Source organism: Pseudophryne corroboree, chromosome 2 (genome assembly GCF_028390025.1).
Source record: "Pseudophryne corroboree isolate aPseCor3 chromosome 2, aPseCor3.hap2, whole genome shotgun sequence".
In the NCBI taxonomy this organism is placed as follows: Eukaryota; Metazoa; Chordata; class Amphibia; order Anura; family Myobatrachidae; genus Pseudophryne; species Pseudophryne corroboree.
The window spans coordinates 604,483,368-604,605,263 of record NC_086445.1 but is presented as its reverse complement, the minus strand read 5'-3'; the positions used below and the strand labels follow the sequence as shown (position 1 = coordinate 604,605,263).

Genomic DNA, 121,896 nt, shown 5'->3' with positions numbered 1-121,896 from the left:
AACAAGACCATGGTGCTTGGCAGAATGACGGTGCCTCCCACTTTGTCAGGGTTACTGGGAGCGCGACGGTGACATCATGAGATTACATCATGCTTCCTCCTCTGGTGGATGTGGCTGGCGTGAAGACAGGAGCCTGATTGCACTTTCCCACAGCGTCCCTTGCTGGGAGCAGCAGTGTATCTGTTTCCATTCACTCAGCACGTGTGATGCATCAGCAGTGCACTGAGCGGCTTTTGTTCTTCACAGGCTGGGCTGCTGGGCATGTCTCTGGCTTCACTGTGTGGGGTAATTAATGTCTAATATAATGTGGTCACTACTACAGTATATACAGTATTTCTATTATTATGAGGGCAATACTATATATTTCTATCATACCAGGTGCACTACTACAGGATATTTTCCTGTTATAATGGAGGCATTACTATATATTGTTATTTAAATTGGGGGCATTACTATATATATATATATATATATATATATATATATATTTATGTAAGCGGAGGAAAGGGCGCCTTCTAGTGTCTAATAAATTTATATGAGGTGCATACCCAGTGTGAACAGGAACAGGACACTACTTATCTGGTATATAAAAGACTTTTCTTTCAGTCATAAGACCAATATAGGTACATGAAAAAGATAACAGAGTAACATAGCGCGTACAGTTTTCACGCAGTTTTCTTTCCACAAATAAAACCAGTTGTATATAAAAAAACTTTGTGGGTATAAGCAAATCCCACAATTTAAAATCCACAGCCAGGGATTTTTTTAAAGTTTTTCACAAAGTTTAATACAACACATATAGTACACAAAATGGAAGAAATGCAAGCGTACAGGATAAAAAGGTGTAACAAGGTTATCTCTCCATATCGGAGATCGAATACATCTGATTTTCCATAGGTATCCAAATAAATGGTAAAAATTCAAATGTACAGGAAATAAATATTAAAAAGGTTTATCTGTCCATAAAAGAAGTTCAGGTACATCAGTTCCAACGCGTTTCGTCAGTAGTTAGACTTCATCATATTTATTTCCTGTACGTTTGAATTTTTACCATTTATTTGGATACCTATGGAAAATCAGATGTATTCGATCTCCGATATGGAGAGATAAGCTTGTTACACCATTTTATCCTGTACGCTTGCATTTCTTCCATTTTGTGTACTATATGTGTTGTATTAAACTTTGTGAAAAACTTTAAAAAAATCCCTGGCTGTGGATTTTAAATTGTGGGATTTGCTTATACCCACAAAGTTTTTTTTTATATACAACTGGTTTTATTTGTGGAAAGAAAACTGCGTGAAAACTGTACGCGCTATGTTACTCTGTTCTTATCTTTTTCATGTACCTATATTGGTCTTATGACTGAAAGAAAAGTCTTTTATATACCAGATAAGTAGTGTCCTGTCCTATTCACACTGGGTATACACCTCATATAATTTTATTAGACAGTAGAAGGCGCCCTTTCCTCCACTTACATAAATTTTATTTATGTGTTCTCCAAGCACACTCTCACCCTAGAGGAAGTGTCAGTTATTGTTTTTTATTCTGTAGTTATTTTTTTTTTTTTAACGTGCACTAGTAGTGCATTGTGTCACCAGAGCGCCCCCGTTTCTATTTGTTCGATATATATATGTATATATATATATATATATATATATATATATATATATATATATATATATATATATATATATATACTTTTTCCCGACGAAGGGACTAAGCGTCCCGAAACGTTGAAGTAAACTTTTTGCTACTTATAAATCCATACCTCCCAACTTCTTGTTTCTCCAAAGAGGGACACATGCGCGGCCTAAGAAAAAAGGGGCGTGGTCTAAGAAAAGGGGGCGAGCCATGCCCCCGTTTTCGTCACCGAGGGGGCATGCCCAGCACTCTGTGAGCCGCTGGCATGCCCCCTCTCCCTCTGACTCCAGTGAATAGACGCTGTGCGCATGTGCACAGCGTCTATTCACCGCTGCTCTGCAAAGCAGGGCAGCGAGAGACAGAGCCTCCCAACTGCCCCTCCCCCCACCGCGGGACACTGCGGCCCGCGGGTGGGACAGCGGGACAGTCCCCAAAAAACGGGACTCTCCCGCGAAAATCGGGACAGTTGGGAGGTATGTAAATCCTGCAGTGCCATATGTTACTCTCCCTGCCAGGCGAGATTACTTTGCTATCTATCTATCTATCTATCTATCTATCTATCTATCTATCTATTATACTGGGGGTATCAATACCATACCCTCCAACTGTACCTTTTTAATAGGTACAGTACCTTTTTTTATGGTCTGTACCTATTTTTGGCTCGCCAAACTTCCATTGAAAATATAGGAAAAGGGGAGTGGCCACGCCCACTTTACCCGTGACCACGCCCCTTTTCTAATTTGTACCGATTTTTGTATGTGAAATGTTGGAGGGTATGTTATACTGGAGTTATTTCTATATATTTCTAGCCTTGTCTCCTAAGGGCTGTGCCATGTGGCCACGCCACTGGTGTCATGTAGCCACTCCTACTATGACATGTGGCCACACCCCCTCACAACACATTACCGCGCCCATTTTTTTGGGCACTCAGTACCACTAAGAATATGGTAGATGCTAGAATCAAGTGGGCTAAGGGACCTTTTTCGTCTGGGGGAGGAGTCACAACACAAGGGGGAAGGGTAGATGCTAGAATCAAGTGGGCTAAGGGACCTTTTCCGTCTGGGGGAGGAGTTACGACGCAAGGGGGAGGAGCTACGCCAGCAGGATAGTTCCTCTACTATCCATGCCACCAACTATTACCTTTAGTAATCAGGTGGCGAGCGAAGCGAGCCCGCGAGGGTACTTTTCGGGTACCCTGTTCGCCCGTAGCTCCTCCCCCTGGTGACGTGTCTCCTCCCCTAGATACGTCAGAAGGTCCCTTCTCCCACTCCGAAATAGAATCAACCAAGGGGGAAGAGCAAGGCCAGCGGGATAGTTCCTCTACTATCCACGCCACCAACTATTACCTTTAGTAATCAGGTGGCGAGCGAAGCGAGCCACCGAGCCCGATGCGGGGCGAGCGAAGCGTGGCGAGCCCGCCAGGGTACTTTTCGGGTACCCTGTTCGCCCGTAGCTCCTCCCCCTGGTGACGTGTCTCCTCCCCTAGATACGTCAGAAGGTCCCAACCCTTCTCCCACTCCGAAATAGAATCAACCCTAAGAATATGTGGTAGAGTCTATGTTGCGGATATATTTTTACTTGCACCACTGGTTGTTATATTACCCTGGCCGAAAGTAGGATCAGCCGTATAGTGAAAGAGACACTGCACCATAGCAGGAGGCACATCTCAGAGCCACGTTTGTAACTGCTCTAGTACTAATACTATTACTTAGTATACCTCTTCCAATGTTTCCGCCCACACAATGACGTCAGTAGTCGAGGACGGGGTGACCTCAGCAGTGTGCGCTGCCTGTGACCGGCTGCTGCTGCCTGTGAGTGCGGAAGTCTAATGGGAAGGAGGTGATGACACTCGGGTAAGGCAGGGGACGGTGACTCTACCTGACAGCTGTGTTACATTAGCCGGTCGTGGAGATATGCATACGTGCGATGTGATGCTGCCAGCACTACTGCTGGGGTAACCAGTTGCTGTCAGGCTTCTAGGAGTACAAATCTCATCATGCACTGAAAGGGCATGCTGGGACTTGTAGTAAGAACACGATTCCTAAAGCTAGTAACCAGCTTTGGGTGACGTGGCTGGCTCACGTTAGGGTTCTCAGAAATGATGGTTTCACATATGAATTGTTTGTTATCAGCTGCCTGAGATCTCTATAGCTCGTAGAAAATAATTCTGTATGTTGCAGTATAAGGTATTCCAATGACTGACTTTGTATAATTTCAGTGCCCATTGCATAGGATGTTAGAATAATTTATAAATCTAAGTTAATTGTTTTTGTTTTTTATAGAGAATAGAATATGTTTAAAACTTGAGCTGCCATTGCTAGTTCTGGATTATCCAGTTGTCCAATGGATGTGACCTATGCGTTATCAGGATTATTATTAATCTTATTACATATAATAGTTTTCACTATCCCGACATCGGCATCCCAAGTGGTGGAATGCCTGCCGGCTCAGTTCTATGGGTGTCTGTATACCGGTGGCAGTATGGGGCCTCCATCGGGATGCCGGCATATGTATTGTGACTGCCGGGATTCACACGATCGGTACGCTAACCGCATACCTGATTACATATTGATGTATCGATGAAAGCCTTAACTTTGATTATATGGAGCTATTATGGATTAAAATTTCTCTTACACTTCAATAAGTATGCGCTGGTCCTTTAACTATGGAGTGCTGCATGGCTGCTGAAGATAAATCTGTGTGTATGTATGTGTGTGTATATATATACAGGTACACCACCGATTTTCCGGCATCCTCGGTTCCAGTGCCGTGCCGGATTATCGATTTTGCCGGATTAACGGTGGAAACTAATTTTGCACCTTCAGAACATTTCTAAAGCAATAAATAGTAAAATATATGCTACAGTATAATATTAATTGGACGCCAGGACAGCCCCACTGATGCTTGCTGTGTCACCTGCAGTGCCCTCAGAAGCTGTACTCATTGACACTTGTGCGCGCTGTGTCTTCCGCCCATGTGCGGTACTTGCTGTGACCTTGGACGCCATAACAGCCCCACTGATGCTTGCTGTGTCACCTGCAGTGTCCGTGGAAGCTGTACCCACTGACACTTGCGCGTATTGCGTGTTACGCCCATGCGCAGAAAATGTTCCGGATTAAAGGATGTCCCTAACCCCCTTTAATCCGGACAAATCAAAATTGTCCGGATTAAAAGAGGTTCCGGATCATCGGTTGCCGGAAAATCGGTGATATATATATATATATATATATATATATATATATATATATATATATATATATATATATATATATATATATATATTATTTTTTGTTTTGTTATAATGTAATATAATTATTTTCTGTATACTGGGATCTTCATACACAACAGTCTCTACAGTTTACAGGGAGTAGTGCCAGCAACATGATTGTGCGGTACAGCATTAATATGTAAAGATCATGTCGATGAAGTGAATGAGCTTCAGCAGCAGAAGAGCATACCAGGTTTCTGTCTTTTCTCTTACGTCCTAGAGGATGCTGGGGTCCATATTAGTACCATGGGGTATAGACGGGTCCACCAGGAGCCATTGGCACTTTAAGAGTTTAACAGTGTGGGCTGGCTCCTCCCTCTATGCCCCTCCTACCAGACTCAGTTTAGAAAATGTGCCCGGAGGAGCCGGTCACAGCTAGGGACACAGCTTTACAGAGCTTTCTTAGTAAAAGTTTATTTTAGAGTTTTTTTTATTTTACAGGGAGGCTGCTTGGAACAGCCTCCCTGCATCGAGGGACTGAGGGGGGGAGCAGTGTCCACCCTGCGGGGTCTGAACCACTGTCTCCGCTGACTGGACACTGAGCTCCAGAGGGGATAGATCGCTCCCCACCGCAGGGGAACGTTCACCCCAGCAGCATGCCGCCACCCCCTTGCAGAGCTGAAGTTTGTGGCGAGTTAGTCACCGACCCCCCTAGCATGCAGGGGGTCGGTGTGAAGATGGCGGCATCAGGGTAGGAGCGCAGTACTAACTCTGCTCCAGGGGCTCAGCGGTACTTAGGTGCGGCACTGTGAGAGGCGCCCTGAGCCGGCGCCTTAACCCTACACTGACCAGTAAGCCTGTCGGGGTCCGCGGATCTCGGCCAGCACAATTCCTCAGGCCAGTATAATCTCCAGAAGAGCAGGAAGACCGTGCCATTAAGGGGGCGGAGCTTCTCCTCAGAGCGGACCCAGCAGCGTTCAGCGCCATTTTCCTGCCTGCAGACGCTGCCAGTGGAAGAGCAGTCCCTCCAGATCACCTTCAGCTATCTGTACGGTACCAGGGGGTTGTAGAAGGGAGGGGAGGCTGTGTATAGGGCCCCATACACTAGAACAATTTTGCTCAATTTCAGCTCAATTTTGTCACTCGGGACTATATATTGGGTGAAATCATGCATTTTTGCTGTGTATCCAATCCGATGCGTAGCCCCGTGAGTGTCGAGTCGACTCCTCCAGGTTATTGGTGCTGCACTCGTTATTTGTCGTGATCAAGTGGAATTGTATGGAATCGAATGGTGGTTTTTGTGCTCGCAATATATTGCTTGTGATCTATAGTAGGAAGTTTGAAGCACCCTAATCCAGCCCATCAGATGTATCTGATGGTACCTGTGAATGCATGCTATAAATCCCATGAGATATGTAGGCACTTGACATATCCTATGTGATATATAGCATGCTCAGAAAAGTCACATTGTACCAAATCGTTTGGAATCGTATGTAAACACTCCCGGGAGAGTTCAAGGGAAATCGCCCCGACTTTAGCCTCTAGACAAATCGTTCTAGTGTATGGGGCCCTTAAGACTGTGTCACCTATTAAGGGACACAGTCAGCGCTGGTTAAGGGTCTCCCTATACCTATATAGCGCTGTGTGTGGGTTGGCTCCAATCTCTGTGTCTCTGCCATTCTTGGGGGGTACACTCTGCCCTGTACCCTGTATGTGTGTGGGGTGTACAAGCAAACGTGTCTAGAGACTCTGTCTCACATGCTGCAGAGGAATTATCTTCTCAGGAAGATCCCATCCCATGTAATCAGGATTGCACTGTTGTAGCGCAGATCCCAGCTAGAGAACCGGAGTGGTTAGCCTCTCTTAGGGGGGTTATTTCTCAGATTTCTGAAAGGGTTGCAAGGACTGAGCATGCAACTCAGGTATTGCTATCCTCTATGGCAGTATGGTCTGATACTGATCCCTCGGGGCCCCCTGCGGTACATTCTCACAAACGTTCTTTTGCCCAAATTATGCAGGAAGACACGGATACCGATTCTGACACAGCAGACGATGATGGGGATGTGTCGAGGGGGACGGCATCACTTGCTAAGGGGGTGCAGTTGATGATTGAGGCCATGCGGGATGTGTTGCATATTTCTGACACACCTCCTGAGCAGGTTGAGGAGGCCTTTTTCACGGACAGTAAGAAAGCCCCTCTCACCTTCCCGGCATCTAAGGAATTAAATGCTATATTTGAGAGAGCCTGGGAAAACCCAGAGAAATTCCAGATCCCTAAAAGGGTCCTGGTTGCTTTTCCCTTCCCGGAAGACGATAGAAAAAAATGGGAGTCCCCGCCTATAGTTGACGCCTCTGTCTCCAGGCTGTCAAAACAGGTGGTCTTACCAGTCCCGGGATCTACCGCGTTGAAGGACCCGGCAGATCGCAAAGTGGATGCTACGCTCAAATCCATATACACGGCTTCAGGGGCTATACTACGGCCTACTATTGCCTGTGCATGGATTTCTAAAGCTATAGCCAAGTGGTCAATCACTCTGCAGGAGGACTTGACTTCGATGGATAAAGGTGACGTTGATTTGTTTTTTCGTAACAAAGGATTCTGCAGGGTTCCTGATAGAATCCATGAAGGATCTGGGTTCCATGGCTGCGGGGATCTCCTCCATGTCAGTCTCGGCTCGCAGGGGTCTCTGGCTGCGCCAATGGTCTGCGGACGCGGAATCCAGGAAAAGTGTGGAGAGCCTACTCTATACAGGTCAGGCTCTGTTTGGGGAGGCACTGGATGCGTGGATTGCCACGGCTACCGCTGGTAAGTCTCCTTTTCTCCCCTCAGCTGCACCGGCTACGTAGAAGCCTTTTACTCCCACCACGTCACAGTCCTTTCGGCCTACGAGGCCTAGAAAGAACAAGCCTTCTCACACCTTCTTTAGAGGTGGTCGTGCCAAAGCCAAAAAGCCTGCTCCCGCAGGTTCCCAGGACCAGAAGCCGGCTTCTGGTGCCTCAAAGTCCTCAGCATGACGGTGGACCGCACAGCCTGGAGGTAGGTCAGGTGGGAGCAAGACTCTGGCATTTCAGCCACGTCTGGGTGTTGTCTGGCCTGGACCCTTGGATACAAGATATAGTGTCCAGGGGGTACAGGCTGGAGTTTCAAACTCTCCCACCTCACCGTTTCTTCAAATCAGGCTTGCCAGCTTTGCCGGCAGACAGAGCGATTCTTCTGTACGCTATCCGAAAATTGGTAGTGTCCGAGGTCATTGTTCCAGTTCCGCCTCATCAGTTGAACAAAGGTTACTATTCGAACCTTTTTGTGGTACCGAAGCCGGATGGTTAGGTAAGGCCAATTCTGAACTTGAAATCTTATAACCCTTATCTCAGGGACTTCAAATTCAAGATGGAGTCTCTGAGAGCAGTTATCTCAGGACTGACGGAGGGGGAGTTCCTGGTGTCCCTGGACATCAAGGATGCGTACCTCCACATTCCCATTTGGTCGCCGCATCAGGCCTATCTCAGGTTTGCACTGTTAGATGATCACTATCAGTCTCAGGCACTGCCGTACGGTCTCTCCACAGCACCGAGGGTCTTCACCAAGGTGATGGCAGAGATGATGGTTCTCCTCCGCAAGCAGGGGGTGAACATAATTCCGTATCTGGACGATCTGCTGATCAAGGCATCGTCCAGAGAGAAGTTGTTAAGATCCATTGCTCTCACGACGCATCTGCTCAAGGAGCGCGATTGGATCCTGAACCTTCCGAAGTCTCTTCTGGAGCCGACATGGAGGCTGTCTTTCCTGGGGATGATCCTCGACATGGAGGTGCAGAGGGTGTTTCTACCGGTGGAGAAAACGTTGGTGATTCAAACAATGGTCCGGGATGTCTTGAAGCCTGCCCGGGTATCGGTTCATCAGTGCATCCGCCTTCTGGGGAAGATGGTTGCCTCCTACGAGGCTCTGCAGTACGGAAGGTTTCATGCTCGATCCTTTCAGCTGGATCTCTTGGACCAGTGGTCGGGATCTCACCTGCATATGCACCAGAGAATACGTCTGTCACCGAAAGCCAGGATTTCGCTCCTCTGGTGACTACAACAACCACACCTTCTGGAGGGCCGAAGGTTCAGAATTCAAGACTGGATCCTTCTAACAATGGATGCAAGTCTTAAGAGGTTGGGGAGCAGTCGCTCAGGGGGAAACCTTCCAAGGAAGGTGGTCAAGTCAAGAATCCCTTCTCCTGATAAACATCCTGGAGCTAAGAGCCGTAGATGGCCTTCTTCAAGCAGCACACCTTCTGCAGGATCAGGCTGTTCAGGTGCAGTCGGACATCGTGACCACGGTGGCCTACATAAACTGACAAGGCGGAACGAAGAGCAGGGCTGCAATGTCAGAGGTGACAAGAATCCTCCTCTGGGCAGAAAGGCACGTGGTGGCGATGTCAGCAATCTTCATTCCGGGAGTAGACAACTGGGAAGCGGACTTCCTCAGCAGACACGATCTCCATCCAGGAGAGTGGGGCCTCCACCCGGAGGTGTTCTAGGAGGTAACCGGTTGGTGGGGGGTTCCTCACATAGACGTGATGGCCTCCCGCCTCAACAAAAAGCTGCGGAGGTACTGTTCCAGGTCGAGAGACCCACAGGCAGTGGCGGTGGACGCACTAGTAGCACCGTGGGTGTTCACGTCAGCGTACAGTATGTGTAAGGGCGCAGGGGGGGGGCGCCCTGGGCAGCATATGGACCTCTTTTGGCAAAAGTACACATATATACAGTTGGGCACTGTATCTATGTATGAGCCCCCGCCAAGAAAATGTATATTTAAGCGGGACAGAAGCCCGCCGTCGAGGGGGCGGGGCTTCTTCCTCAGCACTCACCAGCGCCATGTTTTTTCTCCACAGCACCGCTGAGAGGAAGCTCCCCAGCTTGGGGACTTTGTCCTGTAAAAGTCCCTACCTGATCTTCCATGAAGATAGGGCGAAACTCAGGACTCGTCCGCAGTTTCTTCCTAAGGCTGTGTCAGCTTTTCATATCGACCTATTGTGGTGCCAGTGGCTACTGACTCCTCAATTGCTTCAAAAGCCTTGGATGTTTTGAGGGCTTGAAGATTTATGTGAAGAGGACAGCTCGTCATAGAAAATCTGACTCTTTGTTTGTCCTCTATGATCCCAAGAAAATTGGGTGTCGTGCTTCTAAGCAGTCGATTTCACGCTGGATCAGGTTCACCATCCAGGAACTGCAATACCACAGGCAGTGGCGGTGGACGCACTAGTAGCACCGTGGGTGTTCACGTCAGCGTACAGTATGTGTTCCCTCCACTTCCTCTAATTACAAAAGTTCTAAAACTTATAAAAAGAACAGAGGTTCTGGCAATCCTCATTGCTCCGGACTGGCCAAGGAGGGCTTGGTACGTGGATCTGCTGGAGCTACTGCTGGAAGATCCAAGGCCCCTACCTCTTGTCAAAGTCAAAAATATTACATAGAGAGAACATTCAAACCACACACACATTTAAGTCGCTATACTTGCAAATATGCGCAGCGAGCACAGCAATATATGGAAACACACGCATTTGCTCGGACATGGCACGGAGATGGATTCGGCGCTTGTTTCATACAGTACATGGTTATAATAATGTCAAGCACCAGACATCATGGAGATTTAGAATTGGCTGATGAATTGATGTCATGAATACGTATCATTTGAACAGAACCAGATGTGCCCATCATGTTTGGTATTGAAGCAAGCAGAATGATGTGTGGGTTAGTTTGATGCTGGTTGTGAAGTTGTGGGACATTGCAGCAGATAGATATGATTATATGTATAAAAGCTAAGATCACATTGTTAGAACAATGGATGCTCAAGACAACCTTTTACTAAGTTTTCAGGGCTGAACCTGATCAGCATATACAAAGAAAGAAAGATCCCTCCCCCAGGTACTGGTCAAACAGGAAGGTAGTGGTCAGGTGTGGCCTCAGAGAACAGATGTAATGTAGCTACACTCAGAACAAAGCACACAGCAAGCATGGCTGGATCATCACCGGGCTCCTTAGAAAAGACTAAGTATCATCTCAATATCTCATGGCTGATTGGCATAGAATAGTTTTAAATATGTGTTTGTAGCAATGTAGTTGTAGAATGGTTGGCATAGATTAGTTAGTTTGGAAATACAAATGGCTTAAGGTTAACGAGGTTTGGGCAGTTGTGTGATTGTTGGGTGTTTGTGGATACTCTGTGAAGTCTGTGATGAATTGGAACAGTATACAATCTGTAGCATAGTATTTGTGGTATTTGTTTGCCTAATGGAGATTTAAAATAGATTGTGCTGGTTAGTTATACTATATATCTTGTTAATCATAAATACCACCATGCAGTTACGTTTGTGTTAATTACATTGTGATCTGGTCTTGTGATGAATATGCTCTGGTTATTGAGATACTGAAGTTGTTTGGAATGTGAAATTATAAGATGGTTCTAGGAAGTTGGATTACATTGTGAAAGGTGATTTAGATTGTTTGGAATTGTAAAATCAGAACATATGCATTGTTTTGAGGCTTGGACATTTTGGAATAAAATGGAGTCTTGTGTTTTCTGCTATGTGATTGTGGTGTAGTAGAGAGTGCCATGTGTTTGGACCTGCAAATCTAAAATGGCTGCTGCCGGGTATTTTCCCCTCCCCCTTTCAGCCATGTGGTGTAGTCTTTGGAATCAAGTGGAGTTTTCCCAAAATGGAGTCTAGCTTCTGCCCCATGCGGCATTGTAGGGACAATTGTGTTGCTGGGTGTCGTGTATATAGGGACAGGCAGCATGGGTAAGCTCAAGTACTTTCTAAACAAAGATTCTCAGCATTGACTGACTGCGCAGCGATTGTTCCTCACATGTGTAAGCTTTCTCTGCAATCATATTTGTCTTCTTGTTATTGTGAGCCATTTCTTTCTCTCTCTCTCTTCTCCTCTCCCCCTCTTATTTTCCCTTAAACGTAATTGTATTGTATTGTATTTCCCGTGTAGTTATCTGGTTAGGTAGTCTATGTTATATTGTAGTGTATGGCTTGTATTGTGTTAAATTCTTTTGCAAGTATATCATTCATAATATATATTTAGGCGTTGGACCCTGAGCACGGTATCTGTGTATTTCTTATAGTATTAAGTAATCTCAGAGCGTCGGTGACGCTCGAACAGCTTTTGAGGTAATAAGGTTATACTGTGTTGCATTTACACTCTACCACTACACAGAGGTTTACAGTATAAGTACATTCCTTAAGGTATAGTTAAGGGAGTACCCTTGTGGTACTTTTTGCGCCAATTGCGTACTGTGTTCTTTAACCTTTAACGTGTTTTTAATAAGATAAATATTTAGCTTTGTTAGACTAGCGTAAGTTTAAGAATTCTAGGGAAACTGGGGATCCATCACAAAGCTAAATATTTAGCTTTGTCACTCTTCAAGAGGATCTTCTACTGCAGGGGCCGTTCGCTTATCAAGACTTACCACGGCTACGTTTGAAGGCATGGCGGTTGAGCGCCAGATCTTAGCTCGGAAGGGTATTCCGAGCGAGGGTATTCCTAACCTGATAGAGGCTAGGAAGGGGGTAATGTCTAAACATTACCATCGAATTTGGAAAAACTGTGTGTCTTGGTGTGAATCCAAGAATTTTCCTGCGGTGGAGTTTCAACTTGGACGTTTTCTCCTTTTCCTGCAAGCAGGTGTGGATATGGGCCGGAGATTGGGCTCCATCAAGGTCCAGATCTCAGCTTTATCCATTTTCTTCCACAAACAACTGGCTGTCCTCCCTGAGGTTCAGACCTTTTTGAAAGGGGTTCTGCACATCCAGCCTCCCTTTATGGCGCCAACGGCACCCTGGGATCTTGATGTGGTATTACAGTTCCTGCAATCGGTTTGGTTTGAGCCTCTACAGGAGGCTGAAATCAAATTTCTCACGTGGAAGGCGGTCACTTTGTTGGCCTTAGCTTCTGCTCGACGCGTGTCGGAATTGGGGACTTTGTCCTGTAAAAGTCCCTACCTGATCTTACATGAAGATAGGGCGAAACTCAGGACTCGTCCGCAGTTTCTTCCTAAGGCTGTGTCAGCTTTTCATATCAACCTATTGTGGTGCCAGTGGCTACTGACTCCTCAATTGCTTCAAAAGCCTTGGATGTTTTGAGGGCTTGAAGATTTATGTGAAGAGGACAGCTCGTCATAGAAAATCTGACTCTTTGTTTGTCCTCTATGATCCCAAGAAAATTGGGTGTCATGCTTCTAAGCAGTCGATTTCACGCTGGATCAGGTTCACCATCCAGCATGCATATTCTACGGCAGGATTGCTGTGTTCAAAATCTGTTAAGGCCCACTCTACTCGTAAGGTGGGCTCTTCCTGGGCGGCTGCCCGCGGTGTCTCGGCTATACAGCTTTACCGAGCAGCTACTTGGTCTGGGTCGAAAACGTTTGCTAAGTTTTACACTTTCGATACTTTGGCCTCTGATGACCTGAAGTTTGGTCAGGCAGTTTTGCAGGAGCCTCCGCGCTCTCCCTCCCATTCTGGAAGCTTTGGTACATCCCCATGGTACTAATATGGACCCCAGCATCCTCTAGGACGTAAGAGAAAATAGGATTTTAATTACCTACCTGTAAATCCTTTTCTCGTAGTCCGTAGAAGTTGCTGGTCGCCCGCCCAGCGCTTCGTTTTCCTGCAGTGGTTATTTAATTCAGTACTGCCTGGTTCCTAGGTAAGTTCTGCGTTCTTTACTGTTTCAGATGTTGCTGAGTTTTCCGGCATGTTGGCCGGATTTGCCTTGTTGTGTGAGCTGGTATGAATCTCGCCACTATCTGTGTATTTCCTTCTCTCAAAGTATGTCGTCTCCTCGGGCACAGTTTCTAGACTGAGTCTGGTAGGAGGGGCATAGAGGTAGAAGCCAGCCCACACCGTTAAACTCTTAAAGTGCCAATGGCTCCTGTTGGACCCGTCTATACCCCATGGTACTAATATGGACCCCAGCATCCTCTATGGACTACAAGAAAAGGATTTACCTGTAGGTAATTAAAATCCTATTTTTCCTCTGCTTCCCTATTGCCATTACAAATAAATAGATTTGAAAAAAAAACTGACAGGCTTATCAAAGCTGGGCAGTTAAAGACTGAAAAATCCTCACCTGGTCTGATGGATTTTGGTTTCTGCTGCAACATGAAGATGGCAGGGACATCATTTGATGGACACAGTATGCATCCCTGGATTCATCCTAACTTGTGTCACTGGTTAAGGCTGGTTGTGGTTGTGTCATGGTGTTGGGAATGTTTGGTTAACAGGCACCTTAATAATTTGCAGTTGCACTTTGGATAACAACCACGCCTCCCTGATTATTGTAGTTGGCCATGTGTATCCCTTTATGGCCACACTCTTCCTGTTTTGTATTGGCTACTTCCAGCTAGAGGAAAATGTGTCACAAGGCGGGTGTGGTATTGAAAGTCGACAGTAACTAGGTCGACCACTACTGGTCGACAGGGTGTCTATGTCGACAGGGTCTTTAGGTCGACATGTTCTAGATCGACAGGTCAAAAGGTCGACATGAGTTTTTGTTATTTTGGTGTCGTTTTCTTTGTAAAGTGACCGGGAACCCCAATTAGTGCACCGCGTCCCCTCGCATGGCTCACTTCGCTCGCCATGCTTCGGGCATGGTGCCTTCGCTCCGCTACCGCTTCGCTCGGCACAGATTACCGTTCCAATCGTAGTCCACGTGGATCGTTAAGTATGAAAAGGTTCAAAAAAAGAAAATAATTGTGAAAAACTCATGTCGACCTAAAGACCCTGTCGACCTAGTTACTGTCGACCAATAGTGGTCAACCTAGACATTGTCGACCTAGTTACTGTCGACTTAGAGACCGGATCCCCACAAGGCACACATCATCTCATGTTGGTTCCAGGAACATAATGGTAAGTTAAGTGTACTTCAATGGCATCCACAGTGCTCATATCTCAGTCCTTTAGAGCTACTTTGCCATGTGTTGGAAGACGAGATTTGCAGCATGACCATGCAGTCGACAAATCCGAAGCAGCTGTTAGATGCTGTCATGTGAAGGTGACCCACAATCTGTAAAGAATGTTCACAACACCTTGTTAAATCCAAGCCACAAAGATTTGGGGCAGCTGTGGGGGACGGGTTCAATACGGTATGCCGGCGGTCGGGCTCCCGGCGACCAGCATACCGGCGCCGGGAGCCTGACCGCCAGCTTACCGACAGTGTGGCGAGCGCAAATGAGCCCCTTGCGGTCTCGCTGCGCTCGCCACGCTACGGGCACGGTGGCGCGCTACACGCGCCACGCTATTTTATTCTCCCTCCAGGGGGGGGTCGTGGACCCCCACGAGGGAGAATAAGTGTCGGTATGCCGGCTGTCGGGATCCCGGCGCCGGTATACTGTGCGTCGGGATCCCGTCAGTTGGCATACTGAAGACCACCCGTGGGGGACATAGGGGGTCCTACCCAGTACTAGAAAGGGGTACTTTTATAACTTGACCACTCGGTGTATATATAGATCACTGTTGGGGCTTAGTCATTTTTAATTATGTTTTTTGAGACATTTCTGAGTTTTGGCACGTATTTGTGCATGTCAGTAAGATTGTTTTTTTTCTTTCCCACAAACCTGTTTGTATGTTCATGTGAATTTTCTGTCTTTGTAAATGGTTATCAATCCTTGAGCTCATATGAGTATGTACACTTTCTGTCCTCATGTACTGTAATGCTCTTGTTTTCCAGATTGGCCACATCATGTCTTGGATTCGGGACAAGGAGCTGTCAATGATTGAACGGCTGTGTGCAAATGTGCTGAAGGTAAGAAAGCATCTTTCTGCAGCGGGGTACACTGGGCTCCACAAGTCTGGATAATGGGGTGTAGAGTAGGATCTTGATCCGAGGCACCAACAGACTCAAAGCTTTGACTGTTCCCAGAATGCACAGCGCCGCCTCCTATATCACCCCGCCTCCCAGCACAGGAGCTCAGTTTGTTAGTTGGTGCTGCAGTAAGCAGGCACTTAACAGAGGGGCTGCTCCAGGCAGCCCTAAGAAAGGCCTTTTTTCTGAAAAAAGTGAAGACTTCAGGGCAGCAGCAGTGGTAAATGTCTTGTGACATTCTCTGCTGCGGCTCCAGCTCTCCCCAGCGGCGCTGTACACTCCCGAGCCCTGGTTGCCGGGTACCTACAGCGGAGGCTCCGGTTTACTTCACGTTAGGCACACACGGCTGGGGCTCTCCTGGATCGCGTGGCCGCGCTTCGGGAGGTGGTCTTTATCGCGATCCGGCGCGGTCAGTGGGAGGTGGGCCACGCGCGCTGGCTGTGGACACTGTGGATACGGGCGATCCCACTAGATCACCAGGGCATGGGCGCAGGTCAGGTTTTCTCTCAAAACCGATTTTAATATCGCCCACAGTACCCCGTGGTTTTGCCAGCAAGGGGGATCAGGCTTAGACCTGAAGCCCCTCCCCCAGCCCCAGGGCGCCATTTCCAGCAAGTGTTCCCACCCTGGAGCTGCATCTCTGTCTTTTCCTCACTCCCTGTCAGTGTCTGCGGCGCCATTACTCCTCAGTTCACTGTTCCTGGGACTGCTTGGGCAAATCCTCCTATGTAAAGCCGCCTGGTTGTCAGCGCTGTGCCTTTACATGACACTTAAGTATTCTACCTGCCTTTTTAGTCAGTGCTAGTTAAGAAAGAGTGCATTTAGTCAGGGGTTTATAGTACAATTACCCTGTAATATACATCCAGTTCTTACTGTGTAGTGTTATATCTATTGACTATATAGCTGTGTAAGCTAGTCCAGTGCAGTATTATTGTCTGTAATAACCTCTGCATTGTACAAACTGTGACTATTTGTGTGTGCATTGATAGCTGAGTGGTGTCCATTTCGTGTCTTTCACTCAACTTGCTATCCCTATATTTCATAACCTTAGGGGGCTTGGTGCGTCAGGTGTTATTTAATATAGGATTTTCACAAAGATATACTGTATTACGTATTTCTCTGACGTCCTAGTGGATTCCGGGAACTCCGTAAGGATCATGGGGAATAGACGGGCTCCGCAGGAGACTGGGCACTCTAAGAAAGAATTAGGACTACTGGTGTGCACTGGCTCCTCCCTCTATGCCCCTCCTCCAGACCCCAGTTAGAATCTGTGCCCGGCTCGAGCTGGTTGCACACTAGGGGCTCTCCTGAGCTTCTAGTAAAGAAAGTATTTATTAGGTTTTTTATTTTCAGTGAGATCTGCTGGCAACAGACTCACTGCTACGAGGGACTTAGGGGAGAGAAGCGAACCTACCTGCTTGCAGCTAGCTTGGGCTTCTAGGCTACTGGACACCATTAGCTCCAGAGGGATCGAACACAGGCCCAGCCTCGGTCGTACGGTCCCGGAGCCGCGCCGCCGTCCCCCTTGCAGAGCCAGAAGACGGAAGATTCCGAGGAGAAAATCGGCGGCTGAAGACTCCGGTCTTCATTAAGGTAGCGCACAGCACTGCAGCTGTGCGCCATTGCTCCCCATGCACACCACATACTCCGGTCACTGATGGGTGCAGGGCGCTGGGGGGGGGGATGCCCTGGGCTGCAATTAGATTACCTTAAAAATGGCAAAAAACACATAATATAGTCTAATAAACTATATATGTGTAAAAATCCCCTGCCATAATATTAATATAAAGAGCGGGAGAAGCCCGCCGAAAAAGGGGCGGGGCTATCTCCCTCAGCACACTGGCGCCATTTTCTCTTCACAGCTCCGCTGGAAGGACGCTCCCCAGGCTCTCCCCTGCAGTTTCCAGGCTCAATAGGGTAAAAAAAGAGAGGGGGGGCACTAAATTTAGGCGCAATACTGTGTATTATAGCTGCTATAGGGAAAATCACTTTGTGTAGTGTAATATCCCTGTGTTATATAGCGCTGTGGTGTGTGCTGGCATACTCTCTCTCTGTCTCCCCAAAGGACTTTGTGGGGTCCTGTCCTCAGTCAGAGCATTCCCTGTGTGTGTGCGGTGTGTCGGTACAGCTGTGTCGACATGTTTGATGAGGAGGCTTATGTGGAGGCGGAGCAGGTGCCGATAAATGTGATGTCACCCCCTGCGGGGTCGACACCAGAGTGGATGGATATGTGGAAGGTATTAACCGACAGTGTCAACTCCTTACATAAAAGGCTGGATGACGTAACAGCCGTGGGACAGCCGGCTTCTCAGCCAGTGCCTGCCCAGGCGTCTCAAAGGCCATCAGGGGCTCAAAAACGCCCACTACCTCAGATGGCAGACACAGATGTCGACACGGAGTCTGACTCCAGTGTCGACGAGGATGAGACATATACACAATCCACAAGGGGCATCCGTTGCATGATTACGGCAATAAAAAATGTGTTGCACATTTCTGACATTAACCCAGGTACCACTAAAAAGGGTATTATGTTTGGGGAGAGAAAGCAACCAGTGGTTTTTCCCCCATCAGATGAGTTGAATGAAGTGTGTGAAGAAGCGTGGGCTTCTCCCGATAAGAAACTGGTGATTTCTAAAAAGTTACTGATGGCGTACCCTTTCCCGCCAGAGGACAGGTTACGCTGGGAGGCGTCCCCGAGGGTGGATAAAGCTCTCACACGCTTGTCAAAAAAGGTGGCACTGCCGTCTCAGGATACGGCCGCCTTAAAGGAGCCTGCGGATAGAAAGCAGGAGGCTATCCTGAAGTCTGTATATACACACTCAGGTACTATACTGAGACCTGCTATTGCTTCAGCATGGATGTGCAGTGCTGCAGCAGCGTGGTCTGATTCCCTGTCTGATAACATTGATTCCCTTGACAGGGACACTATATTGCTAACCATAGAGCATATTAAAGACGTAGTCTTATCTATGAGAGATGCACAGAGGGATATTTGCCGGCTGGCATCTAGAATAAATGCAATGTCCATCTCTGCCAGGAGAGTATTATGGACTCTGCAGTGGACAGGTGATGCGGATTCTAAAAGGCACATGGAGGTTTTGCCTTACAAGGGTGAGGAGTTGTTTGGGGATGGTCTCTCGGACCTCGTTTCCACAGCCACAGCTGGGAAGTCGACATTTTTACCTCAGGCTCCCTCACAGCCTAAGAAAGCACCGTATTATCAGGTACAGTCCTTTCGGCCCCAGAAAGGCAGGCGGGTTAAAGGCGCGTCCTTTCTGCCCAGAGGCAGGGGTAGAGGGAAAAAGCTGCACCATACAGCCAGTTCCCAAGAACAAAAATCCTCCCCTGCTTCCACTAAATCCTCCGCATGACACTGGGGCTCCACTGGTGGAGCCAGGTGCGGTGGGGGCCCGTCTCCGGAACTTCAGCGACCGGTGGGTTCGCTCACAGGTGGATCCCTGGGTTCTACAAGTGGTATCTCAGGGATACAAGCTGGAATTCGAGACGTCTCCCCCTCACCGTTACCTCAAATCGGCCTTGCCAGCCACTCCCCAGGACAGGGAGGTAGTACTGGCGGCAATTCACAAGCTGTGCCTCCAGCATGTGATAATAAAAGTTCCCCTCCTTCAACAGGGAAGGGGTTACTATTCCACTATGTTTGTGGTGCCGAAACCAGACGGTTCGGTGAGACCCATTCTAAATTTGAAATCCTTGAACACTTATATAAGAAGGTTCAAGTTCAAAATGGAATCGCTCAGGGCGGTTATTGCAAGCCTAGAAGAAGAAGGGGATTACATGGTATCACTGGACATCAAGGATGCTTACCTGCATGTCCCCATTTATCCACCTCACCAAGTGTACCTCCATTTTGTGGTACAAGACTGTCATTACCAATTCCAGACGTTGCCGTTTGGTCTGTCCACGGCACCGAGGGTATTTACCAAAGTAATGGCCGAAATGATGATACTCCTTCGAAAGAAGGGAGTTATAATTATCCCATACTTGGACGATCTCCTTATAAAGGCGAGGTCCAGGGAGCAGTTGTTGGTCGGAGTAGCACTATCTCAGGAAGTGCTACAACAGCACGGCTGGATTCTGACTATTCCAAAGTCGCAGCTGGTTCCTACGACGCGTCTGCTGTTCCTGGGTATGATTCTGGACACAGAACAGAAAAAGGTGTTTCTCCCGGAGGAGAAGGCCAAGGAGTTGTCATCTCTGGTCAGAGACCTCCTAAAACCAAAACAGGTGTCGGTGCATCACTGCACGCGAGTCCTGGGAAAGATGGTAGCTTCTTACGAGGCAATTCCATTCGGCAGATTCCATGCAAGGATCTTTCAGTGGGATCTGTTAGACAAGTGGTCCGGATCGCATCTTCAGATGCATCGGCTGATCACCCTGTCCCCGAGGGCCAGGGTGTCTCTGCTGTGGTGGCTGCAGAGTGCTCATCTTCTCGAGGGCCGCAGATTCGGCATACAGGACTGGGTCCTGGTGACCACGGATGCAAGCCTCCGAGGTTGGGGGGCAGTCACTCAGCGAAGAAACTTCCAAGGACAATGGTCGAGTCAGGAGGCTTCCCTACACATATATATTCTGGAACTAAGGGGCATTTACAATGCCCTAAGTCAGGCAAGACCCCTGCTTCAAAACCAGCCGGTGCTGATTCAGTCAGACAACATCACGGCGGTCGCCCATGTAAACCGACAGGGCGGCACAAGAAGCAGGATGGCGATGGCGGAAGCCACAAGGATTCTCCGATGGGCGGAAAATCACGTGATAGCACTGTCAGCAGTGTTTATACCGGGAGTCGACAACTGGGAAGCAGACTTCCTCAGCAGGCACGACCTCCACCCGGGAGAGTGGGGACTTCATCCAGAAGTCTTCCAACTGATTGTAAACCGTTGGGAAAGGCCACAGGTGGACATGATGGCGTCCCGCCTAAACTAAAAGCTAAAAAGATATTGCGCCAGGTCAAGGGACCCTCAAGCAATAGCTGTGGACGCTCTAGTGACACCGTGGGTGTACCAGTCGGTTTATGTGTTCCCTCCTCTTCCTCTCATACCAAAGGTGCTGAGGATAATAAGAAAGAGAGGAGTAAGAACTATACTCATTGTTCCGGATTGGCCAAGACGGACTTGGTACCCGGAACTGCAAGAAATGATCTCAGAGGACCCTTGGCCTCTGCCTCTCAGACAGTACCTGCTACAGCAGGGGCCCTGTCTGTTCCAAGACTTAACGCGGCTGCGTTTGACGGCATGGCGGTTGAACGCCGGATCCTGATGGAAAAGGGCATTCCGGTTGAAGTCATTCCTATGCTGATAAAAGCTAGGAAAGATGTGACAGCAAAGCATTATCACCGCATATGGCGAAAATATGTTGCTTGGTGTGAGGCTATGAAGGCCCCCACAGAAGAATTTCAGCTGGGTCGTTTTCTGCACTTCCTACAGTCAGGACTGACTATGGGCCTAAAATTGGGTTCCATTAAAGTCCAGATTTCGGCCCTGTCTATTTTCTTTCAAAAAGAACTGGCTTCACTGCCTGAAGTTCAGACGTTTGTTAAGGGAGTGCTGCACATTCAGCCCCCTTTTGTGCCCCCGGTGGCACCTTGGGATCTCAACGTTGTGTTGGATTTCCTAAAATCACATTGGTTTGAGCCACTTCAGACCGTGGATTTAAAATATCTCACGTGGAAAGTGGTCATGCTTTTGGCCTTGGCTTCGGCTAGGTGGGTGTCAGAATTGGCGGCTTTGTCCTGTAAAAGCCCCTATCTGATCTTCCATATGGACAGAGCAGAATTGAGGACGCGTCCCCAATTCCTCCCTAAGGTGGTATCAGCGTTTCATTTGAACCAACCTATTGTGGTGCCTGCGGCTACTGGGGACTTGGAGGCCTCCAAGTTGCTGGATGTAGTCCGGGCCCTGAAAATCTATGTTTCCAGGACAGCTAGAGTCAGAAAGACTGACTCGCTGTTTATCCTGCATGCACCCAACAAGCTGGGTGCTCCTGCTTCTAAGCAGACTATTGCTCGCTGGATCTGCTCCACGATTCAACTTGCACATTCTGCGGCTGGACTGCCGCATCCTAAATCTGTGAAGGCCCATTCCACGGGGAAGGTGGGCTCTTCTTGGGCAGCTGCCCGAGGGGTCTCTGCTTTACAACTTTGCCGAGCTGCTACCTGGTCGGGATCAAACACGTTTGCAAAATTCTACAAGTTTGATACCTTGGCTGAGGAGGACCTTGAGTTTGCTCATTCGGTGCTGCAGAGTCATCCGCACTCTCCCGCCCGTTTGGGAGCTTTGGTATAATCCCCATGGTCCTTACGGAGTTCCCAGCATCCACTAGGACGTCAGAGAAAATAAGAATTTACTCACCGGTAATTCTATTTCTCGTAGTCCGTAGTGGATGCTGGGCGCCCATCCCAAGTGCGGATTGTCTGCAATACTTGTATATAGTTATTGCCTAACTAAAGGGTTATTGTTATGAGCCATCTGTTCAGTGAGGCTCAGTTGTTATTCATACTGTTAACTGGGTATAGTTATCACGCGTTGTACGGTGTGATTGGTGTGGCTGGTATGAGTCTTACCCGGGATTCCAAATCCTTTCCTTATTGTGTCAGCTCTTCCGGGCACAGTTTCCCTAACTGAGGTCTGGAGGAGGGGCATAGAGGGAGGAGCCAGTGCACACCAGTAGTCCTAATTCTTTCTTAGAGTGCCCAGTCTCCTGCGGAGCCCGTCTATTCCCCATGGTCCTTACGGAGTTCCCAGCATCCACTACGGACTACGAGAAATAGAATTACCGGTGAGTAAATTCTTATTTTTTCTCTGTGATTTAGTCACCATATCTCTCCTTTATCTCTGCTAGTGCTAACTACACTGCGCAGGGGTTTAAGTTTAGGGATATAGTGCTGCTAATAATTGTACTGTGTTACCTCATACTGCTAGTTATATCATGTCTGCTTCTGAGGGTAACGGTTCTGGGGCTGAACACACTGCCGGTGTTGCTGCAGTCACAGACCCATATGAGGAGAATATAGCAGCTGTGGGCTCTGGTTCTGGGGGCTCTTAGCCCCCACAGTGGGACTGTGGCAACGGAGGCACATACTGACCCTCCGTGGGCCGCTTTTTCCACGCTTCTACATACGCTAGTTCACAAACTAACACCCCCTATGGGACCTCCAATGCCGGTACAACCGTATGTGGTTCCTGCAGCTAACCCGCTGTGAGCGGACAATTTATCTGCTCAATTAAAGAAGTTGAACCAGTCCCTGACTACTAAAAAGTCTGACCAACGCTCGCCGAAGTCCAAGAGGTACTCTAAGCGAGCGCTCGTCTCCTCACAATCCACTGCTGTCACTGACACCTCGTCTGATGAAGACAGCACATACACTGACCCCACAGGTTCTGACTCAGATACGGCTGATGGGGGAGGGTGGTTCACATGTGGATGTTCCTGATCTTTTGGAGGCTATTCAGTTAATTTTACAGATTACGGATGATCCCGAGCCATCCGTTCCTCCTAAGAAACCAGATAGGTTCAAGCGTCAGAAGGTGGTTAAGCAGGTTTTACCTCACTCTGACCACCTAGTGGATATACGTCAGGAACTCTGGGAAAGCCCGAGTACGAAGTTTGTGCCTCAAAAGAAGATGCTAGCTCGCTATCCCCTCGCGCCAGAGCTGTCTAAGAATTGGGTAACGCCTCCTCCAGTAGACTCACATGTGGCTAGGATGCTGGATTCCTCAGCTCTACCTGTCACTACCGTCACGTCTCTAAAAGAGCCTACGGACAAACGTGTTGAGGGTTGTCTGAAAGCGATTTACACCCTCACGGGTGCTGCACAAAGGTCCACCATTGCAGCTACATGGGCTGCAGAGGCTATTGAAGCATGGGCCTTAGAGTTAGAAGCTGAAATCTCCTCTGACCATGCTAGACAATGCTTGTCATATATTGTCACAGCTTCTCGCTATATTAAAGAGGCGGCTTCTGATGCCGGTATCCTAGCAGCCAAGGCCTCTACTACATCAGTCCTGGCTCGCCGGATATTGTGGCTGAGATCCTGGTCTGTGGATCTGGACTCTAGAAAAACCCTGGAGGTACTCCCTTTCAAGGGAGATATTCTGTTTGGGGAGGACTTAAATAAGATAGTGGCTGACTTGGCTACTGCCAAAACTGCCTGTCTGCCTAATACAGCTCCTTCTGTGTCGAAGTCCAAAGGCATGTCATTTCGCCCCTTTCGTCCTTCAGGTACAGCAAAAGGTCAGGCGTACCATAAGCAGGCCCGCCCTTCCAAACCTGGTAAGCCGAAGCCCAAAAGAGCCTTGGCGGCCCGTCAGCCAGCTGCCAAGACTGATAAGCCTGCCGCATGACGGGGCGGGCCTCCCCCTGGAGGATCCCAGGGTGGGGGGCCGGCTTCTAGGGTATACCCAGGAATGGTTGAAGACCACTTCAGATGCCTGGGTATGGGAAGTCGTCACTCGAGGTTACGCCATAGCCTTCAAAAACCGACCTCCTCATCGATTTTGCCAAACAGACGTCCCGTCGGACCAGACAAAGGCAAACACACTACATTCGGTGGTACAGACCTTCCTGGATACAGGAGTCATAGTACAGGTGCCTCTTGCTCAGAGAGGCCGGGATACTTGTCTCCGCTGTTTCTAGTCCCGAAACCGAATGGGTCCTCTCGGTCCATTCTCAACCTCAAGGCACTGAACAGGTTTGTGAAGGTATCCAAGTTCCGTATGGAAACCCTTCGCTCTATAGTTCTGGCCTTGGAACCTGGGGACTACATGGTCTCCCTGGACATACAGGATGCTTACCTGCATATTCCTATAGCAGTGTCACATCAACAATACCCGAGGTTCGCTATTGGTAACCTACATTACCAGTTTCGGGTGTTACCTTTTGGTTTAACAACGGCTCCGCGAGTCTTCACCAAAGTTATGGCGGTAATGACGGTGGTACTCCGCCGTCGAGGGGTCAGGATACTGCTGTATCTGGAGACGACTTGTTAATCCTGGCAAATTCCCCAGATCTTCTCCTGCGTCATCTGGACATGACGGTCCAGTTTCTACAAGCCCACGGGTGGCTCATCAACTGGAAGAAATCCTCCCTGGTCCCTGCTCAGAGCATGGTGCACCTGGGAGCGCTGTTGGACACTCACAACCAGAGGTTGTTCTTGTCTCAGGAGAAAGTCCTGAAGCTTCAGGACAGGATTCGTTGCTTCCTTTCTCGTCTGCAGGTGTCGATACATTCGGCAATGCAGGTGCTGGGCCTCATGGTCTCGGCATTCGACATGGTGGAGTATGCTCAATTCCATTCTAGCCCCCTCCAGAGGCTGATTCTAGCTAAGTGGGACGGCCTGCCTCACCGGATGAGGTCTCATATGATCTCTTTGACTCCGGAGGTCTGTCTGTCGCTGCTCTGGTGGCTCCGGGACCAACAATTGTGCAGGGGCCGTCCCTTCTGGATATCCAACTGGGTCCTGTTGACGACAGATGCCAGTCTAAGAGGTTGGGGCGCGGTGCTGGAGCAGCACTCCTTGCAGGGTCGGTGGACCAAGGAGGAATCTCTCCTCTCGATCAACATTCTGGAATTGCGGGCGGTCTTCAATGCGTTGAACCTAGCCCAGCATTTGATTCTGAACCGTCCTGTTCAAGTACAGTCTGACAACGCCACCACAGTGGCTTACATAAATCATCAAGGCGGCACTCGAAGCCGTCTGGCAATGAAGGAAGTCTCACGGATTCTACGTTTGGCAGAACGTCATCTACCGGCAATGTCGGCAATATTCATTCCGGGAGTCCTGAATTGGGAAGCGGACTTTCTCAGTCGACAGGATGTACATGCCAGCGAGTGGGGCCTCCATCCAGAAGTTTTTCAACTCCTCGTGGAAAGGTGGGCTCTTCCAGATGTGGCTCTGATGGCGTCTCGACACAATCACAAGGTTCCGGTCTTCGGAGCAAGGACAAGGGATCCTCAAGCAGCATTCGTGGATGCGCTGGCGGTGCCATGGAGGTTTCGGCTGCCGTACGTGTTCCCTCCGGTGTCACTCCTGCCCAGGGTAATTCATAAGTACAAGTAAGAAAAAGGAAATCTGCTTCTCATAGCTCCGGCGTGGCCCAGACGGCACTGGTTCTCAGACCTGCAAGGCCTATCGTCAGAGCGTCCACTTCTACTTCCACAACGCGCACACCTCCTCGTTCAGGGCCCTTGTGTCTACCAGGATCTAGCCCGGCTATCTTTGACGGCGTGGCTCTTGAAGCTTCCGTCTTGAGGGCTAAGGTTTTTTCTGAAGAGGTCATTAAAACTATGTTGCGGGCCCGGAAACCGGCTTCTGCTCGGATTTACCATAGGGTCTGGCATTCATACTTTGTTTGGTGCGCATCTAACAATTATGACGCTTTCAAGTTTCGTACAGCCAAACTGTTGGCTTTTCTGCAGCAGGGCCTAGATTTAGGCCTGCGTCTGGCCTCCCTCAAGGTTCATATTTCTGCCTTGTCGGTGTGGTTTCAGAGAAAATTTGCAACTTTACCTGATGTTCATACTTTCACTCAGGGTGTGTTGCGTATCCAACCTCCCTATTTCCCGCCTGTTGCTCCTTGGGACTTGTCGGTGGTTTTGGAGGCGTTACAAGAGCCTCCATTCGAACCTCTTGGTTCAGCTGACCTTAAGTGGTTTTCCCTTAAGGTGGTGTTCTTGCTGGCTATTGCTTCTGCTAGAAAGGTGTCGGATCTGGGTGCCTTGTCTTGTAGTTCCCCAAATCTGATTTTTCACCGTGGCCGGGTGGTTCTTAGGACTCGTCCCGGATATTTACCTAAGGTGGTTTCTTCGTTCCACCTTAATCAGGAGATTGTGGTTCCGGCCTTTGTCTCTACTGATTTGTCTCCCAAAGAGCGGTCTTTGGATGTGGTACGGGCTCTGTGAAGAGAACTGCTTCTATTCGAAAATCTGATTCTCTCTTTGTTTTGTTTGGATTTCACAAACGTGGCTGGCCTGCTCACAAGCAGACCCTGGCCAGATGGATTAGAATGGTGATTGCACATGCTTATGTGAAGGCTGGTCTCTCTGCTCCTGTTCACATTACGGCCCATTCTACTCGGTCTGTTGGACCTTCTTGGGCAGCCCAACGTGGTGCGACCCTTGAACAATTGTGCAAGGCAGCTATGTGGTCCTCCGGGAACACGTTCATAAGGTTCTATGCCTTCAATACTGCCGCTTCCCAGGATGCTTCCTTTGGACGCCGGGTTCTTGTGCCCGCTACAGTGCGTCCCCTCCCATAAGGAACTGCTTTAGGACATCCCCATTGTCCAGACTTGTGGAGCCCAGTGTACCCCGCAGCAGAAAACGAGATTCATGGTAAGAACTTACCTTTGTTAAATCTTTCTGCGAGGTTCACTGGGCTCCACAAGGCGCCCACCCTGACGCACTTAGCTTCTTTGGGTTCATTTGGCATTAGCCGCTGACACTTCTCTTGTCGTGAGAGTGTGGTGTATGTGGCTACTAACTGTTGTCATCTCTTTTCCTTCTACTACATTGGGCTGGTTAACTAAAACTGAGCTCCTGTGCTGGGAGGCGGGGTGATATAGGAGGCGGCGCTGTGCATTCTGGGAACAGTCAAAGCTTTGAGTCTGTTGGCGCCTCGGATCAAGATCCTACTCTAAACCCCATTGTCCAGACTTGTGGAGCCCAGTGTACCTCGCAGAAAGAGATTTAACAAAGGTAAGTTCTTACCATAAATCTCGTTTTCATGCAGTCATTCTACTACAAGCTAGCATAATAAATCTGACATATGTAATAAATGTGTTTTCTGCATTCACGTGTGTTTGCAAGTTATTAGATATGTATGATTAAAAGTTGAATTAATACGTTAATATTTTGTTTCTTTTTACAATAGGCTGGTCCAATGCCCAAACATGTTGCCTTCATCATGGATGGGAACCGAAGATATGCCCAAAAATGCCATGTGGAGAGACAAGAGGGCCATTCCCAGGGCTTTGAAAAACTTGCAGAGGTCAGATGCTATGCCAGGCTGCTGCTACAAAGGAGCATATGAATAGCTGTCATTTTAAGTCTGTAATTTAGGTTAAGCACCATAGGGTGTAGCCGTCACACTACAGCCTTCTTTGTCGGCCATGCAGAAATATCTACCGTAAGCTCACCAGTTTCAACTTGATGTTAATTTGAAGTTGAGTTTAAGCCCTGTGTAAGTGTTGTTGTTTTTCCCTTTTCTATGTCGTTGATATCATGTATGCCATCCTACTTTTAGTTTTTTACGTTCCATGATGTGTTAAAAAGGGTAAGTTAATTTTTCCCTACTGTACCTAGTTTTGTGGAATGTTCTTGACTAATGTATGTGGTATTCCTGCTATTTTGAGATTAGGATCACTATAGGTGATTGTTTGTTTGTCTTTAAAGAACCCCAACAGAGATTCTGATGGAATACCTTTGTGTAGGGTAAAGGTTCACCAAACTGTTCATAATGTTGGTGGATAGTTTTTTGTTTTTTTTCAAAAGAGATATGATATCCCTTAACTATGCCTTCTGTTTATATCCCATGCTCAGTCTTTCACTCTAAGTGCCACACCAATAAATGTTATGCTTAGTTTAATGCAATGTAGGATTCAATGTCACCACCTTAATCTCTGTGGTAAATTGTAGATGGAAATGGGTCACAATTTTGTGGTGAACTTGCTTTTTTCTGGCCCACCACAGCAAGGGGGCAGCTACAACATGGTCATTCGATCTGGGCACCTCCACTCTCTTACTATCTGGGTTCTATTTTTATAGGTGGACATATTGCCACAGTTGCTTACTTCTGCTCATAGCAAGTACATTGCTGAGCATTTGTAAATATGGCATGATTAATCTTCTTGGCAAAGTCTAGAAGAGGTCAGGGAGACTAAGAAGCCAGGGATTATAAGGGCAATATCATGTTCTCCCAATAACTGGCTAAATTCTATAGGCCTATGCCTACTTGGTAATCTCACTCCTTGCTTAACCCCACATTGCTCAACACCGTTTTAGAGTGTACAAGATAACTTTTATTAGAGATCCCTTCAAACTGAGTATTCCTGCCCAGTTTACAACAAATGTTTTCATGGCACCATGCAATGTCTTCTGGATGTGGCAGGTACCTGCTCATTTCAGTGCTGTCTGGTTTCATTCTGGCTCCCAAGTTAATCTGTTTCCCTTCTAGTTCTCCATTCCCTTCTTGTGTGAAATTAAAATAAAAAACCCTGAATAATTTTCTCTCATTGATGTGATTCAATACTGAGACCCTTTTTGATGTTGATTCAGCTTATGAAGGGACATCTCCACATCCCCCACGCTGAGGACCATATCTGAATTCTACATTTCAACTTCCACAGGTTGCATCTCCAATTTCACTCACTCTTGTTTGGCTGGTGACTTACAGTAGTTCAGAATTTGCTCACTCTGATTGCCCTTCCGGCTAAACAGATTGCACTCAACCATAGGTACTGCATAAGGGTTGTGGGCACAGTCCTGTAGTTGGTTCCCCTGCATGAAGTTACAAATGCTTTTCAGTTTAATATCCTGTAAGAGATCCTTTGGCCACCTTGCATACCCCACCAAATCCAGTTATCATGTGGCCTGCTTAACACCTTGTGGTGGTGTATTGGTCAATCTCATGCGTTTGGTAGGTAGATTCTTCTGTGCTTTTCTTAGTAATGTCCACAGCAAGCAATATCTTTCAGGGTTGTGTTGTGGCAGTTCACATTTTCTCATGACTGCAATTAGCTGATCAAAATCATGAAGCTAACATTTGCTTGACCTGACTGTACAGACCATGCCACTGTGATGGCTTAGCTAAAAAATCAAGTAGTCATTTTCAACAAACAGGTTATAAAGAAAACAGCTGAAAACATATGTCCCAGCCGTTTCAATACCTACTTTTATTTTTTACGTTCCATGATGTGTTAAAAGGGGATAGTTAATCTTTCCCTACTATACATACTTTTGTTTAATGTCATTGGCTAATTTCTGTGGTATTTCCTGCTATTTTGGAGAACTAGATGCTTAACCTCTAGGTTGGCTATGACGAGAAACAAGGGTTACCGCTGCATGTTATGTATGGATTCCACCTATTCCTTTACTTCCAGTGGGTGGTAAGCCCTGAGGTTGCTCTCTTCATGTTCTCTTAGTGCCAGTTGGTGCTAGTACTGTACTATAGTGATTCTTTATGTTGCTGGTAATTTTCTGCCATCTTCTATTGTTTTCCAACTTAGAACATCAATCATTGTTTTGTTTCAGGCTTCTAAACTTCTCCATATCAGCATTTGGCCTGAGTTTTATGTGCCTACACTTACCTTGGCTGACTCTGGCATGAAAACAAATCCTGTGGGTGGCCCAAAGTGGCCTATTATGGAGTGTTGCACGTTCAGGCACTATGTTTCATAAATTTATGTCCCAATGGTTTCTCTGTTCCCCCTGAAGTGCATAAATGTGTGCACTTACTGTTTTACTGTAAGTGCACCTAGCACATACTACTAGTGGTGTAGTACCTAGCACATACTACTAGTGGTGTACCTAGCACATACTACTAGTGGTTTCCACCCATTTTTAGCTGTGTTTGTGTTTCCTATTACAAATTGTCCAGTAGTGTCTCTGGATGATATGTGTCTTATGATTTCTGACTGGCCTGGTTATTGCTCCAGGTTACCACACTGCATGGTTTGTCCCAGTGGGTCTATGCTTTCTGAATAAACTAATAAGCTGTGTAATACCTGGGTATATTATTTGCACAGAAGCTATGTTTTTCATCTTACTGTCTAGCTTACTAGCTGTGTGGCCTAAACCCCATGATGTTATTGTATCTCCTCCACGAATGTATGTTTTTCCTCCTTTCATGTAGACATTGCGTTGGTGCTTAAACCTTGGCATTTGTGAGGTGACGGTCTATGCTTTCAGCATTGAGAATTTCAAGCGCTCTGAAGAGGAGGTGGAAGGCCTAATGGAATTAGCCCGTCAAAAATTTATACGTCTTCTGGAAGAGAAGTAAGAATCCTGATGGTGTATGTTTATTCTTAATTAGAACAGAATGGAGACCTTGGAAAGTTTATACATGCAGCGTTATACAAGAAACGGAATTTTGTATTGAGGACAGTGGGTTAATCTGAAATTGGCATAAATACCCATTTATAATACCTAGTAGGAAAAACACGTCTGTTGGCTGGTTATTTGTTCCTAGTTATTGATATTTGACTATATATTAAGTATTTTTCTATTTGGAGAAGTTTACAGTGCACTCACATTCAGACTTTGTCTGGGAGCATTCTTAGAAAGAGAAACTGAATAGTTATATGGAAGTGCATACAGGACCTACAGAAACAAAGTGAAAGGATTGTCATTAATTAACAAAACCAGCCTGTTAGTGGGTCCCAGCGTTAAGGTAACCGCAGTCAGGCATACATTTATTTATGATGCCTGCATAGGAATCTGAGCAAAGAGGACCCCGCTGTGCAAATGGAAATAAGCTGTATTTGGTGATTGAAAAGCTCAGGATTAGCTCCAAGGTTTGACACCTTCCACCCACGTTAGCCATATGTTTCTGAGGAAGCAGGTAGATACTCAATGCGTTATAGCGATGGAAACTATTTTATACTGTCTGCTCAAAAACTATTATATACTAGTAAAACAAATAAATGTTTCAAGAAATGATTCCATACCAGTGCAGATTAGAGCTGCAGCGTGTGGGCGTCTCAATAGACATACCATCGGCTGCAGCATTACCATAATTACACAGTAGCGTTTGTGACCAAACTTGCAACTGCTATTGCTTTTAGTATCCACCTCTGAATTGCCGCCATTATCAGAAACGGCCATTAGAAAATCTCCGCTGGAGTGGTGTGGAAATAATCACTTTGAGTATTTATTACTCTACAATGTTTAAAAATAATAGTGGCAAACTGTTGACTAGCAGTATAGGGTGCAACACACCACAGTGAGGAGACCTTTGACCTATATAAAGCTATTACTGCACTTTAAAAGTGGCAGTGTTGCACATGACCACTGCCACCATAACTGTACTACAAGCCTACAGCTACATCTAGTTGTATAAGAATAGCCAAGCACTCAGGTTAAGCAAAGCTATAGAATTTTTATTATTATTATTCCTAACTGCTAAAGGTCAATCAGGCGTTTGATAAACTGGAGTATATGCAAGCTAATGAGAAGATTGTAGGAATACATAAAAAAAGTGGGTGAGGGAGAGGAGAGGTGAGGAACACTGATACAGATAGAGAGCTAGGGAAAGGGAGAAAATGAGGAGAGCCAGATAAGCGTTATGACAGTAGCAGAGAAAAAGGGAGGGGGAGTCAGACATAGAAATGAGTGGGTTAAAGAGAAAGGGAGCAAAAAAAAAAAACAAGCTGACCATAACGGCTAGCGATACTGTGTGCATATGCTACCCAAAGCAACTGGATTGGAAAAAAGGAGACTCTGGAACAGAAAACATGGAAGTAGAAGGAAATCAATGAGGTAAGAAAAAAGCAGAAACAGTAGAAAAGGGGGAAGACGAGAGGAATAGGGGCAAAACTAGGGGAGACGGAAGGAAGAGGGAGAGAGATGGAACTGTGTCGGAAGACCCAAAATAGCACAATAGCCAGCAAATGGTGTGTCTAAACTACTACAGGTTGTGTATCCCATATCCAAATATTCCAAAATATGGAATATTCCAAAATACAGAATTTTTTGAGTAGGACAGAGATAGTGAAACCTTTGTTTTATGATGGCTCATTGTACACAAACTTTGTTTAATACACAAAGTTATTAAAATTGTTTTATTTAATGACCTTCAGGCTGTGTGTATAAGGTGTATATGAAACATAAATGAGATGTGTGAATGTAGACACACTTTGTTTAATGCACAAAGTTATTAAAAATATTGGCTAAAAGCTTCAGGCTGTGTGTATAAGGTGTATATGTAACATAAATGCATTCTGTGCTTAGATTTAGGTCCCATCACCATGATATCTCATTATGGTATGCAGTTATTCCAAAATACGGAAAAATCCCATATCCAAAATACTTCTCATCCCAAGCATTTTGGATATGGGAGACTCAACCTGTAGTTTAATTAAATTACTTATATGACGTTCTAGCTCTTAAGCCATGCCATAAATTATATTTCTCTGACGTCCTAGTGGATGCTGGGAACTCCGTAAGGACCATGGGGAATAGCGGGCTCCGAAGGAGGCTGGGCACTCTAGAAAGATCTTAGACTACCTGGTGTGCACTGGCTCCTCCCACTATGACCCTCCTCCAAGCCTCAGTTAGATTTCGTGCCCGGCCGAGGTTGGATGCACACTAGGGGCTCTCCTGAGCTTTTAGAAAGTTATAGTCTTAGAATTTGTTATTTTCAGTGAGACCTGCTGGCAACAGGCTCACTGCAGCGAGGGACTAAGGGGAGAAGAAGCGAACTCGCCTGCTTGCAGCCGGATTGGGCTTCTTAGGCTACTGGACACCATTAGCTCCAGAGGGATCGACCGCAGGCCCAGCCTTGATGTTCGGTACCGGAGCCGCGCCGCCGTCCCCCTTACAGAGCCAGAAGCAAGAAGATGGTCCGGAAAATCGGCGGCATGAAGACATCCTGTCTTCACCAAGGTAGCGCACAGCACTGCAGCTGTGCGCCATTGCTCCTCATACACACTTCACACTCCGGTCACTGAGGGTGCAGGGCGCTGGGGGGGGGCGCCCTGAGGCAGCAATAAAAACACCTTGGCTGGCTAAAATACCTCAATATATAGCCCCAGGGGCTATATATGAGGTAAATACCCCTGCCAGAATCCCATAAAAAGCGGGAGAATACGCTGCGAAAAAAGGGGCGGAGCCTATCTCCTCAGCACACTGGCGCCATTTTTCCCTCACAGCTCCGCTGGAAGGAAGCTCCCTGGCTCTTCCCTGCAATTCTACAGTACAGTAAGAGGGAAAAGAGGGGGGGCATTAAAATTGGCACTGTATACAGTATATTATATTTGAAAAGCAGCTATTAGGGACATAACTCAGTTAGTCCCTGTATATATATAGCGCTCTGGTGTGTGCTGGCATACTCTTACTCTGTCCCCCCAAAGGGCTTTTGTGGGTCCTGTCCTCTGTTTGAGCATTCCCTGTGTGTGTGGAGTGTGTCGGTACGGCTGTGTCGACATGTTTGAGGAGGATAATGATGTGGAGGGGGAGCAGATGCCTTTAGCAGGGATGTCACCCCCTGGGGGTCAGACACCTGAGTGGATGGTATTATGGCAGGAAATGAGTGCACGTATAGACTCCTTACATAAAAAATTTGACGACATGCCGACTGTGGGACAGCCGAGTCTTCAGCTCGTGCCTGTCCAGGTGTCTCAAAAGTCATCAGGGGCTCTGAAACGCCCGCTATCTCAGGTGGCACAAGTAGATGTCGACACGGATACTGACACCAGTGTCGACGACGATGAGTCAAATTTAATGCCCGTTAAGGCCATTCACTGCATGATTGAGGCAATGAAAGAGGTGTTAAATATTTCTGATTTACATCCAGGTACCACAAAAAAGGGTATTATGTTTGGGGAGAAAAAACTACCTGTAGTTTTTCCCCCGTCAGATGAATTAAATGAAGTGTGTGAAGAAGCGTGGGCTTCCCCTGATAAGAAATTGGTAATTCCTAAGAAGCTACTAATGGCGTTCCCTTTCCCGCCAGAGGATAGGTTACGTTGGGAAACACCCCCGAGGGTGGATAAAGCGCTCACACGTTTGTCTAAAAAGGTGGCACTACCGTCCCAGGATACGGCCGCCCTTAAGGAACCTGCTGATAGAAAGCAGGAGGCGATCCTGAAGTCTGTATATACACACTCAGGCATTATACTCAGACCAGCTATTGCGTCAGCATGGATGTGCAGTGCTGCCGCTGCGTGGTCGGATAAACTGTCAGAAAATATTGACACGTTAGACAGAGACATGATCCTGCTAACAATTGACCATATCAAAGACTCAGTCTTATACATGAGAGATGCACAGAGGGAAATCTGCCGGCTGGCATCTAAAGTAAGTGCATTATCCATCTCTGCTAGGAGATGCTTATGGACTCGCCAGTGGACTGGAGATGCAGATTCCAAAAGGCACATGGAAGTTTTGCCTTATAAGGGGGAGGAATTATTTGGGGATGGTCTCTCCGACCTAGTTTCCACAGCAACGTCTGGGAAGTCAGCATTTTTACCCCATGTCCCCTCACAGCCTAAGAAGGCGCCATTTTATCAGGTTCAGTCCTTTCGGTCCCAGAAAAACAAGCGGGGAAAAGGAGGGTCTTTTCTGTCAAGAAGCAGAGGCAGGGGAAAAAGGCTGCAGCAAACAGCAGGTTCCCAGGAACAAAAGTCCTCCCCCGCTTCCTCTTCCAAGTCCGCCGCATGACGGTGGGGCTCCACAGGCGGAGCCAGGTACGGTGGGGGCCCGCCTCAGGAATTTCAGCGATCAGTGGGCTCGCTCACAGTTGGATCCCTGGATCCTTCAAATAGTATCTCAGGGATACAGGCTGGAATTCGAGGCGACTCCACCCCGCCGTTTCCTAAAATCCGCCTTGCCGATTGCTCCCTCAGACAGGGAGGCGGTGCTAGCAGCGATTCACAAGCTGTATTCCCAGCAGGTGATAATCAAGGTACCCCTACTTCAACAAGGCCGGGGTTACTATTCCACACTATTTGTGGTGCCGAAACCGGACGGTTCGGTGAGACCCATTTTAAATTTGAAATCCTTGAACACATACATAAAAAAATTCAAGTTCAAGATGGAATCGCTCAGGACGGTTATTGCAAGCCTGGACGAGGGGGATTACATGGTATCCCTGGACATCAAGGATGCTTACCTGCATGTCCCCATTTACAATTCTCACCAGGAGTACCTCAGATTTGTGGTACAGGATTGCCATTCCCAATTCCAGACGCTGCCGTTTGGACTCTCCACGGCACCGAGGGTATTTACCAAGGTTATGGCGGAAATGATGATACTCCTTCGAAAAAAGGGAGTTTTAATTATCCCATACTTGGACGATCTCCTAATAAAGGCACGATCCAAGGAACAGTTGTTAGTGGGAGTAGCACTATCTCAGGAAGTGCTGAGCCAGCACGGCTGGATTCTGAATATCCCAAAGTCACAGCTGGTCCCCACGACACGTCTAATGTTCCTGGGAATGATTCTGGACACGGCACAGAAAAAAGTGTTTCTCCCGGAGGAGAAAGCCAGGGAGTTGTCTTCTCTAGTCAGAGACCTCCTAAAACCAAAACAGGTATCGGTGCATCACTGCACGCGGGTCCTGGGAAAGATGGTAGCTTCTTACGAAGCAATTCCATTCGGCAGGTTCCATGCCAGAATTTTTCAGTGGGACCTGTTGGACAAGTGGTCCGGATCGCATCTTCAGATGCATCGTTTAATAACCCTGTCTCCACGAACCAGGGTGTCTCTTCTGTGGTGGCTGCACAGTGCTCATCTTCTGGAGGGCCGCAGATTCGGCATACAGGACTGGGTCCTGGTGACCACGGATGCCAGCCTACGAGGCTGGGGGGCAGTCAAAGGGAAGAAATTTCCAAGGACTATGGTCAAGTCAGGAGACTGCCCTTCACATAAATATTCTGGAACTAAGGGCCATTTACAATGCCCTAAGTCAAGCAAAATCCCTGCTCCTACACCAGCCGGTGCTGATCCAGTCAGACAACATCACGGCAGTCGCCCATGTGAATCGACAGGGCGGTACAAGAAGCAGGACGGCGATGGCAGAAGCCACAAAAATTCTCCGATGGGCGGAGAATCATGTACTAGCACTGTCAGCAGTGTTCATCCCTGGAGTGGACAACTGGGAAGCAGACTTTCTCAGCAGGCACGACCTCCACCCGGGAGAGTGGGGACTTCATCCAGAAGTCTTCCAAATGATTGTAAATCAATGGGGTCGTCCACAGGTGGACATGATGGCGTCCCGCCTAAACAAAAAACTAGAGAGGTATTGCGCCAGGTCAAGAGACCCTCAGGCGATAGCTGTGGACGCTCTAGTGACACCGTGGGTGTACCGGTCAGTTTGTGTTCCCTCCTCTACCTCTCATACCAAAGGTATTGAGAATAATAAGAAAGCGAGGAGTAAACACAATTCTCGTCGTTCCGGATTGGCCGAGAAGAGCGTGGTACCCGGAACTTCAAGAGATGATCTCAGAGGACCTGTGGTCTCTGCCGCTCAGACAAGACCTGCTGCAGCAGGGCCCCTGTCTGTTCCAAGACTTACCGCGGCTGCGTTTGACGGCATGGCGGTTGAACGCCGGATCCTGAAGGAAAAGGGCATTCCGGAGGAAGTCATTCCTACACTTATTAAAGCCAGGAAAGAGGTCACAGCAACTCATTATCACCGCATATGGCGGAGGTATGTTGCAGGGTGTGAGGCCGAAAAGGCCCCAACGGAGGAATTTCAACTAGGTCGATTTCTGCATTTCCTGCAAGCAGGAGTGAATATGGGCCTAAAACTGGGCTCCATTAAGGTACAGATCTCGGCTCTGTCAATTTTCTTTCAAAAAGAACTAGCTTCAGTACCTGAAGTTCAGACATTTGTTAAAGGAGTGCTGCATATTCAGCCCCCGTTTGTGCCCCCCGTGGCACCTTGGGATCTCAACGTGGTGTTGAGTTTCTTAAAATCACATTGGTTTGAACCACTAAAAACCGTGGATCTGAAATATCTCACGTGGAAGGTGGTTATGTTATTGGCCTTGGCTTCTGCCAGGCGAGTATCAGAATTGGCGGCTTTGTCTTGTAAAAGCCCTTATTTGATTTTCCATATGGATAGGGCAGAATTGAGGACTCGTCCCCAGTTTCTCCCAAAGGTGGTGTCAGCGTTTCACCTGAACCAGCCTATTGTGGTGCCTGCGGCTGCTAGGGACTTGGAGGACTCCAAGTTGCTAGACGTTGTCAGGGCACTGAAAATATATGTTTCCAAAACGGCTGGAGTCAGAAAATCTGACTCGCTGTTTATCCTGTATGCACCCAACAAGCTGGGTGCTCCTGCTTCTAAGCAGACTATTGCTCGTTGGATTTGTAGTACAATTCAGCTTGCACATACTGTGGCAGGCCTGCCACAGCCAAAATCTGTCAATGCCCATTCCACAAGGAAGGTGGGCTCATCTTGGGCGGCTGCCCGAGGGGTCTCGGCTTTACAACTTTGCCGAGCTGCTACTTGGTCAGGGGCAAACACGTTTGCAAAATTCTATAAATTTGATACCCTGGCTGAGGAGGACCTGGAGTTCTCTCATTCGGTGCTGCAGAGTCATCCGCACTCTCCCGCCCGTTTGGGAGCTTTGGTATAATCCCCATGGTCCTTACGGAGTTCCCAGCATCCACTAGGACGTCAGAGAAAATAAGAATTTACTCACCGGTAATTCTATTTCTCGTAGTCCGTAGTGGATGCTGGGCGCCCATCCCAAGTGCGGTTTATCTGCAATACTTGTACATAGTTATTGTTAACTAAATCGGGTTATTGTTAAACCATCTGTTGAGAGGCTCTATTGTTTCATGCTGTTAACTTTGTTTCATATCACGAGTTGTACGGTGTGATTGGTGTGGCTGGTATGAGTCTTACCCGGGATTCAAAATCCTTCCTTATTGTGTACGCTCGTCCGGGCACAGTACCTAACTGAGGCTTGGAGGAGGGTCATAGTGGGAGGAGCCAGTGCACACCAGGTAGTCTAAGATCTTTCTAGAGTGCCCAGCCTCCTTCGGAGCCCGCTATTCCCCATGGTCCTTACGGAGTTCCCAGCATCCACTACGGACTACGAGAAATAGAATTACCGGTGAGTAAATTCTTATTTTTACAATCTGACTTTGACAATTATTCTCTGCATATACAGGGATAAACTTCAGAAGCATGAAGTTTGTATTAGAGTGCTGGGCGACTTGACTCTGCTTCCGCTGGACGTACAGAAGCTTATAGCCCAGGCTGTTCTGGAAACTAAGGCCTACTCTAAGTGAGTGTTTATATTTATGTTACTGCAAAAGGTTTGAAAAAGTGACTATAGTTTGATATTTGAGTGACAGCTTGTGTGACTTCAGTGAAAGTAGTTTTTCGTCTCTCTGGAAATCAACTTAATAGTTTTTTTTGTTTTTTTTAACTTTAATGATATGTTTCAATATGATGAGGCCCGGAAATACAATAAACCAAACTGGATTTTGTTTTATGTACTTGCATGGTGTTAATGAGTGGTCTCCTTATATGCAATGAGAGCTTCTTAAAAGCTTTATACACTTAAAATATTAAGATAGTAATTAAAAAAAAAAACTCCAATTCAAGGCTCCTAGTAATATATATCAAAGGGGGGTTCATTTAATTTGGTAATAAACAAACCGGTGTTCATCTGCTTTTTAATTACCAAGTCTAATTTTAGTTGAATAAGGTTATCTAACCCTGTAGTCCTCAACATTCAATTTCTGCTGCGGGGTACACTGAGCTCCACAAGGATAGACATTGGGGTGTAGAGTAGGATCTTGATCCGAAGCACCAACAGGCTCAAAAGCTTTGACCTTCTTCCCAAGATGCATAGCGCCGCCTCCTATATCACCCCGCCTCCGTGCACAGGAGCTCAGTTTGTAGTTGGTGCTTGCAGTGCAAGCATGTAACAGGAAGAGCTGCTCACAGCAGCTCTAGAAAAAGCTTTTTCTGAAATCTGTGCCTCTGCTACAAGGGCTGCAGCAGAGGCACAGATTGTGTTAGATGTCTGTAGACATTGCCTGCTGCAGCTCCATCTCTCTCCCAGCGGCGCTGTACGCTCCCGTGCCCTGGTTGCCGTGTACCTACAGCAGGAGGCTCCGTTTTTCTTCCAAGTTAGTCACACACGGCTGGGGCTCTCCAGGATCGCGTGGCCGCGCTTCGGGAGGTGGTAAGTCGGTCCCGCTTGCAGGACCCGGTCTTTATCACGATCTGGTGCGGTCAGTGGGAGGCGGGCCGCGCGCGCTGGCGGTGGACACTGTGGCAGTACAGGCGATCCCACTAGATCACCAGGGCATGGGACAGGTCAGGTTTTCTCTATAAACCGTTTTATTAGAGCCCGCAGTACCCGGTGGTTTTGCCAGCAGGGGGATAGAGCTTGGACCTGAAGCCTCTCCCCCAGCCACAGGGCGCCATTTTCTGCAAATGTTCCCGCCCTGGAGCTGCATATCTGTAAGTTCCTCACTCCCTGGCAGTGTCTGCGGCGCCATTATCCCTCAGCTCACTGTTCCTGGGAATGCTTGGGCAAATCCTCCTATGTAAAGCCACCTGGTTGTCAGTGCTGTGACTTTACAAGACACTTAAGTATTCTACCTGCCTTTTTTTAGTCAGTGTTAGTTAAGAAAGAGTGCACTTAGTCAGGGTTTCCTAGTACAATTACCCTGTGATATACATCCAGTTCTTACTGTGTACTGTTATCTATTGTTATATAGCTGTGTAAGCTAGTCCAGTGCAGTATTATTGTTAGTAATAACCTCTGCATTGTACAAACTGTGACTATTTGTGTGTGCATTTGATAGCTGAGTGGTGTCCATTTCGTGTCTTTCACTCAACATGCTATCACTATATTCTATAACCTGAGGGGGCTTGGTGCGTCAGGTTTTATCTAATATAGGATTTTCACAAAGATATAACGTATTTTACTCTGTGATTTAGTCACAATATCTCTCATTTATCTCTGCTGGTGCTGACAACACTGCGCAGGGGTTTGGGCTAGAGGTATTGTGCTGCTGACAAATTGTACTGTGTTACCTGATACTGCAAGTTATATCATGTCTGCTTCTGAGGGTAACGGTTCTGGGGCTGAACACACTGCCGGTGTTGCTGAAGCCGCAGATATCTATGAGGAAAATATAGCAGCTTTGGGCTCTGGTTCTGGGGGGTCCTTGCCCCCCAGTGGGACGGTGGCAACGGGGGCAAATAATGACCCACCGTGGGCCGCTTTTTCCACGCTTCTGCATACGCTAGTTCATAAACTAACACCCCCTATAGGACCCCCAATGCCGGTACAATCGTTTGTGGTTCCTGCAGCTAACCCGCCGTGGGCGGACGATTTATCTGCTCAAATAAAGAAGTTGAACCAGTCCCTGACTACTAAGAAGTCTGACCGTCGCTCGCCTACGTCCAAGGGGTCCTCTAAGCGAGCGCTTGTTTCCTCACAATCCACTGCTGTCACTGACACCTCGTCGGATGAAGACGGTACTTACACTGACCCCACAGGTTCTGACTCAGATACGGCTGATGGGGGGAGGGTGGTTCACATGTGGATGTTCCTGATCTTTTGGAGGCTATTCAGTTAATTTTACAGATTACGGATGATCCCGAGCCATCCGTTCCTCCTAAGAAACCAGATAGGTTCAAGCGTCAGAAGGTGATTAAACAAGTTTTACCTCACTCTGACCACCTAATTGATATACGTCAGGAACCCTGGGAAAACCCGGGTACGAAGTTTGTGCCTCAAAAGAAGATGCTGGCTCGCTATCCCCTCGCGCCGGAGCTGTCTAAGAATTGGGAAACGCCTCCTCCAGTGGACTCGCATGTGGCTAGGATGGTGGTTTCCTCAGCTCTACCGGTCACCACCGTCACGTCTCTAAAAGAGCCTACGGATAAACGTGTGGAGGGTTGTCTGAAAGCAATTTACACCCTCGCGGGTGCTGCACAAAGGCCCACTATTGCAGCTACCTGGGCGGCAGAGGCCATTGAAGCATGGGCCTTGGAGTTAGATGCTGAAATCTCCTCTGACAATGCTTGTCATATATTGCCACAGCTTCTCGTTATATTAAAGAGGCGGCTTCTGATGCCGGTATCCTGGCAGCCAAGGCCTCTACTACGTCAGTCCTGGCTCGCCGGATATTGTGGCTGAGATCCTGGTCTGTGGATCTGGACTCTAGAAAAAGCCTGGAGGTACTCCATTTTAAGGGAGATATTCTGTTTGGGGAGGATTTAAATAAGATTGTGGCTGACTTGGCTACTGCCAAAACTGCCTGTCTGCCAAGTACTGCTCCTTCTGTGTCGAAGGCTAAAGGTACTTCCTTCCGCCCCTTTCGTCCTTCAGGTAAAGCAAAAGGTCAGGCATACAAAAAGCAGGCCTGCACTTCCAAACCTGGTAAGCCTAAGCCCAAAAGAGCCTGGGTGGCCCGTCAGCCAGCTTCCAAGACTGATAAGCCTGCCGCATGACGGGGTGGGGATCCCAGGGTAGGGGGCCGGCTTCTAGGGTATACCCAGGAATGGTTGAAGACCACTTCAGATGCCTGGGTACAGGAAGTCGTCACTCGATTTTACGCCATAGCCTTCAAAAACTGACCCCCTCATCGATTTTGCTAGACAGATGTCCCGTTGGACGAGACAAAGGCAAACACTCTACATTCGGTGGTACAGACCCTCCTGGATACAGGAGTCGTAGTACAGGTGCCTCTTGCGCAGAGGGGCAGGGGGTACTATTCTCCGCTGTTTCTAGTCCCGAAACCGAATGGGTCCTCCCTGCCCATTCTCAACCTCAAGGCATTGAACAGGTTTGTGAAGATTTCCAAGTTCCGGATGGAAACGCTTCGCTCTATAGTTCTGGCCTTGGAACCTGGGGACTTCATGGTCTCCCTGGATATACAGGATGCTTACCTGCATATTCCTATAGCAGTATCTCATCAGCAATACCTGAGATTTGCGATTGGCAACTGCCATTACCAGTTTCGGGCGTTACCTTTTGGCTTAATAACGGCTCCGCAAGTCTTTACAAAAGTCATGGCGGTAATGACGGTGGTACTCTGCGGTCAAGGGGTCAGGATACTGCCGTATTTGGACGACTTGTTAATCCTGGCAAATTCCCCAGAACTTCTCCTGCGTCATCTAGATGTGACGGTCCGGTTTCTGCAAGCCCACGGGTGGCTCATCAACTGGAAGAAGTCATCCCTGATCCCTGCTCAGAGCATGGTGCATCTGGGAGCACTATTGGACACTCACAACCAGCGGTTGTTCCTGTCTCAGGAGAAAGTCCTGAAACTTCAGGACAGGATTCGTTGCTTCCTATATCGTCCGCAAGTGTCGATACATTCGGCGATGCAGGTGCTGGGCCTCATGGTGTCCGCATTCGACATGGTGGAGTACGCTCAATTTCACTCTCACCCTCTCCAGAGGCTGATTCTAGCCAAATGGGACGGCCTGCCTCACCGGATCAGGTCTCAAATTATCTCATTGACTCCGGAGGTCCGTCTGTCGCTGCTCTGGTGGCTCCGGGACCAACAACTGTGCAGGGGCCGTCCCTTCTGGATATTCGACTGGGTCCTGTTGACGACAGATGCCAGTCTAAGAGGTTGGGGCGCGGTGCTGGAACAACACTCCCTTCAGGGGCGGTGGACCAAGGAGGAGTCCCTCCTCTCGATCAATATTCTGGAGTTGCGGGCGGTCTTCAATGCCTTGAACCTAGCCCAGCATTTAATTCAGAACCGTCCTGTTCAAGTACAGTCGTACAACGCCACCACAGTGGCTTACATAAATCATCAAGGCGGCACTCGAAGCTGCCTAGCAATGAAGGAAGTCTCACGGATTCTACAGTGGGCAGAACGCCATCTACCGGCCATATCGGCAATATTCATTCCGGGAGTCCTGAATTGGGAAGCAGACTTTCTCAGTCGTCGGGACGTGCATGCCGGCAAGTGGGGCCTCCATCCAGAAGTGTTTCAACTCCTAGTGGAAAGGTGAGTCCTTCCAGATGTGGATCTGATGGCGTCTCGACACAATCACAAGGTTCCGGTCTTCAGAGCAAGGACAAGGGATCCTCAAGCAGCATTCGTGGATGTGCTGGCGGTACCGTGGAGGTTTCGGCTGCCGTACGTGTTCCCTCCGGTGTCCTTCCTGCCCAGGGTAATTCGGAAGTTCAAGCAAGAAAAAGGAATCCTGCTTCTCATAGCTCCAGCGTGGCCCAGACGGCACTGGTTCTCAGACCTGCAAGGCCTATCGTCAGAGCGTCCAATTCTACTTCCACAACGCCCAGACCTCCTCGTTCAGGGCCCCTGTGTCTACCAGGACCTAGCCCAGCTGTCTTTGACGCCATGGCTCTTGAAGCTTCCATCTTAAGGGCTAAAGGGTTTTCTGAGGCGGTCATACAAACTATGTTGCGGGCCCGGAAACCGGCTTCGGCTCGGATTTACTATAGGGTCTTGCATTCTTACTTTGTTTGGTGCGCATCTAACGATTATGACGCTTCCAAGTTTAGTATAGCCAAGTTGTTGGCTTTTCTTCAGCAGGGCCTGGACTTAGGCCTGCGTCTGGCCTCCGTCAAGGTTCAAATATCTGCCTTGTCGGTGTGGTTCCAGAGAAAAATTGCGACCTTACCTGATGTGCATACCTTTACTCAGGGTGTGTTGCGTATCCAACCTCCCTATGTCCCGCCTGTGGATCCTTGGGACTTGTCGGTGGTTTTGGAGGCGTTACAAGAGTCTCCGTTTGAACCTCTTGGTTCAACTGACCTTAAGTTGTTTTCCCTTAAGGTGGTGTTTCTGCTGGCTATTGCTTCAGCTAGAAGAGTGTCAGATTTGGGTGCCTTGTCCTGTAGTTCCCCATATCTGATATTTCACCGTGACCGGACGGTTCTTAGGACTCGTCCCGGCTATCTACCTAAGGTGGTTTGACTCCAGTGTGGATGAGGATGAGACAAATGTACAGTCTACAAAAGCCATCCGATGCATGATTACTGCAATGAAAGATGTATTGCACATTTCTGATATTAACCCGGTTACCACCAAAAGGGGTATTATGTTTGGGGAGAAAAAGCAGCCAGTGACTTTTCCCCCATCTGATGAATTAAATGATTTGTCTGAAGAAGCGTGGAGTTCCCCTGGTAAGAAACTAGTGATTTCTAAGAGGTTACTGATGGCGTACCCTTTCCCGCCAACGGATAGGTTACGTTGGGAAACATCCCCTAGGGTGGACAAGGCGCTAACACGCTGATCTAAAAGGGTGGCACTGCCGTCTCAGGATACGGCCGCCCTAAAGGATCCTGCGGATAGAAAGCAGGAAGCTATCCTAAAGTCTGTGTATACACACTCTGGTACTCTACTGAGACCTGCTATTGCTTCAGCCTGGATGTGTAGTGCTGCAGCAGCATGGACTGATACCCTGTCAGACAACATTGATTCCCTCGACAGGGATACTATTTTGCTAACCATTGAACATATAAAAGACGTCGTCTTATATATGCGGGATGCACAGAGGGACATTTGCCTGCTGGCATCTAGAATTAATGCAATGTCCATTTCTGCCAGGAGAGTATTATGGACTCTGCAGTGGACAGGTGATGCAGATTCTAAAAAACACATGGAGGTTTTGCCTTATAAGGGTGAGGAACTATTTGGGGACGGTCTCTCGGACCTCGTATCCACAGCAACTGCTGGGAAGTCGACTTTTTTGCCTCAGGTTCCCTCACAGCCTAAGAAAGCACCATATTATCAAATGCAGTCCTTTCGGCCTCAGAAAGGCAAGCGGGTCAGAGGAGCATCCTTTCTGGCCAGAGGCAAGGGTAGAGGAAGGAAGCTGCACCAGGCAGCCAGTTCCCAGGAACAAAAATCCTCCCCTGCTTCCACTAAGTCCACCGCATGACGTTGGGGCTCCACAGGCGGAGCCAGGTGCGGTGGGGGCGCGTCTCCGAAACTTCAGCATCCAGTGGGTTCGCTCACAAGTGGATCTATGGGTTGTACAAATTGTATCTCAGGGATACAAGCTGGAGTTCGAGGCGACTCCCCCTCGCCGTTACCTCAAATCAGCCTTGCCAGCTGCTCCCAGGGAAAGGGAGGTTGTACTGACGGCAATTCACAAGCTGTACCTCCAGCAGGTGATAATCAAGGTCCCCCTCCTTCAACAGGGCAGGGGTTACTATTCCACAATGTTTGTGGTACCGAAACCGGACGGTTCGGTGAGACCCATCCTGAATTTAAAATCCTTGAACACTTATATAAAGAAGTTCAAGTTCAAAATGGAATCGCTCAGGGCGGTTATTGCAAGCCTGGAAGAGAGGGATTTTTATGGTGTCGCTGGACATCAAGGATGCTTACTTGCATGTCCCCATTTACCCACCTCACCAGGAGTACCTCAGATTTGTGGTACAGGACTGTCATTGCCAATTCCAGACGTTGCCGTTTGGTCTCTCCACGGCTCCGAGAATATTTACCAAAGTAATGGCCGAAATGATGATACTCCTTCGAAGAAAGGGAGTTCTAATTATCCCGTACTTGGACGATCTCCTCATAAAGGCGAGGTCCAAAGAGCAGTTGTTGGTCAGCGTAGCACTCTCTCAGGAAGTGTTGCAACAGCACGGCTGGATTCTGAATATCCCAAAGTCGCAGCTGATCCCTACGACGCGTCTGCTTTTCCTGGGAATGATTCTGGACACAGAACAGAAGAAGGTGTTTCTCCCGGAGGAGAAGGCCCAGGAATTGTCATCTCTGGTCAGGGACCTCCTGAAACCAAAACAGGTGTCCGTGCATCACTGCACGCGAGTCCTGGGAAAGATGGTGGCTTCTTACGCAGCAATTCCCTTCGGCAGGTTCCATGCAAGGATCTTTCAGTGGGATCTGTTGGACAAATGGTCCGGATCGCATCTTCAGATGCATCGGTTGATCACCCTGTCTCCCAGGGCCAGGGTGTCTCTGCTGTGGTGGCTGCAGAGTGCTCATCTTCTCGAGGGACGCAGGTTCGGCATACAGGACTGGATCCTGGTGACCACGGATGCAAGCCTCCGAGGATGGGGGGCAGTCACTCAGGGAAGAAACTTCCAGGGACAGTGGTCAAGTCTGGAGATTTCTCTATACATAAATATATTGGAACTAAGGGCCATCTACAACGCCATGAGTCAAGCAGAGCCCCTGCTTCAAAACCAATCTGTACTGATTCAGTCAGACAACATCACTGCGGTCGCCCATGTAAACCGCCAGGGCGGCACAAGAAGCAGAATGGCAATGGCAGAAGCCACAAGGATTCTTCGATGGGCGGAGAATCACGTGCTAGCACTGTCAGCAGTGTTCATTCCGGGAGTGGACAACTGGGAAGCAGACTTCCTCAGCAGGCACGACCTCCACCCGGGAGAGTGGGGACTTCATCAAGAAGTCTTCACACAGATTGTAAATCGTTGGGAACTGCCACAGGTGGACATGATGGCGTCCCGCCTCAACAAAAACCTAAAAAAAATATTGTGCCAGGTCACGGGACTCTCAGGCGATAGCTGTGGACGCACTAGTGACACCGTGGGTGTACCAGTCGGTTTATGTGTTCCCTCCTCTTCTTCTCATACCCAAGGTGCTGAGGATAGTAAGAAAGAGAGGAGTAAGAACTATACTCATCGTTCCGGATTGGCCAAGAAGAACTTGGTACCCAGAACTACAAGAAATGATCTCAGAGGACCCATGGCCTCTGCCTCTCAGACAGGACCTGTTACAGCAGGGGCCCTGTCTGTTCCAAGACTTACCGCGGCTGCGTTTGACAGCATGGCGGTTGAACGCCGGATCCTGGCGGAAAAGGGCATTCCGGATGAAGTTATTCCTACGCTGATAAAGGCTAGGAAAGACGTGACAGCAAAACATTATCACCGTATATGGCGAAAATATGTTGCTTGGTGTGAGGCCAGGAAGGCCCCTACAGAGGAATTCCAGCTGGGTCGATTCCTGCACTTCCTACAGTCAGGAGTGACTATGGGCCTAAAATTAGGATCCATAAAGGTCCAGATTTCGGCCCTATCTATTTTCTTTAAAAAAGAACTGGCTTCACTGCCTGAAGTTCAGACGTTTGTTAAGGGAGTGCTGCATATTCAGCCCCCTTTTGTGCCTCCAGTGGCACCTTGGGATCTTAACGTTGTGTTGGATTTCCTGAAATCACACTGGTTTGAGCCACTTAAGACCGTGGAGCTAAAGTATCTCACGTGGAAGGTGGTCATGCTGTTGGCCTTGGCTTCACCTAGACGTGTGTCAGAATTGGCGGCTTTGTCATGTAAAAGCCCGTATCTGATCTTCCATATGGACAGGGCAGAGTTGAGGACTCGTCCCCAATTTCTCCCTAAGGTGGTATCAGCGTTTCATTTGAACCAGCCTATTGTGGTGCCTGCGGCTACTCGGGACTTGGAGGACTCCAGGTTACTTGATGTAGTCAGGGCTTTGAAAATCTATGTAGCCAGGACGGCTGGAGTCAGGAAAACTGACTCGCTGTTTATCATGTATGCACCCAACAAACTGGGTGCTCCGGCTTCAAAGCAAACTATTGCGCGCTGGATCTGTAACACGATTCAGCAAGCTCATTCTGCGGCAGGGTTACCGCATCCTAAATCAGTAAAAGCCCATTCCACAAGGAAGGTGGGCTCTTCTTGGGCGGCTGCCCGAGGGGTCTCGGCTTTACAGCTTTGCCGAGCTGCTACTTGGTCGGGTTCAAACACATTTGCTAAGTTCTACAAGTTTGATACCCTGGCTGAGGAGGACCTTGCCTTTGCTCATTCGGTGCTGCAGAGTCATCCGCACTCTCCTGCCCGTTTGGGAGCTTTGGTATAATCCCCATGGTCCACTAGGACGTCAGAGAAAATAAGAATTTACTCACCGGTAATTCTATTTCTCGTAGTCCGTAGTGGATGCTGGGCGCCCGTCCCAAGTGCGGACTCTCTGCAATACATGTATATAGTTATTGCTTAACTCAAGGGTTATTGTTATGAGCCATCTGTTACTGAGGCTCAGTTGTTGTTCATACTGTTAACTGGGTATGGTTATCACAAGTTGTACAGTGTGATTGGTGTGGCTGGTATGAGTCTTACCCTGGATTCCAAATCTTTTCTTTGTTGTGTCAGCTCTTCCGGGCACAGTTTCCTTAACTGAGGTCTGGAGGAGGGGCATAGAGGGAGGAGCCAGTGCACACCAGATAGTACCTAATCTTTCTTTTAGAGTGCCCAGTCTCCTGCGGAGCCAGTCTATTCCCCATGGTCCTTACGGAGTTCCCAACATCCACTACGGACTACGAGAAATAGAATTACCGGTGAGTAAATTCTTATTTTTGTTGTGTTTGGGTTTCACAAACGTGGCTGGCCTGCTCACAAGCAAACTGGCCAGATGGATTAGACTGGTGATTGCACATGCTTATGTGAAGGCTGGTCTCTCTGCTCCTGATCACATTAAGGCCCATTCTACTCGGTCAGTTGGACCTTCTTGGGCGGCCCAACGTGGTGTGACCTTTGAACAATTGTGCAAGGCGACTACGTGGTCCTCAGTGAACACGTTCATTAGGTTCTATGCCTTCGATATCGCCGCTTCCCAGGATGTTTCCTTTGGACGCCGGGTTCTTGTGCCCGCTTCAGTGCGTCCCCTTCCATAAGGAACTGCTTTAGGACATCCCCAATGTCTATCCTTGTGGAGCCCAGTGTACCCCGCAGCAGAAAACGAGTTTTATGGTAAGAACTTACCTTTGTTAAAACTCTTTCTGCGAGGTACACTGGGCTCCACAAGGCGCCCACCCTGACGCACTTAGTTTCTTTGAGTTGGTATGGCATTAGCCGCTGACACTTCTCCTGTCGGGAGAGTGTGGTGTTTGTGGCAACTGGCAGTTGTTGTCTCTTTTACTTGCTACTGCATTGGGCTGGTTAACAAAACTGAGCTTCTGTGCACGGAGGCGGGGTGATATAGGAGGCGGCGCTATGCATCTTGGGAAGAAGGTCAAAGATTTTAAACCTGTTGGTGCTTCGGATCAAGATCCTACTCTACACCCCAATGTCTATCCTTGTGGAGCCCAGTGTACCTCGCAGAAAGAGTTTTAACAAAGGTAAGTTCTTACCATAAAACTCGTATTTCCCAAAAGGTCATGTTTTGAGGATTTCTGTCTGTGGAAGCAGGTGGGACATTTCTGACCCAGCCAAATGGAGTAATTTACCTGTTCTTGATTTCAAGAAATCCACAAAACATGCTCTGTTGTTGGTACATGCTCTAATCCAGTGATTACCAACCATGGTCTTCAAGACACACTGACAGTCCAGATTTTGAGGGTATCCATGCTTGAGCACAGATGGTCAAAATAACTGAGGTACTGTTTAAGTCACCTGTGCTCAAGTATAGTTATCCTTAAAACCTGGACCTTTGGTTTGCCTTGAGGACCAAGGTTGGGAAACACTGCTCTAATCTATGGATTGGAAGCCCAACATTTTTTCTTTTTGTTGCTTTGGGTTAGGATTTTATTATCCTCTCTAAAGCTTTTGTGAAGGATAATACACATTCTTATTAGTTTATAGAAGTACCTTGTTTCCTAATGAGCTATGTGGCAGATGCAATTACCTGCGGGTATTATGCGGGCTTGTAGCACCTGGGTTATTACCTGGATTTATTGAATTACTGTCTGCGGTAAGCCCAGAGGGTTCACTTTAAGAGGGTGCAAACGGCAATCCACGTTAAGGACACCCTCTGGGCTTATTGCGGGCTTTGTGTGGTGAGTGCACTTAAGCTAGAATTTATGCCTTACTTTATCCCTCTTGGTAAAAGCCTGCAACTAAATGAATAATTAAAAGGAAGTGCAGAATTCATTCAAACCTGATGCATGGTTCCCAAAGATGACTATAGGTCCCCATACCTCTATACCGGATAGGCCAATCGGCAGCCAGCAATGATCGTGGAAATTAAACATGTTAAAAATGCCTGATTTGCCGATCCTTACTGTTTTCAATTAGGGATCAGGGAATTGGAATTTTTAAACATGTCCCAATTCTCCAACAGCTGGGTCGGGGAATCAGGACATTGCCCCAATGTATCTCTGATGTATGGGGGCCTTAAGTCCCATGCAGTAAAAAGTTGACCACCTCTGCACTGTATGTAGATTAAATAATTTTTTCTTTTCAGTACTGGAGTCTCCTCCAGATGTTCAGGAGTAGATTCTGTGGGCTGAGCTAATAAAATAAAGACGTTCCATTTCCTAGAAGCCAGAAATTCTAAAAATTGTCTGGCCTGACGTATTTGCTCATCAGGGATATCAGTGATTTCTAGTTTAAAAAAAAAAAAAAAACAGCCAGTTTATAAATATGCACAATCTCCAAGTAGATATTTAAATCACTTTATTTGTGCTGTTCATGGTATAGATAGGAAATACTCTTCTGCAGTTACAGCTTTTTAAGCAATAAAAAGCTTATTGGTCTTTCCTCCCAGTCTGTGCTAAAACTTGAATGCAGGAAACCAATACAATATCCCTTGGGTATTGCAACCAGAGCCGGCCATAGGCATAGGCAAACTAGGCAATTGCCTAGGGCATTTGATATGCCTAGGGGCATCAGCAGCTTCTGCTGATTAAAATGATATGCGACATGCCTATATTCTGTATGTAGCATTTCTTATGCAGATGCAGATACAGCCACAGTCTCACACAATATATAGGCATGCTGCATATCATTTTAATCAGCAGAATCTGCTTGTGCATCCTAGCCACATTGCAATGCAAATAAGATGCATTTTCATAAAAAAAGGTGCCCAACGTTAGCATTGAGGCAAGATTTATGAGGACACATCTGTATCCAAGCAGAGGCAGAGGTCACAGTGTTAGTGGCAGTGTGAGTGGGTTGGTTGTGCAGTAGTGTTCGGAATATGTGTAAGGAGCGTTATGTGTGACATGTAAAAATGCATTAATAATGTGCAACATATGTGTAAGGGGCACTATGTGTGTCATTATGTGTATAAGGGCATTAATAATGTGCGGCATATGTGTAACAGGGTACTACTGTATGTGTGTCATTATGTGTATAGGGGCACTAATAATGTGCAGCAAATGTGTAGGGGGCACTATGTGTGTCATTATGTGTATAAGGGCATTAATAATATGCAGCATATATGTAAGGGACATTATGTGTAAAAGGGCATTAATAAAGGTTGTCATAATGTGTAAGACGCATTATGTTTATAAGGACATTAATAATGTGTAAGGGGCATTACTGTGTGGAATTATGTATATAAATGCATTACTAATGTGTGGCATTATGTGTATAAGGTGCTCTACTATGTGGCGTTACGTATAGAAAGGGTCGTCTAATATGAATAAAGAGCAATAGGTTGTGGTGTAATGTGAATAAGGAGCAATTCAGTGTGATGTAATGTGAATAAGGGGCTCTACTGTGAGGAGTAATGTTTATAAGGTAAAGTGATACTACTGTGGGATGTAATATGAATTATCGACACTATCGCATGATCAAATGTGAATAAAGTTGCAGTACTGTGTGGCGTAATTGGGATTGGGGTTACTATTGTGTGACCATGCCCCTTGCCAGCAAAAACACACCCCTTTTTGGGCTGTGCTCCAAATGTGCGAACTGTTCCTATTTAAAACATAGGGGGTACAAACGCCAAAATAAGGACTGCTATGGGTGAGGAGTGATGGTTCTGGGAAAGAGGTGCAAGGTCAGAGGCGGAACCAGCGGTGGTGCTAGGGGGCGCCAGCCAAAATCTTGCCTAGGGCATCATATTGGTTAGGGCCGGCTCTGATTGCAACTGTTATGAGACGGCCAAAAGCTGTGTATTGTAACTATGTCCCCTGAAGAAAATCTTTTACCATGCCAATAGGAAGGATAAAAAGGCAATAGAAAGCACATGCCGATATTCTGTGTACTCACACTTGTCAGAATGTATCACTCTCCCTGCCAGAAGAGATCACCCTTATGCAGATGAGTATCCCATGGCACAGTGAAATCTATATTTCAAAACTAAAGACACATTTCACCATTGTCCGTCCAATTTCATTGCAGGATAGATGTCTGTATAGATGCTCATTGTTTTTTAAATTTCTAAGAATGCTTTACTGAGAGCTACAACTACATGTATTGACTATATTTTATCAATAAACCTAAACACCAGTAGTGGAATAGCAATGGGCCATGCTTGGGTTAGAAGATATTTCCCCACCCCACAGCCAGGCACTTGCAGCAGTCATTTCACTATAGTTGGGATGGGGGGGGGGGAGGGGTTGGAAGTCAAATGTTATCATCCCCGATCTCCCATCTAAAGTGACAGGAGATCGGAGGGGGGCGATATATAATTGATGTTCCCTATTGCGCTGATCGCGCCCATTAGTGTCTGGTTTGACATTTACAAAACTTTTCACACATGTCAGCTTGCCAACCCCGGCAAGTGCAAGCTGAAATGCAGATGCCAGCAGCCGAATGCGCCCAAATGGAGCTACATTAGAATAGCTCCATTCAAAGCCAGCTAGTGACTGCCGGCCATAAAAACATATGAATTCCGCCCACTATGTTACAAGTGTGAGCTGGGAGTGTGGTATATATTGAGAAAATATAGGTTGTAGGTGGTACAGAATTTTAGCATTACTATCTCTCTCCCATAATTTGCATACAAAGGAGTGTATTACAGTCAAAGTTTGAGGGAAGTGATAGACGTGCTTGGGTTATCAATTTCCTATTTCTCTTACGTCCTAGAGGATACTGGGGTTCCATTTAGTATCATGGGGTATAGACGGGTCCACTAGGAGCCATGGGCACTTTAAGAATTTGATAGTGTGTGCTGGCTCCTCTCTCTATGCCCCTCCTACCAGACTCAGTCTAGAAAATGTGCCTGTAGGAGCCGGTCACGCTTATGGAAGCTCCTGAAGAGTTTTCTGCATTTATTTTCTATGTTTGTTATTTACCAGGCAGGGCTGGTTGGCACCAGCCTGCCTGCTTTGTTGGACTTAGGTTGGGGGGGGGGGGGGGGGGGGGTTAGGGGGGGAAGACCAGGCCAACCTCTTGAAGGGTTAATGGTCCCGTTCCACGCTGACAGGACACTGAGCTTCTGAGGGAACTATTGGCAAGCCCCACCACGGCCAGCGTACATTCCCGCAGCATGCTGCCACCCCTAACAGAGCCATAAGAATGATGAGTGGTGAGTACTAAGCCGTCGTTCCGACTATCGGGTCGCCTGCCATTATGGTGGCATAAGGGTACGGAGACGCCTGGCTTCTAACCGAGGCGGAATGCGTCTCCAGACACAGTACAGAGCTGCTTCTCAGTACACTGTACACAGTACCCACACTGGCAAAAACAGCCTTAAAACAGTTTTCTCTCCATTTTAAGCACCAGATTACCTCAGTCAGTATAAAAAAAGGGAGGACTGCGTGCCATTGAAGGGGCTGGGCTTCACTATGAGCGGATCCAGCAGCTCACCAGCGCCATTTTCCCTCTGCAGTGGACACAGATGCTGACTGACAGGGATGTGCAACTACTCCGGAGAGACTCCAGATTACCTCAGCGGTACCAGGGGGTCATAGCAGGGGGGGGGGGGGGGGGGGGGGGATTATTAAGGTACTAAGTCCCCTACTTAGTCTGCGACCCGGCTAAGCTTGGCATTAGCAATAAAGGCGCGGTGGGGGCTGGCTCCAAATAACTGTGTCTCCCTGAAGGGCTCTTTGTGGGTTACTTGTGCTTAACCTTTTCCTGTGTGTGTGTGTGTGTGTGTGTGTGTGTGTGTGCTGTCTCATTTACATTATGTCAGGCAACGAGTGTGTTTCTTGTACAGCGGACTGTTCCTCTTCACCAGGGGGCTCACTACTGGGTACTTAGGGCAGTGCACCTTCCCAGAATAGCGGGGCTGAACTGGACTGGGTTAATTCCATTAAGGGAATGATCTCAAATATTTCTACAAAGCTATCCCGCAATATGAAAGAGACGCAATACCTAAGACAGACTGTGGATGAGTTTATGAATAGAGACTCAGTCCTCAAACCAGCATATCAATACCCTGCCATTTGTCCGCAAAAATGATCTCTGGCACATATCCTGCAGTCTGACTCTGATGCTGACGGGCCAGACATGGAGGAGGGTGAGGTGAATTTGGTGGGGGGGATCTATTCTGTCACAGGGAATTGAGGCTCTTATAGAGGCTATCAGAGAGGTTCTGCAAATTCCTGATAAGGTGTCAGAGTGTGAGGAGTCTTATTTTAATGTAAAAAATAAGTCCTCAGTCACTTTTACTGCGTCAAAGGAATTGAATACCCTGTTTGAAGAACCGTGGGTTAATCCTGATAAGAAATTTCAAATCCCTAAAAGGTTGCTCTCATCTTTTCCTTTTCCTCTGGAGGATAGGAAAAAATGGGAAAATCCACCGATAGTGGACGCATCTGTCTCCAGGCTGTCACGAAAAATTGTATTGCCTGTCCCTGGTGATACGGCTGATCGTAAAATTGACACTACACTCAAGTCATTGTACACAGCTGCTGGGGTGGCCCAGAGACCCACTATTGCATTTGCATGGATCACAAAAGCCATTGCTAATTGGTCATGTAACCTAATTGAGGGGGTTAGATTCCTTGTCTAGTGGGATGTTGTTTTACTCCTGCAGCATATACAGGACTCTGCAAACTTTATGGTGGAAGCCATAAAAGAGATTGGTTTGCTTAATGCATGCACCACTGCTATGGCAGTGTCGGCACACAGGGGCTTGTGGCTACACCAGTGGACTGCTGATGCGGACTCCAGGAAAGGCGTGGAAGGCCTACCATTCACAGGAGAGGCCTTGTTTGGAGACGAGCTGGACAAATGGATCTCCAAAGCTACTTCGGGTAAGTCTACGTATCTTCCTTCTGCAGCTCCCCCAGCCAAGAAAGCCTATTCAGCTTCAAATTTACAGTGCTTTCGGACAGCCAAGTGTAAGGGAAAATCCAGAGGTGCTTCTACGGCCTCCAGAGGCGCAAGAGGTAAACTACGCAAACCAGCAACTGCAGATGCTTTCAGCATGATGGTGGACCACGATGCCTGGAGGACTGTCAGGTGGGAGCCCGACTAAAATTCTTCAGTCGCATCTGGTCAAGTTCGTGCCGGGACCCCTGGGTCATAGATGTTATTTCCCAGGGCTACAGACTGGAGTTCCAAGAGCTTCCACCTCACAGATTCTTCAAATCAGGCTTACCAGCTTCACAAGAGGCAAGTATAACTTTACAGCAGGCCATCCAAAAACTGGTACAGACTCGAGTCATTGTTCCAGTTCCACCTCATCTGCACAGCAAGTGGTACTATACCAACTTGTTTGTAGTACCGAATCCGGACAGTTCGGTACGACCAATTCTGAACCTCAAGTCCTTGAACCCGTTAAGAGTGTTCAAGTTCAAGATGGAGTCTCTGAGAGCAGTGATCTCAGGTCTGGAGGAAGGGGAATTCCTAGTGTCTCTGGATATCAAGGATGCATACCTTCACATTCCGATCTGGCCGCCTCATCAGGCTTATCTACGGTTTGCACTGCAGGACTGTCACTACCAGTTCCAGGCCCTGCTATTTAGTGTCTCCAGGGCACCGAGGGTGTTCACCAAAGTGATGGCAGAGATGATGTTTATACTCCGCAAGCAGGGAGTGAACATAATTCCGTACCTGGACGATCTTCTGATAAAGGCGCCGTCCAGGGAGAGGTTGCTGGGCAGCATTGGTCTCTCAACCAAACTTCTCCAGGATCACGGGTGGATTCTGAACTTTCCGAAATCTCACCTAGAGCCAACACAGAGGCTCCCATTCGTGGGAATGATACTGGATACGGAGTCGCAGAAAGTGTTCCTTCCGTTGGAAAAGACATTGGTAATCCAGTCGATGGTTCGGGATGTCCTGAAGCCAACCCGGATATCGGTGCATCTATGCATTCGCCTTCTGGGGAAAATGGTGGCCTCTTACGAGGTTCTTCAATGCGGAGTGTTTCATGCAAGACCCTTCCAGCTCAATCTGTTGGACAAATGGTCCGGATCGCATCTTCACATGCACCAGAGGATCCGTCTGTTGCCAAAAGCCAGGATCTCCCTTCTGTGGTGGCTACAGATTTCGTACCTCGTCGAGGGTCGGAGGTTCAGAATTCAGGACTGGATCCTGTTAACCACGGACACAAGCCACAGAGGTTTGGGAGCAGTCACCCAGGGGGTGCAGTTTCAAGGAATATGTTCAACTCAGTAAGTCATCCCTCCAATCAACATTCTGGAACTCAGGGTCATATACAACGTCCTTCTGCAGGCCTCTTATCTTCTTCACGATCGGACCATTCAGGTCCAGTCGGACAATGTGACGGCAGTGACGTACATAAACCGACAGGGCGGAACGATGTCAATGTCAGAGGTGTCAATAATTCTCTGGGCAGAAAAAAACACTATGGTGTTGTTAGCGGTCTTCATTCCGGGAGTAGACAACTGGGAAGCAGACTTCCTCAGCAGACACGACCTGCACCCGGGGGAGTGGGGCCTTCAACCGGAAGTGTTCAGGTGCTTGATACGTCGGTGGGGATATCCACAAATCGACATGATGGCCTCTCGACTCAACAAGAAGCTCAAGCGGTGGTATTCCAGGTCGAGAGACCCACAGGCAGTAGCAGTAGACGCTCTGATCACTCCTTGGGTCTATCAGATGGTGTACATGTTTCCTCCACTGCCTCTGATCCGAAGAATTCTTAAAAGAATAAAAAGAGAAAAGGTTCAAGCAATACTCATTGCTCTGGACTGGCCAAGAAGGGCCTGGTACGCGGACCTTCTGGAGATGCTCCTTGAAGATCCGTGACCTCTACAGATCCGTTGCCTCTACCTCTTCGCGAGGATCTTCTGCAACAGGGCTTGTTTGTCTATCAGGACTTACCGCGGCTACGTTTGACGGAATGGAAGTTGAACGGCTGATTCTAGCGTCTCTAGGTGTGAGAGTAGAACTTATTCTGCGGTGGAATTTCACCTGTGACGTTTGCTGCTTTTTCTGCAGGCAGGTGTGGATGTGGGCCTACGTCTGGGCTCCATAAAAGTCCAGATTTCGGCCTTGTCCATTTTCTTTAAAAAACAATTGGCTTCTCTCCCTGAGGTCCAGATGTTTTTGAAAGGTGTTCTGCGCATCCAACCTCCCTTTGTGCCTCCCACGGCACCTTGGGATCTCAGTTTGGTGCTGTAGTTCCTCCAATCGGACTGGTTTGAACCATTACAGGAGGTGGACGTAAAATACCTTACGTGGAAGACTATCACACTGTTGACCTTGGCTTCAGCAAGACGTGTGTCGGAGCTAGGGGCTAAGTCTCCCAAGAGCCCCTATTTAATTTTCCGTGAGGACAGAGCTGAACTCAGAACTCGTCAGCAATTTCTTCCGAAAGTGGTGTCTGCGTTTCACATCAACCAACCTATTGTGGTTCCAGTTATCACCGACACTGCTGCTACTTCAAAGTCTTTGAATGTTGTGAGGGCTTTGAAGGTATACATAAAGAGGACAGCTCGTCACAGGAAATCCGACTCGCTGTTCGTTCTATATAATCCCAATAAAATTGGGTGTCCTGCTTCAAAGCAGACAATTGCACTCTGGATCAGGCTCACTATGCAGCATGCTTATGCCACGGCAGGTTTGCCGGTTCCAAAATCTGTACAGGCCCACTCTACTAGGTCGGTGGGTTCTTCCTGGGCGGTTGCCCGGGGTGACTCTGCTTTACAGCTCTACCGAGCGACTACTTGGTCTGGTTTGAACACGTTTGCTAAGTTCTACTAGTTCGATACTTTGGCCTCTGAGGACCTTCAGTTTGGTCAATCAGTTCTTCAGGAACCTCAACACTCTCCCACCCGGTTTGGGAGCTTTGGAACATCCCCATGGTACTAAATGGAACCCCAGTATCCTCTAAGACGTAAGAGAATAAGAGAAAATAGGATTTTAATTACCTACCGGTAAATCCTTTTCTCGTAGTCCGTAGAGGATACTGGGCGCCCTCCCGTTGCTTCGTTCTTCCTGCACTGTTACTTGGTTAAGTATTGTTGGTTCAGCTGTTGCTGTTCCTGTTTAAAGTTGGGTTAGCATAGCTTTCCTCTGTGTGTGCTGGTTCGGAATCTCACCACTATCTTTATCTGTCCTTCTCTCAAAGTATGTCCGTCTCTTCAGCACCGTTTCCTAGACTGAGTCTGGTAGTTGGGGCATAGAGGGAAGAGCCAGCCCACACTATCAAATTCTTAAAGTGCCCATGGCTCCTAGTGGACCCGTCTATACCCCATGGTACTAAATGGAACCCCAGTATCCTCTCCGGACTACGAGAAAAGGATTTACCGGTAGGTAATTAAAATCCTATTTTTATTTCTAAATTAGTTAATCAAATTATTTTTTATTTTGTTTTTAATGCTCTAACAAACAAATATAAGTTATTAATGTGTGTTTCAGACCCACATATCAGATTTAGCATTGACCTACTATGCATTTTTGAGACCCGTTACTATGGATTTTTTTTTTTTAGGTGTTTTCTAAATGTTTGCTTTGCTTACACATCCCGACATGAGATCAGCAATGCAGTTCGAGAGGCTGCCTGGGGCGTTAAAGAGGGTCTTCTAGATCCCAGGTATTTATCTAGCAGAAAGTGATCATACCAGTCTGTGCATGGGAAGTAAATATTTATAAGTTCTTTTCAATCTGTATTCATATAAGACTACACATGTATGTGGCTGGAAAATTAAAATTTTCAAATACTTTTTATAATTAGTTTTACTCGTCAACTTTTCTTCGGCTTGTCAGTGATTTAGTACTTTGTCATATTAAGACAAGTATTCAATTAGCAGCGCTAAATTACTGCGGGTGTAAAAGCAAAGTAGATTTGGGCTTTAACGCCTGGGGCTAATCAATTGTACTCCCTTTTTCACCTGTTAAGCCACTAGTTATCTTGAAAAAAAAATTTGTGACCTGCTGCGGCAGGTGGAAAAAAAACCCAGATTTAACTCCTGGCTTTGGGGCTAATTGTATAGCCCTGGGGTATCAATTATCCCGCGGTAATCTACCTAGGCTAATTAAATTGTGGCCTTATTCAGGTCACATCCCTATCGCAGTGTGACCGCAATTTGCCCTTTTAGCTGCCAATGTGCGATTGGATCGCATTGGCTGCAAACGCCTCTGCATGATTGACAGGCAGAGGTGTTTGTGTGGCAGCATTGCGGGGTCGGGAAGCTACGAACGGGGACGGATTGGTGCTGTTTTCGGGGCTGCTGCATGACCTTACACGCAGCCGCTCTGAAGGAAAGAATAGTGGTGGCGCGCCTGCCTTCACAGCCAGGCTGCGAAGGCAGAGGGCCATCCACAGTTGCTTGAGGTCGCAGCTTCTGGGCAGGGGCGGTCAGCATGCTGGGTGGCTTTGTCCTGCGCCAGGCGGACCCCAGCATGCGGTAGGAAGCATTGAGCATTCTGCTTTTTAGCAGAATCTGCAATCCAACCTGAATAAGGTCCATAATTTGTTACATAACCATAAAAAGTTTAAGACTCTATGCTTAATATATTGTATTTTTTTTGTTTAGTGATGTATCTGAGAGTCTTCTGGACCATTGTCTGTACACTTCTAATTCTCCAAACCCTGACCTCCTCATCCGTACATCTGGAGAAATTAGGCTCAGTGACTTCCTTTTGTGGCAGGTTAGTCTTTTTCATTTTCTTTTACAGCAAAAATAGGATTTTAATTACCTACTGGTAAATCCTTTTCTCGTAGTCCGTAGAGGATGCTGGGGTCCATATTAGTACCATGGGGTATAGACGGGTCCACCAGGAGCCATTGGCACTTTAAGAGTTTAACAGTGTGGGCTGGCTCCTCCCTCTATGCCTCTCCTACCAGACTCAGTCTAGAAACTGTGCCCGAGGCGACGACATACATAGATAGTGGCGAGATTCATACCAGCTCACACAAACAAGGCAAACCCGGCAACCAAGCCGGAAAACTCAGCAACAGCTGAAGAACATTACTGAACCAAGTAATAACACAGTACTTAACTAAGAACAAAGCAGTACTGACCAAGTAACCACAGCAAGAAAACGAAGCGCTGGATGGGCGCCCAGCATCCTCTACGAACTATGAGAAAAGGATTTACCGGTAGGTAATTAAAATCCTATTTTCTCTTACATCCTAGAGCAGAGGTGGGCAATTATTTCAGCTGAGGGGCCACTTGACATTTCCTGTCAGTATCCGAGGGCCATATACAAAATAGCAGCTCGCCCCACTTGCCAAAAATATAGGGACGTGGCTTCATGTGGAAGGGGTGTGGGCAAAAAATAATACAGATTCATATTAGGCTGCACAATAGTCTCCATTATTCAAATTGCGCCACACAGCGCCACTTACACACATTACACCAGGTAGAGCCCCTTTTACACAGTATGGAAGGTAGAGCCCCTTTTACACACATTACGGCAGGTAGAGAGCCTTTTTACACATTAACATTTTATTTAGGATAATTATTGTGCAGCAAGCAAATTATCCAGTGTCTTATGGCCCCTGGGGAAAGGTGTGACACGGTGACAGAACACGGTGGGGGTGACAGAACACGGGGGGGGGGGGAGACACAGTGACAGAACACGGTGGGGGTGACACTGTGACTGAACATGGGGGGTGTGACACGGTGACAGAACACGGGGAGGCGGGGTGACAGTGACAGAACACGGGTGTGTGACACGGTGACAGAACACGGTGGGGGTGACACAGTGACAGAACACGGGGAGGGGGGGGGTGACAGTGACAGAACACGGGTGTGTGACACAGTGACAGAAAACGGTGGGGGTGACACAGTGACAGAACACGGGGAGGGGGGGGTGACAGTGACTGAACACGGATGTGTGACACGGAGACAGAACACGGGGGGTGTGACACAGTGACAGAACACGGTGGGGGTGACAGTGACAGAACACGGATGTGTGACACGGTGACAGAACACGGGGGGTGTGCACAGTGAAAGAACACAGGGAGGGGGGGTGACAGAACACGGTGGGGGTGACAGTGACAGAACACGGGGGGGGGGTGACATGGTGACAGAACATGGTGGGATTGACAGCGACAGAACACGGGGAGGTGACACAGTGACAGAACACGGGGGGGGGGGTTGACACAGTGACAGAACACGGGGAGGTGACACAGTGACAGAACACGGGGGGGTGTGACACAGTGACAGAACACGGGGGGTGTGACACAGTGACAGAACACGGGGGGTGTGACACAGTGACAGAACACGGGGGGGGTGACAGTGACAGAACACGGGGGGTGTGACACAGTGACAGAACACGGGGAGGTGACACAGTGACAGAACACGGGGGGTGTGACATAGTGACAGAACACGGGGGGTGTGACATAGTGACAGAACACGGGGGGTGTGACATAGTGACAGAACACGGGGGGTGTGACATAGTGACAGAACACGGGGGGGGGGATGGGTGACATAGTGACAGAACATGGTGGAGACATGGTGATAGAACACGGGAGGGGTTGGTACAGCGAGAGCTAAAGATCTCTCCCCCAAACCTAAAAACAGTCTGACGCCACTGCCCGCACACACAAATATACACACACACACACACACACACACTTTCTTTCACTTTTCCCATTAACTTGCTGATCTGGCTGGCAGTGGCAGGAAGGATGGATCTGTAGCAGTCTGGCTCTTGTCCCGTGTAGCCCCGCCCCCTCATCGGCAGGTAGTCCCGCCCCCTTCTCGGCTGAACACAGCCGCTGTCACTGGGGACTCTGGAGGAGGCTGCTACAACGCAGCAGCAGGGGAGAGTGGCGCCGCTGGCAGCTTGGAGGTACTGCAGTGCAGAGCAATGACAAGCAGCTCAGCCGGTCGGGCCGCTTGTCATTGCTCGCTGGTGGGAGGCAGTGGGCCGGGCAGGATCAGTTTGCGGGCCGCATCCGGCCCGCGGGCCGTATTTTGCCCACCCCTATCATAGAGGATGCTGGTGTCCATATTAGTACCATGGGGATGTACCAAATCTCCCAGAACGGGAGGGAGAGCGTGGAGGCTCCTGCAGAACTGATTGACCACACTTGAGGTCCTCAGAGGCCAAAGTATCGAACTAGTAAAACTTAGCAAACGTATTCGACACAGACCAAGTAGCCGCTCGGCAAGGCTGTAAAGCCGAGACACCCCAGGCAGCCGCCCAGGAAGAACCCACCTTACGAGTAGAGTGGGCCTTAACAGATTTTGGACGCGGCAGTCCTGCCGTAGTATAAGCATGCTGGATAGTGAACCTGATCCAGTGAGAAATCGTCTGCTAAGAAGCAGGAAACCCAATTTTCTTGGGATCATACAGGACAAACAGAGAGTCAGATTTTCTGTGACGAGCAGTGCTCCTCACATAGATCTTCAAAGCCCTCACAACATCCAAGGCCTTTGAAGTAATCGAGGAGTCAGTAGCCACTGGCACCACAATAGGTTGGTTGATATGAAAAGCCAACACAACCTTTGGAAGGAACTGTTGACGCATCCTGAGTTCCGCCCTTTCTTCATGGAAGACCAAATAGGGACTTTTACAGGACAAAGCCCCCAATTCCGACACATTTCATTACAGGTCGTGCAGAAGCCAAGGCCAACAAAGTGACAGCCTTCCACGTGAGAAACTTGAACCTCCTGTAGAGGCTCAAACCAATCCGATTGCAGGAAATGCAACACCACATCAAGGTCCCAGGGAGCCGCCGGCGCTACAAAGGGAGGTTGTGCAGAACCCCTTTCAAAAGGGTCTGAACCTCAGGGAGGGCAGCCAATGGGTAACGCCGAAATTTGGACCTTTAGTGACCCCAATCTCAGGCTTGCAGGAACAGGAGAAACTGTCCAAGTTGAAACTCCACTGCAGGAAACTTCTTGGATTCACATCAAGACACGCATTTTTTTTCCAAATTTGATGATAATGTTTAGATGCCACTCCCTTCCTAGCCTTTATCAAAGTAGGAATCACCGTGCTCTGAATACCCTTCCGAGCTAAGATCTGGCGCTCAACCGCCATGCCCTCAAACGTAGCCGTGGCAAGTCTTGATAATCGAAAGGCCCCTGTTATAGAAGATCCTCCCGAAGAGGTAGAGGCCGTGGATCTTCCAGTAGTTGATCCAGCAGATCCGCGTACCTATCCCTTTTTGGCCAGTCCGGAGCAATGAGGATTGCCTGAACCCTTGTTCTTTTTACAAGCTGTAGAACTCTTAGAGGAAGTGGAGGAAACGCATACACTGACTGGAACACCCACGGTGTCACCAGTGCGTCCACCGCCACTGCTTGTGGGTCTCTCAACCTGGAACAGTACCTCTGCAGCTTCTTGTTGAGGTGGGAGGCCATCATGTCTATGTGAGGTACACCCCACCAACCGGTTACCTCCTTGAACACCTCCGGGTGGAGGCCCCACTCTCCTGGATGGAGATCGTGTCTGCTGAGGAAGTCCGCTTCCTAGTTGTCTACTCCCGGAATGAATATTGCTGACATCGCCACTGCGTGCCTTTCCGCCCAGAGGAGGATTCTTGCCACCTCTGACATTGCAGCTCTGCTCTTCGTTCCTCCTTGTCGGTTAATGTAGGACACCTTGGTCATGTTGTCCGACTGCACCTGAACAGCCTGACCCCTGTAGAAGGTGTGCTGCTTGAAGATGACCGTTGTACACGGCTCTTAGCTCCAGGATGTTTATAGGAAGAAGGGATTCCTGACTTGACCACCTTCCTTGGAAGGTTTCCCCTCGAGTGACTGCTTCCCAACCTCTGAGACTTGCATCCGTGGTTAGAAGGATCCAGTCCTGAACCCCGAACCTGCGGCCCTCCAGAAGGTGTGGCAGTTGTAGCCACCAGAGGAGCGAAATCCTGGCTTTCGGCGACAGACGTATCCTCTGGTGCATGTGTAGGTGAGATCCCGACCACTGGTCCAGGAGATCCAGCTGAAAGGACCGAGCATGAAACCTTACGTACTGCAGAGCCTCGTAGGAGGCAACTATCTTCCCCAAAAGGCAGATGCACTGATGAACTGATATCCGGGCAGGCTTCAAGACATCCTGGACCATTGACTGTATCACCAACGCTTTCTCCACCGGGAGAAACACCCTCTGCACCTCCGAGGATCATCCCCAGGAAAGACAGCCTCCTTGTTGACTCCAAATGAGACTTTGGTAGGTTCAGGATCCAACCGTGCTCCCTGAGCAGATGCGTTGTGAGAGCAATGGACCGTAACAACTTCTCCCTGGACGATGCCTTGATCAGCAGGTCTTCCAGATATGGAATTATGTTCACCCCCTGCTTGCGGAGGAGAACCATCATCTCCGGCATCACCTTGGTGAAGATCCTTGGTGCCATGGAAAGACCGAATGGTAGTGATTAAAACTGATAGTGATCGTCTAACAGTACAAACCTGATGGGAAATGGCAATGTGGAGGTACGCATCCTTGATGTCCAGGGACAACAGAAACTCCCCCCTCCTCCAGACCTGAGATCACCGCCCTCAGAGATTCCATTTTGAATTTGAACTCACTTAGGTAAGGGTTTAACGATTTCAAGTTCAAAATTGGCCTGACCGAAGCATCCGGCTTCGGTACCACAAAAAGGTTCAAATAGTAACCCTTGTTTTTTTGATGAGGTGGAACTGGAACAATGACTTCCGACAGTTCCAATTTTCAGACAGATTCCTGTAGAATAGCTCTGTCTGGCAGCAAAGCTGGCAAGCCTGATTTGAAGAATCGGTGAGGTGGAAGAATTTGAAACTCCAGCCTGTATCCCCAGGACACAATATCCTGCATCCAGGGATCCAGGCCGGACGACACCCAGACGTGGCTGAAGTGCCGGAGTCTTGTTCCCACCTGACCGACCTCCAGGCTGTGCGGTCCATCGTCATGCTGAGGATTTTGAGGCACCAGAAGTAGACTTCTGGTCCTGGGAACCTGGTGTTAGAGGGCTTGTTCTTTCTAGTCCTAGCGGTCCGAAAGGACTGTGACGTATTGGGAGAAAAAGGTTTCTTCGTAGCCGGTGCAGCGGAGGGAAGAAAAGGAGACTTACCCGCGGTTGCCGTGGAAATCCACGCATCCAGCGCCTCCCCAAAGAGACCTGTGTAAGGTAGGTTCTCCACACTTCTCCTGGATTCCGCGTCCACAGACCATTGGCGCAGCCAGAGACCTCTGCGAGCTGAGATGGACATGGAGGAGATCCCTGCAGCCATGGAACCCAGATCCTTCATGAATTCTACCATAAATCCCGCAGAATCCTGTATGTTACGTAAAAACATTTCAACGTCACCCTTATCCATCGTAGCCAAGTCTTCCAGTAGTGTGCCTGACCACTTTGCTATAGCTTTAGAAATCCATGCACAGGCAATAATAGGCCGCAGTTTCGCCCCTGAAGCCGTGTATATGGACTTAAGCGTAGTGTCAACCTTGCGATCTGCCGGTTATTTCAATGCGGTAGATCCTGGGACAGGTAAGACCACCTTCTTTGACAGTCTGGAGACAGATGCGTCAACTATAGGCGGGGTTTCCTATTTTTTCCTATCTTCCTCAGGAAAGGGAAAAGCAACCAGAATCCTTTTTTAGGATCAGGATTTTTTTCTCCAGGTTTTCCCAGTATTTTTCAAAAATAGCATTTAATTCTTTAGATGCAGGGTAGGTTAGCGAGGCTTTCTTAGTATCAGTGAAGTAATCCTTCTCAACCTGCTCAGAAGTTGCGTCAGCAATATTCAACACATCTCTCATGGCCTCAATCATCAACTGCACCCCCTTAGTAAGTGATGCCGCCTCCCTCAAAACATTCCCATCACCGTCTGCTGTGTCAGAATCGGTATCCGTGTCATCCTGCGTAATTTGGGCAAGAGCTTGTTTTTGAGGGTGTACCGCAGAGGGGCCCAAGGGAACAGAACCGGACCATACTGCCATAGTGGACTGTAAAGCCTGAGTAACATTCTCAGTCTGCGCAACCCTCTCAGAAATCTGAGAAATAACCCCCCCCCCCCCCCCCCCGTAAGAGAGGCTAACCACTCCGGTTCCCTAGCCGGGATATGCGCTACAACAATGCAATCCTGATTACATGGAAGATATATCCTCTGCAGCATATGATAGAGTCTCTAGACATGGCTGCTTGCAATCCCCACACACCCCACATACACACAGGGTAATGGCAGACAGAGTTTCCCCCCAAGAATGGCAGAGAGACACAGAGATTGGAGCCAACCCACACACAGCACTTTTGAGGAACAGGGGAATCCCCACCTCACGCTGACTGTGCTCCTTAATAGGTAGACACAGTATACACACTGCCTCCCCTTCCCCCTTCTGCAACCCCCTGGTACCATACAGATAGCTGGAGTTGATGTGGAGGGACAGTGCTGAACGCTGCTGGGTCAGCTCTGAGGAGAAGCTCCGCCCCCTGAAGATGGAGCGTCTTCCCGCTCTTCACAAGGATTATACTGGCCTAAGGTATATGCTGAGATCCAGGGACCCTGACAGGCTTGCTGACCAGTGCAGGGTGTAGGCGCTGGCTGACCAGTGCAGGGTGTAGGCGCTGGCTCAGGGCGCCCCGCACAGTGTGCCTCTGAGCTCCGGAGCGCAGTTAATACTGCGCTCCCTACCCTGTTGCTGCCATCTAAACACCAGCTCCCCGCTTGTCAGGGGGGCGGTGACTAACTCGCCACGATCTTCTGGCTCTGTAAAGGGGTGGCGGCATGCTGCTGGGGTGAGCGATCCCCTGTGGCAGCGATTGTTCTAACCCCACAGAAGCTCAGTGTCCTGTCAAAGGAGTAAGTGGCTCAGACCCCACAGGGCGGATACTACTCCCCCCCCCCCCCCCCCCCCCCTCCCTTAGTCCCACGAAGCAGGGAGGCTGTTGCCAGCAGTCTCCCTGTGCCTAAACTCTATTAAAAATAATAACACCAAAAGAACTCCTATGGAGCTCCCTTAGCTGTGTCCGGCTCCTCCGGGCACATTTTCTAAACTGGGTCTGGTAGGAGGGGCATAGAGGGAGGTGCCAACCCACACTGTTAAACTCTTAAGGTGCCAATGGCTCCTGGTGGACCCGTCTATAGCCCATGGTACTAATATGGACCCCAGCATCCTCTAGGACGTAAGAGATAGCAAATTGCTATTTTGTAGAGATATATAGAGATAGATAGATAGATATCTAGATATGTCTGTGTGACGAAACGCGTTGGTAGGTCTGTACTGACCTCAGATCCACATAAGATTTAACCTTGTTATACACTTTTCTCTAACGTCCTAGTGGATGCTGGGAACTCCGAAAGGACCATGGGGAATAGCGGGCTCCGAAGGAGGCTGGGCACTCTAGAAAGATTTAGAACTACCTGGTGTGCACTGGCTCCTCCCACTATGACCCTCCTCCAAGCCTCAGTTAGATTTTGTGCCCGGCCGAGGTTGGATGCACACTAGGGGCTCTCCTGAGCTCTTAGAAGAAAGATAGTCTTAGGTTTATTATTTTCAGTGAGACCTGTTGGCAACAGGCTCACTGCAGCGAGGGACTAAGGGGAGAAGAAGCGAACTCGCCTGCTTGCAGCCGGATTGGGCTTCTTAGGCTACTGGACACCATTAGCTCCAGAGGGATCGACCGCAGGCCCAGCCTTGATGTTCGGTCCCGGAGCCGCGCCGCCGTCCCCCTTACAGAGCCAGAAGCAAGAAGATGGTCCGGAAAATCGGCAGCATGAAGACATCAGTCTTCACCAAGGTAGCGCACAGCACTGCAGCTGTGCGCCATTGCTCCTCTCACACTTCACACTCCGGTCACTGAGGGTGCAGGGCGCTGGGGGGGGGCGCCCTGAGGCAGCAATAAAAACACCTTGGCTGGCAAAAATACCTCAATATATAGCCCCAGGGGCTATATATGAGGTAAATACCCCTGCCAGATTCCATAAAAAAGCGGGAGAATAGGCCGCGGAAAAGGGGCGGAGCTATCTCCCTCAGCACACTGGGCGCCATTTTTCCCTCACAGTTCCGCTGGAAGGAAGCTCCCTGGCTCTCCCCTGCAGACTACTCTACAGAAAAGGGTAAAAAAGAGAGAGGGGGGGGCATTTAATTTGGCGCAGTATATAGTTTATATTAAAAAGCAGCTATAAGGGACATAACTCAGTTAGTCCCTGCCTTATATAGTGCTCTGGTGTGTGCTGGCATACTCTCACTCTGTCCCCCCAAAGGGCTTTTGTGGGTCCTGTCCTCTATATTGAGCATTCCCTGTGTGTGTGGAGTGTCGGTACGGCTGTGTCGACATGTTTGATGAGGATAATGAGGTGGAGGCGGAGCAGATGCCTTTAGAAGGGATGTCACCCCCTGGGGGGCAGACACCTGAGTGGATGTGCTTATGGAAAGAAATGAGTGCACGTATAGACTCATTACATAAGAAATTTGACGACATGCCGACTGCGGGACAGCCGAGTTCTCAGCTCGTGCCTGTCCAGGTGTCTCAAAAGTCATCAGGGGCTCTGAAACGCCCGCTATCTCAGATGGCACAAGTAGATGTCGACACGGATACTGACACCAGTGTCGACGACGAGGAGTCAAATTTAATGCCCATTAAGGCCATTCACTGCATGATTGAGGCAATGAAAGAGGTGTTAAATATCTCTGATTTACATCCAGGTACCACAAAAAAGGGTATTATGTTTGGGGAGAAAAAACTACCTGTAGTTTTTCCCCCGTCAGATGAATTAAATGAAGTGTGTGAAGAAGCGTGGGCTTCCCCTGATAAGAAATTGGTAATTCCTAAGAAGGTACTAATGGCGTTCCCTTTCCCGCCAGAGGATAGGTTACGTTGGGAAACACCTCCTAGAGTGGATAAAGCGCTCACACGTTTGTCTAAAAAGGTGGCACTACCGTCTCAGGATACGGCCGCCCTTAAGGAACCTGCTGATAGAAAGCAGGAGGCGATCCTGAAGTCTGTATATACACACTCAGGCATTATACTTAGACCAGCTATTGCGTCAGCATGGATGTGCCTTGCTGCCGCTGCGTGGTCGGATAAACTGTCAGAAAATATTGACACACTAGACAGAGACACGATTCTGCTAACAATTGACCATATCAAAGACTCAGTCTTATATATGAGAGATGCACAGAGGGAAGTCTGCCGGCTGGCATCTAAAATAAGTGCATTGTCCATCTCTGCTAGGAGATGCTTATGGACTCGCCAGTGGACTGGAGATGCAGATTCCAAAAGGCACATGGAAGTTTTGCCTTATAAGGGGGAGGAATTATTTGGGGATGGTCTCTCCGACCTAGTTTCCACAGCAACGTCTGGGAAGTCAACATTTTTACCCCATGTCCCCTCACAGCCTAAGAAGGCGCCATTTTATCAGGTTCAGTCCTTTCGGACCCAGAAAAACAAGCGGGGAAAAAGGAGGGTCTTTTCTCTCTAGAGGCAGAGGTAGGGGAAAAAGGCTGCAACAAACAGCAGGTTCCCAGGAGCAAAAGTCCTCCCCCGCTTCCTCTTCCAAGTCCGCCGCATGACGGTGGGGCTCCACAGGCGGAGCCAGGTACGGTGGGGGCCCGCCTCATGAATTTCAGCGATCAGTGGGCTCGCTCACAGGTGGATCCCTGGATCCTTCAAATAGTATCTCAGGGGTACAAGCTAGAATTCGAGGCGGCTCCACCCCACCGGTTCCTAAAATCTGCCTTGCCGATTGCTCCCTCAGACAGGGAGGCGGTGCTAGCAGCGATTCACAAGCTGTATTCCCAGCAGGTGATAATCAAGGTACCCCTACTTCAACAAGGCCGGGGTTACTATTCCACACTATTTGTGGTGCCGAAACCGGACGGTTCGGTGAGACCCATTTTAAATTTGAAATCCTTGAACACATACATAAAAAAATTCAAGTTCAAGATGGAATCGCTCAGGGCGGTTATTGCAAGCCTGGAGGAGGGGGATTACATGGTATCCCTGGACATCAAGGATGCTTACCTGCATGTCCCCATTTACCATCCTCACCAGGATTACCTCAGATTTGTGGTACAGGATTGCCATTACCAATTCCAGACGCTGCCGTTTGGACTCTCCACGGCACCGAGGGTATTTACCAAGGTTATGGCGGAAATGATGATACTCCTTCGAAAAAAGGGAGTTTTTAATTATCCCATACTTGGACGATCTCCTAATAAAGGCACGATCCAAGGAACAGTTGTTAGTGGGAGTAGCACTATCTCAGGAAGTGCTGCGCCAGCACGGCTGGATTCTGAATATCCCAAAGTCACAGCTGGTCCCGACGACATGTCTAATGTTCCTGGGAATGATTCTGGACACAGTCCAGAAAAAAGTGTTTCTCCCGGAGGAGAAAGCCAGGGAGTTGTCATCTCTAGTCAGAGACCTCCTAAAACCAAAACAGGTATCGGTGCATCACTGCACGCGGGTCCTGGGAAAGATGGTAGCTTCTTACGAAGCAATTCCATTCGGCAGGTTCCATGCCAGGATTTTTCAGTGGGACCTGTTGGACAAGTGGTCCGGATCGCATCTTCAGATGCATCGCTTGATAACCCTGTCCCCAAGAACCAGGGTGTCTCTTCTGTGGTGGCTGCAGAGTGCTCATCTTTTGGAGGGCCGCAGATTCGGCATACAGGACTGGGTCCTGGTGACCACGGATGCCAGCCTACGAGGCTGGGGGGCATTCACAAAGGGAAGAAACTTCCAAGGACTATGGTCAAGTCAGGAGACTTCCCTTCACATAAATATTCTGGAACTAAGGGCCATTTACAATGCCCTAAGTCAAGCAAAATCCCTGCTCCTACACCAGCCGGTGCTGATCCAGTCAGACAACATCACGGCAGTCGCCCATGTGAATCGACAGGGCGGCACAAGAAGCAGGATGGCAATGGCAGAAGCCACAAGGATTCTCCGATGGGCGGAAAATCATGTACTAGCACTGTCAGCAGTGTTCATCCCGGAGTGGACAACTGGGAAGCAGACTTTCTCAGCAGGCACGACCTCCACCCGGGAGAGTGGGGACTTCATCCAGAAGTCTTCCAAATGATTGTAAATCAGTGGGGTCGTCCACAGGTGGACATGATGGCGTCCCGCCTAAACAAAAAACTAGAGAGGTATTGCGCCAGGTCAAGAGACCCTCAGGCGATAGCTGTGGACGCTCTAGTGACACCGTGGGTGTACCAGTCAGTTTATGTGTTCCCTCCTCTACCTCTCATACCAAAGGTATTGAGAATAATAAGAAAGCGAGGTGTAAACACAATTCTCGTGGTTCCAGATTGGCCAAGAAGAGCGTGGTACCCGGAACTTCAAGAGATGATCTCAGAGGACCCGTGGTCTCTGCCGCTCAGACAAGACCTGCTACAGCAGGGGCCCTGTCTGTTCCAAGACTTACCGCGGCTGCGTTTGACGGCATGGCGGTTGAACGCCGGATCCTGAAGGAAAAGGGCATTCCGGAGGAAGTCATTCCTACGCTTATTAAAGCTAGAAAAGAGGTTACAGCAAATCATTATCACCACATATGGCGGAAGTATGTTGCATGGTGTGAGGCCAAAAAGGCCCCAACAGAGGAATTTCAACTAGGTCGATTTCTGCATTTCCTGCAAGCAGGAGTTAATATGGGCCTAAAACTAGGCTCCATTAAAGTACAGATCTCGGCTCTGTCGATTTTCTTTCAAAAAGAACTAGCTTCAGTACCTGAAGTTCAGACATTTGTGAAAGGAGTGCTGCATATTCAGCCCCCATTTGTGCCTCCTGTGGCACCTTGGGATCTCAACGTGATGTTGAGTTTCTTAAAATCACATTGGTTTGAGCCACTAAAAACCGTGGATCTGAAATATCTCACGTGGAAAGTGGTCATGTTATTGGCTTTGGCTTCAGCCAGGCGTGTGTCAGAATTGGCGGCTTTATCATGTAAAAGCCCTTATCTGATTTTCCATATGGATAGGGCAGAATTGAGGACTCGTCCCCAATTTCTCCCAAAGGTGGTGTCAGCGTTTCACCTGAACCAGCCTATTGTGGTGCCTGCGGCTACTAGGGACTTGGAGGACTCCAAGTTGCTAGACGTTGTCAGGGCCCTGAAAATATATGTTTCCAGGACGGCTGGAGTCAGAAAATCTGACTCGCTGTTTATCCTGTATGCACCCAACAAGCTGGGTGCTCCTGCTTCTAAGCAGACTATTGTTTGCTGGATTTGTAGTACAATTCAGCTTGCTCATTCTGTGGCAGGCCTGCCACAGCCAAAATCTGTAAATGCCCATTCCATTAGGAAGGTGGGCTCATCTTGGGCGGCTGCCCGAGGGGTCTCGGCTTTACAACTTTGCAGAGCAGCTACTTGGTCAGGGGCAAACACATTTGCAAAATTCTACAAATTTGATACCCTGGCTGAGGAGGACCTGGAGTTCTCTCATTCGGTGCTGCAGAGTCATCCGCACTCTCCCGCCCGTTTGGGAGCTTTGGTATAATCCCCATGGTCCTTTCGGAGTTCCCAGCATCCACTAGGACGTTAGAGAAAATAAGAATTTACTCACCGGTAATTCTATTTCTCGTAGTCCGTAGTGGATGCTGGGCGCCCATCCCAAGTGCGGTTTATCTGCAATACTTGTACATAGTTATTGTTAACTAAATCGGGTTATTGTTGAGCCATCTGTTGAGAGGCTCAGTTGTTTCATACTGTTAACTGGGATTCATATCACGAGTTGTACGGTGTGATTGGTGTGGCTGGTATGAGTCTTACCTGGGATTCAAAATCCTTCCTTATTGTGTACGCTCGTCCGGGCACAGTGTCCTAACTGAGGCTTGGAGGAGGGTCATAGTGGGAGGAGCCAGTGCACACCAGGTAGTCCTAAATCTTTCTAGAGTGCCCAGCCTCCTTCGGAGCCCGCTATTCCCCATGGTCCTTTCAGAGTTCCCAGCATCCACTACGGACTTCGAGAAATAGAATTACCGGTGAGTAAATTCTTATTTTTTAATATACCTTTTTAATATATTTTATAGAGCATTGTTGTGTATGTTTTGTGTTGTCCCACCTTTCCAAAAAGTGTTTGGTAATGTGATATCCATGTTAATAAACTGTATTTGTTTATATTTTACAATCTGGTATTCCACCTCATTGCTGACACCATTGGTCGCCATATACCCCCCACCCTTTTTCCAACCAATATACTCTGGGACGGTACCATCCCTATCCTTTTTTGGGGGGACAGCTGACGTCCTAAGTGGGGAGTGTCTTTAACCTAATAATATATATTACATATCTGATACGTTTACCTGATCGCACATGGCGCAGTACTAATTCTTTGTTTTTGTATGTATGTGTGTATATATACATATATATATATATATATATATATGTGTGTGTGTATATATATGTGTGTGTGTATATGTATGCATGTATGTATATATATATATATATATATATATATATATATATATATATATATATATATATATATATATATATATATATATATAGAACAAATTGGGGTGGTAATGGGCGCAAAACCTTTTTAACAACCTGAGCCGTTCGGTTTTTCTTTGCTGTTATATTGATAGCTTTTGTTTCCTAATACACTCCCCTAGATTCCTTTTTAAGGGGTGGCAGCCCTTTCCTCCTGTGGTTTGCTGTTCAAGCGCACCTTTTAAAATCTGAAAAACAAAGGGTGAGAAATAGGCGCCTCCTAGTGTAGTATTATGTAAAACAGTGTGCCCAACACCTTCAGTATCACCCCTACAAATTTAAGGTGTACCGTATATGGTGGAATTCCAACCACCTTTCTTAATGGCAAAAATGTCACACTTTTAATATGCAATGAAATTAGATGTCATCTGTGGTATCCTGGTGGTATTTCTCCCTTGTTTTTACCTCATGTAAGGGAGATAAGAGCAGAAAAGGACCAATGGTGCAATATATTTTTAAAAATATAAACACACATTTATTCAGAACTAGTCCAATGATAAAAAATTGCCCGTACAATGTAAAAGATTAAAAACAGCTTATCTGTCATTGGTCGTCCATACGAGTAAAACACTCAACGCGTTTCGTCCGTTGCTCACGGCCTGGACTTCCTCAGGAGTGTGATGGTGTGATCAGCCAATCAGCGCTCTGCTCTCATCACGCCGGATAGGTGGCACTCACGGACTTTCCATCTGTTTATTCTACATTGCTGCAACGCTGTGGAGGGCACAGAGATAGATAGATAGATAGATAGATAGATATTGTAACAGGAGTCTTGCCAGAATGCACTCTGCTACAAAAATTCCACCAACGACCGACTCCAGGCTTGCGCAAAAACAACAAATACCTTTTATTCAGGTAGCTCAAAAACAAAGATATACATAAAACAAAGATCACTGTCTTTAGTATAAACTAGCAGGGAGGTTAGGCCCTGCCTCACTCCTTCTTACTTAATAAGGAACCGTTCAGGTCCCGGCATCCTGACACTAGTGACCCAGGCCTATCACCTGGACACTAACTGCCTTCAGGAGCCCTGACTCATGGGAGAGACTCTGCTTTAAACCCAGCACCCAGGTGCTGGCTGATGAAGCAGCTTCTTGGGTAAGAAGCCTATAAGACCTGGTCTGGTCCAAATGGATGGGAACCTGGTCCATCCACACTTCCCAGCTACCCCCAGGACCCTGTGTGTAGCTTATAGGTGGCAAAGTACCTCCCCTGCCACATACCCTTTCCCTCAGCTTTTCGTGGCTCAGAAAAGCAGCATGTGACATTGGCAAGGTTTCACCTTCGCCAATTATTTTGGGCTGACAAATCTTTGGGACATAACTTGGGCCCATACGCCTGGGTTCCAAGTTCCTCTCCCAAGTACACATCCGAGGCCCTTTTAACTGGCCTTGGAATCTATTTCCATTAAAGGTTGGTGGCGCTGACTCCTCTGTGCCACCTTCCCTTTACCCCCACTTTGGCATAGTGGCTGAAGTGGTCGTTTTAATGGACAACTTCCTGTTGGCCACTAAACTTCCCCTTATCTTCACCTTTCCACTTTTAGGGATGTTTCCCTTATCAGGCTCGGATTTACTGGCTACTGAGGAAGTCGTTTCATTCTTTTCTGGGTGTTTGTGACACCTGACATTGACCAACTCTGGACTGGGGAAGGTTTTTATGTTCACTCTGGGCCTAGTAGTCACCCCGGCCCTCACTGGTCTTGGCCTATATGGACAATTCCACCTTTTATGGCCAAGCTCTTGTCACCGGTAACATCTAGTCTCTGCCCTGACTTTAATTATTCTGATGTCATGGTCCAACTTTGCCCCCACCCTTTCCCTCAGAGTGAGGCATTTGTCCTGAGTCTTAGAAAGTCCTTTCATTTGTTGAACTTTTAGTGCTTCCTCCAGTCTTTCCAGCTTTGATAACATTTTCTTCATTAACGTGACTGCTCCGTCCTCCGATCTCCTATCTTTATCCCTAGTCACCGTCTCCTGCTGTTCTATGACCGGCACATTACCCATTTGATTCTCTTGTCCAGGTCTCTTATTCGACTCCGTAGTCTAGGAATCTCCTTCACTGTTTCTTTTAGCTGGCTGTTACTTAGGGCCAGCTTTTGGAACTCTCCCCTTAAATTTTCCAGCTCTCGTGTCTCATATAGAGAACTCTCCCTGGGTAGAGCAACCTCAGAAATGGGACTCTGCACCGATTCCTCTGAGACAGGTTCTTGATCCTTACTTAGTGTGTCCTTTATGAACTGTCCCAGTTCAGCAATTGGATCTTGAGCCTCCCGTGGTGGATCATGCCGGGGTGCAACAACCCCAAGATTGAAATCTTGTACTTTATCCTCCTCATACACGAGTGGAACTCCTTCAGAAGCAGGTTCCTGGATGACTTCGGAAGTAGACTCCTGTATTGCCACTAGCTCAGCCATGACTAGCTCACTTGGGCGAGACACCTCCAAAGGGTACGGTCTTTGTCTGTGATTTGTCTGAGAGAGCCTCACGTGTACTGGATATCCACAACCAGGGGCTTCTGAACCTGTGATGTCCCTTCTGGGATTGACTTCTGAACGTACATCGCGTCAACATGAGAAGGAACCTGTGTTTCCAAGACCTCAACAGAAGCTATCTCCAGCTCAGATAAGACTTCCTGTTCTAGGATGGGCTCTTGAGTAGTCATCAAATTGCCATCTGTCCAGGTAGATTCCTGGGGTTCATCATTCTGCCACAGATCCAGCAGATTAGAGGATTCTTGTTTTGGAGGTGGATGATCACTTGACATCAAGTCAACCTCTCCCAGCTCCATTACCGCTTCCTCCTCACTCCCTGTCAACGGAGGAGCAGCCAGGAATCCCACATCCTCATCTCGTGTCTCCATAAACACATCTTCTGTGAGCCCCTGTGGCTGCCATGCTCCATCTTGAACAGGTTCCACTGAACTCAGGGCTTTGTTCCACTCTTCACCCAAGTTACTACGACATTCTTTTTCCGGAGAATGAGGTGGTCCTGCTTCGGAGGGGTTAACAACAAAACACTGCCATCTGATGTGGGTCTCTCTTGCTGCTTGCAAAATTCCCGTGGATTTTCTGTGCGCTGCGCAATAATGGCTGCAGCTTCCTCCATGCACTGGTACGGCAATACCAACTGAATGGACAGTAGTGCCTGTAAATGCTATACCTCTGAGGAAGGGCCCTCTTTTCCACTTTCCAGGCAGATGGCCTTACTAGTGGCATAGCAGGGAGCCTTCCGGGCCTTAGGCACTGGCTCAACTTTCCTGTTCCTTCTGACTGGAACAGGGAATCCAGTATAGCCGGGTTCCAATACAGTATGGTACCATTCTTCCGCAGCCTGCACCACCGTTGGCATAATTTTCCCCGAAGATGGCATCTCCACTTCGGCTGATAATGTCTCTGACCCAACCTTCTGCATAACGTCTTCAGCAATTGGTGTAGCTACGCCTGTGTCTGAACTGAAACTAGGCATAGCCAATGGTTTTAGCTTAGAAACCTCTTCCTGAAGCTCTGCCAAGTCTTGCGACAGAGCCTTATTGGCCAGCACCAAACTCCCATATCGTGTCTAGTCACAGGAGATTTCCTCTAATCGTCCTTGGATATGTACTAGTTTTCAGATCTGGGTTTAGCCTTTGCCAAGGTTTTCTGCAACTCTGACACCTGGCCTGAGAGCTTGGCAATCTCTTCTCTACTCCTTCCCAATTTGGTCAGAGAGTCAGACCAAAGAGATTCCTTCTCCTCCAGCTTTTGCATTAAAGTGTTCACCTGCTCTTGAAGAAAATCAAATTTTTCTCTAAGCTCTTCTAGCTCCTGGTCCTTTCATTGAACATTCCTTTCAAGGTCACTTATCGCGTGACACCAAAAAAAAGGTTCCATGCTAAAATCTTCCCCAAGATCTGGATTACTCTCCAATAAGCTCTCCACTTCACTCTCCAACTGTGGGGCTTTAACAGGGTCACATAAGTTCCTGACCTGGGGTGTTAGAGCTCTCACCCCTTTTTGTTTTTTTTTTAGCATGAATTCTCTTTTTGTTACCCATTTGAAGAAACACTTCAGAATATGCTGTATATCTGAAAATCTTTATTCATCCTGTTACCTTTGAAAACTGTAAGTGAAAGGGAAAATAAAAATTCCTTTTTTCTTTTTAGCACAGATTAAGCTTTTAACAAAGTACTGAAAGGTAGCATGTACATAGTGGTCCCAAATACCTTACACTGGTAGTGCAAATATATAACTTCGTTCTTCAGGCTCTGAAAACTAGAACTCAGGGATTGCTGGGAAAAGTGCCACAAAATGTCTCTATTTAAATAGAACCACATTTATAAAAGGTTTCAGCTTTGCTTGATTGGTCTTAATGAGCTAATTAACAGGAACACCAGACTCCTGTTACCAGATTTAGCAGGCACAAGTATAAATAAGCTTGGAAAAGAAATTCAGTCATAAATTATCAGCTGCTTGCAACCCCTTAGAGCAAATCAGCACAGCTACTTTCAATGAGTGGTGCAGAGCATATAAGACAGAACAGGCCATGCACCCTTTTTAAGCTCTTTGCTGCCAATGCAAACCTTTGCAACAAAATCAAACACATTCAGTTTAAACAAAACATATCATTATTTTTACCCCGTAGGGGTAACCACTACTCACAACACCCTTGGTCTGGTACTGATGCCCACGAGTTCAGCTTGGTCTGGAGCTCGCTGGTATGTGTGCCGCTGCCTTCCAGCTGTTGGGTCCTCTGCCACGTGTGACACGACTAGCAGAAGGGTCCCTGTTCAGGCGCCATTTGTAACAGGAGTCTTGCTAGAATGCACTCGGCTACAAAAATTCCACCAACGACCGACTCCAGGCTTGTGCAAAAACAACAAATACCTTTTATTCAGGTAGCTCAGAAACAAAGATATACATAAAACAAAGATCAGTCTTTAGTATAAACTACCAGGGAGGTTAGGCCTTGCCTCACTCCCTCTTACTTGAGGAAGGAACCGTTCAGGTCCCGGTATCCTGACACTAGTGACCCAGCCCTCCGGATCCCACTGTCCCTAGCAGGCCTATCACCTGGACACTAACTGCCTTTAGGAGCCCTGACTCATGGGAGAGACTCTGCTTTAAACCCAGCACCCAGATGCTGGCTGATGAAGCAACTTCTTGGGCTAAGAAGCCTATAAGACTTCCTAGATTTTTCAAAAGCCGTCTATACAGTGCCTCGCAGGAGACTGATGATCAAATTAAAGGAACTTGGCCTAGGAAAATCTATTTGCACATGGATAAGCACCTGGTTGGATAGCAAGGTACAGAGAGCAATGGTCAACGGGAAGTCCTCAACCTGGTCCCCAGTAGTCAGCGTAATACCACAAGGGTCTGTACTCGTACCACTACTGTTCAGCATATGTATCAATGACCTAGAAATAGGCCTGGAAAGCACAAGTGTCAACCTTTGCAGATGATACTAAACTGTGTAAGGTAATTAATTCAGAATTGGATGTGGAGTCCTTGCAGAATGATCTATCTAAACTTGAACTCTGGTCGTCTAAATGGAAAATGAGGTTCAATACAGACAAATGCAAGGTTATGCATTTTGGGACTAAAAACAAACTTGCAACCTACATATTAAATGGGGAAAGCCTAGGGGAATCAGAGTTGGAAAAAGACTGGGGGGTATTCATTGATAATAGGCTTAATAACCATACACAATGTCAAAACGCAGTAAAGAAGGCAAGTAAGGTGCTAGCGTGCATAAAAAGGGGAATTGAGACAAGGGACTCGGATGTAATCCTTCCGCTGTATAAAGCATTGGTACGTCCGCACCTGGAATATTGTGTTCAGTTTTGGGCACCATTGTATAAAAAAGACATCAGTGAACTCGAAAGGGTTCAAAGGCGAGCTACTAAATTGATTAAAGGCCTAGAGGGACTGGATTATGAGGAAAGGCTTACTAGGTTGAATATGTATACACTAGAAAAGAGGCACCTAAGAAGAGGTATTATTAATATCTTCAAATATGTAAAGGGACATCACAAAGAGTTATCAGAGGAATTATTTATTAAAAGAACATAGTTTAGGACACGCGGGCACTCGCTGCGGCTGGAGGAGAGAAAGTTCTGAACGCAACGGAGGAAAGGGTTCTTCACTGTTAGGGCAATTAGGATGTGGAATTCGCTGCCAGGGAAGGTGGTAATGGCGGACTCTGTAATTGGATTTAAAAAAGGAATGGATACATTTCTGAATGATAATTATATACAAGGTTATAATATTTAAAATATCAACGTGGTTAATTCGGGGGTAACATGAGTTATAGTAGTTAACTAGTCATAAAACATTATTCAATGGGTATGTAGAATCATCACAACTTAATACAGGTTGAACACGATGGGCAATTTGCCTCTATTCAACCTCAATTACTATGTTACTATGTAAGACCTGGTCTGGGCCAAATGGATGGGAACCTGGTCCATCCACACTTCCCAGCTTACCCCCAGGACCCTGTGTGTAAACTTACAGATGGCAAAGTACCTCCCCTGCCACAATATATAGATAGATAGATAGATAGATCTATCTATCTCTATGTATGTGTGTGTATATATATATGTGTGTGTGTGTGTATATATATATATATATATATATATATATATATATACACAGACGCACACACTTGTTGAGTATCCCATATCCATATATTCCGAAATACGGATTTTTGAGTGAGACAGAGATAGTGAAACCTTTATTTTCTGATTGCTCGATGTACACAAACTTTGTTTAATACACAAACTTATTAAAAATATTGTATTAAATGGCTGTGTGTATAAGGTGTATATGAAACATAAATGCATTCTGTGCTTAGACTTGGGTCCCATCGCCATGATATGGCATTATGGTATGCAGTCATTCCAAAATATGAAAAAACCAGATATCCAAAATACTTCTGGTCCCAATCACTTTGGCTATGTATATATTTTTTTTATTTTATTTTAACCGTTTTAAAGGGCTACTGCAATAAAAAAACAATATACTTTTGTAATGGGATGGACAATGGGAAAAGATAAGTGAAATTGGTCTTCTGTCGCAAATTGTTGCTATTCTGCTCAGTATACATGGCAAAAGAGGACGGTACTCCCGCAGCCCTTCTCTTGGACTGTTTTATTTTGGTTAAGAGAAGTTCTTATTATTGTCTGATGACTGCAGTCTTCCTTTGTCTATGGTTAGCTATGACTGCATTAACAGTCATGTTAATAGGTAAACTGGAAGGTTTTATTTTGCTTCAGCTAGCTTGCTGTCAGATTTAATAGGCGCTAATAGGAGTAACAACATTCTGCTGCAATTATTTTCTCTGTGAAGCACTCATAATTTTATTTATGATTTTTATTGTATTTTTAGGATTAATTAAATGTTTCTAATGGGATTAACTTGTACTTTCACATTCTAAACACTTTATTCTAAATTCTACATTGTACAGCAGGCTTGGCCAACCTGTGGCTCTCCAGTTGTTAAAACTACACATCCCAGCATGCCCTGTCACAGATTCAGCATTCCCTAATAGCAAAACTGTTGCAGGGCATGCTGGGATGTGTAGTTTAACAACAGCTGGAGAGCCACAGATTGCCCAGGCCTGTTGTACAGTAATATGTTCGTCCTCATTACTACATTTATAACCATATCTACATTAACATATTATCCCGCAACATGTATTAGAATTATCCAGTGGAAGATCACAAGATTGTAAGCTATATCACAGTAAACTTCATATTTATTTCATAGATCATTGAGTCTCAATAGTTATGGTATTGACACACATGTTGATGTTTTTCATGTCACACTAAAGTTATCATTATTGTAATAAATCAAATTATATCAAAGCAGCCCATTCTCTGCTTCCATATTTTCTGTACCTGGAGGGCATATGTAATTAATAAAAATGTGGCTCAAGTTGGAGCTGAGTTTTTCAAAAAGACAAAAATAGAACCTTTTTTTCCACTTCATTACTCCATGGCATCTCTTCCAACTGCTTAGATCCCTTCTAAGGGGGTAATTCAGACCTGATCGTACCAGCAAATTTGTTAGCAGTTGGGCAAAACTATGTGCCCTGCAGGTGTGGCAGATATGGGCAAAACCACGTGCACTGCAAGGGGGGGGGGGGGGGGGCAGATATAACATTTGCAGAGAGGGTTAGATTAGAGTGGGTTATATTGTTTCTGTGCAGGGTAAATAATGGCTGCTTTATTTTTACACTGCAATTTAGATTTCAGTTTGAACACACCCCACCCAAATCTAACTCTCTCTGCACATGTTATATTTGCCCCCCCCCCCTTGCAGTGCACGTGGTTTTGCCCAACTGATAACACATTTGCTGCTACAAATAGGTCTGAATTACCCCCTAAGTTAGGTTGAGACAGGTATACAGGTTTCAGTTTTGTTATGAGTAATTTTATTTTCTATTTTCAAAGGAGTTGTTAAAACTACTATACTGCATTATTTTCATCATACCACATTCATCTCTCCATTTCTGAGTTAATTAATTTCCAACTTGGCAAAATAGAACCATATCCATTAAGGACTGCTCAGACCCAAATAGTATTCCACCTAAGCACCACTGCCAGATATCGGCAAAACAAATAAATGTGCAATGCGCATTTATTTCTAACTGGAGGTGACTATAATGTATCAAGAGTTTTGTGAAATGAATACGTTATAAAAGGATAATGTGTTGAAAGCTGGAGAGCACTACTGTGCAGTCTCCATGATGCTCCTTTTAGGGAGGTTTCAAATCCTTTACCAAGATGGCCATTGTTTGGTGTTCTGTACATGCGTGGCACCATCTTGTCACCGTGAAGGCGCGCCACAGTGGGACACGGATGCAGAGCTACCTACTTAATCACCAAGAGAAAGCAAAAAGTGAATGTTGAAATTCTAGCAATTCTATTTTGCCCATGGCATTCATGGTCCCAGTGTTTTGGGATAGTCATCTGGAAAAATCATGGCCTTTACCATCTTATCCAGATCTGGTGTTTCAGGATGCAGTCTTTCACCAAAATGTGCAGCAACTAAGTTTGATGACCTGAACCTTGAGCGAGAACTGCAACAAGAGAAAGGAGGCTAGCAAGCAAGAGAAACTTTCTGTAGTGTATGACAGCAATTGAAATGTAATGCATGGCGTCAATCTAAAAAAGATGGTAGCTTTAGCAAGATTTAATTTAAACAGCATGGACTCGGGTCACACACACTCAAGGTGCAATCATTATGGAGGATAAATGTAGCTTCAGAATAATCAATAATTTGTTTTTGTTTTTAGAAGAGGTGAAGACAATTCAACCCCCTATCAGCTTCTTAGATAGATTATCTATCTATCTATCTGCAATTGTAAACCTTCTAGATACACTCATTTGTTTCACTGGTTCTTAACCTTAACCCTGCAAGTTTTCCCAACATGTGGGATAATTACTGACCCAGCAAAATAGATTAGAGATCCACAAAACATGACCTGTTGGTGGTACTTGAGGACTGGCATTGAGAACACCTTGGATCTTTGAGTTTTAGTTTGGGAAAACCGTCACATAAATGTTTGATTATACAGCATGTGGCTTGGTTATTTTTGGTGTGTGTGTACCTGCCTATTTTATTGATGGGTTATGTCCATTATGCGGACTGCCATGGAGTATTGAAGGGGAATGCAGTGAATTAGAATTAGCAATAATTCCTTTTTTTAAATCTACTCCATTGCAGCCCAGGATTCCACCTACGTGTAATTGTTTATTTTTCAGAGGCTGCATGGGAAGTTTCTCAAAAACAGGAGATGCAGCAGCCACGTTATGAGCCTAATTCAGACCTGATCGCTGTTGTACAAGTTCGCAAGGCGGACGATTATCGATCAACTGCACATGCGTACAGATCGTAATGCGCAAGGTTAACTGCAAATGAAATCGGCTTTTTTTTTATCGCTAGGCGAATGCAGGTTGATTGACAGGAAGCGAACATTTGGGGTGGTAACTGTCCGTTTTCTGGGAGTGTCAGGAAAAGCGCAGGCGTTGCCAAGTGTTTTCAGGGTGGGTGGGTGACGTCAGCTCCGGCCCGATCAGCCTGTTTCTTTCGCACTGTAGGAGTAAGTTCTGGGCTACGCACAGACTGGAAAAATCATTTGATGGTGAGTGAGTTGCAAACGAATTTGCAGCTGGTCAGCGTTTGCAAAGCGTTTCACATGGCGTACGCAGTCATGCACAGGGCGGATTTTCACTATGGGCAGCGACTATCCAATTGCAAACCACTGCAAATTCGCAGAGGAGCGATCAGGTCTGAATTAGGCCCCTATATACCATCTGGTGTTTTTTTTTATTTTATTTTTATATACCCATAACTACAGAAAGGCGCTAACCTATTGTAAGTGTTGTCATGGAGTATTTAAGGGGAAAATACAGTGCTGTGTAAATAAGATTGTGTGTGTATGTGTATATAAGCTTCGGCAGTATTGTTCCAGGTCAAGGGACCCACATGCAGTGGCGGTGGACGCCCTGGTGTCTCCGTGGGTGTTCCAGTCAGTGTACGTGTTTCCACCACTCCCACTCATCCCAAGAATCCTAAAGCTCATAAGGAGAACAAGGGTTCAAGCGATCCTCATTGCCCCAGACATGCCAAGAAGGGCTTGGTATGCGGACCTTCTGAATCTCCTGCAAGAAGAGTCGAGGCCTCTTCTGGAGGACCTGCTGCAGCAGGGGCCGTGCGCCTATCAAGACTTACTGCGGCTACGTTTGACGCCATGGAAGTTGAGTGCCTGATTCTTGCTCGGAAGGGCATTCCGAAGAAGGTTATTCCTACCCTCATACAGGCTAGGAAAGGGGTAACGTCTAAATATTACCATTGTATTTGGATGAAATATGTCTCTTGGTGTGAGTCCAAGAAGTTTCCTATGGTGGAGTTTCAACTGGGACGTTTCCTCCTCTTCCTGCAAGCAGGAGTGGATATGGGTCTGAGGTTGGGACCTGTGAAGGTCCAGATTTCAGCCCTATTCATTTTCTTTCAGAAACAATTGGCTGCCCTCCCTGAGGTTCAGACCTTTTTAAAGGGAGTTCTGCATATCCAACCTCTCTTTGTACCGCATTGGGACCTTAACGTGGTGTTGCAGTTTCTCCAGTCGGATTGGTTTGAGCCTCTACAGGAGGTAGAGGTCAAATTTCTTACATGGAAGGCGGTCACTTTGTTGGCCTTAGCTTCTGCCAGACGTGTGTCCGAGCTGGGGGCTTTATCCTGTAAAAGCCCTTACTTGATCTTCCACGAAGATAGAGCTGAGCTCTGGACTCGTCAGCAGTTTCTTCCAAAGGTTGTGTCGGCATTTCATATCAACCAACCTATTGTGGTGTCAGTGGCTACTGACTCCTCAATTACATCAAAGTCCTTGGATATCGTAAGGGCTCTGAAGATATATGTGAAGAGAACTTCTCGTCACAGAAAGTTGGACTCTCTGTTTGTCCTGTATGATCCCAAGAAAATTGGGTGTCCTGCTTCTAAGCAGTTGATCTCTCGCTGGATCAGGTTCACTATCCAGCTCGCTTATTCTACGGCAGGGCTGCCGTGTCCAAAATCTGTTAAGGCCCACTCTACTCTTAAGGTGGGGTCTTCCTGGGCGGCTGCCCGGGGTGTCTCGGCAGTGCAACTTTGCCGAGCTGCAACTTGGTCTGGGTCGAACACGTTTGCAAAGTTTTACAAGTTCGATACTTTGACTGAACGTCAGATCATCAGAGGCCAACCAGTTCTGCAGGAGCCTCCGCACTCTCCCTCCAATTCTGGGAGCTTTGGTACATTCCCATGGTACTAATGTGGACCCCAGCATCCTCTAGGACGTAAGAGAAAATAGGATTTTGGTACCTACCGGTAAATCCTTTTCTCGTAGTCCGTAGAGGATGCTGGGCGCCAGCTCAGCGCTTCGTTTTCCTGCAAATGTTGTTTGGTTCAGTACAACTTCATTTTAGTTGAGTACTGCATTGTTACTTGGTAAGTAATGTTTCAGCTGTTGCTGAGTAGTTCAAGCTAGTTGGCTTGATGTGCCTTGTATGTGTGAGCTGGTATGAATCTCACCACTATCTGTATAATCCTTCTCTCGAAGAATGTCATCTCGGGCACAGTTTCTAGACTGAGTCTGCTAGGGGGGGCATAGAGGGAGGAGCCAGCCCACACTCTCAAACTCTTAAAGTGCCAATGGCTCCTGGTGGACCTGTCTATACCCCATGGTACTAATGTGGACCCCAGCATTCTCTATGGACTACAAGAAAAGGATTTACCGGTAGGTACCAAAATCCTATTATAATCTGCAATCTGCACATACGGTTGATTACCATACGTCATTTGAGTATTTTCACTGGAAATTAGATTGCTGTGCATGTTACCAACCAGATTTGCCATGGCTCAGTTTCTATAGAAACATAGAATTTGACGGCGGATAAGAACCACTTGGCCCATCTAGTCAGCCCCTTTTTTTTATCCGTTAGGCAATCTCAACCCTTTTTGAACCTTAATTCTTTGTAAGGATATTCATATGCTTATGCCAAGCATGTTTAAATTGCTCTACAATCTTAGCCTCTACCACCTCTGATGGGAGGCTATTCCACTTATCCACTACCCTTTCTGTGAAGTAATTTTTCCTTAAATATCCCCTGAACCTCCCCCCTCCAGTCTCAGTGTATGTCCTTGAGTTCTAATGCTTCTCTTCCTTTGAAGAATGTTTCCCTCCTGAACTTTAAGACCCTTGATATATTTGAAAGTTTCTATCATGTTGCCCCTTTCCCTTCTCTCCTCCAAACTATACATGTTAAGATCTTTTAGCCTTTCCGGGTAAGTTTTGTGATGTAGGCCATGCACCATTTTAGTTGCCCTTCTTTGTACACTCTCTAATGTATTTATATCCTTCTGGAAATATGGTCTCCAGAACTGGACACCGTATTCCAGATGGGGCCGTACCAATGACCTATACAGTGGCATTATCACTTCTTTTTTCCTGCTACTGATTCCTCTCCCTATGCAACCAAGCATCTGACTTGCCTTTCTCATTGCTTTGTTGCTTTGCTTTCCTGCCTTCAAGTCACTTGTAATAGTGACTCCTAAATCCCTTTCCTCCGCAGTAGTTTCCATTATAGTACCCTTGATACTATATTTAGCCTTTGGGTTTTTGAGACCCAAGTGCATGATTTTGCATTTTTTAGCATTAAACTGTAGTTGCCACGTTCTTGACATTTCTCAAGCCTACCTAGGTCATCAATCATTTGTTTTACCCTCTTGGTGTGTCTACCCTGTTGCATATCTTTGTATCATCTGCAAAAAGGCATACCTTCCCTTCAATACCATCTGCAATGTCACCAACAAAGATATTAAAGAGAACTGGACCAAGTACAGATCCCTGGGGTACTCCAATGGTAACATTTCCCTCCATAGATTGCACTCCATTAACTACAACTGTCTGTTTCCTATCCTGCAACCAGGTTATCTATTTAACTGTTTTATAATCCACCCACACACTTTCAAGTTTATTTAGCAGTCTGCGATGTGGGACAGTGTCAGATGCCTTACTAAAGTCTAGATATGCTACATCTACAGCTCCCCCTTGATCTATTATTTTCGTCGCAGAGTCAAAAAAGTCAATAAGATTTGTTTGGCATGATCTCCCACCAGTAAATCCATGCTGTTTTGGATCCTGTAAGTTGTTTGATTTTAATATTCCACAACTTTTAAAAGTTTCCATTACTTCCCTACTACTGATATAAGGCTTACTGGTCTGTAGTTGCTTCTTCCTTGCTTCCACTTTTGTGCAGTGGAACTACATTTGCTCTTTTCCAGTCCTCTGGAATAGCACCTGTATTTAGTGACTGGTCAAATAATTCTGTTAAAGGTGTAACCAGCACATCTTTTAGCTCTTTCAGTATCCTTAGGTGTATCCCATGTGGCCCCATTGATTTTATCCACTTTTCGTTTTTAAAGTTGTGTTAGGACCTTCTCCTCTGTAAATGTACTTTCATCTACCTTATTTTTATGAATGTCCTTGCAACTTAACTGTGGCCCCATTCCTTCTTCTGTAGTAAATACTGAGTAAAAATAATTATTTAGGTGATCTGCTTTTGCCTTGTCTCCATCCACCAAATACTCACTCTCTGTTTTAAGTCTTATTATTCCTCCATTTGATGTTCTCCTTTCACTTATAAACTTAAAAAAAAAGTTTTGCCCCCTTTATCTACTGACTGGGCCATTTTCTCCTCAGCTTCTGCCTTTGCACGTCTGATCACTTTCTTAGCATCCTTCCGTCTGTCGAGATACACCTCTTTGTCGTTATTATTTTGAGTCTGTTTGTATTTCCTAAAAGCCATATTTTTTGCTTTCACACTAGTTGATACTTCTTTTGTGAACCACACTGGCTTCCTTTTCCTGGTGCTTTTCCTAACCCTTTTGATACAAAGGTCTGTTGCACTTAGTATTGCACTTTTTAGTTTTTCCCACCTCTCCTGCACTCCTTCCAAGTTCCTCCAGTCCACCAATGAATCACTTAAACATCTCCCCATTTTTGAAAAGGCAGCATTTCTAAAATCCAACACCTTTGTTTTTGTGTGACAGGAGTTGGATCCTGTCTTTATACTAAACCATACTGCTTGATGATCACTGGATCCCAGGTGCTCACCCACATATATGTCAGATATCCTATCACCATTTGTAAGAATTAAATCTAATACAGGTTGAGTATCCCATATCCAAATATCCGAAATACGGAATATTCTGAAATACGGACTTTTTGAGTGAGAGTGAGATAGTGAAACTTTTGTTTTTTGATGGCTCAATGCACACAAACTTTGTTTAATACACACAGTTATTAAAAATATTGTATTAAATGACCTTCAGGCTGTGTGTATAAGCTGTATATGAAACATAAATGAATTGTGTGAATGTAGATACACTTTGTTTAATGCACAAAGTTATAAAAAATATTGTCTAGAATGACCTTCAGGCTGTGTGTATAAGGTGTATATAAAACATAAATGCATTCTGTGCTTAGACTTAGGTCCCATCGCCATGATATCTCATTATGGTATGGAATTATTCCAAAATACGGAAAAATCCGATATCCAAAATACCTCTGGTCCCAAGCATTTTGGATAAGGGATACTCAACCTGTATTGAGTGTTTGCGAGTGGGCTCCCTCACCAATTGCTTGAGAGATGCTCCCTGTAAGGAATGTAGAAATTTGCCACTTGTAGCTGAACTTGCAAGAGACCCCTCCCAATTTACATCAGGTAAATTAAAGTCTCCCATGATTATGAATTCTCCCTTTAAAGCCATTTTAGTGATGTCCACCAATAGGTTCCTGTCCAAATCCTGCCCGTGGCCTGGTGGTCTATAGATCACCCCAATGCGAATAATGTCCTTCTCCCTGGTTTCTATGAAATATATTCCACATCATTATTTAGTGTTCATAGGCTCGTAATTTGTTATCAGCATCTATCCCGTTAATGGAATATATTATTTAGAAAAATAATTCATTCAATGTGTTCAGACAAGTTATACTTCATAATAGATACTGTTCACACTGCATCTAGTGTAGTTACAGTGTATCGGTAAATATCTTCCTGAAAGTAATGCGGGCTGTGTAACTGAGTGGTGTGAACTGCAAATGACAGATACACTGGTACTGTGTACTAAAGCTGTGTAAAATAATGAAAAAACAAAATGTTACATGTCGTAAGGAGAGCTGGTCTTAGGGGGAAATGTACTAAGCAGTGATAAAAGTGGAGAAGTGAGCCAGTGGAGAAGTTGCCCATGGCAACCAATCAGCATTGACGTCACATTTATAATTTGCATGCTATAAAGGTATACAGAGCAGCTGATTAGTAGCCATGGGCAACTTCTCCACTGGCTCACTTCTACACTTTTATCACTAATTAGTACATCTCCCCCTTAGTCTCGAAGATGTCGGCCAAAGGTCCCCAACAGAGGGTAGCGGCCACCAGGTAGCAGAGCAATGCTGCTGGTTCCATCTGTACCTTTTGCCTGACACTCTCCTTGGTGGTCAGTCAAAAGACTGGAGTCCTAGTCATGCTGGAAAACGCGTTTCACCTGATAAGACGGGCTTGGGTAGCCGGATCCGATCAGCGTACCAGTGTTCGGGATGTGGCACTCATAATCCAGACACTGGTCAGAACACTGATGCCACGGGGGGTTGGGGGGGTTAGGGTGTGGTGGGAGGTTTAAGGTTGGGGGGAATGTTGGGTTTAGCACCTAATCCTGATACCATGGGATATCGATGGGACTGGTTTTGGAATCTTATGTTCCCAGACACTTTAAATATTGGCTGCTTTTCTGAAGATGACTTGTGGGTGGTTTGGAAGAATTGTTTTGAGAATGAGATAATTTTGAAAGAGCAGCCAGTGTTTCTGAATAATTTTCTTAACTGCATTGGACTAATCTTTCACTTTCTGAGATACATTCTTTTAATAGGGGTTCTAGCTATACTCTTTCGCTGATCTTCTTGGTGAGAAAGTGAGCTTGTTTTTTGAAGACAACTGGATTTGTACATTTTATTTTTTTTTCTTTGATGCATCTGAATTGGGCGTTTAGGATAGTGTACATCCACTGGGGATTATGGTAGCTAGTCAACATGAGGTAGTTATTTGAATCAACTATTTTAAAATAGGTCTTTATTCTAATTTCCTCCTGATATTTTTCCAAATCTAGGTATACTATTTTTTTTTATTAGTGGTTAATTCAAACTTAAGATCTACAGAGTTGTCATTAAGATAGTTAAAAAATGACTTTAAAACCACCTCTTCCCTTTTCCAAATAAAAATGATGTTTTTATAAAGATACAAAATGAAAAGAAAATAGGGAGCGCAAACAGACTCTGGTATATACTTTGATATTTAATCATTCTTAAGTAAATAAAACCTTTTAAAAAGAGTCTCATTCATTTCTAAAAATCTGTAACATATTTACAACGTATCACCAAATGAACAATGCAACATTATTTCCATTAAGAATGTTGCCACAAGAAATCTTTGATACAAAATACTCTGATTAGTGTTCAATGCAAATACAAGCTAATATTGAAATACGAAAAAATACATGATTTCAATATAGTCTTTGTTCTGAAATTGGCAATATAGTAAATTTATTCAAGAAGTGTCTCTCCAATTGAGTTTTAACGCCAATTTTAAAGACAGAAACTGCACATTAGATGATAAGTGAAGATACTTATTCTCCCAGCAATGATCCAGAATATTTGAACATGTATAGTGAAATTGAATTGATCCAACAAGAACCGGAATATCCACACTATATAGGTTTTTTTTTTTGGAGGTCCGTGATTTAGTGATGGTTATGAGGCCAATTGGAGAGGTACAGTCTAAGATTGAATATACTGTGCACTTAGCCGACAATGATCTGCATGGCCGCTGCTCCCGTATTAAAGTGAGCCAGGATGAACGGCTCCCAGTACAACAGAGTGGGCGGCTTAATAAACAGTGTGTATGATCAAGTTTCTTTATGTGGCCATAATTAGTGGCTAACTAGCCAAATGCATATGGTACAGTCTGGAATATTACACTGTAAAAGCCGCGGCTCCCATTTTAAAAGGTGCCAAGGCGGGTGGCTCTGAATGCGGTAAATTAGGCGGCTCTGTATACCTGATCTGACGGCTCTGTCTGCAGCTTGAATAGCTGAGTTGGCGTCTGTTAATAGCCAAGTCCCGGAGGCCGCGGCTTCCGTTTAGCTGAAAGACCGATGCAGGCGGCTCCAAACGGATCAGAGCGGGTAGCTCTGTGGTGACTGTGTGTTTACCAGGGATAGTCGGGATTGTAGTCTCCCCGTTTCTGACGCGTTTCTCGACCACAAGCAACTGGTCGTCTTCAGAGGACAAGATACTCTCTTCCTGTCCATTGACCCTTCTTATAGTAAAATGCTACCAATTAATTAAATTAACCTGAGTTCACTTATGTTGAACTCTGTTCCTCTAAAGCGTGCATATAAAGGTAGTAAACATACATTTGACCATTAAACATTTAAACATATACATAATATATTTTGCATTAGACCTTTAGTATTCTACATTCTGCATTTAACACTGTTAAGCCGATATTTAATAACATTGGCAATAATCACTAATCAAAATATATACACATAATAAAATATAATTTTTTTGGAGTTTTATAATTGTGTACATCAATGACATGGCTGTCTACCTTAATAAACTAACACACACACACACACACACACACGAGATCCTGCACTCTCACACGAGATCCTGCACTCTCACACATCTAAGCCGGCAGCTGGGGTGCCATATCAGAGTTCAACCCACCAGAGGGTGGGACCCATAGTACAGTACAGTGTTTCCCACAATAGTGGAAATGATAGCACTCTCCAGACTTCCAATATCAAAAAAACATTTATTTAAAGAAATAGAAAATTATATCTCACAGTTCCATGCAAAAAAGTTTCACTAACGTTTCGGCCCACGCCAGGACCTTTCTCAAGGTGTCAGCAGCACAGTCACAGCAGCACAGGAGTCACAAATATCAAACCGGGAACTGGAACTGAGGACAGAGCCTCCCAGGCCCCTGTTAAATACCCAATACAACTATGAAAAGACGTGCCAGTCCCGCCCCAACCACGGGGGCTGGTGCGCTCCACAGCCTGGAGCGCACACGTCACTTCTGGTAATACCGGAAGTGGTCCGGCGGAACATAAGAGCAAACATATAAACAAAAATTACACACGACTACTACATTATTATGCTTAATAGCAATACATGGGGGTAGCAGGTGGCAGAGTGGTGTCATTGCGTCATGCACCACCGCCGCTCGTACGTCCGGGGTATGCATTCCAACGACCGGAAGTGCTTATGTCACTTCTGGTAGGAGCGGGACTAAGCAGCGCATCGTAAAAACAGTACAGATACCAAAGACCCTAAAAATGGTCAAAGCAATATATTATTAGATACTGATAAATTGTTCAATGGTGTACCAGTGTATGAACAAGCAGGCTAATCACTATATAGGTAATAGGCTATACTATCTCAAGGTGATGGCGACACCTAGAGGTGTGGGGGTATAACAGAGACCTGGGAGGAGCAGACACCAGGATGAATGACAATACATGTAGCAAGAGTAATTCATAACATGATATCAAGTAATATGAATGCATAAGAGACGCAGGTGTAAATTAAACCAGTCTCAACAGGACAAAATAATAGAAAAAAAGAAGAAAAAATAATAGAGCATGTTGTAAGCTACAGAGGGTGGCACAGCACATGTGCAAAGGCAGTTGATAACGGGGAACCAATCGTAGACTGCACATTAATAGGAATAGGAGCACTATGGATTATGTACTCTATATCCTGACGTTCCCTTGTGGCATCTACTATGTCGGAATGAGCACCAGACGATTCCGCGATTGGATGGTGAACCACAGAACATCTATACATCAGGCTATTGAATCAGGGACCGCAGAATTACCAGTTGCACAACATTTTTTGAACTTGCGACATCAAGTCTCAGATCTACGATGCAAATTGATTTACTGGATACCTCCACCTATAAGCGGAGGTGACCAAGCACTTCTATTAAGAAAAAAGGAAAGCTATTGGATTCACAGATTGGATACGATTGCCCCAAGGGGCATGAATGAGAACAATCCATTGTCTATTTTTCTTAAATAACATTAACTAGGTTCTTTCTATCCGGATTGGACCATTGCTCCTATTCCTATTAATATGCAGTCCCTTTAATAAGAATATAAAGAGAAAAAATAAGGATGATGCAGATTTGAATTCAGAGGCCTAAAAATAGACCTCAAAATGAGGGGAACTGCGAAAATGTATAAACTAAACTAATATTATATGTGGTATATCTCACAGGGAAAAAATCCTATTCAACCTGTGGATAATAGGAGAAACCATATCACAAATCCTCATATTATACCTGACTAAATACATTCTAGTGGTATATCCACGTTCCCCATAGATGCTTACAAAAGAGAGCTATATTTAGACTCATCTAGTGAGCAACCAAGGGACCATGGATCTAACCCCAAACCCACCATCAATTGCATAATAACTGTATGAACACCCAACCTAGTTACAAACTCATAGATCAATAGTGTTTGCCCAAACTAGACAGTCCTGGAACCCTATGGGTAAACAAGAGACTAAGACCTCCCTGGACCGAGAGTGTCCCCACCTCACCTACACACCGGGCCTATCATGTCATTAAATAGTATTTCATTCTACAGTATCATTCAGACCATGTGGGCTTAGAGTATGTAATTGAAATATCCAGATGGCTTCGCATCTGCAGAGTCTTCTGTATCTGTCCCCACCTCTTGAGGTTGATTTTACCTGTTCAATTGCTCTTACAGTTAAAACACTGAAATTGCCTTTTTGACACATATAGACATAGTTCGATAGACTATGGGGTATATTCAGTTAAAGTCGGATCCATTCCGATATGTATTTGTCGGAATGGATCCGACAACCCCTATTCAATCCCATCTAAAATTCGACTTTTTCAAGTCGAATTTTAGATGGGACCCGGAGGAGGCGAGGGGGGGCGAGCCGCGGGGGAACAGCCGGCGGCAGCCAGAGGAGATCAGCGCTACGGAGTAGTGCTGCAGCAGGATGTCACTCACCCGCCCGACCTCACGGCAGCTTCCACCCGGCTCCAGCAGCGTGCTGGAGCCGGGTGGAAGCTGCCGTGAGGTCGGGCGGGTGAGTGACATCCAGCTGCAGTGCTGATTGTAGCGCTGATCTCCTGTATGCCCACCCGCTGTCTCCCTGCGGCTCCCCCCCTCGCCTCCTCCGGGTCCATCTCATTCCGACATCATTTTGATGTCGGATTGAGATAGTCGAAAAGGGGGCCAAAACCTGTCGGATTTGACCCCGTTTTCGACATCAACACGTGGATCGGCAGCTATTCCGCCGATCCACGTGCTTTTCGACAATGCCTCGACTTGTCGAAAGCTTTGAATCAGGATTCGACCTTAAAAAGTCGAAAACTGCCGTCTTTTCGACAGACGGCAGTTTTCGACTGCAATTGAATATACCCCTATGTGTTTTTAGATTCTTCATAATGTTTCTCTTCTATGTTCCATGAATCTTTCATGTAGGGAACGAATCGTTCGACTTACATATTGTAAGCCATATCTACACTGGATAACCTAAATAACAAAACTCGTCCTACAATTCAAGAAACCCCGTATTTCAAATTCTTCTTGTCTACTTGAGGACCTAATCGTGTTACACTTATCTGCAAAAAGACAAGTTGTGCATTTATCTTTTCCACATTTAAAGAAACCAATGGGTTTTGGCAGTAAACTAAATTATTTTTCTCCAATTGTTGTAGTTTCTTTGTCCTTATTATCTCTTATAACTAAGCTGGGAGCAAGTTTCTGTTTTAGGGTATTAGCTTTCCTAAAAACAACTGAATTCTTCCCCTACAATGATTTTTCCAGGCGCTTATCTGATTTCAAAATTGCAGAATTTTTCGTAATTATATTCCTAATGTCTCTTGCAGCTGTGTTAAATTGCGTGATAAAGGTCACTGATTTATCTTCAGCTAACAGATCTACCCTCGGTCTAACTTTATCTTTATGATGAATCAAAGAGGTCCTAGACTGAAGTTGAGTCTCTTTCAATGCTTTATCCAGGATATACGTCAGATATCCTTGTCTGATAAAGGCAGCATACATAATTTCTGCTTGATTACTGAAAATATAATCAATGGAACAGTGACGCTGCAACCGTAGAAACTGTCCCTTAGGTATATTTGTTTTCCAGGCTTTAGCGTGACTACTCCCAAAATGTAAATAAGTATTACAATCTACATCTTTGATATAGGTAGACGTTACAATTTTGTTATTGAGAATGGTAACAGTGATATCAAGAAAATTTATAGTTTCTTTACTTGAATTACCAGTGAACTTAAGACCTAATGTATTGGAATTTAGATGACGAGTGAATTGTGAAATAGAAGAAACATCCCCATCCCAAACAAAAATGAAGTTGTCTATGTATCTGCCATAAAAGATCAGGTTCGCCCCGAGACTGCCACCCCAGATATGATGTTCCTCAAACCACCCCAAAAAAAGGTTGTCAAAACTCGGGGCGAACCTAGTCCCCATGACTGTACCTTTCATCTGTAAATAAAATGTGTGAATTAAATGAAAAATAATTGTGCTCCAAAATAAACCTAATAGCTGATAAAATAAAAGTGGGAAATGAATCTTCAACCTCCGTGTCATAAAATAGTGATTTATAGCCAAAAGACCCAATTCGTGAGTTATATTCGTGTATAATGACTCAACGTCATAAGTTAAGTATATAACTATCTTTCCAGATAATTCCATCCAATTTACCCCAAAAATGTGTAGTATCCTTAATGTAAGAAGGAAGTACCTGTACATATTTTTGTAAATGTGCATCTACAAAGGCTGATAAATTTGAGGTTAAGGATCCTACCCCTGAAATTATGGGGCGTCCAGGTGGAGACAATAGAGATTTATGCACCTTTGGCAGGTGGTAATATACAGATATAACTGGATATTTTAACAATAAAAATGAAAGTGTCTTTATCAATGTTACCTTGAACTAAAGCTGAATCAAGTAATGTTTTTAGTTCACTCTGATATATGCTTGTAGTATCCATAGACAATTTTTTATAGAACACTACATCATTAAGTTGTCTATGTGCTTCACAGAGATGATCCTCAAGGTTCTGAATAACTACACCACCACCTTTATCGGCTTGTTTGATAATGATATATTTATTTTTCAAAGCAATTCTTTCCGACTTTGAAAGATTATATCTTAGATTCAAAGTATCATATTTCATACTAAGGGGTATATGCAATTGCGGTCGAATTCCGGCTGGAATTCGACCGTTTTTGGATTCAACACAATTCGACAGTCGAAACCCTCCCGCGGGGACCCGAATTCGACATATTCAATTAATAACGGATTCGACAGTCCGGCTGTCGAAAAACGGACCAATTGACGAATAGTGGGCGGCCTGGATTCGACTTTATGGACGGCACAAAAGTGTTCAAAAAATTCTGGGGGGAAAAATGCGTGGGGTCCCCCCTCCTAAGCATAACCAGCCTCGGGCTCTTTGAGCCGGTCCTGGTTGTTAAAATACGGGGGGGGGGGGGGGGAATGACAGGGGTTCTCCCATATTTTAACAACCAGCACCGGGCTCTGCGTCCTATCCTGGTGCCAAAAATACGGGGGACAAAAGACGTAGGGGTCCCCCGTATTTTTCACACCAGCACCGGGCTCCACTAGCCAGGGAGATAATGCCACAGCCGGGGGACACTTTTATATTGTTCCCTGCGGCCGTGGCAGTAAATCCCCAACTAGTCACCCCTGGCCGGGGGTACCCTGGAGGAGTGGGGACCCCTTAAATCAAGGGGTTTCCCCCCTCCAGCCACCCAAGGGCCAGGGGTGAAGCCCGAGGCTGTCCCCCCACCCATCCAAGGGCGGCAGATGGGGGGCTGATAGCCAGAGTGTAAAATGAAAGAATATTGTTTTTTGTAGCAGAACTACAAGTCCCAGCAAGCCTCCCCCGCAAGCTGGTACTTGGAGAACCACAAGTACCAGCATGCGGGGGGGAAACGGGCCCGCTGGTACCTGTAGTTCTACTACAAAAAAAAATACCCAAATAAGAACAGTACACACACACACCGTGACAGAATAACTTTATTACATACATGCACACCTACATACACACATACTTACCTATGTTGACACGAAGAGTCAGTCCCCTTCTCCACGTAGAATCCACGGTGTACCTGTAAATAAAAATATACTCGCAACAATCCAGTGTAGATCGGTCCTCTTCTTGTTTGTAAGCCACGTACTTGGCAAAATAAAACGCAAAACACGATCCACTAACTGAAAGGGGTCCCATGTTTACACATGGGACCCCTTTCCCCAACGGGCGGGACCACCCGTGACTGCTGTCAAAGAGGGTCCCTTCAGCCAATCAGGGAGCGCCACGTCATGGCACTCTCCTGATTGGCTGTGCGCGCCTGAGCCGTCAATCAGGCGGCGCACTCGAGATACAATGGAGCGCATAGGCGCTCCATTATATCCAATGGTGGGAACTTTGCGGTCAGCGGTAGACCACAAGAGTGACCCCACATAACTTCGCGGTCTACTGCTGACCGCAAAGTTCCCACCATTGGATATAATGGAGCGCCTATGCGCTCCATTGTAGCTCGAGTGCGCCGCCTGATTGCCAGTGCTCGCCTGAGCTGTCAAACAGGAGAGTGCCATGATGTGGCGCTCCCTGATTGGCTGAAGGGACCCTCTTTGACAGCAGTCACGGGTGGTCCCGCCAGTCGGGGAAAGGGGTCCCATGTGTAAACATGGGACCCCTTTCAGTGCGTGTATCGTGTTTTGCGGTTTTTTATTTTGCCAAGTACGTGGATTACAAACAAGAAGAGGACCGATCTACACTGGATTGTTGTGAGTATAATTTTATTTACAGGTACCCCGTGGATTCTACGTGGAGAAGGGGACCGACTCTTCGTGTCAACATAGGTAAGTATGTGTGTATGTAGGTGTGCATGTATGTAATAAAGTTATACTGTCACGGTGTGTGTGTACTGGTTTTATTTGGGTATTTTTTTTGTAGTAGAACTACAGGTACCAGCGGGTCCGTTTCCCCCCCGCATGCTGGTACTTGTGGTTCTCCAAGTACCAGCTTGCGGGGGAGGCTTGCTGGGACTTGTAGTTCTGCTACAAAAAAACAATTTTCTTTCATTTTACACTCTGGCTATCAGCCCCCCATCCGCTGCCTTTGGATGGGGGGGGCAGCCTCAGGCTTCTCTCCTGGCCCTTGGGTGGCTGGAGGGGGGGGGGGGGCTTGATTTAAGGGGTCCCCACTCCTACAGGGTACCCCGGCCAGGGTTGACTAGTTGGGAATTTAATGCCACGGCTGCGGGACCGGTATAAAAGTGTCACCCGGCTGTGGCATTATCTCTCTAGCTAGTGGAGCCCGGTGCTGGTGTGAAAAATACGGGGGACCCCTACGTCTTTTGTCCCTCATATTTTTGGCACCAGGACCGGACGCAGAGCTCTGTGCTGGTTGTTAAAATACGGGGGTACCCCTGTAATTCCCCCTCCCCCCCACGTATTTTTACAACCAGGACCGGCACAAAGAGCCCGAGGCTGGTTATGCTTAGGAGGGGGGACCCCACGCATTTTTTTTCAGGATTTCTAACCATTTCACACCCCTTCCAACTGAAAAACATGCACTGATCTCTCCATATTATTGTAGTTAGTAAGAAAAAAAAAATTATAAAAAAAAACGATTAAATAATACTTGTGGCTCCTAAATAGACAAACCAAGTAGATAATCCCTTCAAATATAAATAAATATGTACCAACAAATGAGGTTAAGCTCACAGCGCTGATCCCAGCAATGGAAATATATAAAAATCACAAACACCGTGTTCAGGAGTTGTTTCAGGGGTTTCCCATAAGTGTCTTTTTCCTCTCTTATAGACTGACACTTACTTTTTAACCCCTTGTAGCGTTCATCAAAATATTTCTTTTTAGGTGTCCCTGATTCCTTCAATCCCGTTCCCACTATTCAGACCCGACTCAGCGCATCAGCAGTGATACAGACACCATAGGGATATAAAATGGGAAAATTTCCCAGCAGGGATATTTAATGTATAAACAATATAAGATGTGTCAAGATAATACGTCCTATTAAAACAATGTGACAGATGGAGAGGATCGTACCCGCTGACGGTTGAGGCTGTGCGCTTCCGCTGAGAGGATCCGGAGTATCTCAGCGTGCTGTTCTGGCAACAGCCTCAGACATGCAAACGGGCTGTATTCTCCTCACGTGAGGAGAATACAGCCCGTTTGCATGTCTGAGGCTGTTGCCAGAACAGCACGCTGAGATACTCCGGATCCTCTCAGCGGAAGCGCACAGCCTCAACCGTCAGCGGGTACGATCCTCTCCATCTGTCACATTGTTTTAATAGGACGTATTATCTTGACACATCTTATATTGTTTATACATTAAATATCCCTGCTGGGAAATTTTCCCATTTTATATCCCTATGGTGTCTGTATCACTGCTGATGCGGTGAGTCGGGTCTGAATAGTGGGAACGGGATTGAAGGAATCAGGGACACCTAAAAAGAAACCTTTTGATGAACGCTACAAGGGGTTAAAAAGTAAGTGTCAGTCTATAAGAGAGGAAAAAGACACTTATGGGAAACCCCTGAAACAACTCCTGAACACGGTGTTTGTGATTTTTATATATTTCCATTGCTGGGATCAGCGCTGTGAGCTTAACCTCATTTGTTGGTATATGTTGATTACTGGTGCAGGTGTACACCACGAGGGAAAGACCAGCTGCTAATCCAATAGGCGCTGTATAAGAGAACAAAACCCTTTTGTACTATAAATAAATATGCTTTTAGCAATAAAAAAGCACCAAAAAATACATGTTTTTAAAAAAATTTATTAGATCACGACAGCAAAACGAGGCGGAATGAAATTGACAAAATGACTGTCGAAAAGCACTATTGTCGAATCAACATTCTTCAATTGAATATACTTTTGTCGAAACGTCGCATTTTAACATTGCAGATATGTTGAATTTAAAAAATGTCGAATTGCCAAAAGTCGAAAATGAAATGGCAGGTTTTTTGTCAAAAAGTACTGTATTACATTGTCGAATTAAATTCGACAGGTTTTTTGTGTCGAAAATTACCCGTTTTTTGACATTTTCTGCAATTCGACCGCAATTGCATATACCCCATAGTGTTCTAAACTCCTTCATTGTAGTATTATACAATGTGTACTATGTAATATGTTGAAGGGGGTAAAATTCTGATGTTTGTCTAAATTTCTTGAGATCTACCTTATTAGCATCATAGATTTCTTTTTCATCCACTAGGGGTCACTGGAGTACCCTTGGGATATGGACGGCTTTAGCAGAACAAGGGACTGAATATTTAAATTTAGTAACTCTCCTCCCCTCCATATTCCCAGAGTACTCCAGTGTTTTTTTCTGTGCTCACAGCAGTGACAAGCACGGGTGCTCGCTCTGCAGCACATATACTTAATTTTATTTTTTATTTTATTTTTTCTATACTTTTTTTACACATCCCTTCCCAGCTTACCAAAAAGTGTGGGTCTGGGATAGTAGAAGCTGCTACAAGCAGCTACTGGCGTGTCGGTCCTCACTAAAGAGCACCCTCACAGCCAAGAGCAGAACAACCTGCAGGAAAGGCTGGACGGACCTTACAGAAGAAGCCCCGTCATAGCCCCTCACCACAGGAGTTCAGTTATGCTGGGGGATGGAGCGGTCAGCTCACGCTGCCGCCCGCTGTGTGGGGAACATTGCTTAGATGCGCACTGCTAACTGCCGCCCACCGCCAGAGCCGCTCACAGGCCACACGCCGCTCACAGCGCCGGCCGCACGGACGGCTCCCGGCATCCGCTCCTCGCTGGAAGTTCTCACCGCCACGTCCCGCCGTTATACATCGCGCTTTCCGGTTCCCTGCACCAGATCTCCGGTTCACTGCAAGACGGTACACGGAGCACAGGGGGGGGGGGGGGGGGGTGAGTCTCTTCACAGCAGCGCGGCTGCAAAGGGTGGGAGAGCTGTATGTATTGCATAGAAAGGCAAGGCTAATGGGTTGTGGTTTAATTACATAGGCTGTTAAGCCTATATTAACTTGGTTGATTTTTAAGAAGTTAGTTACAGGTTATAGACTTTAGACGTGTGTTATAACCTTAACTGTGATTATAAGTGTAAGCATGGCATGGGGGCCATTTTAACCATGCTTCCTGTTCAATCCGGTTTCTCTTTCAGTTTTGGAAGATACTGTCCTACAACACTGCTCCACCGGATGGCGCAGGGGTGTTAGTGGGAATTTTGGATCAGGTTTCATATAGTACTGGCCACGTGCACTGCACTTCGGCCATATATATATATATATATATATATATATAGACACACCTTAGTAACAATTTTACTGAGTCGTGCAAGTTGTCTGTCTTTGTATATTGTATTGTCTGTCTGCATAATGAGTAAGGCAAAAGCAAAAAAGCAGTTTCACTGCAATGTCTGTAAGAGTGTGTTACCGTATGGTTCTACCACATGTACAGTATGTTTTGTGAATTCAGCTACAAATACAATTTCTGCTCCGGTTTCGAATCCGGTTTCATCCCCGGACCCTCCGTGGGCTATGCTAGCAGATGTAATGGCTGGGTTGCAATCAGAATTGGCCGCCGCTCGTCACGAGCGGGAAGCGGCAAGATCTGAGTCTCTGGTGAGACCGCCAGAACTACCGGAGGGATCTCAGCCTTTGCAAAGGTCCAAGTCCACTTTGGGTAGAAGGGATAAATTTCATTTGTCCTATGATTTACCAGTTTCTGCTATGTTGCATTCTGACGATTCTATGCCGGACCTCACTGCGCAAGATGAGAGTGAGGAGGGCGAATTAGACCAGCAGTCAGATAGTGAAGATTTTGACAGCCCAGGCATTGATAATCTCATCAGGGCGGTGCGTCAGTCTCTGAAGTTTACAGAGACTGAAGAGCCTCTACAAATGATGAGGTGGTCTTTACTAAATGACACAGATCTCCAATGTGTTTTCCTGTTTCGGAATCTCTTAATAAGATGTTAGTAGAAACACGGAAGAATCCAGATAAACTGTTTTCTATACCTCGCCGATTTAAGTCTAGTTACCCGTTTCCAGAGTCTGTGACATCTACATGGGAGAATCCGCCAATGGTGGATTCGTCTGTGTCAAAACTTACAAAAAAATTAACCATACCGGTACAAACTGCTACTACGCTTAAAGACCCTTCAGACCGGAAAATAGAAGCTATGCTAAAGTCCATGTATATAGCAGCAGGAGTGTTGCTTAGACCTGGGTTGGTTGGCATTTGGGTAACTAAGGCGCTAATTGTATGGATAACAGAACTCAAGTCTGGCCTACATGACGATCACCTTATACTTCTCGCTGATCAAATCTGTGAAGCTGCTGAGTATCTATGTACAGCTTCTACTGACGTCTGCCAGCTCACTTCTCGCCTTTCATTGTCGCTAGTTACGGCACGACGAGCACTCTGGCTGCGGTCTTAGCAAGCTGAGGCAGAGGTTAAGAGAGGTATAGAGGCGTTACCTTACGGTGGCGAGAAGTTGTTTGGTCCTGAATTGGACAAATGGATTTCTGAGGCCACGGGAGGGAAGTCTGTTTTCCTACCATTGCCTCCAACGGTACCTAGACGGAAATACTCTGGGCCGGCGTTCAAATCCTTTAGACCTCAGCCCTTTCAAGGCCGTGGTAGAGGAACAGCCACGCCTGGTAGACGAGGTCGAGGACGTGGTTTTCAACAAACCACCACCAGTCGTCGGGACGCTAAGGTCACCGACAAGCCAGTGGCATGACGGGCTCCCAGCCCATCTCGGATCTCCAGTTGTGGGGGCACGCCTTCAGACGTTTCATTTGGCGTGGTTCCAGACATCCACAGATGGGTGGATCCGCAATTTAGTGTTAAAAGGTTACAAGATAGAGTTCGACTGTCTACCGCCACTGTGGTTTTTCAAGACAGGACTGCCTGTGTCGGACGACAAGAGGGGGTTCTGCAAATTGCCATTCAGTCTCTGCTGGATTCAGCAGCTTTGATTCCGGTCCCTGTACATCAACAAGGTCAGGGTTATTATTCCAGTCTGTTTGTAGTACCAAAGCCGGATGGCTCGGTCAGGCCAATATTGAATTTAAAGGAGCTCAATCAGTACGTCACTTACTACAGATTCAAGATAGAATCACTGCGGTCAGTAATTGCAGGTTTAGAGCCACAGGAATTCATGATTGCACTGGAGTCTCAGAGGTTGGGGAGCTGTGGTTCAAAATTGTCAGCTCCAGGGTCTCTGGGCGGATCACAAAAGATTGCTGTCTATAAATGTCCTGGAACTCCGGGCAATTTACAATGCGCTACGACAAGCAGTGCACATGCTCTGGTCTCAGACTGTCCAGGTGCAGTCAGACAACGCGACGGCAGTCACGTACATCAACAGACAAGGAGGAACGAGAAGCCGCATGGCCATGCGGGAAGTAGCTCGAATCCTCAATTGGGCCGAGCATCACCAAGTGATATTATCGGCAATGTTCATTCCGGGAGTGGACAACTGGGAGGCGGATTATCTCAGCCGTCGGGTTTTCATCCAGGAGAATGGGCATTAAATCCAGAAGTGTTTCACATGTTGGTCCAGAGGTGGGGTTACCCACAAATGGATCTGATGGCATCTCGCAACAATCTTCAAATGCCCCAGTATGTGTCCAGAACGTGAGATCCAAAGGCAGTGGATGCTCTCACAATCGCGTGGCCGTACAGCCTCGTGTATCTGTTTCCACCGTTTCCGCTGCTCCCTCTGTTGCTAAAATGGATCAAACGAGAGTCCGCCACAGTCATACTAGTGGCGCCTCATTGGCCTCAGAGAGCTTGGTTCTCGGATCTCCGCGGGGCTACTCGCAGACGATCCTTGGCTGCTCCTGCTACGTCCGGACCTGTTACAACAGGGTCCGTTCCGTTACCCCGATTTAGCGCGGCTGCGTTTGACGGGGTGACTGTTGAGACCGCCCTCTTAAGAAGAGAGGGCATTCCAGAATCGGTTACACCAACCATGTTACGTGCTAGGAAGCCAGTTACGGCAGCTCATTATTACAGAATTTGGTGTGCCTATATAGGTTGGTGTGAAGCTCGGAAGTTTCCGACATCATCTTTCAAGTTATCCCGTCTTTTGTTATTTCTACAGATGGGGTTGGATGGAGGACTGCGTTTGTTTACACTAAAGGTGCAGGTCTCTGCCTTGTCAATTTACTTTCAAAGACGATTGGCTCTATTGCTGTCTGTACACACTTTTCTGCAAGGTGTCCACAGAGTACAACCTCCATTCATTCCACCTACAGCGCCATGGGACTTGAATCTGGTTTTAGATTTTTTACAGTCTTCATATTTTGAACCCTTACAACAAGTGAGTATTAAGTTTCTCACTTGGAAAACAATTTTTCTCCTAGCCTTTGCTTCGGCAAGGCGTGTTTCAGATTTGGGTGCCTTGTCATGCAAGCCACCGTATTTGGTGTTTCATGATGACAGAGCGGAACTTCGGACGAATCCCGCTTTCTTGCCAAAGGTAGTGTCATCTTTTCACATCAATCAACCAATAGTAGTTCCTGTGTTAACAGGAGATTCTGGAACTTTGGATGTGGTACGCGCATTACGCATTTATGTATCCCGAACGTCTACAGTTCGTACAACCAGTAGTTTACCACCTTTTATCTCAGGCGCTCCTCAACTAATACAGTGTTCAATCTCTCAGATTTACAGGAGATGTATGCTCTTGGAAAATAGAACATAAAAATACATAGTGTGATATTGTAACAATGGGAGAAGACAGGTAAAACAATCTCTAGAGGTGCCAGACTCGTACCGCATCAGGTGGTCTACTAATATGTAGACAATTGCGCAGTATTTAGAGCAGGTCACCGTCTTGGATATATCCTGACTCCTTCCAACGTCTCGGGAGTGTCCCCTTCTTATTCCAACCCAAGGTGCATGTAAATAAAAATGGTACTCCAATGGTGCATTACCATAAAAAATTTATTCATAAGATTTAAAACTTTAAATTGTGGGTTCTTACCACCTGGTGAAGGTAGCAGGACGTGTGTGGAGCTCTTGCCTGGCTGTATACAACTACTCCTGGGGACGCCTGGTTGTTTAATTTGTAACCAATGCTGTTGTCTACTGTTTCATGTAGACCATTCAGTCTGGTAAGAACCCACCTTTTAAAGTTTTAAATCTTATGAATACATTTTTTATGGTAATGCACCATTGGAGTACCATTTTTATTTACATGCACCTTGGGTTGGAATAAGAAGGGGACACTCCCGAGACGTTGGAAGGAGTCAGGATATATCCAAGACGGTGACCCGCTCTAAATACTGCGCAATTGTCTACATATTAGTAGACCACCTGATGCGGTACGAGTCTGGCACCTCTAGAGATTGTTTTACCTGTCTTCTCCCATTGTTACAATATCACACTATGTATTTTTATGTTCTATTTTCCAAGGGCATACATCTCCTGTAAATCTGAGAGATTGAACACTGTATTAGTTGAGGAGCGCCTGAGATAAAAGGTGGTAAACTATTGGTTGTATTTCTGTCTATCGGGAGTATTGGTGATACTTCTAACCACTTTTCTTTTCGGCGGCTCAGGCGCACTAATTGTGATCTATTGTTTGCACAAAATTGTCTACAGTTCGTAAGACGGATACGTTGTTTGTTCTCTATGATGCTGCCAAGATGGGTTGGCCAGCTTCTAAGCAGACCTTATCCAGATGGATTAAACTGACCATACGTCAGGCTTACCCTCATGCTAGGTTACAGCCGCCTACATCAGTAACAACTCATTCCACACGTTCTGTGGGAACTTCATGGGCAGCAGGTCGAGGGGCTTCTACGACGCAACTTTGCCGTGCGGCTACATGGTCATCAGTGCACACGTTTGTGCGCTTTTACAAGTTTGATACATTTGCGGCATCAGCATCTAGCTTTGGCCGCCTAGTGTTACAGGTGCCAAATAGCTCTCCCGCCCACGGGGGAACCTTTGGTACGTCCCAAGAGTACTCCAGTGACCCCTAGTGGATGAAAAAGAAAATAGGATTTTGGTACTTACCAGGTAAAACCTTTTCTTTGAATCCATAGGGGGCACTGGACGCCCACCCAGAGCAGTTTTGCCTGGTTTGTGGTAAGTTCAATGGATCTTATGGTAACACATTCTCACCGATTTGTTCATATTTTCAAGTTCTATCGGTTATGGTGTCAACTGTTTAGTTGTCAGTAACGTTATGTGTCAACTTTATTGTTGTCTGTTATGTTATAATGTTATATGTAATTCTCCATTGTTCATCCTCTCTATCGCTCCTATTCGGCTCAGTAAAAAACACTGAGGTACTCTGGAAATATGGAGGGGAGGTGAGTTACTAAATTTAAATATTCAGTGCCTTATTCTGCTAAAGCTGTCCATATCCCAAGAGTACTCCAGTGCCCCCTATGGATTCAAAGAAAAGGATTTACCTGGTAAGTACCAAAATCCTATTTTTCTTATTTATTCCATTTGTCTCCCCTCCACTCTAAAATTACCAATGGTTCATAGTCACGTTTATCGAGACAGATTGGTGATCCCGTTTCTGTAGGGACTTTTTGATAAAATATCTTTTCAAATTAGGGTTCGTACGAATCTATTTAAGTCCACAAATAGTGTGAAAAGGTTTATATAAAGATGCCAGAAGACCTGGTTTGCGGAATAGGGATTATTGTTCAATTTACTTTTATGTTACAAAAACTCTTCAGAGTCAAATGCATTCACAGCATTCAAAGAGTTCAGTGGACCTATTCCCACAATTCCAAATCACAAATTAGCAAGTTTTCGGTACTCTGTAAAATAATTTATTATCTGTCTCTTGTAGACATCGCATGCCTGCTTGGTATTTCAGTCTGTCTTGTGGCCAGAGTACACCTTTTGGAACCTCTGTGAGGCTGTGTTGAGATATCAGTACAATCACAGTGCCATCCAGGTGGGTGCATTATTGTTTTTTTAATTAGCAGAGCAAAAATTGCTGCTTGTTGGTCATTTTCTTTATTGTTGCAGCTGTTGCTTCTCTGCTCATATACATTTCTTATGTAACCTCATCTCTCCTGATTTTTCTTTTCTTTCTGCAGAAGTCTAGGGAGCTGTACAGCAAAGAGCAGGCTAGGCTTCAAAAAGAAATTGACCAAGCCTGGGTCCAAAAGAATTTATTGAGTGGACAGCACAATGATGGAGAGGAGAAGACAAAGGTTTATCAGAGGCTACTGCATCAATGCAGAACAGAAAGGGAAGAGCGCACACAGAACTTTCTATGGGAACTGGAGAGAAAAAGAGAGGAATTTCTACAGTCGCTCTGCGCAAATTAAATGGGATAGAATATTTCTGTATTAGAGCATGGTTTCACAATTCCTTTTCTCAGGTACACTTTAAGTCATGATTTCCATTCTCTACATAATCGTGTACACGTCGGTTATTTTATTTCAGTGGATCAGGAGTTAACACTCCTGTTACCACAGAGAAAAATCTTAAAAACCTGATCTTGAAGTGTACTTGAGGATCAGTGTTCAGAAACACTGTTCTTGGGTAAATACTGTGACCATTATGTCTTTAGTGGTGCACACACGATGATGCATTCAATGCTATTTACTGAATTGTATTTATTAGTTGGTTAGCCAGTTAGTACTAACTTGGTTGTCACCATAAGGTGACATCCTGCGGATCTGTGACAAATGCTACAAGATTAAACTGATCAAGGATATAAAACTAAAACCAGGACTACCTGCAGCTGTGAGTATCATGTAATATTTACAAACATACTAAATTTAACCGGCTTATCCCTGCCCACTAATTATTGGACTACACAGTACTAATTCTCCGTGCAGTTCTCAGTGTGCAGATCATTTATTGCCTTCTTTTAGATTAAACATCATATGAACAAAGTAATTTTTACTTTTAATGTTATTAAAGGCCATGAGACTATTACTTTTAAAGAAACACCACAATGGGCTGTTTTTCTTTTACACACGGACTGCTTTATTTGCGTAAGGGATTCCCTTGTTATACTTAATTACATTAATTTGTATGTTTTATATAGTGAAATCAATTAAATGTTCAACATTGATCTAATTAATTGTGTTTGTGGTGTTTGGTGGGTAATAATGCATGTAAAAGTAGGCGCTAGAGTACATCTGAAAGATGTTAGGGGAAGAGGGATGGACTGAAATAACAGAGTAGGTAGAGTCAGCAGTTTATAAGGGTGTAATGTAATAATGGGATATTGTCATGTCAGGCGATCCTTGTGTTCCCGAGGATGACAGTAGTAGTTCAGTGGTATGCGTGGAGTGTAGTAATCTAGATCGCCGTGTATAGTTCTTGAGCATGAGGTGGGACTGGAGAGCAGTAGGACCAAGGTAGAACTGGTAGGGGAGAATACAGGATCCAACTGTTCAGGAACTAGCTACTTAACTGGATTGGAACTTGCTGGAATGAAACTGAAGTGAGGCTGGAACTGACATGCTTCTATACAGGTTGAGTCTCCCATATCCAAAAATCTGATATTCAAGATATTGCAAAAACCAAAATTTTGAACACAACTTTCATGCACAAACTTAAATATATTGTTTAAAATGTACCTTCATGCTAAGGGCCTAATTCATGTTTGTGCGCAAGTGCATGTGCAGCTGCATTTTTCTAAGTTATGGAATTGCTATTCATCACAGGTGAAGCTGCTGCCCAGGGAAGAAGATAGATGCCAACAGAAGCCATCGCAAATTCCTCTGCAGTTGCATATTCATACACAGCACCACTGCAATGTCAAGGAACATCGACTCCTAGGGTTCACCTATGGCTGCTGGCTGCAGCAGTAGCATTGCTGGTGACCTGTTTCTCTATGTATATGATAGCAGCTGCAGGCAGATACACACCCCTTAAAATGGTCATGCCATGTTGCTGCCACTCCCAGTTACCTCCCCCAAACAGTCCCTTCCTGTCATTTACTCTGCGTTAAAAATCTCAGTGTGAGCCGCAGTCTCGCTGCGCATGTCTCAAGGCACAGCCTGATGATAATTGCTCAGTTGTGTGAACATTGGCATGGTGCACAAACATGAATTACAGATGGAGCCATGCTAATCGTGGCTCTGTCTGTGCCGGGGTGCGCCTATCACAGTGTCTGGGACACGCGTGGGTACCATTCACTGCAGTGGGAGCATCTCTGTGCACTCCTGTAGCAGGGCTAGGCGCCGGATCGCCTAGTCACGCCGGGAGTGCATGTTTGCGATGGATCCGCATCAGGTGAGCGCGGCTCCATCTGTAGGCCCTATGTTTTATAAGGTGTACATAAATGCATTTTGTGTTTAGACTTGGGTCCCATCCCCAAGGTATCTCATTATGGTATGCAAGTAGTTGAAAATGCAGAAAACTGAAATCCAAAATTCTTTTGGTCCCAAGCATTTTGGATAAGGGAGACGCAACTTGTATACACTTGCATAGTTTTTGCAGATACCCTTAACCTCTCTTAAACTACTAACCCTATATCATTCCACCTCCATCCACTACTACCCTAACATCTTTCAGGTACTGTAGCATCTACATTTCTCTGACGTCCTAGTGGATGCTGGGAACTCCGTAAGGACCATGGGGAATAGCGGCTCCGCAGGAGACTGGGCACAAAAGTAAAGCTTTAGGACTACCTGGTGTGCACTGGCTCCTCCCCCTATGACCCTCCTCCAAGCCTCAGTTAGATTTTTGTGCCCGGCCGAGAAGGGTGCACACTAGGGGCTCTCCTGAGCTTCTTAGTGAAAGTTTAGTTTTAGGTTTTTTATTTTCAGTGAGACCTGCTGGCAACAGGCTCACTGCATCGAGGGACTAAGGGGAGAAGAAGCGAACCTGCCTGCTTGCAGCCAGCTTGGGCTTCTTAGGCTACTGGACACCATTAGCTCCAGAGGGACCGAACACAGGCCCAGCCTCGGAGCTCGGTCCCAGAGCCGCGCCGCCGGCCCCCTTACAGAGCAAGAAGAGGTCCGGAAAAATCGGCGGCAGAAGACATCAGTCTTCAACAAGGTAGCGCACAGCACTGCAGCTGTGCGCCATTGTTACTCAGGCACACTTCACACTTCGGTCACTGAGGGTGCAGGGCGCTAGGGGGGGGCGCCCTGAGCAGCAATGTAAACACCTTGGCTGGCAAAAATACACCACATATAACCCCCAGGGCTATATGGATGTATTTTAACCCCTGCCAGAACTCACCAAAAAGCGGGAGAAAAGGCCGCCGAGAAGATGGCGGAGCCTATCTCCTCAGCACACGGGCGCCATTTTCCATCACCGCTCCGCTGGAAGGACGTCTCCCTGACTCTCCCCTGCAGTCCTGCACTACAGAAAAGGGTAAAAAAGAGAGGGGGGCACTAATTTGGCGCAGTTTTAATAATAACAGCAGCTATAAAGGGAAAAGCACATTTTATAGTGGTATTCCTGTCTATATATAGCGCTCTGGTGTGTGCTGGCATACTCTCCCTCTGTCTCCCCAAAGGGCTAGTGGGGTCCTGTCCTCTATCAGAGCATTCCCTGTGTGTGTGCACGATTGTGTCGACATGTTTGAGGAGGAAAATGAGATGGAGGCGGAGCAATTACCTATTATAGAGTTGTTACCCCCTAGGGAGTCGACACCTGAGTGGATGAGCTTATGGAAGGAATTGCGTGACAGTGTCAGCTCTTTACGAAAGACAGTTGACGACATGAAAAAGCCGGCTACTCAGCTTGTGCCTGTCCAGGGGTCTCAAACGCCATCAGGGGCTTTAAAACGCCTGTTACCTCAAATGGCAGACACAGACACGGATACTGACTCCAGTGTTGATGATGAGGAGACAAACGTGACTTCCACTAGGGCCACACGTTACATGATTGAAGCAATGAAAAATGTATTGCATATCTCTGATAATACAAGTACCACTAAAAAGGGTATTATGTTTGGTGAGAAAAAACTGCCTGTAGTTTTTCCTGTATCCGAGGAATTAAATGAAGTGTGTGATGAGGCGTGGGTTTCCCCCGATAAAAAACTGATAATTCCTAAAAGGTTATTGACATCATACCCTTTCCCGCCAGAGGATAGGGCACGTTGGGAAACACCCCCTAGGGTGGATAAAGCGCTCACACGCTTGTCTAAACAGGTAGCACTACCCTCTCCTGATACGGCCGCCCTAAAGGAACCTGCCGATAGAAAGCTGGAGAATATCCTAAAATGTATATACACTCACACGGGTGTTATACTGCGACCAGCAATCGCCTCAGCCTGGATGTGCAGTGCGGGCGTGGCGTGGTCGGACTCCCTGACTGAAAATATTGATACCCTAGATAGGGACAGTATATTACTGACTATAGAGCATTTGAAAGATGCATTTCTATATATGCGTGATGCACAGAGGGATATTTGCCGACTGGCATCAAGAGTTAGCGCGCTGTCCATTTCTGCAAGAAGAGGTTTATGGACGCGGCAGTGGTCAGGTGATGCGGATTCTAAAAGGCACATGGAAGTATTGCCTTATAAGGGGGAGGAGTTATTTGGGGTAGGTCTATTAGACCTGGTAGCCACGGCAACTGCTGGAAAATCCACATTTTTACCCCAGGTAGCTTCTCAACCTAAGAAGACGCCGTATTATCAGGCGCAGTCCTTTCGGCCCCATAAGGGCAAGCGGGCAAAAGGCGCCTCATTTCTGCCCCGTGGCAGAGGGAGAGGAAAAAGGCTGCAGCAAACAGCCAGTTTCCAGGAACAAAAGCCCTCTCCCGCCTCCGCAAAGTCCTCAGCATGACGCTGGGGCTTTACAAGCGGACTCAGGCACGGTGGGGGCCCGTCTCAAGAAGTTCAGTGCGCAGTGGGCCCACTCGCAAGTGGACCCCTGGATCCTTCAGGTGGTATCTCAGGGGTACAAATTGGAATTCGAGACGTCTCCCCCTCGCCGTTTTCTAAAGTCTGCTTTACCGACGTCTCCCTCAGACAGGGAGGCAGTATTGGAAGCCATTCACAAGCTGTATTCCCAGCAGGTGATAATCAAGGTACCCCTCCTACAACAGGAAAAGGGGTACTATTCCACACTATTTGTGGTACCGAAGCCGGACGGCTCGGTGAGACCAATTTTAAATCTAAAATCCTTGAACACTTACATACAAAGGTTCAAATTCAAGATGGAGTCACTCAGAGCAGTGATTGCAAACCTGGAAGAAGGGGACTATATGGTGTCTCTGGACATCAAAGATGCTTACCTACATGTCCCAATTTACCCTTCTCACCAAGGGTACCTCAGGTTTGTGGTACAGAACTGTCACTATCAGTTTCAGACGCTGCCGTTTGGATTGTCCACGGCACCCCGGGTCTTTACCGAGGTAATGGCCGAAATGATGATACTCCTTCGAAGGAAGGGAGTTTTAGTTATCCCTTACTTGGACGATCTCCTGATAAGGGCAAGATCCAGGGAACAGTTGGAAGTCGGGGTAGCACTATCTCAGATTGTGGCTACGATCAGCAGTCAATTTACCTGCAATATCGGCTAGTCACCAGCAGAGGGAGCCGGAGAGCTGTGGTTGAATTCCCGTGGACACTGTCTCCAGATATTCTGCAATTAACGGACGAGCACCAGCAGAGGGAGTCTTTTAAATCGGGATTGTCCCAACAGTCTGATCTTAGAGGTGATAAAAAGACCAAATATATATGGTAATTACCTATTCAGAATCAATATATGTGTGCACACATTTTTTTTCGGGACACTGATGAATTGAAGACACATGAATACAATTAGTGTCTAGCACGCTGAATTCAGCCGGTCCATTACCAAATCAAGTGGACATTGTGAAATTTATTATATCAAAGTCCAAGCCTCTGATTTTTAAGTGAGTTTTTAATATTGTATCAGTGTATGTGGAGCATTTGCACTAGAAGCTCATATATACATATTATGTATTTAACGTATGTCATTTATGCTGCAGCATTATATGTTAATAAATTATAATTTATGCAATTTTTATTAGTAGTTTGCCATTGTAATTAATTTTAGTTGTCTCCTATAATTAGTGAGGATAGCGCTCCTGATTTTCTACAGGGGGTTACACCCGTGTAGGTAGTTTGTGTGTTTTTTGTCTAATATAGGGATTGCAATTATCCCCATAATTAGGAGCAGCAGTCCTCACTATTATTTAAATCTCCTTCGGTCCAGCAGATACTGGCGCCAGAGAGTATATACACCTGTCCTTACAAATATAGTGTGGGGGCGGTTGTGTATACACCCAGTACGATTTTTCTGATAAATTGTCTTAGATAATTGCATCTCGGGCAGCAGGTAACATAAGGAACTGTAGATTATGGCAGCTCTTAAATGTATAGCTGAACGATTGGAAAGATGTAGTGTGTATTTGAAAGGGGTGGATGATATACAACCCGTGGAGAGGGATGAGAATTTGGAGGATATGCATGGTTTATTTAATAGACTAGAAAACCTATGTATAGAGGAAACGAGGCACTGGTGGGACCAGGTATCATTACAGAAGTATTTAGACCAAGGTTTGATACCTAGGGGACTAAGGATTCTTATAACCTCCACTTTCAAAGAGGACAAGCAATTTTCAGAGGAATGGAATGCATTATTAGATAATTGCTCCATAAACCTCATGACGTTGCTTGTCAGATTTAGGGAGGATAAAGTAAATGTGATACAGAAAGAAATTGAAAAAACCCATGATTTATTGAAATCATTTTCTGGAGACAAGGGGTTTAATGAGAGAGATCTGAAAGTAAATCGTAAGGTGGAGGATTTTGAAAAAACCCTAATCTTCAGGAAAAATAAATTAAATTGGGATAAATTAGATTATCAAAAAGGAGAGGTACACACTTACAACAGAAGGAGGGATAATATATATAATTATAAATCCTCTCAAAGGGAAGTTGGAACTATACAAAATTTCGAACATAGGACCGGTCAATATAGGGGACCGAGAACCCCAGTTGATCGCAGAGATTCAAGGAGATACAGGAATCAGGATGAGGGGAATTGGGAATCCAATACCTTTAGGAGTAGGTATGATATCTCATCCCAACAAAATAGCACAAAGTCCCCAGCTCCATATTCTAAATGGAGTAGAAGAGACTCAGGGAGAGATGATTGGGTGGATGTGGGAGCTAGAAGTAGGCCACAGTCGAATATCCATGGTAGTACAAATAATTTTTTGGAGGACAGCCACAGATTTCAAAATCGTCCACAAAGAAAATACGAAGGAACAGGGTGGTCAGGCAAAAGACAAAGAGAACAAGAGCCAGAGGAAAGAGAGGGAGAAAGAGCAGGTCAAACAAAAAGCATGAAATTAAAGTGAAAGGTAAAGGGGTCTTTAATCTTTCCTCAAAAAAGTTGAGTTCGGACCAACTGAGATTACTTGAGAAAGGCTTAAATTTTGCCCCCGCCCAAAAACCCAACCTATTCGAATTATTCGTTGATCTCAATAGATATATTAGGACGTTGAGTAGGAAGCGATATTTCGCGATCAAAAATATGAAGAAAAAAGGTAATGAAGGTATTCCCATCATACTGGATCAAGATGATCAAGAAATAGTAAATATATTAGAATCCTTAGCAGGTGAATCAGCGAATAATTCGAATAAGGACGACTTCATTAAAATATTTGATGGTAATGGAACTACTAAATATAAAAACAAATCTGAGTTCTATCCGTTGACATATAGAGGGCCCTACATTGAGAGCTTCTATAAGTCAACATTAGAGCAATTTAGGGAGATGTGCCAAAAATCAGAGAAACAATCACTAAAGGATAATTTGAGTACTAAGGAACGATTAGCTCTTAAAACCTTGAAAGGTGATCCCTCCTTGACTATCAAACAAGCTGATAAGGGCGGTGGGATTGTGGTAATGGATACAGTGATGTATTTGGCTGAGGCCAGTAGACAATTAGACAATGTCCACCTGTATTCAAGATTAACCCACAATCCCACCGCCCAGTTTCAGAAAGAACTGAAAATCTTGTTGAATAGGGCAATAGAATTGGGCGCTATATCCAGAGAAACTCAATGTTTTTTGTTCTGCGATAATCCGGTAATTCCTACATATTATTGTTTACCTAAAGTGCATAAAACTTTAATAAATCCACCGGGAAGACCCATCATCGCGGGGGTGGATTCATTGACCAGTAATTTATCTTTTTTTATAGATAGTTTTTTACAGGGATATGTTGTTGAACTAAAATCACACATTAAGGATACTACACATTTTTTAAATTTGATTAGAAATATTAAATGGCAACCAACTTATTGTTTCATCACATGTGATGTAGAATCACTATATTCTAATATTGAGCACCAACTGGGGATTGATGCAGTAGCATTTTATTTGTTAAGAGACCCTAATATGGGGGAAGAACTGCGGTGGTTGATTTTGGAGAGTATCAGATTTATACTCCAACATAATTATTTTATTTTTGATAAGCGGTATTATTTACAGACTAGGGGGACGGCCATGGGAACCAGGTTCGCTCCGAGCTTCGCCAACCTATTTATGGGGCGGTTCGAGGAACATGTGTGGGGCGGCGACCTCGGGGCGAACCTGGTTCTTTATGGCCGTTTCATTGATTTATTTTTTATTTGGGAGGGGAGCACTGAATCAGCAGAGTTATTTGTTGCCAGTTTAAATTGTAACAATTTTGGTTTAAAATTCACGGGGTACTGCCACCCCACACAAGTAACTTTTTTGGATATAGCGCTTAAGGTCAAAAATGAGATCATTGTAACAAGTACTTTTGTCAAGGAGGTAGATCAAAATCGATATTTACACTATAAGAGTAGTCATTTACAACGATGGAAGGATAATATACCGAAGGGCCAGTTCCTTCGGATCAAAAGGAATTGTTCCACCAAGGAAGGAGCGAGTGAACAGATGAAATCTCTGTATGGGGCATTTCTTACTCAGGGTTATCCGAAATCTGTGCTTGATCAGGCATTGAGGGAAGTGGACAGTTTGGAAAGAGATACTCTATTAGATACTACCAGAATTAATTCTAGGAAGAAAAATAATAAAACGATGGATAGGACAACAATGTTTGTAACTAAGTATAATACTAGTGCATATGAGATTAAGAAGATTATTAAGAAGAATTCCTCCATCTTGAAGTTAGATGAAATGCTGAACTCCAATGTAATACTCAGTGAACAGGTAATATTTCGGAAGTCAGATAGTTTGAAATCCGCGTTAGCACCGAGCTTTTTCAGTAGATCATGTGGAAAATCTATAGCTCCAGAGGTACAAGGGGGACAAATAAGTACATGGATACCCAAACCACCAATGGGGTTCCATAAGTGTGGAAGAACAAATTGTGTAACATGTAAACACACAAAAAAGAAAACGACACAATTTACTTCATTTGTATCAGGAGAAAAGTTTAATATAAAAAGTTTCTTGAACTGTAGATCTACATATGTTATCTATGTCTTACAGTGTGGATGTGGAGCACAGTACGTGGGGCGCACCACTCGGGCACTCCACGTTAGATTTATGGAACATAAAAGACAGATAGATAAGAAAGTAGGGAATACTTACCTATATCGCCATATTTTAGAATGTGATGAAGGGAAAAGTGAAAACATACATATTACGGCCATTGAACAGGTAGCGATAACCAGTAGAGGAGGTGATAGGTTTAGAAGGTTGTGCAAAAAAGAGGCCTTCTGGATATTCAACCTTAAAACCTTGATTCCGCAGGGTCTTAATGACACAGTTGAGCTAAGCAAAATTTGAGAAATGATATTCCTGATATATACATAACCAAATAGGGGTGGGTCATTGTATAGTTCCTTATGATGCTGGGAGTTGGAGATGGAGACTAGGTATTTTATATGGTATGAAGGGATTGTAATTATGAAGTTGAACCACAAGATGGGGCAATATGATTAAAATTGAAATTAAAATTTATTCCTTTCCCTTTATTATTTATTATTCATTATTTGTTATATAATAAAATATATTAATTGATTTTTTATATAGTGTCTATATTTGTAGTGTTGTTAGGATGTGGAATTATGTATATTGTATATATGAGAAAATTATCCTAAACGAAGTATGATCGTTTGGAATTAAGATCTAGTTTAATATGACCAGGTGTAGATAATTTCAATGGAGCGTAGTATAATTAATTAACTATGCTAAATATAGATGATTAGTGTCTTAAAACGAGGCTTGGACGTGTTATTATTGATGGTATAAGTAAGAGAGGTCGATATGACTTCCGGGAGTGAAAACGAGGCTTGGATTCCGTGATTTGATAAGACGTGACAAAATGGCCACCGGAGTCTATTTAAAGTGCATAGCAGAAACGAGGCTTGGAACGCACGTCGCAGTGCGCATGCGCGGATGGCCGCGGGAAATATGAATGAAGGTGGCTATATAAAGTGATCCTGTGGAGGATGGTCATTCGAACTGAGGAAGCCGCTGAGTGTACTTGGAAGGCGGAGAAACGCGTTTTCGAAGGGACCATATCATCAGTGACGATCACCTCTCATTTGCTTGATGTGATCACCGGCTTGTGGCTACGATCAGCAGTCAATTTACCTGCAATATCGGCTAGTCACCAGCAGAGGGAGCCGGAGAGCTGTGGTTGAATTCCCGTGGACACTGTCTCCAGATATTCTGCAATTAACGGACGAGCACCAGCAGAGGGAGTCTTTTAAATCGGGATTGTCCCAACAGTCTGATCTTAGAGGTGATAAAAAGACCAAATATATATGGTAATTACCTATTCAGAATCAATATATGTGTGCACACATTTTTTTTCGGGACACTGATGAATTGAAGACACATGAATACAATTAGTGTCTAGCACGCTGAATTCAGCCGGTCCATTACCAAATCAAGTGGACATTGTGAAATTTATTATATCAAAGTCCAAGCCTCTGATTTTTAAGTGAGTTTTTAATATTGTATCAGTGTATGTGGAGCATTTGCACTAGAAGCTCATATATACATATTATGTATTTAACGTATGTCATTTATGCTGCAGCATTATATGTTAATAAATTATAATTTATGCAATTTTTATTAGTAGTTTGCCATTGTAATTAATTTTAGTTGTCTCCTATAATTAGTGAGGATAGCGCTCCTGATTTTCTACAGGGGGTTACACCCGTGTAGGTAGTTTGTGTGTTTTCTATCTCAGATAGTGCTGCGACAGCACGGTTGGATTCTCAATATTCCAAAATCGCAGCTGATCCCGACGACACGCCTTCTATTCCTAGGGATGATCCTGGACACAGTCCAGAAAAAGGTGTTTCTCCCGGAGGAGAAAGCCAGGGAGTTATCCGAGCTAGTCAGAAATCTCCTAAAACCAGGCCAAGTCTCAGTGCATCAATGCACAAGGGTCCTGGGAAAAATGGTGGCTTCTTACGAAGCAATCCCATTCGGTAGATTCCACGCAAGAACCTTCCAGTGGGATCTGCTAGACAAATGGTCCGGATCGCATCTTCAGATGCATCAGCGGATAATCTTGTCACCAAGGACAAGGGTGTCTCTCCTGTGGTGGTTGCAGAGTGCTCATCTTCTAGAGGGCCGCAGATTCGGCATTCAGGACTGGGTCCTGGTGACCACGGATGCCAGCCTGAGAGTCACACAGGGAAGAAATTTCCAGGGCTTGTGGTCAAGCCTGGAGACATCACTTCACATAAATATCCTGGAGCTAAGGGCCATCTACAATGCTCTAAGCCTAGCAAGACCTCTGCTTCAAGGTCAGCCGGTGCTGATCCAGTCAGACAACATCACGGCAGTCGCCCACGTAAACAGACAGGGCGGCACAAGAAGCAGGAGGGCAATGGCAGAAGCTGCAAGGATTCTTCGCTGGGCGGAAAATCATGTGATAGCACTGTCAGCAGTGTTCATTCCGGGAGTGGACAACTGGGAAGCAGACTTCCTCAGCAGACACGACCTCCACCCGGGAGAGTGGGGACTTCACCCAGAAGTCTTCCACATGATTGTGAACCGTTGGGAAAAACCAAAGGTGGACATGATGGCGTCCCGCCTCAACAAAAAACTAGACAGGTATTGCGCCAGGTCAAGGGACCCTCAGGCAATAGCTGTGGACGCTCTGGTAACACCGTGGGTGTACCAGTCAGTGTATGTGTTCCCTCCTCTGCCTCTCATACCCAAGGTACTGAGAATCATAAGAAGGAGAGGAGTAAGGACTATACTCGTGGCTCCGGATTGGCCAAGAAGGACTTGGTACCCGGAACTTCAAGAGATGCTCACAGAGGACCCGTGGCCTCTACCTCTAAGAAGGGACCTGCTGCAGCAGGGACCCTGTCTGTTCCAAGACTTACCGCGGCTGCGTTTGACGGCATGGCGGTTGAACGCCGGATCCTGAAGGAAAAAGGCATTCCGGATGAAGTCATCCCTACCCTGATCAAAGCCAGGAAGGATGTAACCGTACAGCATTATCACCGTATTTGGCGTAAATATGTTGCGTGGTGCGAGGCCAGGAAGGCCCCTACAGAGGAATTTCAACTGGGTCGTTTCCTGCATTTCCTGCAAACAGGACTGTCTATGGGCCTAAAATTAGGGTCCATTAAGGTTCAAATTTCGGCCCTGTCGATTTTCTTCCAGAAAGAACTGGCTTCAGTTCCTGAAGTTCAGACGTTTGTCATGGGGGTACTGCATATACAGCCTCCTTTTGTGCCTCCAGTGGCACCTTGGGATCTCAATGTAGTTTTGGGGTTCCTAAAATCACATTGGTTTGAACCACTCACCACTGTGGACTTAAAATATCTCACATGGAAAGTGGTAATGCTGTTGGCCCTGGCTTCAGCCAGGCGTGTCTCAGAATTGGCGGCTTTATCCTATAAAAGCCCTTACCTAATTTTTCATACGGACAGGGCAGAATTGAGGACTCGTCCTCAATTTCTCCCTAAGATGGTTTCAGCGTTTCACTTGAACCAGCCTATTGTGGTACCTGCGGCTACTAGGGACTTGGAGGACTCCAAGTTGCTGGACGTAGTCAGGGCCCTGAAAATATATGTTTCCAGGACGGCTGGAGTCAGAAAATCTGACTCGCTGTTTATCCTGTATGCACCCAACAAGCTGGGTGCTCCTGCTTCTAAGCAGACTATTGCTCGTTGGATTTGTAGTACAATTCAGCTTGCACATTCTGTGGCAGGCCTGCCACAGCCAAAATCTGTAAAAGCCCATTCCACAAGGAAGGTGGGCTCATCTTGGGCGGCTGCCCGAGGGGTCTCGGCTTTACAACTTTGCCGAGCAGCTACTTGGTCAGGGGCAAACACGTTTGCTAAATTCTACAAATTTGATACCCTGGCTGAGGAGGACCTGGAGTTCTCTCATTCGGTGCTGCAGAGTCATCCGCACTCTCCCGCCCGTTTGGGAGCTTTGGTATAATCCCCATGGTCCTTACGGAGTTCCCAGCATCCACTAGGACGTCAGAGAAAATAAGAATTTACTTACCGATAATTCTATTTCTCGTAGTCCGTAGTGGATGCTGGGCGCCCATCCCAAGTGCGGATTGTCTGCAATACTTGTACATAGTTATTGTTACAAAAATCGGGTTATTATTGTTGTGAGCCATCTTTTCAGAGGCTCCTCTGTTATCATGCTGTTAACTGGGTTCAGATCACAGGTTGTACGGTGTGATTGGTGTGGCTGGTATGAGTCTTACCCGGGATTCAAAATCCTTCCTTATTGTGTACGCTCGTCCGGGCACAGTATCCTGAGGCTTGGAGGAGGGTCATAGGGGGAGGAGCCAGTGCACACCAGGTAGTCCTAAAGCTTTACTTTTGTGCCCAGTCTCCTGCGGAGCCGCTATTCCCCATGGTCCTTACGGAGTTCCCAGCATCCACTACGGACTACGAGAAATAGAATTATCGGTAAGTAAATTCTTATTTTATATCATATTGGATTATTAGGAACTTCCACATGAATTTCTTAGCAGCACAGCAGCCACCACTGAGAACACGAGGTAGTGCAGCTCTCTCGACTACAGTGCGTTTATTTTTTAGCACATGTAATTCTGCTGCCATTTTTACAGTATTTGGTATCCCCATAGAAAAGCACATAGTGGAATAATGTTTACTATCCTTTAAGACCACCCATCATTAATTTAATCTTTTAAAAATTTACTGTTTGGTTGAGTCTCAGTTTTTTACATAATGATTGAGAGAGAGGATAGAACATCAGGATTGTGTTCAGTATATTGATTACTACAATACAGTTACATGTTTGTGTGTGTCTTGGGACACTGGAGTACACTATGGTATAGACAGTTGTGTATGGAGCTTGGCACTCCTCCTCTATACTCCGCTGCTTAACAGACTCCTTTTTTATTAATTGTTTTTATTTTATTTCTATTCCAGGGACAGACTCCTTGCTACCGGAGTCTGCCTGCTACGCGAGACTGGCTCTGGGAGTCGCACCACCTCCACCACAGGTGTCTGGGCTTTTCAACATGTAGCGTCTCTGGACGCTGTAGCT

General features: G+C 46.2%; 1 protein-coding gene across 3 annotated transcripts; it reads left to right on the top strand.

Moving 5' to 3' along the window:
- Positions 1 to 3,165: 3,165 nt before the first annotated feature.
- DHDDS (dehydrodolichyl diphosphate synthase subunit) lies at positions 3,166 to 108,520 on the top strand. Of its 3 annotated transcripts, none has more exons than XM_063954725.1 (9): positions 3,166 to 3,494; positions 15,569 to 15,643; positions 27,591 to 27,707; positions 30,570 to 30,712; positions 38,560 to 38,676; positions 58,874 to 58,975; positions 59,919 to 60,033; positions 107,274 to 107,381; positions 107,527 to 108,520. In XM_063954725.1, exons 2-9 carry the CDS (start codon positions 15,581 to 15,583, stop codon positions 107,758 to 107,760), a joined length of 999 nt encoding a protein of 332 aa, XP_063810795.1. In that variant the 5' UTR covers positions 3,166 to 3,494; positions 15,569 to 15,580; the 3' UTR covers positions 107,761 to 108,520. The 3 variants fall into 3 exon arrangements, with proteins under 3 accessions (XP_063810795.1, XP_063810796.1, XP_063810794.1); XM_063954726.1 differs by lacking the exon at positions 3,166 to 3,494 and adding an exon at positions 3,530 to 3,595; XM_063954724.1 differs by lacking the exon at positions 3,166 to 3,494 and adding an exon at positions 3,798 to 3,827.
- The last annotated feature ends 13,376 nt before the right edge of the window (positions 108,521 to 121,896 follow it).

Bases quoted from the DNA above. Each gene is read 5' to 3' on its own strand.
- DHDDS (XM_063954724.1), top strand. The intron at 15,644-27,590 runs GTAAGAAAGCAT...TTTTTACAATAG, and splicing joins TGTGTGCAAATGTGCTGAAG to GCTGGTCCAATGCCCAAACA. The intron at 107,382-107,526 runs GTGGGTGCATTA...TTCTTTCTGCAG, and splicing joins ACAATCACAGTGCCATCCAG to AAGTCTAGGGAGCTGTACAG.